Raw genomic sequence first — 144,179 nt, forward strand, 5'->3', positions numbered from 1 at the left:
CTTCTAAGGTTGCTTCTGCTATTGGGATGGTCCTAACTTATCACCAACAGTAACTACATTGGAATGGATACATATTTAGATCTATTGTGACTCCACTTAGTATGACGGGACGTGCCAGAAGACTTGGGTGATGACCATTCCTAACAGCAAGCATACAGCTGATTCATTTTGGATATGTTTTTATGATAAAGGGATGTATGTACAATAATTTCATTTTATTAAATGTTTAATCTACACTTGTATATGAACAGTTTTCCTGCTGTCCTATTAGCTATTGAAAGCAGCTTTATTTCTCTCACAGTGTTACATGTGCCTGTGTTCCTCCTACTTCTGATGTGTTAAACCAGTGTTGGCTAACCTGTGACACTCCAGGTGTTGTGAAACTACAAGTCTCAACATATCCTTCCTAAGCTGCTATATATTGGCAAAGCATGCTGGGACTTGTAGTTTCACAACACCTGGAGTGTCACAGGTTAGCCAACACTGTGTTAAACCACTGTATTTGGTTATCACTATTCGGCATAATAAACTGGTATATTTTCTTTTGTTCCATGGTTGCTGTGATAGAACTGGTTTGTGCACTTCTTGGATAACTCTGAATTTACTGTGTCTACCTCTGAATTTTCTTACTTTCACTTAGCTGCATGAATAAACCCCTATTGTGCGTATGCCCCTTTAAGCTCATTGTTTGTACTTTTTAGTCTACTTTATTTGTAATGCATATTTTAAAGGCAACAGTAGTGTTTACTCTAATATACTTCTGGTTGTGTTCCTGAATATCCAGTTATTGAATAGTCTTACAGTCTTCCCTTGCCTTTCTTGTTGCAAATCCACTTCTACTGTTAAGATATGACATGAGAAAAGCCCCTACCCAAAGCAGCACACACTACTGTTGCTCCTTAGTTATCCAACAAACCATGGGGTATATTTACTAAACTGCGGGTTTGAAAAAGTTGAGATGTTGCAACCAATCAGATTCTAGCTGTCATTTTGTAGAATGCACTAAATAAATGATAACTAGAATCTGATTGGTTGCTTTAGGCAACATCTCCACTTTTTCAAACCGGCATTTTAGTAAATATACCTCCATGTCTCAGGCCTCTAACTCATCGCCCAAGCAATCAAGAACTACTGTTCCCATAACTAATGGCCAGACATCCAGAATATGTGTCCTGCTTTTTTGAGTCAACGCCTGATTCTCAGACAAACCCTCGTTACACAGTCACATCAAGGTGAACATTTTCTTAAGGGTATATACAGTATGTCTTCCTGGTATGTATGTCAAAAATAGACACTGTTCACATGTATCATTGAGGTTGTTTCTCATGAATGTTAACTGGCTCTTATTTTAAGTAGAATGATTAGATTAATCCAGTGGATCCCAAACTTTCTCAGTTCGAGACACTCTTAGGGTCTCCATAATTTTTTCAAGGCACCCCTAAGCCACAATATTTACCAAGAAGTCCCCTGCCTTGCTTACAAACGGCCCTGGCCGAGGCACCTCTGTGAGATTGCCGCGGAACTCCAGGGAGCCACGGCGCACAGTTTGGGATCCACCGGATTATTCCATAAGACAGTAAAATCTTTCATGAACAGGGCCCTCTCTACCCTTTGTTTTCATGTATACTTTTATTTTGTCTACCTTGTACATCCCTGTTTTATGTATGTCCTGGTATCCCCAAAGTCCGCTGCTGAGGACTTGTGTGCCTTACATATGAACAACAACAATAATAATAATCAACGTTAACTATTGATTTTTCAACATCTCTTATACCTGAGAAGTGAAAATTGCTAAACCACCAGTACCACTGGAAGTAGAGGTGTATACATCTTGCAAATGGTGGTCAGTGATGCATAGACCGTTTACTTAGCTTACCGCCATTCTAGGCTTGGCAGACAGATAATTCTCCTAATCTAATTCACTTTCCTCTGAACGGGATACTCACACCCCTCAGTGTGTCCTGTATCAGTGATCCTTGCATGGAGGATATCCTTGTCTTCCTCATTTCCTCAGCTAACTTGGTAATTGCTAATATAGTTTTATGACTGAATCCATAGTCCATAGACACTGCCTGTAAGAATCAACTGTTGGGATAATGTTTTATAAGGGAGCAGCACTTCAGCTTGGACCAGAAACAGGTCATATCTGTTATATGCAGCAAAAGCAAGATTCTTCTGTACATGTATTCTCCAGCAGGTCAGGGCATGTGTTGGATGGTTGCTGGATTTCTAAAAATAAGTTTTGGTCCCTGCATGACAAAGGTAAATCCACCAAGTGGGGGCAATAGCTTGAGTTTTTTTTACGTTTTTACAATTCATTTATTGCACAATTCCATTAAATCATTAAATGCTTCGCTCTGCACATATCACTCGTAAAATCAGTTACATGGTGAAACATTGATGGGATTTATGCGGCACTCTGTGAAAACCACATCCAACCACCATATTTACTAAGGAGATTACAATATTTAGGGGTTTGATTTAACATCTATTTAACTGAACACATGACAAAAATCATCATAATGTTCATTAAAAAATAAATTATAAGATTATTTACCCATATCCTATAGATGGGGTGTCAGGTCTGTGAAAATAGGGGTTCAGCTTGCTGGACACTCCTCATAGACGCTAATATTGTTTGGCTTGTAGAGTGTTAACCATGTATGTATGGGTTTTATATCTATTGTATATTCTTAAATGTTGCCAGGTGGTTATTGTGTTAGGCATGTCTTTTGTTTGTGTGTAGTCCCACGCAGTGACATCCTGCTTTTCTGCAGGCACACATCACAAGGTGCCTGCAAGTGAGCAGAGGACTGAGGGAGGTCCACGGGTAGTCCCTGGTAAGTGTGAATATGAGATGGATTGAAAAATACACAGATGTAGGGCAGAGGACCTCTATCGGTGGCTGACTAAAAATCACTAATGTCAGACTGGTCCAGGATTGTACCTATATGGACATTGAAGCTTCCATGGACTGTTTTATTTGTGAATCTGCAAAAAGGAGAAGGACATTGAGCTCAGTCCCTACCATGTGGGTAAAGGAGTGAAGAGTGTGGCTCAGCAGCTGGGATTATGCATCAAAGTGACTGAGACAAAGGTGCTGGTTACCTATAGGAGTGTATAGTTTGCAGTTATTTATTTAACCCACGTTGTGCTGCGTGCTGGAGAAGGCCAGGGGCGAAGCGTAGGACTGACCTACAGGCACACCAGTCGGCTTGCAGGCTGAACAGTGCTAAATACTACCCTGATATCGTCACACCATGATTTGACATTTTACAGCAGAGACAGCTTCGTTGATACTATATCCAGATCCTTTGGTCTCTCTCCCAGGCTTCTTCATGTGGTCCCAGTTTCATGGTGTTGGTAGCAAGTATCGAATGGTATGGTGAAACAGTAAAAATTAAGACTTGTGCAAACATCTGTCTTCACAAAGTAAAGTGCAACTTTGCCCTTGTTAAATATTTGTTTATAGATTAAAATATATATTATACATATTGCATCTCATTTAGAGTAGAGTTGCATGTAGAGATTCTGTATATTGAATGTCAAATATCTTAAGATATGTGCAATCAAAAATAAGGCACATAGATGCGTTCTGAGCAATACCATGACAACATCATAATCATCATCAATTTGCTTAAGGACTCGTAAAGATACGCCCCCTAAGGGTGTAACTAAAGAGAGATGTAATCTAAATAGGTTTTCTCTAAAGAGACCTGATTAACTTACATCTGTACTATACTGTACTCATGTGTGAACACGCATGACTGACCATTCAAGCCTTAAGTAAATGCAAAAGACAGACGCAAGTTGTGTGCATGCACAGTGCTGCAAATTTTACTTAAAGTTACGATGAACAAATGCACTTATGTGTAACTCTAAATAAGGCACATTGTTGGTATTTCTTACAGGTCAATTTTAAAAACAATTTGATATGATCACTTTTTTTTCGTATGTATTGCTTTTTATATAATATTTTGTTGTTTTTGGGCGTTGGGTCTTTTTTTTTTTTAAACATGCACTGATTGGCTGCCGGTTGGTCTATCTTTGTGTACATCATAGTGCATAGATTGGCAAAATATTACCTCACCCATATCAAAGGTACATAGACATAGGCATCAATGTGGTGGAAAAAATAATACAGTAAGTTATACTAATCTCTGAAAAGTGTCTTAAAATGCATGATACAGGCTGCAGAGCAAAGGATGTAGTCCTTCAGCAAACATTACTTCAGAGATGTCCTGAATTAATATGCAATAAAGCCAGCATCGGTAAGGGGTAATTCAATTCAGCGAAAGGTGCCACGATGTGTTTCCGAAAAAAGTCTGCCGATACACATCGCGGAGGCGTTTTTACTCAAATCTCTAATTTTTCCCTCGCGGAAAATGAGCAGAGATTCTGTACCCTATGGCCGGTAATGTGCACTGCTGGACATCGAAGCGATATCCGGCTGCACCTCACGGCTTATTGAATCCCCCCTATAAGCGGGATGTCATTCAAGTGGGTGAAGTCAGTTTAGTCAGTACATACATATACCTTCCTTTTATAAACCACGGTTATAACACACTGATTTATAGGATTAACAAAACCTGAAACTGAACGTATGCAGAGCTCACACTCACGAAACTTAGAAATGTGGTTTGTGCTGGGTAACTACAGTTAAGGAATTCTGGCAAATGTTTTGTAAGCAAAAGAGTTAATAACTCGGTATCAAGCAAAGAGCTAATAAAATTTCCCTTTAGCTGGACTCCTGGAAACTATACAGCTGCAGGCTTTGGTGTTGGCTTCTAACTGCTGGACAGCAGGGAAGTGAACCACATTTCAATTAAACATAGATGTCTGTCATACGCTGTGCTATCCTGTTTTGTTTTAAAATAATAATTATATGTCTCCAAGGGAACATTTACTTATATCAGGATTCTTGTCTCCTATGCAGTTCAATATTGGAATGTGGAGAGGATGTGACAATTGGGAATGAACATTTGTCACTAGTTACATTAACCAGAGACTTACAGAAATGCAGTCTTAAATTATAGTTCAGCACATTATAATGAGAGAAGGCGCTATTCTTAATAAAAACAATTAGTTGCTAACAGTTAGTATAGTATACAACATATTGTTACAGAGTGAACCCGCTTTACTCCAAAGCCATAATTAAAATAGTAATAAAAAAAATGGTCTGAATGTAGTTGTTGGATTAATTGCTGCCAGAAGAGACACAGGTTAATATAAGCCATAATAAACACACATTCCAGTTGTTTAATGAACAGAACATAGATTTATAAATGCAATTGTGTTGTTAAAACATGTTTTCTGTGGACAATGCAGCTATTTGTACAGAGTGTGCATGGGTTTGCCCAGCAGAATGAGTATATTTTGCACTAGGTGATGGGTGAAATTAGTGCTGCAGGCTACAGTCATGTGCTGAACTATGTGTAAAATCCACTAAAACCAGATTTGTTTTTGCAGGATGCTATATTTAAATGATCGGTAACCTGTGGAGATTCATTCTGGAGGTTTCCGTATTCTTCATAAGCTGTTCGACATTTCTTGAAACTTCACCTTGGAAAGGACAGAAAATCAGTAATGTCCCTGAAATTTTAATGACATACCAAGCTCTATTTAGGTACAAATAAGCCATAAGCACCACACTTATTGACATGTTAAGTGGTCTCTCAAAATTACAATGATAATTTGCACACACCAAGCAGAGAGGAGGACGGTGCCGCAATCACGTGAGTATTTTTTTTTTTTTTATTTTTTTTTAAAAAAAATATCCAGCTTCCCCCACAAATATAGATTTCAAAAAAAAGAAAAAGAAGAAAAAGGTCGGCAATGAGGGGCCTGGCAGGTAATTAGTACCCGCCCCCCCTTCCTCTCTGCAGTTCTGGCTGCATGAGCAGGAAACTAAAATGCTGCTACTCACACCCTTTATACCAGTGACAGACAACCTGCTACACTTCAGGGGAAGCACCATACCCTTAATCTCAGTAACAAGTTAAAACTATAGATTTAATCAAACAAAGAGACATCTATCTATAATAATATTGTCAGGTATTTCACTGTGTAATAAACAAGTGTTACAAACTATAAGAAACATCTGACAATGAAGCAGAAAGGAACTAGGGGCCGCTGGTGATGGCTCAGAGAATGCTCTCCCCAGAACTCCTCCCTTCCTATCTGTTATCGTATAGGCCTTTCTGATACTTTCCATAAAGTAAAAAAGTGTTCTCTCCCTATATAGGTGATGTTGAACTAATAAGATCATCAACTGATACAGTATAAAATAGAGTAATAAAAGTGACCCTAGGACAAAATCAAAATGCACCAAGAGTATATGGTCAGCATAAAATGATGGAAACTAATCCTGGTTAAATAAATATTACATATAATATTTTGTTACAAATTCCATGAACTAAGAAATCTGAAGAATCAGGATGTGTTCAGGAATCTTAGAACAGATTTAGATCTATAGTAGGTCTGTTATTTTCTAGTTTTGAGAGCTTATTTATGAACCTCCGAAGAGGTTTAAATCCCCCAAAAACTGCTGCTTTCGGGGGATTGCCCCATTATCAAAGAACAGATATCAGATACTGCAAGTCTAGTCCCCATAGATGTCTATAGAGATATGGAGACTGCCATTATGTCCTATTTGGAGCCTGACCCGACAAAGATGGTTCTATCCCATGGGAGAGCGTCGCAGTAGAGGGATCTTTGGATCCCTTCCCGTCAGGCTTCGTGCTCCCTCCATCACAAAATCGGTCAGGCCATGAGAACCTGTACTACAAAGTGTTCGTCACAACAGGCTTCTATGGGAGTTGCTGTCCCGGCTAATCAGTTTGCCATGTTAGTTCATTTGTGATCATTGCAATAACAAAATTATAATTAACATGAGCAATATGCGATGTGCGATGTGTCTAATTAGACTCGTTGGTGTCTAAGGTCAGCTCTTTAGCAAAATATCTAATTCACAAATTATTGTCAAAACTATGTTGTCTATGTTCCGTCCCTACAAGTGCATTAAGGCCCAACATATCTTTGTGTCCTAAATATAACATCCTATAACCTTATAGTGGTGTTTCAATTGATGTCAATAGTATCTACAAATGATACCTCGTCAGCTCAGATGAGAGATGAATGCACACAGGACCACAGGGCATAGGGAGACAGAGTACACACTATGTTTGTGTGTGTGTGTGTGTGTGTGTGTGTGTGTGTGTGTATTCAGCGTTACTCTGCCAAAGATCAATCACTGACATGATAATGGTTCTCACCCTACACTGCAAGTAAATACTAGGTGCTCCTACTCCTCAGGTGTGAATCAATTACAGGATTCCAATAACAAATACAGACGTGATTGGACACCATAATGCTGCCATTACTATCCTGGACTTGAAGAATATATATTTTTAATAAAAATAACAGAGAAATTCTAAGAAGTCTGGTGTCATTTCCAATCAATTCTACAGTGATCTGTGATATCAACTTTCCAGATTGGTTTGACAAATGTTTGCTACATAAAGTGACAAGTTTATATACAGCATTTACCTACGGTAGAATGCAGGGGACGGCTGGCAAATTTTACCCTGTAGAGTAAGACTCGACTCGCCAGCCTATTAGGAACATTTTAAAGGAAAAACAATGCAATTGACCTAGTGACCCAACCCAAGGTAGCCCACTATGGGACCGGCACGGGGGGAAGAAGCCCGCCTGCCCCTGGTAGAACATATTTTCAGTTAGCTAACCACTGGTCAGCCATTACAAAATAACATTATGGAACCTTTTATGGTGTTTACAAGCATCACATGTATTCATTGGGTGTACTGCCAGAGCAGCTCAACTGGTGATCAGAGGCGGGTTGGACTGGGGGGCAGCGGGCACCTGGGTCGCTCAGTCTAGCGGCTGTTCAGGCCGGCCGCCCCCCCGTCCCCCTCCGTGGATGCAGTAATTTTTTTTATGTCACCGGCAGCCGCATCCGATGCCGCCTGTGCGCCCCCCGGGCTGATACCTCCCAGCCCGCGCCTGCAGGTGATAGCTTCATATTACCTAACACAACTTTCCATTTCGAATTGATCATGTAAAAGAAGATTTAAGTTGTTTTGTTGTTTTTTGTGGACTTAGAACCTGCTGAGAGATGTTCAAGGTGTGTGAACTCTATCTTAACACCCAAGCAGCGGTTTGTTTTATTTTTTACTCCGTAATTTGGTTACAGGTTGGTGTCATCTCACCTCCCTTCCTCTTTTTTCATATCCCATTTCTTTTGTTTAGACATTAGCATACTCCCTATATTGCCAAGCACTTTATTCTTCAACAACATGTACACTACAGCACCCCCAATACTACATACCATTACCTTACACACATACACTCTCTACTTGCAAACACACAGCTGCTTATTCACGTTGGCACTTAGTCACAGCTCTTATATGGAAACTGAGACTCACATATTGGCTCATCTTACCCACACTCAAATGATGTCAGTATTGCGCTTTCCAATTGTGTCCTTCAAACATTATCCAAATTTTATGGCCTTTAATGCCCAGTTATAATAGGGCAACTTTTGCAACAGATAACACAGTACAAACACATTCATCGGTTTTACAATAGCAAGATATATTTATTTATATCACCACTGAAACTAATTATCATTATCATGTAATCTCTGAACTTTGAGTGTAATTCTTGGGCATGTTTATGTGAATCTTTGGCATGTTTATATTACCATGTTGTGTCAATTAAAAAATGTAAAAATCCTATGATCAAAAGAAGGAAAAAAGGCAAAATAGAAAAGTCATGATCTAGTATAACGACAAGAACCAATTAACATATTAGAATACCATTGCTATAAACACTTCTTGCTGTAACCATTCGATTTAATTTAATATTTCACTTAACATATCCTCACACCACCAGGTGGCGACAAACTAATAGAGACCTTTATACCACATTCTAGAATCAGTTGGCTGAACTGTCAGTAAAGTGTTATGTATTGGTTAACTCCTATATATACTGAGTAATCATAACAGTTCATACTATAAGTAACAATTCAACAGACACACTTTATATTGGCTTAAAATAGCTGATCAGTTAATGATACTACATGAGATTACAGATTCATACTAGAGTCTTAAATTACAAAAGATTGTGCAAGTGTAGACATTGTACTCGTATTATCATGTGACTGGCTTGTTATTTTAAATCTAAAACTCTATAGATTGGCTACGCTCCAGGTCCTTTCCTAACATCCAGGGGATTTCCCAACATCCAAGCGGAATGATTAGGTTGGGATGTCAGTGCTGGTTATATCACAGGTGAGACAGACTGTGTACACTGCTCTCTTTATGTCAAGAGGAAATATAGATCACCTCAAGACATGGGATGATCATGTGCTGGGTGCTTCCATTTCACTCCAGTGCTTTCACTCTCTAGAATTAAAGGAGAAGCGAACATGTTGTTCTCCAACTTTATTGTCTGTAATCTCCTTGTAAATGTGCTTAATGTATCAGTGCCACTTATTTAGCACCCCTTTCCCTAGTACTCTGCAAGGGGGGGTGAAATGTTGTCTCTCTTCGCTTCAATGCCTCCACCCAAGTCTTTTACACAGTATGGTGGGATGCAGACTGTAACTGGATCCACCTTGGTTGAATCAGGAAGCCCTTCGTACCCAACCACACTAACCCTCTGAATAATAAGGGACCACACATTGTGGTTGCGAACAATCAAATGGGTGTTTATTTTGGAGAAAGTAAATGGGTAAGGCAGATTTAAAGAGGGGAGGATAGTAATGGCAGCAGTATGGTGAACAGTAATGACAAACATATATAGTAAATATGAATTGTTTCTATGGCGCCTCACTCGGTATGCAGCCTAGTAGGTATCAACAAGGTTCCACTAACACTTCAAAGTCGATACAAAAAATAAAAATTATACATACATATGGCGCTGCCTTCACGCACACTAATAGATTGTTTTTGATGGTCAATGTTCTTGAAAGATTCTCTAGAATGCAAGATTATACATACGATTATACATACAGAGAGACTATCATGGTGTAGTATGTTGACATAACACAGAAATAGCTATAATAAGAGTCTTCCAAAAATCCAGTGCATAGGTAAATTTTAAACCACACCCGTGTCTTCACTCATATGTAGCACCCTGTTGGGTATATGCTTACTATAACGAAGCTTTAATCACGCCCATAAAGGAAAATGCAGTAATTCCCACACGGCTCCAGATCCTCACAAATGATGTTCCATACTCGGAATAAAGAAGGAAAAAAGTTCTAGCGCATTATCCTTTTAATAACAAGTGAAGGTAAAACATAAAAGTGGACTCGTACCGAGAACCGGATGACAAATTGAAGTTCAGCAAGGTAAGTATGAACCGCCAAAGTCCGCTCACCAGTCCAGATCTCATGCACTCGTACCCGCTCTCCACGGTCCCGTTGTCACATATAATCAAACCAACGCGTTTCGACTTGTACTGCAAGTCTTTCTCAAGGGTAAGTTCTAAGTCCCATTTCGTCCTTTTTATACTTCCCCTTTGTATTGTACACCTGTTTCCGATTCGAATTTTCTAAAACGAGGCTTGGATATATCGTATATACGGGAGTTCCACTTTTCTTCCTCCCGAAATAAGGTGCAAGTGGGCTTTATTGTATTATTTCGATGTACATAAAACAAATCTAATTAAACTATCTAATACATAGACCATCTATACTAAAGCAATAACATTTTTTTAGCATCCTCCACCAAGTTGATCCAAACGATAGACCCTAGTCCTCTCCAGTCAGCAGGTAGATGATCTCCAGGGTGAGATTTAATATCCTCTCATTCCTGTCCTTGTCCATCCTCAGGGAATCAGTGATTTAAACAGAACGGGTTTCACCTTCAGTTAACTTCTAGTAAAAGATTTTCTGGTTTCTCACGGCTCAACTTGTACTGTGATATTGTTTGTCCCTGTACAGCGCTACGGACACCTTGTGGCGCTGTCTTAATCCTTTAGAGTGATGAAGTTGTTGAAAGATGTTCCTCTCTTTTGGTTCTTTGTCTTCCTGTTCCTAGTTTGGTGGAGTGGTCCCTAAGTGAAGTGGTTGCTTTGTAATATTCCTCTTGTTATGTATTGGTGCACTTGTTCTGTGGATAAGTCTGAAGTAGTCTGTCCTCCACCTTGTAGAGGTCCGGGAAGATGGCGTCTGGGAGAGCATGTAGCCACGCCCCCTGTGCAGTTTAAGTTGTTGTCAGTAGCGGCTATATAACTGTAAGACCAAAAGTGTGTGGGAGATAGCGCCATATGTATGTATCATTTTTATTTTTAGTAATGACAAACAAACAAGATGGCTGCCACACGTGCATTTACTTGTGCGACAACTTTCCACACTGCACTCACAGTGTGAAACATAAAAAGAAACAATGAATTAGCACAATAATCACAGTCCTGGCAATATTAAATAGTTTGCAGTATTAATTCATTAACATTGGTGCACATACAGAAATGTTGGTAACCCGGGCTACTTAACTTGGTTATCTTTAGGTTAACTTGCATTAGATCTCTGATACTTGAAATGTCTCTATATCTCTGACAGGTAACATAGTCTCTGATATATATATATAGATTAATGTTAGAAGGTCTTACTTGTGAAACTAGAGGTATAGGGCCTGATTCATTAAGGAAAGGAAAGCAAAAAAAATTAGTAACTTTGAACCTTGCCAAAACCATGTTGAATTGGAGGGGGGAGGTAAATTTAAAATGTGGGGACAGATTTATAGTTGGTATAGGGCATGTCCTAAATCAACTTTAAATTTCAGTGTAAAAATAAAGCTATCAAGTATTTGTATGCTAGATGAAAAACAGCCAGTATTTAACTTATGTGCAAAATAATAAACTAATTTGCACCCCTTGAATTCTAACATGGATTATCCAGAATACAATGTACTAATTTTTGCCTTACTTTCCTTAATGAATCAGGCCCATAGTGTTCTTTTCTTGATGCAGCAATAAAGGTGTCACAGTGCTTGGTGTGGTACTACTTTTCTTTCTCCCTCTGAATGAAAATAAAGGTCTCAGCTGCTTTTGGGTTGTGGACTATCTGCAAGCCTAATCTTGATAGCTGTCCCTCTCTGCTCACACGCAATTCACTAATAGCTAGAGTCTCCCTCTCAGCACATAGACTCGCTTTGCTGTGTAATCTCCCTCAGGCTGAAAGATAGTTCTGGAATCCCTGTGTCTGCTTGCACACTCTGTCTCTCCAGCAAACTCCCCTCTCAGACCTCTCTCCTTCCCCTGCTGCTGCCACACATGTTTTTGGCTCCCAGCACCTCTCACTGCCTTTTTCATCTTCCTTCCTGTCTCCCCTCTCAGCTGTGTACCAGTGCAGGGGCTGACGTTTTGCTTCACCCCACATTTGCATGGTAATATGATGTCCTGGCTGCACAGTACAAGACAGCCTTGCTACAATTACAATAATTAGAATATTAAGGGGTAGTATAATTTTGTATCGTAGCATACCATAAAATCCCCCTCCCAAACAAACTAAAAACTCCTTCCCCAGCAGCCTAACACTGCCAGCGAATGAAGGATCTGACCTCTTTCTGGCTATTATGCGTGCACGGGTAAGGGCGCTCATGCGCATTGCAATGGGACACGGTGATGGATCCACGACATCTATGGACTGCATTGAAAGGTAAGCTAATACCATTGGAGATTGCATTCGTTTTCTAAGGCTGGAGGTGAATCACAAACGCTTGTTAAGTTGGGTCACATTGCAGTCCCCATAGAAGTCTATGGCGTCTGCATTGACAACATTAAGGCAGAGGAAATCTCTAATTTATCCTGCTTTAGCAAGAAAGAGGAGCTGTGATGGCCATTACCTTCTTTATAATAAATAGACCCCAAAATGTTTCCAAGTTTATCCATAAGCAATCCTTGCTAACCAGATTACATGTGACCATAGCTAAAAAAAAATATATAGCTCTACTGAAAACTATTTCTATCTCTCAAATCTTAGGGGCACTCCCTGGTAAAATTTTACCTGTGTCCCATGACCTGAAAATGGTGCATCCAACCAACCAACAATCACTCCAATTAAAATAAGTTGGATGTATGAATATTGCTAGATACAGAATTTCATTTGCCACCACAATCTTCCTGCATCAATGTGACAGGAGCCTCACATCACTAGTCAGTGGTGTTGGGGAACCCTGTTCCTTCCTATATTTAACTCTTAGGGGCATATTCAATTCATCCGAACATCGCGGCTGAGCATTTTTTATGGTAATACAGTACTGAAACATTGCAGATTTCCATTTGCAACTCTATGGGGAGGGGGGCGAAGGGAAATCCGCAATGTTGCGGTAATGCAGAGTGCTTTTCCACCTGTTTCGGAGGTAGTCAACGCACAACTGAATATGCCCCTTAATCGTGGGTAGTGGAGACCCTTTTTAGGGGGTTTACCTTGGACGTCTCCACTTGATTTGTATGTTGTGGTGTTTGTTGCTGCCGTTACGAATACTCTGGGCATTCCAGTGGATGTAGATTCTTGTGTTTCTGCCGTGGTGCAACCTGGGGTACCTCTTCTCTCCACTATAGGTACCCCAGGTTGCACCACGGCAGTCTGAGACCTTCAGCTTCCCCTCATTTCACTCCTCACATCATGACATTGCATCTGCCCCATGCAGGCTTTCCTCTCTAAGGCCTCCTACCAAGTGGTGTTAAATATACACTGCTTCTATCATTTGCTAGCATAGCATTAGCATTTAATTTGCATTCTGGTCTTTGGAAATGATCTTGTTCTATCTACATGTTTTATTGCAGGGAAACCAAAGAAGACAAAAAACAATGGCTCAACATTTGCAGAGTTTATCTATAGTCTAGCCATTAAGACATTCATACTGAGGCAAATCAATTCAGGCATTTATTAGCTCTGAAGTAGTATGGTCCACTATGATTCAATCCCTTTCCTTCAAATTTCTAGAAGTAAAGACTTAAATGGCATAGAGGGTGAGGTGGGGATGCTAATCATTTTATAAATAATATCAAACATAAGGTCACATGCTCATAAATGGGACTGATAATTACTATGCTTAACGGCCAAATAAGCCCCTCCCCCAGGACAGTGTGTGTCACCAAGAAGTTAATCACTGAGATGCCCTTTGACACATGAGATACAGCCTGAGCCTGTTAAATAGGCCTTGCATAAAGGTTTATTCACAAAGCTAAAAACACATGGGGTTTTTCATGCCTCGTGCGAAAGAATTTACATGCTGAACTGAGTCTCATTACAAATGTATGAAATCCAGTTAAAATGACAGCATACTTTAATTTAAAAATTCTGCAAACGAATTGATAATGAAAACGGGGAGTGGTAAGGAAATCTAGCAACTTCTTTCAATTCTGTGTGGTCTCCAACGTTTTCTCTATAAGCAGTATGCAGAGTGTATATGACACATGAATGCAAATAAACACTTAATGCAAATATCACCATCTAGTATCTGGGATAATAAATATTTTCAGAATTGTATTTGTTTTCATAGCCATTATTCTTGCGCTTTAAGGATGACCTTCAAACATTTAGAACTAGTTCTTAATTCAATCCATCATCTGTTTTCTATCATTAAATTAGATTTTTCAAGCGGGAGCCAAGGAAAACACAGGAGTACGGCACCTGACAATATAATTTTAACATATATTGTGTATTTACACAAAACATGATCACACATCATAATATGAAAAAAGGGTGCATTTAATAACATTTGAACAGCTACGCTCTTAACCCATGATTTCCTTTATTTTTCTTTACTACAGTTAAAACCTACAACTACACCTACACGCCATACCTTTAACATAGATCATGATGTAGCAACCAAAAATATTAGGGTTCTTAGGATACCCCATACCATTGAGGTGTGGAGCTTTTTGTATACTGCTCAAAACAGGTAAATATTTTATTAAAGAATCCCATTCAATATCATCATTGTAGGTGTAGTTAATCATCTGTCTATTCTCCTGATTGGTTGAAATGTGCAACCTAAAGGCTGAGTACACACTACAGTGTTTTCATCAGATTATGGGGTCAAACACCTAAAAACCGATCGGTCGGCCTGATATCGCATTAGTGTGTACACTTACATGATGACTGGTCGGTCCAAAGCTCCGATTGTCGGTTCATTTGGTTGGTCCGTAAACTTAATAATCTCGTTCCAACCGCCTTCCCATCCTGCAGTGAGTATGAAATAATGATCGATTCTTAAACCAACTGCTGATAGTACCTCAAACAAAGGCTTCTTTCTGGGTGTGTGTATGTAAATATCTGATGTTCATACCTCTCCCACGTGGTGCGGTCTCAGAACGTCAGTCAAATGGAAATTTCTGCTTTTAATAGAGCAGCAATAGTAAACCTGTTTAGAACGTTCCATATGACATGAATGTGTTCCTGTGTGCAAGTGTATACAACACGTATTATTACCACATATGGAAAAACATATTCTCATTACAGTTTCATGTATTTCCAGAAGTGACATGTGATCTTATATTTGATTTGTATTTATTATATGTAATTACTAATAAAATAAAATGACATAATATTCTTATATGTGTGTGTATTTATTTTACATATTATAGACAGTAAAACCTGCATATGTCTCCTTGCATAATTATACACCTGTGTCTATCTTGTGTAGAATAAAAGCACAGAGCTGTGTATTGTATAGATGTGTATTGCATATGTCTCCTAGTATAATTTCTCACGTGCATCCACCTTGTTTTCTATCCCAAAGATCATAGATGTGTATTGAACATGTTAATTGTTTTTGCCTTTATTTGAAGTATATTTTGCTTGCAAGTGTAATAATATCCACTGGAAGTTTTTTCCGGCGATGTTCTGCTCTTTATTTAAATTTCTACGGCATATCGCTGCAGGGAGCCCATATATCGTTTCGGTGTGTACAGAATCGCAACCTTTTGAGCCGACGTTATGCCTGACCAAAATCGATTCACTCCTGCAAAAATCGCTTAAAACGTGTATAGTGTGTACGCAAGAATCAATCGACCGATCGGAACTTAAGTTGTAGGTAAAGTCGTTGTAGATAGCACATCGGTCGGACATTTCTGTAGTGTGTACCCAGCCTTATATAGACACGGGCTGAGTGTTCATGTGGAATTTTCAGTAAGAGCTTTTCCCTATCAGCAGAGAGGATCTGGGAGGCAGATCTGTAATCTGTTCTCAGCTAGATGCGTGCTGGTAATCTATGCCCACCTTACAGAGCCCCACTGATAGGAAAGGCCAAGGGGATTGGCGGTACATAGTTATAACCATAAACCAGAGTAGTGACTCCCATCAGGCATGGTGAAACCTTGTCTCAGGCAGCACCATCCTAGGGGCAGAAGGGATGTGCTTCTCACCTACTTTCCTGGACCATAACATAACTCTGCCCACCTCCACCAGTAATATGGTCACTCTGTAACAAACAATAGCAGAAGAGTCTCCTGTGTGATTTTCTGCTATCAATGTAGTGAAAAGTGATTAAGCATTCTTCATCTAGTGAACAAGTATAAACCAGGCCTTAGTAATATGATTATGCATAATTACAAGAAATAAACCCACCTGAGCAATGCTGCTTGTGCTCGTTAGGGTTAAATTGTCATCCCAGTTGGCACAAAAGTGAAAAAAAAATGGTGGTGGGCATTTGTATCTGGTGTGGCTGAAAGATTTCCAACACTTACAATGAACAGTAATTCCTAAATCTTAATTTAGAAAAAATACATTTTATTAAAATGCCTAATTGTCTTTTGCACAGGGGCTATGGTCTCCAGAAGTGCCCCAAGTAAGGGCTGTTGGTGATGAGAGAGAGAGAGAGCCAGTTTAGCAGAGGGACTGTTAGCTGGCACCTTGTTATGTTTGCAGTCACTGGGTTGGCCAGATGTGACAAGGCAATATTATATAAGGATAATGTTGGTGGGTTATATATACAGCCCCAGATATCAGGTCAGCCAGAGTTGCTTAAACAAATTAATGAGAGCCTCCAATGGGGGTGCTGGCTTCAATTTAAAGTACCATTCCGGGCAGCATTTGTGTTGGCATTCTCTGAGGCTATGAGGATAAATAATTTGGCTACACCCAATAAAGTGAGGTTGGTGGGCTGGATGTAGATGATATCATGCTAAGTGAAAGGGAGTTAATATTTGCTATGAGGAGGTCAAAGACTGATCAGTTGGGCAAGGGGAGGTGGGTGAAGCTGTGGCAGCTACAGCCATCTTTCATATGCCCAGTAGAGAAGGTAGAAGAGTGTTTGCATATGCACCTGTAAGTCACTGGCCCTTTATTAATTCATGAGAAGATAGTAAAGAATCAGTTGGCAAACATATTTAGAGCTGGTTTGGATACTGTAGGAGTGGGAGCAACACATGTGAATACCCATTCTGTCCACATCGGTGCAGCCACAGAGGTGGTGCGAGTAGGTTTGGATGGTACAGCCATTAAGAATATAGGGAGATGGAGGTACTGGTTATATATATATGGATGTAGCCATAGATGGTCATGTACTGTATGTGTTTTATAACAATTACATTTTAAAAAGTGAGGAGAGCTTAAATCAGCAAGAGAGGAAAAGAGATTAAGTCACAGATATTATTAAAAAAATAATAGTAATGGAGAGTGAAATGGAAAGGTAAAAGAGGAAAATGGAAGAGACTTGGAGGAGAAATGAAATGAAAACTTGGGAAAAGGCATTAGCGTCCTCTGACATCTTCCAATCATTATAGGAGTATGTAAATTATTGTGCAATGAAGGTATAAAGTAAGTTTGCTACATAAAATATATTACTTTCACTGGACGGTAGGCGGACCTTTGTAACTGGGTTCAATGGTCAGACTGGCATACTGCATGCCACAGGGATGTCACTTGTATGAGAGTGGCTGACAATGAGGTCATCAGTGAGCATTATGTAAACAAAATATTTATTAAAATACATTGAAGTTCCATGATAGATATTATACACATGTGAATTAAAAATGATATTTTTCAGTTAACCTGCAAAGGAAATTAAACTGTAAACTCTTCAATATTAATAACATCCTACTTTTACTCTGTAAAGTGTATAATGAATACGTAGCTACATGCATACACTGGTGCATAAATTGTGCTTTTCTGTGACATTCTACCACACACTATTTGTCCGGCATTAAATGGGTTACAATTTACAAGCGATTTGCTTTTTACTTGTAAGCAAATTGCCTTTGACTCGTCATGTGTAATCTAAACGGCAACCCCTAGAGGGCGTATAAGAGACAGATAAGTTTACTTGCCTGAAAGTGACGCAAAGATGTCTTAAAGAGCCCTTCGGCAGTAGATTTATCTGCAAATCAGACCATGTGAGGGGGGTTCGGTGTACAAAAGCTGTGCGGGATGCAGAGTCCTACACTGAGCAGCTGAAAGCTCAGCAGACAGGTGTGGAGAGGGTCAAGTACATCCATCCAAGAAGACTTTGATACCTCCAGACATTGCATGCTACTAAACAAACCAGGTAACTTGATTCATTTGTCATAGCATGGACTTGTCTATTGACTGCATATAGTGTGACTACTATTTTGTCTGTGTGCTCCTACTAGTGTTGCAAGAAGTATTAGATCACCACAGCTCTATGATGTAGCAGAAGCATCCTGTTATCAAGTAATTTGAGGGGGCTTTAAGTAACATTACACAACTTTCTGAAAGCTGTGATTTAACGTTGAGTAGATAATATTATAGGATAAATATTAAGGAAAAGGAAGAAAAAGTTTATTATGTGTATGAAATCTTAAGGAGATACAGTAAATATATAGAGCTTAACATGAGGATGCAATGCAGTTATAAGTTCCTAAACATACTTTCTAACGCACTCTCAGTTGTGTTTTGAGTTTGTGTTGTGTATAAATGTAACACAATAACAGTTATGTTGTGTATTAAATTCTAAGAGACTCATTAAAAACACTAAGTGGTTTATTTGAATGGAGTTAGTGGAACTTATTATGTCCCTGGTCGCTCTCCTGTCTTTCTCTGTCACTTGTTCTCTCTGTCTCTGTCTGTCTCTCTTTTTCTCTCTCTCTCTCTCTCTCTTTCCCCCCTCTATCTGTCACGTTCTCATTCTGTCACTCTCTGCCTCTCTTTTTCCCTCTCTCCTCTCTCTCACTCTCTGTCAGTCGCTCTCTCTTTCTCTCCTATCACTGGCTTACTCTCTGTCAGTCACTTTCTCTGTCTTTCTCTCTAGGAAGTGTTTAACAACATGAAAGTTGGGAGTAACATTGTGTGCATTATGAAATGAGAGGGTTTCTTATGTTTCAAAGCGTTTTTTATTGGTTATGAATTGCACATACCATATGATAGGTGGTGCGGATAAGCTGTGCATCTTACATTATATTATATCTTATTATACATATAGAAAATGTCAGTTGTTCACAATATTCTCATATTCTATATTAAACATGGAGTGCTGTTGTTTGTGTACTAGTAATGATTTCATATTGATACCATATGTTCCCTGGTGGTTCAATAAAAATAATTCTGTTAAAGTTTTACAAATACTAATAATGAGACATGAAGAGGAAATCGATATTTGCAAATTATTTAGCATTGTATATTGATCAGCCAATTATAACTTCCTCATGATAAGTTTTAAATGATGATATATTTTCTTGTACCCACTGCTCAGTTGTACTTTGCTCACAATTTAATGAAGGATAAATTGAGAGCTTTATCATAAACATTATGTCATCAAATAAGCATTAGGCGAGTAGAGCAGAGCACATCTGCCCAAATGTTCACTAGACAGATGTAACGCGTGTCCCAGAATGCAGGACGGGGTTTTGTAAAACTCATTTATTTGAATGCTTTGGGTTTTTCAGTTTGTTCCACTCTCTTCATTAAAATGTTCAGATTCAAAGAATTGGAAGCATTAAAATAAATTGAGTTTCCTTTGCTATAGAGAATATCCGTGAGGTAAAATAGGTAAAACATTGGGTTAATAATGCCCATGCATGCATGTAAACCATAGGTAGACAACCTGTGGCTCTGTAACCGCATGGAACTACAAATCCCAGCATGCCCTGCTAGCCAAAGCACCTGATAGTGACAGCTGAGCCACAGGTTGCCCAAGACTATCATTAAAGTAAAGTCGCAGATAACCAACATTACTAGCTGTTGTCTTTCCGCCTTTTTATGAAATAATTTACTACTAGGAAATTGGAAAACATTTATTAACCAGGCTGAGATTGAGATCTTACTTTCTCCCTTTACAAACGCGTTTACACAGTGTTTATATTCTGTATGCCACAGGTTGAGTAGAGTTTATTGCAGTGAACACCATGCAATAGGACAAAATAATTGTTTTGCAATTAACTTGAGTATTAAAAAAAACTAATAAAAACTAAACTAATCAGAGATATGTCATGTACTCTCTGTGTAATTCTTTGCCATGGACTATATTTTACACTACAACTTCGGGGCTGTGTTCTTTAAAAATGGAGGAATACATACATTGGGGATCATTGTCTTTAAAGGTAACATTTACTGGACAGATCTTCCATATGAGAGGAGCTAATTAAAAGAGGGATTCATTTTTCTATTGAAGAAAAAAAATAAAATAGCAGCTTAAATTTACAACATTAAATCCCCTTTTTCTCTCAGTTTGATATTTTTTATACAGCTGGATTTATAGTTAGTTCATAAGAAACAAGTACATCAATGTGACAGGAAGATGCTCTGTTGTAATATTGGGTGTCAGTGGTAAGCATTCATCATCATTATCATCATCATTTATTTATATAGCGCTACCAATTCCGCAGCGCTGTACAAAGAATATTTGTCAGCCAATTAGCCTACTAGGATGTTTTAGGAGTATGGGAATAAACCGGAGCACCCAGAGGGAATCCACGCAAAAACGGGCAAAACATTCAAACTCTACACAGAATATCATATGACTATACGGACATGTGTGAGTAATACACTTAGATCAGAATGAGTATTACTGTAGAATAAATGCCATAGAGGTGGAAAAGTAATTCTCCACAGAAAATCTAATTTCTGTGTATATTTGCAATTAATATAATAAGTTGGAGTTAGAATAATTAAATAGACCTCTTGGACCATTATTGGATAAATGAATGGAATCTCTTAAAAGAAAAAAATAATAGCTGAATATTTTCAAGAAATTACAAGATCTAAAGTTTTTCTTTTTTTTACTCGGTAAGTGATAGATCAGTGGATATAGTGTATTACATATTAGCAAGGCGCTTGATATGATCTCCCACAAGTAAGTTAACTCAGAAAATGAAAGTCCTTAGATTTCTCTCAAAGATATTGGTATGGACAAAGGTTCTGGCTAAAGATCAGAAGACAGAGTGTTGTAGTCAGTGGTGTAAGCTGAGGTGAATGACTGTTTGTTTCCTCAGTTATTAGTCCCGGATCCTATTCTGTTTATTGTATGTATTAGTGAAAGTACTTGTTGTCTATAATAGAGGTATATCTTTTTGCAGATGATACAAAGATTTGTAAGAGGGTTGTTACCCCAGAAGGGGTAAAATAAATGTGTAGTGATTTGTGTTGGACAGACAAGCTGAAAGCAGAATAGAGAATGAACAGTAATGTAATATCAACCATAGGAGGCCACCCATGTGACTGCCATACATAGACATGATTAGTGGCAGCGGCAGTACTAATATTAGGGATGCCCACGTACCCTTAGCAGTCACAGAGCTTATGGTGCAAACAATGACAAAGAAAAGGGACTTTCGGTGCATGGTCTACCACGGGAGCAGGTTGTGGAGTGCACACGGGCTTATGAGTCAAGGGGGCCCCTTGGCTTATGGACCCACCCAGCACCCACAGTTGTACAGTCACAAGCCAGTGATTCCTGCTAACCTGGTCCCTGATGGGCCCGTGGGAAGGTTCTCCTGAGTCTCAACAGATTAAGGAAGTTTCTGACACAGTTACTTTAATCACATGGCGCGGACTCTGCAGGGGCGTGTCTCAATACTGCACAGAGGGGGCAATGAGACAGGGTGGTAAATGGGGAGTCTTGATCACTGCCTCTGTCCCTCTTTCTCTGAATGCAAAGGGAAACCAGAAGCCTAGCTAGGTGCCCCTCTGTCTTATTTGTAAGCTGAGCAATGCACGTTGCAGCCAGCGATTGGCCCAGATAGGACCTCACAGCCGGGCGGCAAGAGGTCACAAAAGTATGGGAGGGGTCAATGATTATGCTCATGGGAGGGTTAATGATTATTCTGATTGTGGTTAATGACTGTGCTGGTGGTGGTGGGGGTTAATGTTCATGATGATGGGGGTTGATCATGAGATAGAACTGGTTGAACATGATATAAACTCATCACCACCAACAATTAACCTCATTATTGTCATAATCAATTCCTTGATACACATTTTTGCTCCAGAGTCCAGATAAGTATCATAAGGCTGTTCTTCCGAGCTCTGATCTTCATTGATGTTCCAGAATACCATGCATGGGGCCCAGCATTGTAGAATGCTAATTTTCAGAACAGCGGCAGGAGCTTAACAGCTCAGGAATAGATCAGGACAGGTAAATAACATTATCGCAGTTTAAAAAATCCCGTGGTAAATTTATTATTGAGACTACTATGTTTTTTTTATATTATAATAGTGTATCAAGTACAGAATCATTGATGTTAACTGTAGAAATGGTTTTTAATCCCTTCAGAGTGGTTCAATTCTAAAATACTAAATCCTAATAAGTATCTTCATGGGAAAATATATTGACTTTTATGTCACGATGGACACTATGCGGTATATTTACTAATGTATGGCAAGGCTGTAGGTACCTGAAAAGGTTTTATTCCTGGTTACTTTTATTTTGGGAGGGGGCAAGCACTACTCTTGCACACAGGCCCACTATATACGCTCCTAATCTGGAGTTACAAATTTCAGATAATATGAAGGTAAGCAAACAATGGGAATGAGATATTAATAGCAGGAAGAGGGAGTTTATATAAACACGTTATAGGTCACTGTTGGTAATGGATGGTACTGTTCTCTACACTCTATCCCAGGGCCATCTTAACAACATTATGGGCCCCCGTGCAAAGCAATGCATCGGGGCCCCTAGATATTGATATAGATATAGATATATAGAGATCGAGAAAGATAGATGTACTTGCTCTGTGACCCTTGTAGGTTTTTTTGCAGGTTTTTTTCTTTTGCAGGATTATTTATTCTCATTAAGAGCCGTGCCTATGGGGCCCCCTTGCCCGTGGGGCCCCCGGGCAGCTGCCCATCGTGCCCAATGGAAAAGATGGCCCTGCTCTATCCCCAAAAAGCAATGAATAAAGTTCAGAGAAGAGGTTAGATAATGGCATCTAAACCAGTGCATGGGCTGCATAACAAAACTCACGTCAAGAGATAAACATGTACAGATTAGAAGGGACTTGTTAAAACATTCAAATATATCAGAAACATTAATAGAGTTCAGTAGATCAGTATATTTATATATTTATAAGAATATTTCTAGAACAAGAGGACACATTGAGAAACTTAAATTGGATGTAGGAAGCCTGAAGGAAACATGAAGACAAAGTTTTTTTACTGAAAGGCTTATAGATCCATTGTAGATTCTCTTCTGCTGTCATATATGAAATTTCAATCTTAGACCATACTTGCCCACTCGTTCAGAATGTTTGGGAGACTCCTGAATTCAGGGAAGTTCTCCTGCTCCCAGAAGAGTAGCCCATTCTCCCGGATCCCACCCGATCTTCATGTGAAGTGGGCATGGCGAGGCCATGATGATGCGATTTGCTACAAACTGCATCATTAAGGCTCCACCACCCCGCTGCGCTATGATATGAATCGCCTCATTGCGCAGGTGGGCAGGGCTGTGATGACATGAATAGGGTGGTCATGACCCCTCTCCCTTGCATTTGCCCCTTGGACCTCCTGGATGGGAGGTATAAAAAGTAGGCAAGTATGACTTAGACTTAAAGTGTATCTATTGCCTGCACACAGTGCCGTTAGCTATATTCAGGCCTTCCTAGTACATTGATACGTCTCCATTCTCATGGACATTGGTTAACTCCACAAAATGTTGATTCTTTATCAACATCTTTACCGGTATTGTATAAAATGAATCAGTAAAGATGCCCTACACTGATTCATGTTTTATCATCAATATCTTCAAATTTCTAATAAGAAAATTGCATTAATAATACACTTTCTTTTAATTATGTTATTGCTGTCTATAAATTGAGTATGTTATTGCTAAAATGTAGTAAACAGGGAACTGGAGACTTGTTCAAAACAATAATAGAATGTTACATATTATTTGATAGCGGGTGCTAGGTTTGCCAGGAGAGGCGACGGTGTCATGGTAACCTATGATTTTGGTCCTGTCGCATTGGTCAGTACCATCTGGTAGGAAGAAAAAATTAGTAATAGAACAACTTTCTAAGCAAAACACTGCTGGTAAAATACCTTGATTCCTATGACATGCCACATATGCTGTTCATGTGGACAACAATGAAATATGGGGCACAGAAGTGAGCTTTAGACAATGATATCTGCGTCATTGTCTCACAGCCCCTTCCATTCTGCTTATTTTATTGCTGTTGGTATGGAGAGCATATATGGTACAGTATATGGATCAGTATAGGTGTGTTCCTGGATGTAATAACCTTTAATTGTTTATAAACTTTATCAATAACCCCACGACTCTGCCAGCTGGCCGCCAAGTTCTGTTGTAGTGATGTCAAAGCAGCGGGGGAGCCGTGAAAGTCCAGCTAGTATCTGTTCATACTCACTTGATAGAGATCAGCTTGATACTCCAGGAGACGTAGATGTGTTAAAAATAGCATTTGTGTTGCTTCACATCCACAAGACGGCTCCAGAAATATTAAGAAAGGTTTGTAAATCGTCGTATTATCAGTTGCGGGATATGAATAAATTTATATTTAGAGATATCTTTTATGGAACAACAATAAAATCAATTTGTTTATTACTTAATTTATATATTGCTATTCTTCAAATGTTTTACATAGCACTGTACATGATCTAATGAAGGATCATATACATTGTGCAGAAGAAACTGAAAACTCTCACTCAACTATGTATTTATTATTGCCTATTTTTCCGTCTCAACACCATGTACGTAGTGCAACTTAGATTATACATCTTAGTTTATCTGTATTTATCTTGTAACATAAACAGTTGTATTATTTGCTTACCTTTCGTTACCCTAACAACTTGTGTTTCTCAAGATTTTTCCATCCATGTATATGTTATGCAATATATTGTTTAAGTCTATTTATTCTCACTTTGTTATTTGTTACGTTTGTTTTTCAGGATTTGTTTTGTATTTATTGCGTATACTGTTGTAGGCGGTTGTGGTTCTACTGTATTGGAATGGATTATAACATGTCACAAGCGTTGGCTCTGATGTGCTATTGAAATATGGCCAGGATGCTGGTTTAGCTCTTTTGCCGCTCAAACTAGCTGGTTTAACTTATGTATTAGGTGAAGGACGCTGCTGATGGATGCTGGAGAGCGGGCTCAGCTTCGGGTACATTCGTACACATCTGATGGTCTTATCGAGTTACTGGAATGCCCTGAGAGACCTAATATGCTCAGTTCTACAATTTAACCTCGAAACCTCCGCTAAGTTTTATTTTCTTTACCTAGCCCCTCCCAATGCTATAAAACGCTAAAACAAACTTGGCGGCTGCCACCTGTCATCTTGTGGCAGACTGGACGTTCCGTATGCCCCTTTGTTTTGCTGCTGTTCTGAAGAGAATATGGTATCTATACCGTATGGAATACATGACCACCATTATTATCAATTCAAATTTAAATGCAAACTCGGCTGACACTAAACAACATTCACTTGCCTTTATGGCTAGCCTTCTGGCACTCCTTTATGGCTAGGCCTTTTATGGCTTGAGCTAGTACCTTCTCACAATAGATCTTGTTGTCATAAAGCCATTCTATCCCCTACCCACCAACCCCACCATATCTCAACATCTTGTCCTCCCTCTTGGACGTCTCCCCCACCTCCACTGCTACCCCACTCAATCCTCCTTAGCCCCTTTCCCATAAACAAACCCAAAACCCTGGATCATAATCCCACTAGGTTCGTAAATTTTCAGCTGGTATTGTTTGGACTCATGCCTCTCCCCTGTGTCTCTCTGTCAGTCTTCCCCTCCCCTTAGATTGTACGCTCCTTCGAGCAGGGTCTTCTCTCCTCCTGTCTTCACCACTTTTAACTCTGCTCGCCAGCTACCTAGCCTTACTCCTTGAGGACCCTCTTCCCCCATCCCCTCTCGCTTCCTCCTCTTCCCCTGGGGGTCTCCCTCTCATCCGTGCCCTCCCTCCGTGGTGCCGTTGTTGGCTGACCTTCCCCCGCCCCTCTAGCTGTGCCTTGAGCTCACTGAGTTACTGTGATTATTGTTTACTGTACTGTGCTGTCTCACCTCGTATTGTAATTTCGTTTGTCCCTGTTCGGCGCCGCGGACACCTAGTGGCGCCTATAAATAAAAATTAATAATAATAATAAAAATGCCTCGGAGCCTTTGTGAATGCTTATTTATGTTTTTTGTACTGTGGCAGAGAGGCCTATTTGCCACACCTCTCCTGAATAGGGACAGGTGAGGTCCCGGGAAGTCTGCAGGGGAAGGTTGTCGTCAGGGTTAAATACAAGACTCCTGGGAGTAAGTGTATTAAGTAGCGGTTTCTGCAAATTCCCAGATATCAGCGACTTTGCAGAGGAAATTTAAAACTGCAATCGCTAGCCCTGAAAGCCATTGCTGCTTTAATTTTCCCCTGCAATGTCACCGGTATCCTGTGAACAGCTGAGCTTCCCCTTTATCCCTGCTCTGCTTACCATGGTGGTGTGGCCTCAATGGGGCTGGATCCAGATAAGAGTTCCCCATCAGATTGGTACCTGTTTATCGGAGGGTGGCTCACAAGGCTTCCCCCACGTCCTAGGGTTGCAGCAGGCACCCTGCAGAGAGTGGCTCTGGGAAGTCTAGCTAGAGTCGGTGGGGAACAAAGGGCATCCGTTTGTCAGGTAGTAAATGTTCATTTGATTAAGTCTCTGTTCCAACCCTTGGTTAACCCATGATTTAAAGTAGCCCTACGGCTGGCTAGCACGTCAGGCACAACATGACCAACCACTAGCAGAGGTCGTCCTGAAAGTCTTTAGCCAGCGGTTGTTGCAACTTCTCAGGGTGCCTCCAGGTAACTGGGTGCACTGATAACCCCTGGTGACAATAGCTCTCTTAGAGGGATATATTGGGGAACCAGGCAGAATCTAATAACAACATATAATAACAACATCACCATACAGTAATATACAGTCACAGTTACATTGCCGGCTGAGAGAGGATGACAGGTGCGCCTAACCTTCATGTGTGATGCCCGGCACTCTGCTCTCACCACAATTATGATTTAAAGTTAATTTGTTCATACTCTTTCAATGTGAAATTATGGAAGGTGAGTGTCACATACAAATCACAGACATTCTGTAACAAAAAATGTCAGCCTTGATGATGAGGGTCTTAGAACAAAAGGGATATATTATATTCAACTTTAGAAGACTATCAAATACAGTGAGATGCAAGAAAGCAGCGATCATTGAGTACATGCCAGCAGACAAACACAGGGATTGAACTAGCACAATATGTAGTCATTGCCTTAAAAGAAAAATTGTTCTATTGAAATTATTATCATTTAACATCTGTTTTTATGCATATTCCAATCAACTAGTAGAGAACAAAAAATAGAAGAATGTGTTTGCATAGTATGGTATGGGCAGCAGGGTGGTTAGTATTGCTGTCTCACAGTAATGCATTAAAATTCAACAAGGTCCCTATCTGTGTAGAGTTTGTATGTTCCTCATATGTTTATATGGGTTTTCTCAGTGTGCTTCGATTTCCTCCCACACTCCGGTTTCCTACCATACTGGTAGGAAACCGGAATTGGCTTATGTATTATGTGCTATATAAATAACCATTAAATGGTTAACCATTAAAAAATAAATAGATAATATTGTTCCAACTAGTGGCCAATTAATTCCTTAAATGCAACCTCAAGAAAACTTTCTGCTTTGAAATGTGACATAAAATCCAACAACAAATGGAAATGTGAAACTGTGAACTTGTGGGTCTACTTAATTATCTTGTCAGTGTAGAGTCCTTGTCAGAGATATCTTCAGCTAGTACGGCTCTGTCACTGATATGTGAACCAGATATTCTCTTCTGCAAAACTTTGTTTATTAACATTAATTTGTGCCTGGTGATCCATCTATCCTGCATAATCACATGAATGTATTTAGATGTATATATGTGCATTGAATGTTTTGTGGGGGTTTTATTTAGTCAAAGAATTGTCTGCAAAACCAGGTTGTGTAGAGTAGCTAGCTACTGATATTAGTAAGGTATAGAGGAAATGTTTTGTTAATGATTACATTGTTATTGTATACTGACATATTAACATGGTCAAGGAGAGTGTATAATTATAGGTAATTATGTAACGATCAAAATGTGTTTAATTCATACTTGCCAACTCTCCTTGAATGTCAGGGAGACTCCCTGAAATAGGGGTGATCTCCCTCACTCCCTGAAAAGTCTGGCATTCTCCCTGATGCTGAGCCAGTACAAGACGTGGTTGGCTTCGTCATCTGTGGCATGATCACACAGTTCAGAAATTGTGTCCTATGTCCATGTATTGATGCCTATGGAGGTGGCCATTTTCATGGAGACTAAGATTTAATCAAAGACTGACAGGTAAGACAATATGACTTCGGTAATGGAGACAGAAATGTAAAAGACACTTCAGTCTCTAGAGATTCATTAACTGCTTTTCTTTAACGCATAGTTGCCTACTCCCCCGGAATGTCTGGGAGACTCCCGCATTTCTGGGAGACCTCCTGGGCTCCCGGCAGAGCAGGGCAACCACCCGGTTCTCGCCCCTGCAGTAGATAAGTGGGGGGGGGGGGGGCTTAATGACGCAAATATTGCGTCATCTTAGCCCCTGCTGTAGTTGGCCAAAATTGTGACAATCGTTTAGGGGGCGGGGCCAAAATGATACGATATGTCAAGCCCCGCACACCAACCTCTCTGGGATCTCCCTGAAGCCAACGAGGAAAAGTTGGCAAGTATAGTTTAATAGTGAAGCAATGGTGGTCAATCATTTCCATTTGTTTTACATGTTCACAGCATCTTCTTGTGTGTGGCTGTTTTGTATAGTAATGTCTATCAGGCTTGGACAACCTGTGACTCTCTAGCTGCCATAGAACAAGATATTAAGCCCATTATTATCTGTCTGACCCTATATTACATATAGCAGCATTACTGGACTATTGAAGTTTAGAGTCTTCTAATTGATTTGTGTCTTTGTAGCTGTAATCTGTGCTTTGTGCTAATTTGTGACATCTGCCACGGTATACACTGTAAAGGGTACAAAAGCGAATGTTTATTAACATTATTCTTACATGTATCCCCAACTAGGGGAAATAACAGGCAGATTGCACAGTGGGGCTTATTTAAGAACCAGAAATAATATTACCCCATAGTAGAAAAGTGGGAATCCAGCCCAACCCCTCAAGAGATTGTAGTTTGTGATTAGTCCTTCCGCCCCCTACACCACCTTTTTGTAGGTGGTAGCGCAGCTTAAAGAGGGAAGGTCAGGCACCCAGATTTATGTACTGGGTGGAAGTGGTCGTGTTAGAGGGTCTGAATTACAAGAGCTTAAGAAAATTGCTACAGTTTTATTGTAATACATATAGCTTGTTTCTGATCACGTTTTAATAATTAAAAAAGTACATTTTAGAAGCACATGAAGTAATGGTGAATGTGTTTCAGTCTCATAAGTGGGCAGCACAGTGGCTTAGTGGTTAGCACTTCTGCCTCACAGCACTGGGGTCATGAGTTCAATTCCCAACCATGGCCTTATCTGTGTGGAGTTTGTATGTTCTCCCAGTGTTTGCGTGGGTTTCCTCCGGGTGCTCCGGTTTCCTCCCACACTCCAAAAACCATACTGGTAGGTTAATTGGCTGCTGTCAAAATTGCCATATAGAACATAGAAACTTCACAACTTCAGGATATTCAATCCCCGCAATCAGAAATAGACTTACAATTAGTATAAGCCTGTATTCCCGTAGCAGGTACTTGTAACGAGGAAACCTGATCTTGTCCGCCCGCTTTTCACATATGGTAACAATCAGAGTACTTCAGAAATCTCCCACATGTCTCGGACACCACATTAAAAGAAAAATAAAGACATCTAGTGTACTACATTTAAAAATGTAATACAAATACAACAGGGGATGTGGTTACCTGTACCGGATAATTGAAAGAAAAATGCATGGATAGTTAATGATGTTCCGGAGCTCCTAACCACAGCATTTTCTGACAATGATGTAAAATCACGAGAGAGGGTTCCCGGTCCGTCTGTTGTCCACTTCACCAACGCGTTTCAACTGTAATCAGTCTTTCTCAAGGTGACACCTTGAGAAGCTGGCGTACATTTACATGACAAGTTTCCAAAAAAATTTTTTTTTCGGAACTTGTTAGATTGCGGCCAGGAGCAGTCACCATACTGTTGAATGGTGACTGCTCGCAAAAACGAAGAGGAATGCAAAGCAGCAGATATCCGCAATATCTGCTGCGATGCCCTCTTCTTAATGCGAGTGTCACGGAGGGACCTGGATCTCACGGTAAGTGCACGATAGTGCACCATCACTACTTGTTAAATATAAGAGAAGGGAGTGAGCGGAGTGGACTAATGGGACACAACTTAGAATTTACTTCTACAGATTTTAGGGAGCCAGTGCAAAGCCTGTCACAGAAGAGAAGCAGATATGGTACTATGTGAGCTGTGGATAAGTGAGTCAGCAGTCCGAGGAAAGACCAGATATAATAGTGGGGGGTACTGGTATGGGACACTACATTTTTTTACAGCAGTTAATTTGGTATGTCAAGAGCAGGATACTCTTTAGTGGATAACTACATAACGAAAGACGTTTGAAGGGTATTAGAAGTAGAACTCAGAGATATGTGTAATGTGGTGATCAGAGGAGACTATTGAGCCAAATATGATGTTAAGATAGTGGAGTTTTGGAAGTGGATGTTATTAAATGTAATAATAAATGTGACATCCTAATTGAAAAAGCAATTGAAAATAAGGATATCCTATAGAAGGAAAGACTGACTAAGATACAAAGATCGGAGGAAAACCTCATGGTAGCCAAGAGCGTTGACCATGTCAAGAGTACAGTAAAGATCTAGCACAGTAATTCGCAGCTAGTATATTAGGGCACATTTGTAAAATATCAGGTGGGATGTGTCACACAAGAAATTATGGGTAACAGGAAAACTCCTATAAATCATTAAAGATATGCAATTATGTGATCTATATTTTTGCCACTTGGACCTCGCCTCCGGGAAGGTTTTGGTGATAAAGCAAATTGCAGTGTTTGATTACATTTAAATTTCACAGAAATTTAAGATATATTTGGAGGATAGTTTTCCATTAAAATGTAACTACTGTAAAAATGGTAAACAGCTTTAAGTTTTCTTGAATTTTACAATATGTACCTTTACTCAGAAAATAATTAAAAAGTTATCACATTGCTACATTATGTATATCTGCGTTCCACCCCTAGCCACTGATTCAAAATGGAATTCAAAATTCTACCACCATCATTGAATACTTTCCTTTGCACCCTGTTTTAAACTAAAGCCAGCATGATCTTATCACTTTTTAGAACCCTTTTTGTATGCTGGTCTTTATATCTCCCTTAGCCTTCTACTATCTGCATAAAGTCCTGCATTCCTACAAGCCCTTCCTCAGGGAGGTGACTTAATTAAACAAGTCTCTGCTTTACACCTTGGGGAAGCAAAGAGGGCACAAGCCTGGAAATCAATCTTTTTTTTTATTATTATTATTATTATTATTATTATTAATAAGAATAGTTAAAGTCTGGGAAGAGGGAGCTCCCACTTTAAAGTGCCACCTCCCCTTCAGACACTTTTCTTTGTGTTGAGGGGGAGAGCTCCTCTGCGACATCATAGCACCACAGTCCTAGCCCTTTACCAACATGAAGGAACGGCAGCAGCTGGGATCTTCATATGTAAGAAGCTGTCAGTGATCAGCGCTCAGTGTGGGGACACAACTAAAAATATAAAAAGACTGAATGAATTAAATTATGGCACTAATTCAGTGTTTAAGTGTGAGGCCAGACATCAAAATGACTAGAACAAACCGCTAGAACTAGGCTAGTCGGGGTCTTTACCAGGACGAGATCTGGTGGCAACCAATTACTGATGAACACCTTCCGCTCTAGGCCTGTCTAAAGCTGGGTACACACTACAGGTTTTTCACCAAATTATTGAGCCGGTTACACGATAAATGTTTGGTAAGATATCGCATTAGTGTGTATGCTCCCATGATGATGTTTTATCATACCAAAGTACATCGGATCATTTAATTTGATTTTATAAACATCCTAAAAATCACGATCAATGTCCTCATGATCCTCAGTGTAGGCAGAACTTCACAGAGTGTCACCATCTTTTCAACAGATGGTTATGAGAGAAAAGGATCTCAGATCTGAAGGTAAATCGTGTAGGTGTGTACACATGAATCTGTGTGCTCAAGTGGACTTTCAGTCATTGGTAAAATCATTACAGAAATCGCATCTGCAGTAATTTTCTGTAGTGTGTACTTAGTTTTAGTAGGGACATATTTTGTAACTTGACACTAGCGCTACATACACTATATGGACAAAAGTATTTGGACGCTTGGCCATTACACCAACAAAGACTGTAATCACATTGTATTCAAATACATATACTTTAATATGAAGTTGAACCCCCTTTTACAGCAATAACAGCTTCCACTCTTCTTGGAAGGCTTTCCACAAGATGGTGGAGTGTGTCTGTGGGAATTTGTGTCCATTCATTCTGTAGAACATTTATGAGGTCAGGCACTGATGTTGGACGAGAAGGCCTGGCTCCTCAATCTTCGTTCCAGTTCATCCCAAAGGTGTTCGATGGGGTTGAGGTCAGGGCTCTGTGTGGGCCAGTCAAATTCTTCCACATCAAACTCATCAAACCATGTCTTTGTAGTCCTTGCTTTGTGCACTGGGGCACAGTCATGTTGGAATAGAAAAGGGCCTTCCCCAAACTGTTGCCACAAAATCGGAAATATAGCTTTGTCCAAAATCAATTGGTATGCTGAAGCATTAAGATTGTACTTCACTGGAGATAAGAGGCCTAGGCCAAAGCCTGAAAAACAGCCCCATGCCATTATGCCTCCTTCACCAAACTTCACAGTTGACATAATATAGTCAGACAGATAACATCCTCCCTGCATCTGTCAAACCCAGTCTCGTCCATCTGTTTCTGACTGCCAAACAGAGAGGCGTGACTCCACAGAACACGTTCCCACTGCACCACAGTCCAGTGTCGGTGTGCTTTACACTACTCCATCCAACGCTTGGCATTGGTCTTGGTGATGGGAGGCTCGCATACAGCTGCTCGGAAATGGAAACCCATTCCATTCAGCTCCCGCCGCACAGTTTTTGTGCTTGCATTAATGCCAGTGAAAGTTCAAAACTCTTCAGCTATGGAATCAGCAGAGCGTTGGTGACTTTTACTCACCATGCGCCTTAGCAGTCGTTGACCCCGCTCTATGATTTTACGTGGTCTTCCGCATCGTGTTAGCACTTCTGCCTCACAGCAATGGGATCATGAGTTCGATTCCCGACCATGGCCTTATCTGTGTGGGGTTTGTATGTTCTCCCTGTGTTTGCGTGGGTTTTCTTCCGGGTGCTCCGGTTTCCTCACACACTCCAAAAACATACTGGTAGGTTAATTGGCTGCTATCAAAATTGACCCTAGTCTCTCCTTCTCTATCTGTCTGTTTCTGTGTGTGAGTGTGTGTCTATATTAGGGAATTTAGACTGTAAGCTCCAATGGGGCAGGGACTGATGTAAATGAGTTCTCTTTACAGCGCTGCGGAATTAGTGGCGCTATATAAATAAATGATGATGATGATGATGATCGTGTCTGAATTGCTGTTGTTACTAAACGCTTCCACTTTCTAATAATATCACTTACAGTTGACCGTGGAATATCCAGCAGGGATGAAATTTCACCAAACCGTCTTATTGCAAACGTGGCATCCTATCACAGTACCACGCTTGAAGTCACTGAGCTCTTCAGAACAACCCATTTTGTATCACAAATGTTTACCAATGGAGACTGCATGGCCAGGTGCTTGATGTTCTACACCTCTGGCAATGGGTCCGATTGAAACACCTCAATTCAATAATTAACAGGTGTGGCCAAATACTTTTGTCCATATAGTGTATATAGGAGAATATGGTTATGTGATACTGTGCTATAACAGGGCAGGCAGCGTATTCATTTTAGACCAGATGCATCTAATTGACTGCATTGAGCAGCTTCATAGTTACACATTCATGTTCCATCTTTGGGAAGTACCCTTGTACAGACCATCATATCACAATCATCACAATTATGTAGGCATTGTGCAAATAGTAAAAATGTCCTGTCTAATTTGTTTTCTAAAAATACTGCTGGTTGGAAACTCAGTTATGTCTTAAATAAATCTTGACAGAAAGGGATCATTGTGCTTATTTGAGGTCCCATTGGAGGTATAAGTTGACTCACAATCAGTTTCTCTAAACCTCCCAAAATTTGTGATCCTCGTCCTCTGAAGCTCATGTACGAATTCCGCAACCTAAAATCTTGTTGCATTCAGCAAGGAACACCTCAATTTGCTTAGGTCCTTCCATCAGAATAAAAATGCTGCCACCTCATGTAGCGCCAAACCATGCACATGCTCCTATCAATAGGTGCCGTTGTATAAAATAGGTGCTTGACAGTACAAAATTATATTTGTGTTGTGGGCTAGCGTTATTGCAGCTTTGTAAATGACCATTGCTGTGTGTAAAAGTTAGATGAGGCTCGCTGAGTTTCTTTTATCGGGGCATCAGGATAATTTTCAGATAGAGCGGGGGCAGTTTGTTGGTTTGCAATACACAGATGGGTGCTGCTGTCAGGCTGATTCCTTTTTATGTTCTCCAGCCAGATCATATCCATCGTGTTTGTCCTTATTTTGATAAAAGTCCATAATCCCTAACAGTCCTGATTGTCGGTGTCCCAAAAAAGGTAGAGGTTAAGTACCTGGGAACTGGCCCTGATAAACGTGGGAATGGTTTGCAGATTCGGTGGCGTGGTTGTGTGAGTAGGGCTGTGGCATTGGGAGTTTACAGTGGAGGGATTGTACTTGTTCTGCCTGTGAAGCGCTGGAACTGTGTGTTTTACAATTTCAAATAAGATTGAAAGGCACCAGTTAAAATAAGAAAATATGTATTTTTTTAATTTCTATTAAATCTGTATGTTACCATTGATGAGTATGGCAACTTATCCGGCACCCAAAACAACTAGTAGAATGTAAAACCACTATAAACAAACTTATAAACACATTTACAGATTTTGTTAGAGTTGTCTCCTTTAAGTAGTCTTTTTAAAGACAATCATAATATATTGGTATGATAAGATGGAAAAGGTCACATCCAATAATAACCCTAATAGAATTAATAAAAAAAAAAAGAGTTTAAATGTACTGTATACATTTTATAATCTTTATTAGTCGATGAGAGACTCATAAATTCCACTTTGCACAATGGAACCGTGCCAGAGCTCAATTAGTCTTATAAACTTGCGGCAGGGACTGGTTAATGCTGTTTTAATTTCCTTCATAATGGACATTATAATTTAGCTGCTCTTTTTTTCTCTCTCTCTTTGATAGATGTGACTGTCCTTTAGGTTAATCCAATCAGCAGACATTAATCTGACGTATTTTCTTCATATGCAAGAACAGGAATTACCTCCCCAAATTGTCCAAACCCATTTTCATGTCAATTTGGAGCATGTGGCATCTGTTGTGTAATAAATCTTGTGCTGGTAAACGCCACTGCCCTTAATTTCTCTACATAATTGAGAGCCGTATTCTGTCAGACACCCACGTGTCCATTATCCATAACATATATCAACTAATTACAAAAATAAAACTATTGAACTTTGTAAAACCTTCCCTCAAGTAGCAGAAAATGGATAGTCAGGGAAACCAAACCGTTCCAGAGATAATATTAACATAACGTGCAAACTTTTTCACTGGTTTACACTTTAGTTTGACTGAGCCATTCATTTTATTTAATTGGAATATATACTCCAATTCTGGTGTCTGTGCTCGTATCGCACCACCCCCTCCTCTCACTGGATAGGAGAACTGGCATGGTGGGTCCTCTCCTAGAAAAATATTACAGCTACTACAGTACCTAAGGTAGAGGAAAGGACAAACCTTCTTCTTCTGACATTTATTTATTACACACTTCAGACATTGTAGTGGGGATTTGTAGCTATCATAAGGCAAGACATAAATACATTGTAAAGTGGGATTCTCTTTTTTGGGAGTAACTGAAATCCCCCCATGAGTGGTTTCCTGGTATTCTCCTTAAAAACCAACAAAAGCCTGAAATCTGATTTCTCAGGAAGGCTGAGAGAGGCAGCGTAGGAACCTCAGAAATCTGCTTCCCACAGCTGCGCATTTGTATTTATGGGGTACTGCTTGTAGCGTTGTGAGGTTCCTGAACTTATCTGATGTTTGCACAGGGAAGGTGAGAAAATACAGAGGCAGGGAAACAGAGAGAGAGAGAAAGAGAGAGAGATGAGGGATACTGAGAGAAAGAGGCAAGGATAAAGACTAAGAGAGAGGAAGGGAGAGAGACCAAGAGATAGCACAGAGACTAAAAGAGGTGTTACATTTATTTTACCCTACCCGCTGACACCCTACATCCCTCCCCTAGGTCCCATCCATTTGCACCCTGTCCCCACTTCTCTCACCTTTCCTGGTTCCCTCTCCCCTCGAACCAACCCACTGAGACCCATTCCCCTTGAATGTTCTTCCCTCTCCCATGGACACCCTGTCTCTGGGAATATGTCCTGTACCACCACCCACCACCTCATAAATATTCAGATCATATCATTTACAGAAGCTGTAAAACGGAATTTTATACCCGTATTCAAAATGAAATGTTTCTTGCGATCCACTTGTACTTGAATACGGGTTTACGTGCGTGTACTTTACGTACAAATATAAAAAATAAAATTGCATTCACATTGTGCTCCAAGATGAATTGTGCCTAGAATGTATTCTGGTAGGGGTGTGGGAGTAAACTAGATCTCCTGGAGGACACAAACACACCACAATGGCAGGAGGAATTTGGGGCCCTGGTACAGCAACTTTGTGGGCCCCACTCCACAGATGAGTACAAATCGGCATCCCAATTTTTAACATTTTGTTTTTTCATCAATAACATTTTGTTGATTTTTTTTGCAAGGGGCTGTGTACAGAAAATAAGAAGGGAGGCAAACAATTCACTTTTTAACATTTTTAACATGAACAAAATACAAAAAGACAGATTTACTAAGCTGCTGTTTGGCAAACCACAGGGAAAACCAGCAGTAAAGCAGTTGTGAGCGGTGAGATTTGCCTAATTGCATGCTGTTGGAGCTATCTTGCGATTCATAACATAAGCGGTGGCACTATTGACTTATAGGCACTATATGAACTATAGGGACAATCATTATTTATTGAATGGCAAAATTAATTGATAATTAACTTATAGGAGCAAATTTTTATTTTTCGTTATACTAAGGGTGCAAAATTATTGTATTATATTATGGGGGAAATATGAAAATATAATTATATTAACTGGGCAATACTATTTGATTGCTAAGGAGGGCAATAATTATTTATGATGTACACATGTGGCACTACATAGTACCCCATAATATAATAATACAATAATACTTCCACCTTAATACAATGAAAAATACAAATTGCGCCATAAGTGAATTATAAATTAATTTTGCCCCTTAATCAATAAATAATGATTGCCCCCATAATTCATAAGTCGTTGATGCCTCCTCTTATGTTCTAAATGGCAAGATATCTCAAAATACATGTTTGACATATCAAGGCAATCAGAAGCAGGTATTAAAAATAAAAACTTTTTCTAGTGGTTTTGACTAAGTCACCTGCGGTTTAGTTGTTTCCAATCCACCTCACATTTCCAAACATTCCACATCCCATCCTCAATCTGCCCTATAGTAAATGCGGTGGTTTGGAGCACTCTTTTATTACACAGATAAATTAGTTTGGATAAAACCCAAGGGTCAGGGGGGTACTTCAGCTTATACACACCTTGGGGTATATTTACTAAACTGCGGGATTGAAAAAGTGGAGATGATGCCTATAGTAACCAATCAGATTCTAGTTATCATTTACCGTATATACTCGAGTATAAGTCGACCCGAATATAATCCGAGGCACCTAATTTTACCACAAAAAAACTGGGAAAACTTATTGACTGGAGTATAAGCCTAGGGTGGGAAATGCAGCAGCTACTGTTTTTTTTTTTTTTTTTTTAAAAGCTCACTTCTGTTTAATTACTGTAATTGCAGTCAGAGATTTAAACAATCAGGACAATGACAGTCTTAATAAATGATTTCATAACTCAAACATTTCTATAGGGATTCTATGCGCATGGAAACACAAAACAAAAGACAAGATCATTTGGAAATCACCTGGCAACTCCAACTAGGTAAAGAAAAAAAACTGGGCAAAACAGCTCAAATTTAGCCGCAAAAGCCTAAATGAAAATGATAGGTTAAATCTATGAATTCATTTTTAGCAAAAGCATAAAGAACAGTACATGACAAGGAACATTCAGAAATGATTATAAAATCATTGGGTACAACCTAACATAAATAAATCAAAGATAATTTAAGCAATACCCTAGGGTGCTCTTTTGTAATGTAAATTGATGCATCTGCAGATCATTGGGTTTGTGAATTAACCAAAAAATGAAGCTAGAGAGAGAGAGAGAGAGAGAGAGATCAGCCTTTTACTTACCCCACGCATGTGCGTTCCACACACAGGAAGTTCAGACCAGGTAAGTTCACCCGTGTATAAGCCGAGGGGGCTTTTTCAGCATACAAAAATATGCTGAAAAACTCGGCTTATACGCGACTATATATGGTATTTACTACATTCTACAAAATGACAGCTAGAATCCGATTGGTTGCTATAGGCAACATCTCAACTTTTTCAAACCTGCAGTTTAGTAAATATACCCCGTTGTTTTAGCTAGTTGAATAGATAAGACAGGTTCGCTCTCAATTAATAGTAAACACAATTTAGTGGAGAAATATAAATATAATCAGGGTTGTCTATTGTATTAATGTGTGAATTTAAAAGTATTATTCAAGTAATGCTTTCCGATGTCAAACAGTTCTAAAATCATTGTTTACACATTTAAAACTAACAAATTTGAATAGGGATTATATTTCCCCACTCCATAACCTTTTTATTAATAGTTTACTTTTATAATTGTCAAATAAAATGTTTTTCTTTCTATGAGCGCTCGATGTTTGCCAGTGTATGTTGTAGTAGCCGCTACTTTCTTCCCTTACTTTTATCTCATCCGCAGTAATGTCTCTATTTTATGTTTTTAGTTATGTGAAATGACATATGTAAGATATTTTTAAAAAAGCCCCTAATGTGACTTCTGCTTTAGATCTCAACATAGACAATTCAATTGCAGCTCAGTAATTTGGTTAGTCACCAGGACCTAAACTCATGTGCTGCCAGGGGCATACAAAGACATTGCTTCGAGGAACCTAATATGAAGCAGTTTGAAGAGGATCAGAGGAGTAATGACATTGACGTGAAGGGTTTTTCCTGTAAACAGAGAGTCTTAGGGCTTTTGAGTATACATGGGTGTTAAAAAAACAACACACTAGTTAAAAGCAGTGAAAAAGGACAAGTGTCTTCTCAAAGAAATTCTGGGTACTCAGTAAGCGGCCCCATAGAAATCCATTGTACATTACCAAGCGTTAACGCTTCTTACAATGCAAAGTCTGAATCAAATGCACGTGCGCGTTTCCATTCACTCTCTACATCAAACTGCGTTAAATAGGCTTTGAGAAAGCATGGTATTGGGCTTGAAGGAGGCACATTAAAAACTTAAAATAAATGTCCATGTGTGTAAGGCCTTTAAAATTATAATAAGAAAATTGTAACAATACGTTAGCAAATATCCCTGTAAAAGTTGGACCTGCTCATTGGTTGAAGCTTACTGTAAGTCTTATTTAGTTTAAATGTGTAACAAAAATTAGTATTTAAAATATGTACTACATCTTAGGGGCATATTCAATTGTCGCGGGTTTCCGTGGCGTTAAAACTACTACCGTTATTACTAACGGTAGTAGTTAGCTGGATTTCAGCTCGCGGCTCAACGGTAATAGTGCGCAGAGCGCGAGATTTTCGTTGTTTCCGCCGACAATTGAATATGCCCCTTAGTGTATTAAACTTTTGCAGTAAGTTTTGCAGTATGCAACCCCAGCATGCTTTATAAAGGTGATTTACTGTCCGGTTGCCACAGCTGATCTGTTCAGCATTGGTTTGACAGCCTGCCTAAGACTGGTGGAGAATAGATCATGTGAGGCTGTGTCTGATATGTGTACTCAGTATTGAGCAGTAGTCCTTAAAATGATGCATAAATATCATATGTACTATATGCAAAAATATGCGTAATTATGAAGGTAATCATATGTAAAATTGTAAATGCATTCTATTAGAAAAAAGTTAAGTTTTATTTTGTTTTATATAATGAGCCTCTCACCTCTTTCTCTACATGGCATAGTAAATTATTGCACTTCAAAAGATTATTGGTCCAATTTAGAGTTGGACGTAAGGTCAGTTGAGACATGTAAAGAGGCGCTTTGCTGCGCTGCTCATGTGTAAAATAAAGATCAGAATCAGAATTTAGAAATTCAAATAACTTGCACTTGGGCTCCCTGCACCTGGAGCTTCAGCACAGTAAGGCCATGCCCGTGCCCCCTGGAGATGCAGCCTAGTTAGACTTGGCCTCATCTACAAATATGCCTCTTACAAGATCTATTGCCCATACCTAAGGTGTGGCAGCAATTTGCATACGTCTTATATGGGTTTTATTTTCTTTTTATGAAATACTTTAGGAAGAAGATTTCTTATGGATTTAGGCATATAATAAAAGGTAAACAAGGTGATGGTGGGGGGGTTTGTTTTTATTTATTTATTTTTAATAAGATTTTAGGAAGTTTCAGAATGTGGTTGGAGTGGGGGTAGAAGAAGAGGGAGGGTAAGATGGGAGGTGCATAATTTCAGACAAATTGTTTCTTGTTCAGCAGGCGAAGGTCTTTGTCTTAAGTCCAGGGGACAAGACAGGATTATCCCAAATAAGAGTTATTCTGGCAGAGGAAATCAGACTATTAGTGCATGTGTAGCGGTCCCATGTAAACAACAAGAATATTAGCATGGGAGGCAGTTTCACAGCGGGGGTCTCTCTTTGGGTTTAATACACGGAAGAACGTATAGAGAGAGTCTGCTTTACAGTCAACCCCCATGCTATTTGAAGAAGCTGAGTGCAAGAGGATGCATTGTGATAAATATACAGTAACAACATATTTCTGGCCATCTAAAACTCGTTGGAGCAGATTTGCTAAAGCTTTTAAATAGGAAAAGTAGAGGAGCTACCCATGGCAACTAATCAGATTCTAGCTATCATTTTCTTTTATTTACTGGATAAATAATAGCTAGATGTTGATTGGCTGCTATGGGCAACACCTCCACTTTTTATTTTTTGAAGCTTTAGTACATTTAGCCCCTAGACTGCCTCCCTTGGATGCCTATGTAGGATACAAATACGTATTCCGGGTCTTCTGCCTTTTTACAAACCTCATGTAAAAGGGAGGGGTGGAACCTGATTGAAAAGCTATCCTTGGCTCCTGGGAACAAAAACAACAGCAAGCAGCCTTAGAAGCAGCTACGGCAAATGGCCATGTGATGTTTCCCTGTTGAGTGGGCTTCTAAAAACAAAAAATGAAAATCAAGGCAAAACTACAGAGAGGCAACATGCTCGATAGAGGAAGAGGAGGACGTGATAGTGCATAGAAGGGATGCTTGTTGGTAAGCTGATATTTGGACAGGAAGTATTCTCCAGGAAACATTTAAAGACCCAGCTTCGGCTGTCTTCTAGTTACTGACTACTTTTTGGCACAATTGCAGATGCTGTGAGAGAGTCAGATCTGGATCAAAACCAAGTCTTCCATTTGGCCACATTGACCTTCTGAAGTGTGAATGAACATGAAGACAGAGTGTCACATGAGTGATTTCTGGAAAATGTATATTAATAGAGAGAGACCTCATTTAAAGATAGAAGGTTTAGGACAGTTGTATGAACTTTTGCCTTGAGAAAGACTCCAGCCAGGATTCGAAACGCGTTCGATGGCCTACGACTTGCACTCCCAGGGAACCTGAAAGTGTTGGTTGGGGGAGAGATACTTTTAACATCTTGAAGAATGTCATGTTTTTTTCAAGGCCCGCACATCTCGTTTATCTGGTAGGGGTATCCACCCTAACTATTAAGGATTTATTTTATGTTTGTATTGTTTGTTTGTTGTATTGTAATGTTTTTATCTGGATTATTAAATGGTAATACACTACCTGCATTTTATGTATTTATTTACATATACGTCCAGGGGCGCACGTAGGATTTGTGAGGGGGGGGTTTCCTCCGCCCCCGGGGAAAAAATAAATAATCCTAGAGACCTGCCGCGCATGCGCGGCAGCTCCGTTTCAGCTGCACTGTAGTATACAGCAGCCGCGGCGCTGTCAAAGAAGCGTCCGCGGCGGTGCTGTATACAATACAGCACCGCCGCGGACGCTTCTTAGACAGCGCCGCGGACGCTTCTTAGACAGCGCCGCGGCTGCTGTATACTACAGTGCCGACATGTAGGGCACTTTTTAGCGGAGGGGGGGTTTCTGGAGACCCAGAAACCCCCCCTGCGTGCGCCACTGATGTCCATGATGCAAGTGGGATATTGAAGTATACATCAAAGTGGAGATTCTTATATGCAATACAAAGCAAGGAATAAAATTACTTTTTTTGTAAGCATAACATAATAAGGGGGGTGGGGGTTGGTGCATCTTCACGTGGCTGATAAGTGTGATACCTTCCTTAACAGTATGAAATGGAGAATTCATCTGCATTACTATTCTTATCTTGGTGACTTTTGAGGTTTCTCATGAAGGACCATCATATACTTATATATGTTTTATAGATTTTTTTGTGTTTACCTGTGAGCTTTACCATCCATTATTAGAATATTACTTATGAGAAGATCACCACTGACCCTCTGATCTGTATATATGTGTGAGCGCCTTAATGTACATATAGAATTTTGATGTAAGCTGTCCTAAGTTTTTGAGAACTTTGGGAAGATCGTCAAAGTGAGTGCATGTGAAAGAGATATAAAGTCAACTGTGTGTTTGTGGCTTTTTTTTAATGAGAAATTATTGTGAAATAAATATTCCAGCCTGCCAAGGTTGCCGGGCATGCTGGCACTTGTAGATCCACAATATTCAGATCTTGATTTGACAGCCAGTCGCTTCCGGGGATTAATGGGTCTTGTAGTTTTACAATGGTTAAAAGTAAAAAATAGATTCAAAACTAAAGTTGCCTATTCTCCCAGAATATCTGGGAGACTTCTGGATTGCTACGAATCCTCCTGGACTGCTGGGAGAGCAGGGCAACCTCCCGGTTCCTGGCCACTTTATCAGTAAGGTGGTGGGGGTGGGACTGAGGTCACGATTCATGCCTCATAGTGGCCCCGCCCCTTGCTGTAATAGGCTAGAAATTGTGATGACTGTTTAGGGGCGGAACCAAATGACACCATTTTTGGAGCCCCACCACAACTTGCCCACCTCCCCCCAAATCTCCCGGAGGCCAACTTGCCAAAGTTGGCAAGTATGCTTTTAACAATTACCCTGGCACCCACCACTGGTTGAGCAGCAGTGCTTTTTATTTTTATGTGGTCCCACGTACAGAAGAGGTTTGAGTCCCATAATGAACGGGCTGGTTCACATTATGACAGTGGGATCCCATGTTGCAGATCTGCCTGTTATATTGTGGCCAGCATGGCCCAGCAAAGCCCCATGCTTGTTGTCCTCCTGCTTTACTGGTAACCAGAACTGGTGCTTTTTTTTTCTAGCATTTTTTATTTAGATTTTTTTTCTCTTAGACTGCCATATCTTTCTTATGGTTGATCTATACTTTAAGCTTTGACCACCGCTTTGACCACGGGCAGCACGGTGACTTAGTGGTTAGCACTTCTGCCTCACAGCACTGGGGTCATGAGTTCAATTCCCGACCATGGCCTTATCTGTGTGGAGTTTGTATGTTCTCCCTATGTTTGCATGGGTTTCCTCCGGTTTCCTCCCACATACCAAAAACATACTAGTAGGTTAATTGGCTGCTATTAAACTGACCCTACTCTCTCTCTCTCTGTCTGTCTGTGTATGTGTGTTAGGAAATTTAGACTGTAAACTCCAATGGGGCAGGGACTGATGAGAGTGAGTTCTCTGTACAGCGCTGCAGAATTAGTGGCGCTATATAAATAAATGGTGATGATGATGAAGGATTGTAAGTTGCATGTATGATACATGAAACACAAAATCTACACATAAAATGCACCTGTTTCCCCTCATTTCGCATGTATATTCAGGTCACATTTTTATTTCTAACTCTAAGTCAGGCACTTTAAATTTTCACAATTCAGTATAACTTTTGCACTAATTTCCTGAAGGACGGAGGGCCATATATTATATTTGCATTTGTATATTGATGATAAATAGCCATATAGGAGTAACTTGGTTTTCTCATGATTTGAGAAGCAGGATGCATTTCTACCTATATAATTTGTGTTTTGGAATCATACTATTGTATTGATTGTGCTGTGGTATACATTTTTAGGTCTTTCTTACATGTTCCCAAACTGTAAGAAGCTTGGCGCACTGTAGTTCAGGAGTTTTATAGATCTATTCATTTATACCAACATGTTTAATTGACTTTCTGCGAACAAAATATTTACACAGCTGGCCTATAAAATCCAATAAAAAAAATCATAACTTCCAGACCAGTCACTGTCAAGTTCAAACTTTATTGTGCTTCAATTGTCAGTGACCTTATAAAACTGTGTTGTTGCTAAAAGTAGCTAATTTATTTTAAAATACATGTAGCCTAACATTACCAATATTGCTTTAAAGGTAAAGTATATACAATATACAAGTTAACTTTTCGCATTTTTCTTTTTTTTTTTTAGGTACAATTATATGAGCATAAATCATTAGGCACAATGAATCTCTGTGATCTACATATTTTAATTAATTGCCATCAGGTGGACCTGCTATACTCATTCCAATGTTTCCTATAAGCTTATTGACCTGGAATTGGAAGAGGGTCATTTACTAATCCTAAATCTTACAGACAGGGGAGGGCTGTCAATTTTTGAGACTCGGCACAGCAGCCTGTTAGGAACATTTTAAAGCAAAAAATGCAGGTAGCCCAGTGACCTAGCCCAAGGTAGTCCACAATGGGAGCGGCCCAGGGGGCGAATGGGCCATACACTTTACCGAGACTTCTCCCAGTAAGCCGGAGGCCTAATGGGACCGCTCCGAGGCCACTTGATGCTTTTATTTTTGCAGTTCCCTATTTTTTTATAGAAGGATATATATCATTGTGTATGTATTTATGGGGCATTTATTGTGAGATGTGAGGGATAGAATCCCTTTTTAGTTTAAAATTGGCAGCTGTATTTCTGTATTCTGCTATGGCGATAAAGTGATTTTCTCTGTCAATTTAAAGATTTTTTTCAATCTGTCCATTTAACTGTGGATAGATAGGACTAGAGATTGTGTGCAAATCATGTTCATTGGTAAATCGTTCAAACTCTGCTGAAGTATACAGACAGCAGTTGTCTGATACAGACTCTTCTGGAATTCTATACCTAAAATATATTGCTTTTAGTTTATCAAGTACTTTGGAGGTCAATTTGTTTTTCAAAGGTTCCAGTTAAAATATCAAATACCTTCTAATGCCGCAATCTTCTGAGATCCCAGTTGAAAGACTTTTAAAGACTTCCCTTACAGAAAGCAATATGGTGACAAAATACCTAATACCTAACATGCCATTTTTTTTCTTTCACGTGATCTCAATTTTATCTCGATCTGGTTTTAAGTACTTGAACTGGGGATCACAAGGATGCTCTCTGTATTGTGTGGTGGTTACAAAGCTGCCCTCTATATTGTGTGGTAGTTGCAAGGCTGCCCTCTGTATTGTGTGGTAGTTACAAGGCTGCCCTTTGCATTGTGTGGTGGTTACAAGGCTGCCCTATGTATTGTGTGGCAGTCTCATGGCTGTTCTCTGTATTGTAGGTGCTCACAAGGGTGCTGTGTATTGTGTGGTAGTCACAATGGTGCTGTGTATTATGTGGCGGTCACAAGGGTGCTGTGTATTGTGTGGCGGTCACACGGGTGCTGTGTATTGTGTGGCAGTCATAAGGGTGCTGTGTATTGTGTGACGGTCACAAGGGTGCTGTGTATTGTGTGGCGGGCAAAGAGTGCTCTTTTTATTCACTGTATTTTCTGTGTTCACTTATTTCCATGTGTCATGTACCTATACATTTTCCAAATAAGCCCCAACATTCCAGGAAACAGACAAGAAACCAGCAGCAGGTTGTGAGCGCTGCAATAACAGCTATGAGAAAACAACACAGTCCACCAGCAGCCTCCTTCTTTAGCACTCCTAATTTTGTTTTTCTAACCTCTCTCACTCTTTTTCTTCCCCTTATTCCTTGCCGATCTCTCTCACCTTCCTCAATGTCCTGTCCATTGCTTGCTTTGTTTTTACCTTCCATCTTACTCACCTCCACCCCATCACATTACCGCCTCCATCACTGCTCCTCATCTTCTCCAATCTTACCCTCTCTGCATAGTCCGGTGTGGTGAGCAGTAGAATTATCTCTCCTCTTTGAGGACCAGGAGAGGAGATTGTATTTTATTGATCATTTTGAAGTTGTACAGTGCTGACTCTGTTTACTTGTGCTTGCTCCACCTATCACTACAATTCTTTGGCTACTCGTGTTAGGTCTACCTAATGTGACTGGCTCCGCCTACTGTGACAAACTCCTCCTTGCTTTGCTGTGACTTTGCCTATAATTGCGTATGAGATTAACTTGGTCTACCACCGGTAACGGTGTGCTAACCATGCCTACTTTTAAATTGGCCATGCCTACAATTGATTTGGTCCACCCACATGAGGCCACTTTCACATTATTTTCCAGGGCCACATTCAGTTCCCAATCTGCCCTTGCCCCCTGCTCCCCAGCCCAGCCAGCCCCTGCTTACAGAAGGCAGTACATGCACACTTATGCGATCATGCTAATGTTTGTGAGATTATACACTCAGGGGTGCTCTACCCTTTCATATTTAACTGCTCTGGAACGGTGTTAGACCACCTGCCTTAATTTTAACATACCCATTTTTCTCCTAAAATACTGCTGTTTTGTACATTTATATAATACCTATTTTATATAATACTCATTACCAAGTGACTTTACATGTCCAACTCTTTTCATGAGCTCCCGAAGCAGGGAAGCTGAATGAAAACTGCTCCGGAGTGGTTAAAATACATGCTGACTATCACACTGTATTTGCAGGGCAATTTTTCCTATGCTCTATCCTAGGCAGATGAAGCATGGGAAAACAATTGTTTTACACTAACCTAGTCCGAGGTGGATGTCCATTTTTAAATTGTGTTATTTATATTTAGATAAGACACTGCTCTGGAACTGTATGTTTGTTATTAAATAGAGCACTACATTTGTAATTTATTTTGCTATATTCCTCTTCAAAATGTGATTAGTGGAATAATCAAGACTCTCTACATTATAGCTCCCACTTTGTCCCCTTTCATTACATATATACATCAGCCACAACATTAAAAACCACCTGCCTACTATTGTGTAGATCCCCCTTGTACCACCATAACAGCTCTGACCCGTTGAGGCATGGACTTCACAAGACCTCTGAAGGTGTCCTGTGCTATCTGGCACCAAAATGTTAGCAGCAGGTCCTTGAAGTTCAGAGGGCCTCCATGGCTCTGACTTGTTTTTGTTTTTCCAGCACATGCCACAGATGCTCAGTCGGATTGAGATCTGGGGAATTTGAAGGCCAAGTCAAAAGTGTGAACTCTTTCTCCGTTGCCATGAAGGAGTATACTTGGTCTGCAACAATGTTAGGTAAGTGGTTTGTGTCAAAGTACCATCCACACGCCAGGACCCAAGGTTTCCCTGGGTCCTGGCATGTGGATTTCAGAACATTGCCTAGAGCATCACACACTGCCTCTGCCAGCATGTCTTCTTCCCATAGTGTATCCTGGTGCAATCTCTTCCCTAGGTAAACGACACACACGTACCCGGCCATCCACATGATGTAGAAGAAAACGTGTTTCATCAGATCAGGCCCCATGCTTCCATTGCTTCATAGTCCAGTTCTGGCACTCTCGCTTTCAGTGGAGGACAGGGGTCAGCATGGGCACTCTGACTGGTCTGCGTCTATGCAGCCTCATATCACCTTTCTATCATAGCCAGCATTAACTTTTCAACAATTTGTGGTACAGTAACTCTTCTGTGGGATTGGAGCAGACAGACTAGTCTTCGCTCTCCATGCGCCCATGACCCTGTCGCCAGTTCACTTGTTGTCCTTCCTTGGACCACTTTTAGTAGGTACAAACCACTGCATACTGGAAACGCCTCACAAGGCCTTTGGGGCTGCACAGTAGCATAGTGGTTAGCACTTCTGTTTAGCTCATGAGCTAAATTCCCTACCATGGTCTTATCCAGGGGAAGGAAAAATATTGCAGGCCCAAGGTAGCCTACCATGGGACCATGTTCTCCCACTATTAGCATTGGTTTCCTCCAGGTGCTCCAGTTTCCTTCCATAAACAAAAAACATTGGTAGTTTAATTGTCTGCTGACAAAATTAACACGTGTGTGTGTGTGTGTGTGTGTGTCCATTACCATTTGACATCTGTTTTTATGCATATTCCAATCAACTAGTAGAGAACAAAAAATAAGAGAATGTGTTTGCATAGCATGGTATGGGCAGCATGGTGGTTAGTATTGCTGTCTCACAGTAATGGATTCAAATTCAACAAGGTCCCTATCTGTGTAGAGTTTGTATGTTCCTCATATGTTTATATGGGCTTCCTCAGTGTGCTTCGATTTCCTCCCACACTCCAGTTTCCTACCATACTGGTATGTTAATTGGCTTTGGACAAAATTAACCCAAGTGTGTGTTAGGGAATTTAGACTGTAAGCTCCAATGGGGGCAGGGACTGATGTGAATGAATAAATATTCTCTGTACAGCACTATGGAATTCAGCTTAAATTTATTTGTAATCAAAATATGTATATTGCAAAATGTAGATGAAGCCAATGAAAGGGCAGCTTCTGATTATTCCTAGCAGAGACACTGGTGTTGGTAGTGGGATATAGGCAGAATCACCTTCAGGAGAGAGAAGACACAGTCTTTGACACATTTCTCACGTAGGTTTACTATTCCTACATGATCTGTTGAAACCAAACATGGATTGAGTAGTATATTCCATTTGGCTAGAAGGCAGTAAGGATAGACACCACACAAGAGCAATAAGGAAGAACTGACAAGGCCTATTGGCAATTACTATCTGCCTCCTCATGTTATAGAGCAGTATGAATCACAGTAACTGATTAATACAGTAATGCAATAAGACACAGGGAGATTCCAGTATAGACTCACAAAGCCACATTGCATTAGAGCTAATAGGATGATGAATTTTCCATCCTATATTTGATTTTTCACCCACGAAAATCAATATAACGTTTAAATAAGGCAAACTATGATAAAACCTGACATTTATTTGCTACAGTACAATAAACACAGCTATACATGTAGTTGTGGGTTATGAAGATTAACATACAAGGCAGTGTGTTATAAAATGATTCCCTTAACTCAATTTAAAGAGAGAACTACACCAAAATAGAAACAAGCTAACTGTAATCAGCAGTGGATTTTAATAAGGACCTTTTGGGCTGTAGCCCAGGGTGGTAAGGGGAACCAGACATTTCCCATTCAAATTGATATAGGTATGATCTGTAAAGAGATTTAGTGACTTTGAGCATCTAGTATATATTAATAAACTTGGGAAGATGTTTTGATATTTACACCTATTACCTGGACTATGAGGCTTGCTATGTATATCAATAAAGAATCTAATATTATAAGTGTACCATTTGGGGACAAGCATAGGGAAGCCTATTTACAAAGGACAGCGCATATGCTGCAAACAAGAAAAATATATTTACTTTAAAATTAAGAATTTTCTCCATTTTATTTTTAAATAAAGTTTGTTTTTTTCATTTTTTTTTTTTTTTTAAAAAACAAAACAAAAAAACTTTATTCATTTTTTTAAAGTGAGTCTGGAACTGGAAGCCCAGTTGAGTATTGCTATCATTGGAAATCTTCTCAGCAGGGTCATGATAAATAGAACCCTTAATTCACACTGGCTACAGAATGTGGGTATTGCCCTGCTACAATTTTGCTGGTCTCGGCTGAGTATTCATTAAGACTGATATGAGAAGAAACAAAACTGCCGTAAATGTCTACACAAAAATATAGTGGGCACTAGAATGAGATAACACTATTGGTGCTGAAATACAATACAGACTAAAAGCATCATTGACAGTCATCCTGGGTGCATATTTATCAGTTGACAACTTCACCCTTTATATTAGGCTATAAATGCACCTTGACTTTGTCACATGAATGGTGGAGGTTTTCACAAAGTCCCCAGGTCCCCTTTCCTCTGTATTGTGCTTACATGATCCAACTGTCTTCCTCGTGCACTAAAAAACAAGACCTGCTCATTTGCCATGAACCACTTACTTTGAAACTGGTTCCATGATAAAACCTATAGCAGAAGAGTAAAATAAATTAAAGCTAAATATTCTTTCTTACTTAGCAATCTATCTTTTATGGATCCACATGATAGTAATTTTTCAGAAATCATCATTTCATGACCAGATTTCTGGCATGTCTATTTTTTTAAAAGTTTTTATTTCTGCAGCATAAGCAGAACAAAAAAACAACTATTGACTACATATGCACACTATGGGCATTGTTTAGAGTTGCCCGTAAGTGCATCCTGGTTTACAATTGAGGCACTGCAGATGTGCACAACATATCCAACACATGTGGCTCATTGCGATTGGTGAACTCTCACATGCAAGTTCAGTTTAATAGGTTGCAGATGCAAGTTACATGTATCTTGATAATCATTAGTTAGAAAGTAAATTTTGTGCTTATGCAAGCCAGGTGCAAGTTTTGGAGTTGATATCGATGACTGTTGGATCTTTATTAGACAGATACAATAAATAAGAAGAAAAACTAGAAAATATCCCAGTGAAAATTGACCACTCCTCAGCAGGGCATAGGTGCATTTGAAATAATTTGCTGCTTGTTAAGATATACACTTGCCCACTCGACGTGGGCGACAGTGCGGACCCACAGAAAGCTGCAAGCAGCCACTCGCCTCCTGGGAGCTTTCACTTACATGATTATCCTTATTATACATTTTCTAGCAGCAGTCTGTATATGAATCTTTCAAGGACAATATTATCAGTAAGACAAGAAGACTTAAGATAGTTAAAAAGGTTCTGACACATTGTATATAACCGCATGCCACTATAGATGGATAAAAGACCGTACGGTATGAGGTTTGTGAAGCTAAAAACGAACTATAACAAAACAAAATGTGATTTGTAATAAAAAAATCAGTTATGTAAAATAAATGTGACAGTACAATAATTATAAAACACTCATTTGTAGCATAAACCTAATTCTATATAAAAAAATAATTGGTTGTCCCTATAAAATAAATTATACCCTCGAGGTCAAAACTAATAAAAAAAAAACAGTACCAGGAGTAGAACAGAGAAAAACAAAATCAGTTTTACTGGTCTCTGCAGTACATGATCACATAATCAGTTTTTATTCATAAAATTATTGGGGATCTCTACATAATGGACTTAGATTAAAGAATAGTGTGAATATTTAGCAAAATATCTCTTTTGCGTCTACAAGACTTCTCCCGTGCTGCTCCCTACTTGTGGAATTCCCTACCACGCCCAGTCAGGATTTCCAATAGCCTTAAAATCTTTAGACATTCTCAAAAACCCATCTTTTTTTTTAAAGCTTACCTTATCCCTGACGATATTATTCACACCAATATACCCTCACAATTGACCCAATCTCCACTCCAAGCCACATTTGCTCCTCTTGTTTCAGCTGTGTCCTCTTCCACTTAGAATGTAATCTCTGTAATGAGCAGAGTTCTCTATCCTTTGTTTTCATATCTGAATTTATTTTGTCTGCCTTGTATGTTCTATTTCCCCTACTGTAAGGTGTAGTGGAGCACTGTGGAGCCTTACAAATCTACAATAATTATAATTATTATAGTAAAATAAACATTGTGGAAAGTATATGTCAATCAATCCAAAAATAGCCAATCAAAAAGCAAGTTAAATTGTTGGTAATTTAGGATGTGTAAAGGCTGTTTTCTCTCCCATTGTTTTCTATTGGTTCCTGCAATCTGTCAACTATTCTGTCAACTATATCTGTCTCAACTAGTCCCTGTGACATGACATTAATAAGCCTAAAACTCCCTGCTGCATTATTTTCCAATTGAAGAAAAATCATAGTTGCCTGTCTTTCGGAATGTCCAGGAGACTCCAGATTAGGGTGAAACCTCTATGATACCCGCAGCAGGAGGCAGTTCTCCTGGAAGAGTACTTACCTGCCTGTTAGAAGGATGGGGGATGCCATTATGATGTAAATATTGTCAGCATACGCCTGTGTTCATCCACTTAATGATATAAATGGCATCATCATAGTCAACACTTAGTCAATGTTGAGCATGCAGGGTTGAGAAGACAAAATTACCATAATCATAATATTGCACCGTTATGAGCTGCACATTTAAAACTGAGAAAGATCATCATAAAAGCAATCCTTAGTGCCATAGACATGGAGTTAATTAAAATTTAGAATATATTTTTGGGGGAACAGGGACTTATGTTTATTAATACACAGTTATGAATAAGCAGTAGCACCTGTGGACACAGGTAGTGATATTACACTAGGGGCACACTCTGTTCAGCTGCACTCTACAGAGGAAGTCGCCATGAAACGTACATGGCTGTGAGGGCAGGATGTCACAACTCCAGTAGAGATCTGTCACTCAACTTTCTAAACCACTGCAGGAATTGTGTGCAATTTACCTTATCCCCTAGTTCTGGGATGCAGTTTTCCAAGTTTTGCAATTATGCTTATAATTATAATTATTTGATCAATTTAACCTTTAAGCATATGTTATGCAAGGGGGTGAGTAGAGATTGTAGACATTGAGACACTCTTTTACCATTTTGTTATTTTTAATTTGTGAACTCCTCTTCAGGATCCTCACATTTTGAGCTTCTTTATGGGAAGCATCCATGATTGACACCCAAGAGTGATACTACCTATAGCAAAGAAATGGAAAGGACAAACTAATCCAGGTAGTGACTGATGGTGCCCATTCCCACAGCAGAAATCAATCTATTGTCCCATTAGAAAAGGCCATATGAAATTGTCTGCCAGGTTGGTCCTTTAAATTATAAAGTCAAGCCCACAGACCATAGGAAGACAGAGGAAGTCTATCACATCAACTTGCTAACACCTTGGAAAAATAGGGAAGTCTGTACAACTGTAGTACGAGAGATAGAAGCTTCCTGTGAACCTTGTGCAACAATATCTGATGACCTTAGAACAGAACAAAAAAGTGTAGTTACAAGTAAAGTGTTTTCTCTACTAAGCCAGGCAGAACAAATGAAATTGTTCATGATATCATCACAGAACTACGAGCCACTGTCAGACTAAAGCCTTTTAGAATTCCTAAGGCAGAAAGAGATCAAGGCAGTCTGTAGTCCACACATTGTTAAGGTTGGAGGTAATTGAAGTGTCATATCCAGTGTTCAAGCCCCATTTTCCTTTTTCCCTATACCTGATGGTTTAGTACGTTTTGCAATGCATTTGAATAATCAGTGAAGTATTTACAATGTGATGTATATTTTATGTCTAGATTAGATGAATACATTGATTATAATACAGTGGATCTTACAAAGGGATACTAGAAAATTCCCTTAGCCTTATAATAAAAATGGAATAATGCTTTTGCGACTCCCAAAGGCCTTTATCCAAGGGCAAAACTAGAGGGGGTGCATAGGATACGGCAGCAACAGGACCGGAGGTGAGAGGGCCAGGCAATGTTAGGTTGCTTCACTTCTCGCGAGGCACCAGCTCTGCACTCAGACAAGCAGAATGTCTATTAGAAACAAAATTATTTTGTAATGTCACAAAAAAACTCTCAATAATTTTTCTTAATTACAGATAAGTAAGTATTCGAATCCTAGAAGGCAGACGCAAGTACATGCTGATGTTGATGACTGTTGCCGCTTCTCTTTGTCTGACTGCGAATTCACCTCTGAAGCTGATAGGTGCTTCCTTCAGAGATCGCATATATATTCTAGGATTTAGTGGGCATATTTTAAAAGTCTTTTTTTGTTGTTACTTTCATTCATACTTGAGAAGGGATGTTATAACTGTATTACATGAAACCTAATAAATAATATGTTTTCTGCTATCAAACAAATGTTAACAGACTTTCTTGTGCTTTTCTTGTGTTTATGTGGGTGCAGAGCTGGAAACATCTTGAGGTGCCTACGACTCACTATATGGGTGTGAATATGCTGTTTTCACAGGCGGCTTCTTTCAGCGTAAATTATGCCCCATATGTGTTCAGCTCAGCATCAGAACCACTATGTGTGTTCACTTTCTTCATGATATTATCTTTATGCTCTAGAAATTGAGTTTTGAAAAGGCAAGTTATCCTGCCTGTGTATTTTCTCTGGCATGGACATTTTAACTTATAAATGACATATGATGTTTCACATTTTATAAATATTTTTTTCTTTTGATACACATTACATAATTTATCCTTTTTGTTGCCTATAAAATCACAGGTCATACATCTTTCATGGTTGCAATGAAAGCAATTTTGTGGTTTAGGGGGAAGCCATGAGTCACATTTATGTATCTTTAATATGCTTTTTAGATAGCTGGGTGCCAATAAATCTTTAATATTTTTATTTTTGAAAACTACTTTTGGCTTCTGCACAAATGAGGTTCCTACGATACTACCTTGTTTGATAATAAAAAAATTCTTTTGAACAATACTTTTGATTTGTTGGGATTTCAGATTCAATATGAAGACATGAGGAACTCCAAAGTAAAGTCATCCTTATGTTTCTTTGAAGCATTAAGTAGACTATTTCTATCTTGAATCTTAATAGTCTCTGGGATAACCTCAGTTAATACAATTTCAAACTATCTTTTTGTGCTTGTAAATCAAGGTGTTCTATTCAGTACAGTTTCTCCTTAACCTATTCAACTGTCCCTTTCGGATGTCAGTAACACAAGGTCAATGATATCCACTCGAAAATGAAGATATTCATTATGATCCATATTTTTTGGGAAAATTAGAGCAAATTATTCTCAAGTCCTGCACCAAGAAGGTGACATCCAAGAAGTTTGACAGATTTGTGATTTTAACGTGTGTATGCAAAACTCTGAGCGAACCTGGTCCCCATGGCCGTACCAAGGGGTTTGTAAATAATAATGTGCATCAAATAAAAAATAATTATGTGGAATAATAAAAAACAATTGAGTGAAGAATTGCCCCTTTGCAATAACTACATCATCATATAAAAAAAAAATAATGATCTATGCAGCTGCTCCAGCTTATCAGAAATAATGGGGCATTCCGGTGGTGAGTGTACAGTATTGTGAATCTTAGGGAGGTGATAGAAAATAGGAGTAATAAAGTATTTACAAGTTTAAAATTGAAATTCTACCTTGGAAGTGACCTTAGTGCTTTATCCAAAAGATAAAATTCAAAGTTCATCCTGAAAGTTCTTTGTTGGATTCCCTGATAGAGGTGTATTAAAACTTCTGTCTTGCGTCTTGCCTTTCCTTACATAATTATGCCAGCAAAGATGACTACCCCATTTGAGTTGTCATCTTTCAGTTCCAGTTCTTTAAGGGCAAGTTCTGCTATGGTTAAGTTACACTTCTTGTTCCTATTATGCTTCTCCTGCAACCACAAACATTTGAAATAATCTAGTGTAGTATTATAAAAGATCTATATGGGACACTTTGTTGGTTAATTGGGAAAAATTCTGATCTTAATGTAAAATTATGTTTCTCCTTATCTTCACTAGTTACTAGCTGCTTATTCATATAACAAATAGGACTCAATCCATCTTTATACTTATTGTCTGTGCGAACCTCTTTCCATAAAGCCTCTAATTCTGAGACAAACTATCTCTTTATTTCCAAAGTTACTTATTCCTTTATTGCCTTGTGCAATATACAGTTTTCTACATAATGTACGGACATATTGATTACGTTTTCTAAACAACTCTAAAGGGTTGAGGTCGGCCTTAGGTGCACAAAATTCAATCCATTTAAGCCCCCCAGTAACCAGCAACACAACAAACATTTGCTCCTAGAACTATAAACTTGAGAGTGTCTTGTAAAATGATAAAGCTGTACATACAGTTTGGATGTTTTGTAAATACAAATATAGGTACACTTGGCAGATGATCACCATTGCTGCTGTTTTCTCTACTCATACTGTATTGTCTGTTGTTTCAGGGCCAGTACTGGAAGATTATAGACTTGGGAACAGCTAACATCACTACACACCTCCTACAGAGTGCCAATGGGCTTCAGCTAAATTTCTGCATAACCAAGAGGATGGAAAGAAAACCAACCTGTACTGAGAGCCCGTCCTTGGGGTCTGAAAAAGAGCCCCTGACATGCAGAGCCCGGTCGGAATGCAAAAAGGATGGCCAGATGTTGAGGAACTGCAAGCCCTCACTACGTATATCTGAAGAGCTTAATAAGGTGCACCCTAGTCCAGGAGAGAGGGCAGAGCTTGGGCATATGTCTAATAAATACTTAGCTGTTCAGAGCCCCGACGCCCCCTGCAATGGCACCAGAAATGGGCTGGATGACAGTTCAGCCCCTACACTCACTGTCATCCCCTCCTGCGGGTCAGATGTGCAGCATTTGCAGACAGATCACGGGGAGAGAGAGACTTGGAGCAAAAAAATAGACTTTCTCCTATCTGTTATTGGTTATGCAGTAGACCTGGGCAATGTGTGGAGGTTTCCTTATATCTGTTACCAGAACGGAGGAGGTCAGTATCCTTATGTTGTTAACTTCTAAGTAAGCATTTTTTACACAAATAGAAGCAGTTATTTTACAACAATTCACATATTTGGGTGGTAATAAGAACATAAATGGAAAATGGGAGGGATGAATAATGAATGGCCTGGATGCAGTTATAAATATAGTTCAAGTTAAAATAGTTACAAACTCTCAGGCAAAACAGTTGGAAAAATAAGAGTTTTTATAAAGCTTAATAACATTATGAAATGATTATGTTAAATACAGTCAAACGCACATTTTACATTTTTAAACGGACCATAAAAAATCAGTTTAAATTCCAGGACACTTGTAAAGTGAGGAAAAAGTCTAAAAGCACCACAAAGTAAAATTAAGTTGAATACACATAAGGCACTCTGCAATTGATATAATGTATATTGCCACTGGCATCGTAGCTTAACTCATCTTGAAACAATATATGGGCTCAATAAATATATAGGGAAGAATGCACACTAAATATGACAGTAACTTTCAATATCCTAAAAGGATGATATACAAAAATAAATAAGTAATTTATTGGTCGATCAGCTCTTATTTGTCCCTGATTTCCAGGAAAAGTTCCAGTCCTTAAAGTTTTATCCTTTAAAAAAAATAAAATAATAAAATATCCCTGGTTTTATTAAAGAATCCAGTTTTTTGTTCTCTATGTCTAAGGCAAATCTAGTTTTTATTTTTCTTATTGTGTAACCTTGTGCAATTTTACAAAGGAATTTGAATTTCTGCTATACAACAGAATTACATTATTATCAAGGTCAGTGGTCGTGATTTTTTTGTATCAGAGGGTAGGAGAATACCGTATTACTCTGGACTGCATCTTTGTGAATTGAATTCAAATGTTGTCACTTATGAATATCTCTGTTGCTGATTTGTGTGAGTCACTAACTGTTACGGAACAGAGGGGTGTATAATCAGCTGTCCTTTACTACAAACAGTTGCAGTTCTGCAAAGCAGTGTAACGTCATTGCTACTTCATCTTTTTTCCCCAAAATGGGGAAACATTTAGAGGAGAATGAGGCACAGAACTTGGATCTACTGCAGGCATCTGGAAAGGTCATTAGGTCTTAACTTTTGTGATCATTCTTTGTGTTTTGTGCGCAAGAGGCTGTGAAACTCTGATCCTACATACGTTCCTCCTTTGTTTATTTTACACCTGGTAGTAGAATGTCTGCACTAATGCTGTAGTAAGTTTATGAGATGGAAGGCAAAATGGATTTTTATGGATGTATTTGCCTTTTGCCAAAATATTAAAATACTTTGAAATTACTTCATCTACAAAACTAGAAAATATAAAGCAATTAGTATAAATATGTCCACAATTCTGCTCTGAGTCTCACATTCGTTAACACTTAAATGATAAATTATGGTACAAGGGAGGGATTTCCCTAACCCATAAAATACTCTGTACTCTCTTAAGAAGTGCTTGGACATAATGCATGGAGACATCCATGTTGAGTTCACAAAGAAGCATATTAACTGCCCATGTTGTAGGAATCTACAATAAAGTGCGCACAATTCAAAACCGTTTCATTTGGACACAAGAAGAGTTACGCTTTTTACATGGCCATTAGGGCCAGAACAACGGCCGCCACTATTTGTTCAAGTTGCAGCCCTCAGGTATATATGAATGTGGTGCTGCCAAAGGGCAGTGTCACATTTCAGCACATGGAGAGAATGCAAAGGGGGCTGGAGAGAACAGGGATGGAGAGAACAGGGGGGTTGGAAGGGTTTGGAGAGAAGAGGGACAGGAGGCTGGAGAGAACAGCGGGGGGGGGGGGGGGTTGGAGTGAACACGGGGAGGGGGGCTGGAGAGAATGGAAAGAGGGCTGGAGAGAACAGGGATGAAGAGAACAGGGGGCTTGGAAGGGTTTGGAGAGAAGAGGGACAGGAGGCTGGAGAGAACAGGGGGGGGGGAGGGGTTGGAGAGAACACGGGGAGGGGGGGCTGGAGAGAATGGAAAGGGGGCTGGAGAGAACAGGGATGGAAAGGGGGCTAGAGAGAACAGGGGAGGAAGAGGTAACTGGAGAGGACAGACAGGGAGGGAGCTGGAGCGAACGAGGGAGAGGGGACTGTTAATTTGATTTTTGGTCTGGTGGGGAAGTAGACCTTTGTATTAAATGTGAATTCTATTATTTTAATCTTGCTGCTGGTAGAGGAGAAATGAGCCTGTTTATTAAATGGAAATGTTATTAATTTATCATAGACACCAGCAGTACCAAGGGCCTGATTCATTAAGGATCTTAACTTAAGAAACTTCTTATTTAAGTCTCCTGGACAAAACCATGTTAAATTGCAAAGGGTGAAAATCAGTTTTCTGTTTTGCACATAAGTTAAAGACTGACTGTTTTTTCATATAGCACACAAATACTTGATAGCTTATTTGTACACTGAAATTTAAAGTTGATATTTGTGTGCTACATTAAGAAACAGTCAGTATTTAACTTATGTGCAAAACAGAAAACTAATTTGCACTCCTTGCATTGTAACATGGTTTTGTCCAGGAGACTTAAATAAGAAGTTTCTTAAGTTAAGATCCTTAATGAATCAGGCCCCAGGTATTTAAAGCTGCAGGAACAGGAAGGAGAGCATAGCACAGCGCTGGTCTTGCTCTAGTAGTAGGTTAGGCACATCTCCTCTATAGAATGGCTATGCTTCCCCGGCTGTACATCACCAAATGCAGGGGGGAAAGGGCACCAAAGTTCTCCTTTGCCCAGGGCACTAAAATGTCTAGTTATGGCTCTGCTGGTTATCATAAATGATTTGCAAAATATCCAAATGCTATGCTCATCATATTATCTCTCATCAAATCCAGTACTGGGTATGAGGGTCAGCTATATAATTGTGCATGTGCATTGGAACTATAATTCAAAATTAACATCTGAGCACTGAGTGGATAAAAACCTATTTCAATCATTCCTTTTTAAGCTGCCTATATATTGTACAGAATGTCACTTACTTCCTGACTTTATAACCATAAATACATAATATAAATTCAAAATAAGGGGCCAATTTATGAAAGTGGAAACAGACCTAAATGCAGGACTTTTGCCTATTTAACAAGCCCCATTGACGGTGAAGACAGATATCACAGCGATAGCCTTTGAAGGGGGCCTCTAGCAAAAGTTCCCCGTGCATGGGGTGGTCTATTTTACATGGACAGTGGCGGTACAGTATAGCATAGCCATTGGTTTCCAAAGCCAGAGGTGAACAATTTATACACAGTACAGTCGCAAAAAGCAGTGACATCACAAAGGTACACAGTTACAGAATCATTCATAGGTTGCAGGGTCTTGACCTCTCAGGAACCCGACATGGTATTGGTGGATTCCTTTGGTCATTGTTTCTTGATATTGCCAGGTGTCCTTTCCTCAGGCTCTGTCCTCTAGACCTGTATAAAATGTTTTTTTATGATCCCTGAGAGCTGGCTGTCTGGTGTATGAAAAACTGATATTGTTTATAGCTAGCGTTTGCAAAGAGCAAACGCTACATAAATAATACTGGAAACGCTCTCATGCAATTGCAAACAAAATGATACCAAGCTCCATGTAATTCAGATGTTGGAAACATTATTTAGCCTGTTTACCACTTTATATTTTATATTAACTAAAGTAAGTAGGGTAAACTTATTTGCATGTTGTTATTTACAATAATAATTATTTGTTTGCATACTAATCGCATCACAACCAATATTAGTGTACAGAAAATATTGATTACCACCCTCATCCAATTATTAAACTTCAACAGTCCACCCTTTGAGAGTGTATCCAACACTCTCACCCTTTCAATATTCTATTGCAGGATTATAATATAACACTTCATTTTCTGTGATACCCATCCCTCTTAATAACATCACATTGTAATTTTCTGTGGTGAACTCAGTCGAATGTTTACCACACTTCAACACAGCAGAAACAGATCTGATACATAAGCCAATTACTATAAAGACACCAGCTATAAGGATAATGAACTTACCTATGCCAGTTACCAATTCTTGTTTCCATTCTGCAGGAACAGCACTTCTCATCAAACTAGATGGATAACGTCACACTATATTCACCAGTAATTGTAGTGAGATAATTAAGTACTATTGTATGCTGTACTAATTCTTTTTTATATGTTTGCAGCTACTTACCTGTATACCTAAGCGTGTCATCGTAGATTTTGGTAATGTCAATCCAGGTATATATTTATAATTTAGGTTTCCCCGAGCAATCTTGGTGAGGTCTAATGCAACCAAGTATCGAAACCCTGGGAATTCTAGAATTTGCAGCTGAAGGTTCTTCCCCTGGAATCATATTTTGTTTGACTTTGTGTTCATACTGTGTGTGTACATATGGAGGTGAGGTTTTCTATGAATGTCAGTAATTTTTTCATGGGAGATTATTTCAGTAAATACTTTTCCTAGATATCATATTCTGTTGGAGCTCAGAGTTAACCATTTGTGAGCCCTTCACCTACAAATGTAATATACATAATCTGGAAGGATATTAGGCACAAAACGGTTAGTTACAGTGTTACACAATACCTTAGCAAAGTTCCCCACGCTTAGCTTTTCCATCTGTTTAAGGCAAGTCTCAGCTTGGATAACATTTAAGCAGTAACCTATAGGAACCTTCCCAACCAACACTTTCTTATGTCTATTAATAAAACATATTTTATGATATCCTTCAGCTCTTTTAGTTAATTGTACTCTAATAATAGCGAAGGGTCTTTCATCAACACTTGTGGGGAGGGCTATTGTCTGATCATTCCGTTCAGCTTCCCAATACTCAAGTTTCTTTGCATGTGAAAGATTTAGACACAGCAGAGACCAGTCTACTGAGTATTGGTAAATTTTTTTAAACTAGGGGACCTTGTAATATTATATCTCCCTTCTATTGGTCTCCCCCCCCCTCTATAATTCGGGAGATGTTTAGTGGAAAATGTACTAATCCTACATTATTTTGTCCTGAGGCATGTAAGAGCACACCCAGCATTTAGACCTTACCAACCAATGAATGATAATCATCTAATGGATGTTCGCCTAGGTTCAAGTTATTATTAGACTGACTTCGCTGGATGCACTTCTCTTCGATTATGGGATCACAGTACTTACAAACACAAATATCCTTCAGAAAATAGCCCCTCACACTGTTCCCGAGCTCCAGGGTTAGCAGACCTTTTCTTTACCACTGAATTGAATAATGTGTTAGGTTGAACTGATTATGCCAACATATTCTCCTTCATTTCCACAACATCAGTACCATCAACTGAACCAATCTCCATTACCTGATTACTGCTGCAAAATAGATTGTCCTAAAAAAAATAAGAATGAGAAAAACAAATAGAAAAAATAAAAACTGTCACTCCATGATGATTGAGTAGTCCTTGGGAAATCCTTGGCTCAGATGTTATTCACTGCGGTTTTTAAGTCTCATGGAACAGATTCACAAGTGATGGGATTGTAGTGTCAGCCTCGGCCTTGTCTTGAACCTTCTCCTGTTGTTGACTTTTCTGCAGTGGGTGGAATGGATCCAAGTATTTCTTTCTGCTTTCAGAGATGTGGTGCTGGTCATCAACACTTGGAACGGACCTTCCCACCTATATGTTAAAAAACCTGAGCATATGAAAATTGCAGTTCATAACATATTCCCCAGATTCAGCATCATGAGAGTTAGTGTCTGGCATTTCAGTATTTTGAAATTCCTTTGTTGTTGTCTCAACTGTTTGCTCCTATTTATAACATATTGAACAGTCAGTTCCTCGATATATTTTAAATCATCTTGGGAATCTGTCATCAAGTGAGGTTGTCTGCCAAAACGTATTTAAAATGGTGACAAGTTAAGAGGTGGTTTAGGAGTTGTTCTGATGTTGTGGAGGACTAGTGGCAAAGCCTCCGGCCACGCCAATCCCGTTTCAGCCATCAACTTACTCAATTTGTTCTTGATAGTATCATTTACCCTCTCTACATTCAAAGTGGGAGTGTGTAACTTATTATCAATACCCATGAGTTTACACATGAACTGAAAGACATCCCCAGTAAAATATGTATCCCGATCACTTTCAATTTTAGGGATGCCAAAACTAAAAGCAAAAATCCTGAACGATTTTCATAGCAGAAAAACAGCAGTATTAGTAGCAGCTAGATAAGCCTCTACCCAATTAGAGAAAATATCAATACATACTAATACATATTTGAGATTCCTGCAGGGTAGTAATTGGATGAAGTCGATTTGTATAACCTGGAAATGTCCATCTGTAGGAGGAATGTGAAATGGCTCCGTTGGTATCACTCTTACCGTATTCTTTCTCAAACAAGTAAAACAAGACATTTCCTTCTTACCAGCCTGTGAATAGAAACCCGGTGCACACCAATATGCTCTTATCAATTTGCACATACCCACCTTACCCAGGTTAGTCAGACAATGTGCTGCCTCTACTAAGCTCAAAAGATATGCTTTGGGAGCTACTGGCCTACTTTGTCCATCTTTCCAGAGTCCAGAGGAGGACCCTTTAACCACATCCCTTCTCCTGTATGGGACACAAATCCTGCATTTCTATTAATGTCTGTACACTGAGAGCTTCAAAAGTCATTAATTTGGTCACATTTGTTTATATGAGTGAGCCTGCTGCTCTCTTAGCAGCTTCATTTGCTCTGTCATTATCAAGTGATATGGGGTCCCTGGCATATGTGTGTGCTTTACACTTGATAACGGCTACTTCCTGGAGTAGTTGTATCACTGTCAGAAGTCTTTTAATGTGATGTGAGTGCGCTACAGGTGTATCTGCTGCTGTCATAAGGTTCCTAAGTTTTCATAGAGCCCCATTGTCATGCACTACCCCAAATATATACCTAAAGTCAGTGTATATAATAACTGATTTCCCTCTGCCAACTCACATGCCCTTCTCAATCTCACATGTTCAGCTACCTGGGCTAAGTGAGGTGAGCTAAGGGGTTCAGTTTTTACATCACCTTTGCCACTTACAACAGTATAACCAGTACATAATTCTCCTGTGTCCATCTGTCTATGTCAAATCCCATTTGTATAAAACGTAAAATTAAAAGTAAAATGTACATTATCTAAGTGGGTGTCATGTATGTTAGGTCTTGCTGTAAAGGTCTGATTTAAATATTCCATACAAGCATGCGTAAATATATACCTGCCAAATTCACCTTCAGCCCGAGTCTCCTCTTCTTTCCTTCCACCCTTTCTGCATCTCGAGGCACATTTCACAAATCTTGCTGAGAAGACAAGCCTAGTTTGGGCAGAATTTAGGAGGGCAGATATCGCATGTTGTGCATTGACAGTTGAATCATGTCCTTGTACAGCATCATCGCTCTCTCTTACCGGAAGAACGGTTGCTGCTAGTCGCCTTAAACACCTAGGGAGAGATCTTACCACAGTGCCTAATTGTGCACTATAGTATGCTACCAGTCTGCTAACATCACCATGTTTCTGTGTCAAGACTGCAACAGCATAACCTGCAGCTTCAGTACAGTATAACTCAAAAGGTTTTTCCCAGGGCAAGTGCATTAGTCAAACTCTCTTTAAGATTAAAGAATGCTTGCTCTGACTCCTCAGTATGTGAGACAAGCTCAGTGTTAGAGGATGAGACTAACTCCTGCACTGGTAAAGCTAATATAGAAAAACCTGGTATTCAGGATCTACAGTACACATACAACCATAAAAAAGTATAAATCTGTTGCTGGCTTTGCAGCAGTGTCATGTAGTATAGCCTTAATCCTGTCCGTTGTCAAAATGTCTTAGCCTCTGGGTGAGAAATTTCCCGAAGTATTTGACCTTTGCCATTCCAGCCATTCCAGACTGTAACTTATCCTTTGCAATCTTGTGTCCTGTTTATGAGAAATAGCAACAAGTGTTTGTATCAGACACTGATGACACAAACAAATCAGAACACAGCAATACTGCACTTATATTCTGAATCCATTACTTGATTGAAGAGATTGCAAACAGTCATGCAAAGCTTGTGACAAGGTACTGAAGCTGTCTATAAACCCTTGGAACACTGTCTATGTATATTGTATCCCTTTATAGGACAAAAGAGGTACTTGACAGAAAAGGTAAGGATGGAGAAGAAAACAGCAAAGAATAATAATAGTGATGGTTTGCAGAAAAAAAGATTTGCATCAAGAGAACAGCTGGATTGGGCACTACAGGGAATTGGCTCTCAACTATTTTATTAATCTCACTTAAATCTTAAACTACTCTGTAGGCCCCTCCCAATAATTTTTAATCCTAACTGGAGTTAAATTAACCATCAATCCAATGTCCTGTCCATCCTTAGTCCATAAGGCAGATTACAGGTGCAGACCGGACTTCAGTGATTATCCTGCATATTCAATGACATTTGCTGCCATTAAATGAATATATATCTTAATGCTAATAGCTTTCTAAACTATTGTCATTCCAATTGCAATGCATAACCATATATCTTTATCTTATTATTAGGAACAGCTATTGTTCTAACTGCACCCAGGGACAATAGCTGAAACTAATGTCTCTGCACAATAGAGATTCCAGTGTTCACTAGTATGTGAAAGGGTTTTATTGGTGTCTGCAGCAGTAAATGAGAGTGGGGCAGTCCCCCCCCCCCCTTTCTGATATCTGTGAACCTTCCTGTAACTGAAATGTATGTGCTACAGCAGACATTAATGTAGGCTCATTATCATCCCTTTTACAAAAATGAATAATTTTTTTTTTTTTTTTAAAGCAGGCTATAATTTACAAGGCTCACTATTTTCCCTGGCTGCATTTTTTGTTACTATCCACATAAGGTGAGGTGACGCTGTTGCCTATCAGGCTTAAACAATTTTTTTTATCCGTCTGCACTAATTTTCTTGCACCAAACCTTGCTTAAACCACTGCTAAAAATGTAAGCACCTGATATGTTTAAGCCTTAATTTTCTTGAACTTGGCATAAAAATATGATCTTTAACTGTATTCAATATATCAGGTTCAAAGCTACCAACATATGGAAAATCATTCACACATTCAGCAGTTATTAGTTTTCTTTTTCCACTTCTCACAATACACAGTTGCTTTCTGACCATATTACATACATAATGTATATTGCAGACCCTTTGTGTTCTACCATATACTTTGACCTGTTTTAATGTGGCCCCTTGTCATGCCTGCCTGACTCCCATGATCTGTGGTCCTTCAGAACGTATGGGTAGGTTTAAGAAAATACCAAATTATAACTAATACAGGTTGCACACGATTGCGCGTCCGCTGGGGCGGGATGTTTCTAAAGTGACATCCTCTCACTCTTCCCACTGGAATACTTCTTTCCAGTGAGGATTTGCTCTTCTCTTCTGGACTTTTTTCCAGTGAGGAAAACCTTTTTTTTTAAGCGAGGATTCCCACTTCACATCTGGAAACTATTCGATTAAAACAGGATATAACATACAATTCTAACGATTGTAACATATTCTAATGGTTTTAATTACTTAGCCAGACGATATCATTAAACATCCGCATTGTGTACCAATACAAACTATTTGCCACTCTAGACGATACTATTAACCGTCCACATTGCGCACTAATACAAACTATTGTCTTCGGTTCACCCCACACATGCGCAAAACAAAACCTATAATAAATCTATAATTAAAACTGTGGCAGTATAGAAACATAATATATGCTATTTAAACAAACATTGCTGTCATAGCAAACGCAATTAGCACTATGTAAAATAATTTTATATTCATCCCTAGATTCACTCCAGCTCCTCCTGAGAAACTCTTAAAGCAGGAATTCGGTTTATCAACACAAGATGTAAATTAAAAATGATAGAACAATAAGCGTTCCTACCTTCTATGACGCGTCCACCATTTGTTGAGAAACCAAAATTCTTAGGTCTGCGAGACCTGGAATAGAGTGAAGTCTGCTTTTTCAAGCCCCCAAGCTGTTACATCCATACCTATCATTACCAATAAAGATTGATGTGATTGCTGTGTTTCTAAAGCACAAAGGTTTTATTCACAAAATATATTACAAGGCAAAGTTTGGTATGTATAAGTATGCGCCTGTTAGTACTAGCACAAGCTTGTATGAGAACACTCTAGTTTCCAAAGCCAGAGGTGAACAATTTATACACAGTACAGTTGCAAAAAGCAGTGATATCATAAAGATGCATAATTACAGTATTAAGGTCTTCATTAATAGGTTGAAGGGTCTTGACTTCCCACTCGACATGGCATTGATGGATTCCTCTGGTCATTGTTCCTTGAGATTGCCAAGTGTCCTTTCCTCAGGCTCCCTTCTCTAGACCTGTATAAACTAGTTTTTATGATCCCTGTGTCCAGGGTATTTGGTGTATGAAAAACTGTTACTGTTTATAACTAGCATTCGCAAAGAGCGAACGTTACATAAATAATACCGGAAACGTTCTCATGCAATTGCAAAAACATTATTTAGCCTATTTATGACTTTATATTTTTTAGTAACTGAAATGAATAGATTAATCTTATTTACATGTACATTATTTGTAATAATAATTATTTGATTGCATACTAATTGCATTGTGTACAGAAAATATTGATTACCACCTTCATCCAATTATTGAACTTCAACACCCTTCAACCAGCCCTGACATTAAATTAACAGTCTTCCCATTTAATAATAGACCTATATCACTCCAACCAGCCCAAACATTAAATTAATAATATTCCTTTTTAATAAATAAATCTATTTCCCTACCGCCAAACAACTCCAGCAATAAATTAATAGCATTGACGTTTCATAAATATAACAATTTACCACATCTCGGCATTAAATAATTCATATTCACATTTAATAAATAGACCTCATTCTCCCCAAACTCAGCCCCACATTCAATTGATAGCCCCCAAACCAACCCAGCATTGAATGAAAGGTCCAGTCACCCCATCTTAAATTAATAGAAACACTATTAAATGAAATAGCACCACCAATAAATTAAATTGCCTCCCCCACCTAAACTACCCCATTCACCCTGTTCCAGCGTATCATTTCCCCAGTCTGCTGTTTTTGCCTTGCAGATAAAGCTGGCTCTATGGGAACTACAGACTCAATGACGGTACTCACTACCCAAGGAAAGATGTCCTCGTACCAAGGTTTATGGAGATTGACATGGTATATTTGTTCCTCCCTTCTCCTCCCCAATTGATGTACCCTGTAATTGGCAGGACTGACAGCCTCTAGGACTTCGTACGGACATTAGCAGTGGGTTTAAAGTTTGCTCTCGTGGGTTTGGACTAGGACTAGGGCCTTGTCCCCAGGCTTTAAAGATCAAAATACATCACTTTTATCATAACTTATCTTTTGCCTTTCCTGAGCCTCTTTAAATGTTGTTGTACAATGGGCCCTATCTTTCCCAGCCTCTTATACATTTAGGACACAAATAGTACCAGATGTAGCTCCTTAAGGCCTTTCTGCTCCCACCCTTCCTTCAACATTTCTCCGATACCCCTGGGCTGTCTCTCGAACAACAATTCAAATGGACTAAACCCTGTTGAGGCTTGAGGTATGTTGTGGCCCACAAGCGGATTTCTCCAGTGGCCCCACAAAGTCCATAGCTATACATTCAAAGGGGATATTAGTGTAAGAGGTGCTCTGTACATGGCTTTGGGACAGGTTCTCTGACAAATAGGATATAACCGGATATATCTTTTTACTGCCATGTGTACACTGGGCCAGTAAAACCTGAGCAGAACTCATTCCCGTGTTTTATCTTCATCCACGTGTTCCCCACAGACATGTGTATGTGCCGCTTTTAACACTAAGGGTACATGAACCTGAGGAACTGTTAACTGTTCTACCTTTTCCCCCTGTACAATAGCAACTCTATATAAAAAATAGCTTTTAACAATAAAATATGGTATACCTTCTGCAAGCTGGGTGGCTTTCTCTACACCGTTGACTTCAGTCACACTTTTAAATGCATGTTCTAACATTGCATCGTTAAGCTGGTCATGGGTAAAGTCCTGCAAAAGAAAACAAAATTGGTATTGCTGACCAGTCCGTATCCTCACCGACAGGTGGGGAGGTCTCATCTGGGACATCTCCAGTCAATGCTACTTTGGAGTGGCAATGCCTTCCCGCATGGGGATACTTTTGTGAAAGTCCTTCCCCGACCCCCAGGATAGCATTCTGGTTTGGCCATTTCCAAAGATTGAGATCCAGATGTTGTGGTTTCTTATACAGATCCTTTGAGACAGGGCTTCTGATCGTAGTATCACTTGTCGGCATGTCCACCTGGATTTACTTACTAAGGACCTCTTTAAACAGTGCAAAGTCCCTCCCCAGAATAAATGAATGGGGCAGTTTAGGCGCTATGTCAGCCACCACCAAAACTGTTTGATTTTTAAGTGTGACTGGCAGAAGTTCTCTATTACTCCAGAGTTGTCCTACATATGCACAAAACCTTGGACAACCAAGTAGTAATGGTTTCGGGCAAGGCAGAGCTGGAAACCAATGTAGGCTAACTTCCCGAGTCAGCCAAAGCTAGGACAATAATTTCGTTGATTAGCACAGTCACCTGGAACAAACAAGGACCATTATGTGGGACTCATAGTATAACAGCTTAGGTAAGCAGGAACTAACATGCGCAACAGAACAGTCCATGGGTTACGGTAGTTTAGGATATTCAGCTCAGAAGTGGCCTGGCTCACAACATTCAAATCACTTTGGACTAGACAGCTTGGTAACCAGCCCTTTGTCAGTAGAACTTTTACCATTGAGCAAGGATTGTCAAATCTGGCTTTTGAGGTGGCGTTGACATTGGCATGAACTCAGGTGCTTTGGTCATTTGCTGTAAAGCACAAAACCTCTCCACCACGGTGGCATGCTTTTCATAAGTCTGTGGGTCCAATTGCATTACCCATCTTTGCAAACCACAATTCAGCCCCTGGATGAAGTATTCTATCACCAAAACTTCAATAATCCCAGTAGGCGAATTTTCCTCTGGCTGCAGCCATTTTAAAAAAATTTGGAAAGCTTCGCCAGTTGTGCACTGATCGGTTTGTCTTTGACATATCGTGATATCGCTGGGCTCGGCCTGGTCCTGAAACCCCAATGCGAGCCAATATCTCAGACTTTAAGCATGGATTATCAGAGGCCCGGCCCTCATTCAAATCAAAATAAGCTCGCTGAGCTTTGCGAGTTAGATATGGCGTCAGTCTTTCAGCCCAAACTTCAGAATGCCAATTTGTCCTTTTTGTAGTTCTCTCAAAGGACATATATCGCTTCTGTATCATCAGCTGGTGAGATTTTCTGCAGAGTGAGACCAAGTGGTACATTTCTGGCAGGTCTCACCTGGACTAACTCTTCTCTTAAGAGACTGGTGTTTTCCTCCTGTGCCTCTGCAACTCGTAGCATGTGAGCTTGCTGCTCTTGCTGTGCAGCGGCCACATTCATGAGGGCTCTCAAAACTTTCTCCATATTAATGTCTACAAGGGTTGGGTAGCGGAAACTTGCTTCCCTGATTATCCCACTTCTGATACCACTTGTGACACGGGCACATTTTAGGTGATGCACACACAAACACATTCTTACTTTTTTCTTTGCTTTTATTGTCAGGATGGTAAAGTAAATTGACAGCATAGAGTTCCACACTTTTTCTTGTGACCCTAACGCTGGATTGACAGAGACCAACTCCCTAGCCAGTGTTCACTATCTGGCATCAGTCTCAACTGAGCAATGAATCAGACATGTTTAAATAGTTTGCAATCCTCCCACAGTCCTCACTTGATGGACAGATGACACTCCCACCTTGCCTTTAAAAGGGAGTTTGTTGAAGGTTTTTATAACTTTATTTATGAAGTATTAACACACAGTGTATACATACACTTTAGAAAGCCAAAGTAGGTGACAGTATATACATCCGGAGGGGGCTGTTTGACAGCCCCAGTCCTTATACAACAGAATGTACAAATAAAAGGTAACAAAAAAGGCAAATAAATTACATGTATCATTATATGGTCTTAACTGTATAAAAATAGTAAATCCCACACCATTGAGTGATAAATTGGAGTATGTGGTCTATTTTCTGTAATGTAATAAGGGAGGGAGGGAGAGGGGTGTAGGGAGGGAAGGGGGGTAGCCTGAAACAAGACATGGGACTCCCAGCGGCCAGCATGCCTCTATTTGAGGAAAATGAAAGTGCTCTGTTTTGATTGCAAACACACCCCTGTCAGGCTGCTGCTTGCTGTGGAAAAGTTGAAACATGTAAGTTAAATCAGACGTTTTACTATTATTTTGTCACACATATGTCCTCCACCTGTATCTCTTTGACAGACAGACAGATAGATACACAGACAGACAGAAAGAGGTGCTCAAATATCCTATGAAAAAATTAAGATGAGAGAAAATAGTTAAATTTATTGTACCAGTGGACTTATTTATTAAAACACAAATAAAATAATCTGTCTTAATATCTAGTAATAATCTGCAATGTGTGCACACAGGAATCATAACAATTTTCTATTTAGTAGAGTATAACACATGCCTAAAATACCTCATATGGATCATCAAGAACTGGTTCTGAAGTATCCAATTCTGATATATAATCAAGGAAAATATTCCAGAGATAGTACTACACGAATCTAGTACAGATAAATTAGTACCCCAATCTAGCAGAGCAAGTCCCGCACATGAGGTTGCAAAGGAGAGCCTTTCTACTCTTACCACCCGCTGAAACCACTCTTTGAAAACTTCTGTATGTAATGTAATAAGATAGTGCTCACAGGAAATATACTTTATTATTTAAAAAAAGCATTGTTTTCTTGGTTATTTCTATTTTTTTTTAACTAAATTAAAAAAAAATAGAGTCTGGAACTGTAAGCTCAAGTTCGAGCTTCCAATTAAAGTGCACATACCAGCTCAAACATTAGCAAAAGGTCCCAAGACTGGCGTAGGTAGCAGTAAAACTCCTCTTACCACTGCCAACAGTATCATTGGGGAGCTTGAGCGCTGCTCAGCTGCCCTGGGGACATTTACTTAATAATTGGCAGAAAAAATATTTTTAATTGCAGCAATGAGTCTTATTAAAGTAGGGGTCTTAATAAATAGACCTCTAAGTGCCTGATCCACAAAAATATTATATTATTATATTATATTATATTATATAATTTATTCTGGGATATGATATTTAAATGATTAAAAAGGGGTAAAGATTTTGTTACTTTGAGGTGATGAAAAATATAGAGTATATTTCCAATATTTCACTTGATTCAAATGTTGCTGATAAATACATATGCTCACAAACCAATGTAGTCAGTTGTGCAGTGCCCAGAGATTTAGTGTTACGTTTCTGTGTCACATAAATTGTGCTCTATATAAATTACCCTGTGCTTTTTTTGCATTTATCTTTTTCTGTCATATTAAACCGAATGGATCCGTGAGATCATCTTACTTATGTATAAATATCAGATGCAATTCACAATGGAACCACTGATGCTGATATGATAGATAAACATAATCATTTTATTGATCTCATGATTAAAAAACTAAGAAAACTCTCCGAACATACTACAATTATATTTTCAACATTATTTAATATGTGATTTTATTTGTTGTGACACATGCTATGTAGATCATCTCCTTATATGGTTTTGTTGGTGTTTTTCAGCTGTGTAATATGCCCTCGCTAAAGCTTAGGTTCAGTGAACAAATGGAGAATAGTGTTGTTGCCCAATGTCACCATTCTAGTCAAGTGGGTCTCAAATGCATAGAGATTGAACACATGAAATTAGACTGTAGAGGAGGTGAAGGCTATAAAAGTCTTCCACAGTGAGAGTTTTACTGGATCAATTATTTTCATGCTCTTAAAGATGTTGGCCTAAATAGGGAAATAGAGTACACAACTCAATTTCTTAATTTTCTCTTGATAGTTGTATGACCTCACTATGATTCATTTCATATATTAGTCCCTATGAGGATTAATAAATAATGTTGTATTATAGTTAATGTTTTTTATGCTGTAGTGGTTTGATTGCCCGCTAGTTTGTGGGATTAATAAAGCCACTTGACCACATCCTGTCTTTTTTAGCACAACAAGTATCATGAGATTTTCATTACAGTGAAGATGGCAGAGAGCTATATGTTTTTGCTGTGTATACTGTGATACTATGTTCAGTTCAATATCTCTAACTACGGACACAATTGGAATATAATAGTATTTGTGTATTACAGTTGACATTTATTCATTTATCACAATGGTAGACGGATTGCAATATGAATTTCCCTGGACTTTACTTTTGTTGAAGGACTTTTTAGTTTTAGACTTTGATGATGCGGCCGCATCGCGTGTCATGTGATGCGGCCGCCTGTGCACCCCCCGGGCTGAAATTTGCCAGCCCGCCCCTGCATTGGCGGCCCTTACACTGGCTGTGACAACTTGAGGTTCCAGCCTTGAACCTAGGTATTGATTTATTTAATTCCTGGCCTTATGATGGCAGCATACAGCATTCATAAATAAAATTTGTAATGTGGAGGCCACAGCACTTACACATTAGAGAGGGAAATCCTGTGATGTCCTATTGTGATGTCATTAGGACATCCCCTGTGTGACAGGCAGGCAAAGTAATGGCTTTCTCGCTAGTCTGCACTAATAGATCTACAAACTGGATCTATTAATAGCTTGCTTGTCAGTTATTGTTAGATAATATTAACATTGGATCTGGCAATAGGGGAGGCTAACTAGAGTCTCTTATAATCCCAGTAGCAGTCAAAACATTATGCACTGCACACTGCAAATTAACCTGGTAATGAAGTGAGGGGCACAAAGGCCCTGACTTAGAGATGGACGTTAGTCCATTTGTGATGTGTTAAAATGAAGGATTGATGCAGTGTGCAACGGTCAAAACTTACTCCTGAATTAGGGCATAGTTGCCTACTCTGCAGGAATGTCCGTGAGACTTCCCGGTTCTGGCCCGTACGATTAGTTGGCTGGTAGGGGTGGGGCTTAGTTGCATCATTGCGGTCCAGCCACACCCCCCCTTCCCCACTATAAAAGGCCAAACTGACTGTGACACATTAGGGGGTGGGGCCAATTGAAATATCCCGCTTGGCCACTCCCCCCAAAAAAAATCACCAGCGAGATCTCCCCTCCTGGAAGGGAGATCTCAAAAGTTGGCATGTTGTTTATGTGGCCTCTTGTGTCTGGAGAGGTGAATTCAGGGGCGTTCACATGTAACTTCAGTACAGTAAAGGCACAGGGCGGGAGTCTCTATGGTGTGGCCCCTAAAAAGAGCAAAGAGGCAATTTCAATGAGCCCTGTACTGAACTAGGGTCTTTCCGGCACACCTGGGTCAGAGGGTTCTGGGGTAATGATGATTGTAAAAAATGAGGACCACTGGAGTAACAAATATGCCACTCCATTTTTCCATGCTATTGTAGGACTGAACATCACAGTAAGCCTGGCAGCCTTTGGCTGTCTATATACACTGTAGCTTGTGAAACCACAAGCACCAGCATGCCCATGGCTGCCAGTGGCTGCTGCAAAACGTAGTTCCACAATAACTGTAATAGAGGAAATAAGTTTAACGGAGACACAAATTATTAGCCAGTCTCAAGTCGCAAGTGAGGGAAAATCGCTTGTAATTGCTTGAGTGGCAAAGGCATGTCCTGATACACTACCGACAAAAGGAACACAGCACATATATAAGAACCATTAAAGGGTTCTACATTTTAGCTCTGTAAAGGTAAGTACCACTTGTCCTATTTATTTTTGCTAAATAGGCTCTGTGCGCTAACGTGATATCATGGTATTTGTAAATACAGTATAATTAACAGTTCATTTATGATGAAAGAAGCAGTGAGATCTAATTCCCAGAAATATTTTGTCATTCCAGGAGCGTTTCTCCTTCCATATGTGATAATGGCTGTGTTTGGTGGAATTCCTCTTTTTTATATGGAGTTGGCCTTGGGTCAATATCACAGAAATGGCTGTATTTCTATATGGAGGAAAATATGTCCCTTATTTAAAGGTAAGATGATGATTCTAATGCTGTTGTCGAAAATAATGTGGCTGAAAATAGTTACATAATCAGTTGGTTACGAAATTCAGAAATCCCTCATAGTTATCGATTTGCTTCCTGATAATCCATTTTCTGTTTATCCAGAAAAAAGTAGATATATTTTTTAGTTTATACTAGGTAAAGGAAAAATACGTAATAACTTGAAAATAGCAAACAAATAACAATTGTTATTCCAAGAGTTGTAGATACCAGCTCCTTTGCATTCCACAATTACACTACCGTTATGCTGCCCACGCCATATAGCCAGTAATGATCTGACCATAATTTTTCTGATTGTATTCATCCTTCTCTAGTCGGCAGATCATCCATATGTAACAGGCCTTCAAGTGACCACTGAATGGATAGAATTCACCACATTAGGCCACCAAATGTTTGCTTGGGATGAGTGGCGGAATCAGCCTCTGTGCATCTATACTGGGAATCATCCTACACATTTGGGGATCAAAGCCTGTCTTCCTGTCCTATGGACGTCTTTTAGGCTTCTCCATAGCAGTGCAATTGCCGTCAGTAACCCTATGATGTATAGGGGAAAGCATTAAAGTGCCCTATCGCCCTTTGATAAATTTGCACCTCCTTACTAAAAGGATTCATCATTGGATTTCAATAGCATCAGTATATTTATTCGCTGTATACTTTAAAGCATCGTTACCAGTTACATGGTCCGTTTTCACTGACTTAGTGCTGCCCCTTAGTGGAGCTCTGGGAACTGCATGTCGAAGCACTTTTTCCAGGGGCTCCTCCATTGCCGTTACTATAGTACACAGAAATCTTTTCCGTTCTGTACTTGAAAACGCCTGTAGAGAGAGCTGTAAGCGGGACGAATAAGACACTGAAGTGTCTGCGATTGCAACTTCTTTTTAATCTGTCCCGTCACACACCCCTCTGCATTTTCACACAGCCCCCAGCTTTTGGCTGAGTATTTCAGATGAACAATGGAGCCCTGGCAAAAATCCATGCTCTTCTGAAGGCGTCCTAGGAAGGGCGATATTTTTCAATGTATCTGGGAATGCATCTACACATTAGGCAACTGTTAATTTGTGGAGGTTGGCATTTATTTTGATTTGTACTGCTTAATTGTCTGCTTTCTCTGATTCCTCCCCAGGAATTGGCTATGCTATATGTATTATAGCACTTTATGTAGCATCTTATTACAACACCATAATGGCCTGGGCTCTCTACTACCTCATATCCTCATTCCGAGCTGAGTTGCCATGGACCAGCTGTAATAATGAGTGGAACACAGACAACTGTACCAATTATTTCCACAACAGTAGCGTAAAGTGGATCAACAGCTCTATCTCACCAGCAGAGGAGTTTTACACGTAAGTGCATGTAAGTGTTGTAAAGAATAAGGGACTGTGAAGGTATATGGTAGAGATTAACTACATTTTTGAACTGTGGAATAATTGCCTCATTCCACATTTGGATGCATAATTTCGCACATTTCTCTGGTGGAATTTGGTGTTAAGTATTGCATGCAAAACTGAATCATTTTTGCTCTGCCTGGACATCTCCCTTATGGTTCTGTTCTGCTTCACGACATATCGAAATGTGAAAAGCGGAACAAACTATAAAATTATGGAAAGGAGAGAACAAAATTGTGACAATGACAGGAAAAGAAAAAAATAAATGGGGGTTGGGAGAAGTAGGAAAATAAATGAAAAAGAAAGTGAAAAAAGAGACAGGAAAAGAGAATATGAAGAAAAATAAAGATAGAGGACATTATTATGGATTAACAAACACAAAACAAAAACATTTCCTCAAATTGTTAAATGGACAGTCCTGGTAGGAGGTGTAGATTGAGAATGAATTTTGGCATCCGAAGAGATGTCATCAACAGATGTTCAGTCCCACTGATAGTAAAAAAATATAATTACTTGTAGTAATTTTAATTCTGATACACTGAATCCAGATCAAGTTTAATGAATTTAAGCTGCTGTGCTACAGCGGTGCTGTAACTATTCCTGTGCTGTCCTGAACCGACTGTATTACAGTCTGATACAGTGACTCTGTTGTCAATCATACTTGCAGTTTGCTGGTCAGACACCACTTTATAAGTGTGTGAAAGACAATTCTAAATCTAAAGGGGATATAGAAATTATCCCAGTGATCAATGTGATAGCCACTAGACAGTGGTCAAAAACTCATAACCAGTAATAGTCGTATTAATTCTGCTACACCAAATCAAGATCAGTTGTATGAATTTCAGCTCCTGTTTTTATTGTTCTTGCAAGATTTTGTTGTGTTAGTCCTATTCCTAATTCAACCCCAGCCACACCACCACATAGGAGAATGAATTGACTGATGTTGTTCCCACTCTATTTGTAGACTATAAATGCAATGAAATTTAAATTTACAAATACAATGGCTTTTCTTGGAATGATGAAGCAGGTGCATAACCTGAAGATTGTATCATTCGCAATTTGCACCTCTGCAAAACGGCCTGTTTCACTGCGGCATTCAATTTGTAAAACATATCTTAGCAACGTCACTTCCCTTTATTTCATGGGCATGTGTGTGAAATAGTCCAGTGTTCCTAAAGTGCAAGTAAAAAGGTGTTAAAGGCAGATGTACAAGTAAATAAATGACAGCGGGTGGTGAGGGAATATTAATACACCAAGATTACAGCTTTGCTGTTTTACTGCATGATGATCGGAAGAATAAGTGGAGCAAACATAAAATGTCTTCAAGAGCCTGCATGCTTATGTTGCCCAATAATCTCACTGTCTGCAATAAAAGAGACATTTACCGTGATAAATAGGAAATAGAGATGTTGTGCTTATTTGTCTGCTATGTGCATACATTTTAACATGCACACATTAAAATTTATAATGCTTCTCTGTGCAGATGATTTGCACAACATATAGCACACATTGTCAAAAATAAAAACATTGTATCAATGTGCTGCTTAAAAATACATTCGGTCTACCCACTTAATTACAACTTTACATTATTTATCCTAAAATATTGCTTGTTTGGTCCTAATTTATGCCTTACATAAATCACGGCGGTAAGGGGGCATCCAGGCAACTTTTATTTTAAATGTACATTCGACTTTTACCGTACATGGGTTTATGGATGCAAATTAATGTTGTTCTGCTATAAACTTTGCCTAATTAGTGCAAAAGTTTTCTCTCTGTTAGGTAGTTCTTGAGGTTCAACCCTTTTTGTACCTTAAAAATACAAGTTGTCTTGCACGTTCTTTTGCTACACAAAAAGTAGGCAATTACAGTACTGATCATGTTATAAAATATGCTTAAATCCAATCAGATGAGCAAATTACCCATAATTTTTCACATGATCATTCCTGCAAAAAAATAACACGAGGCACCTTGCTCATAATTGAATTGTTCCCAAGGTGCAAGCTGCATTCATATTTTTTGGCCCTAAATGCATAATCTTACATTTATCCATATTGAAGTCATGTTGCTGCACAATATCCTAATTTATCCAGATATTTGTAAGAATAAGACATGTTGTATGGACTCTATTGAACATGATTTTGTGTCATCTGAAAGCACAGAGAAACTAATATTGATTCCATCATCTGCCTAATTTATAAATAAATTAAATAGCATTAACCTCAAAACAGAATCCTGGGGTATAGTGTTAAATCACCTAGAGTATGAACCATTGATAACTACTTTCTGGACTCAGCATTTTAGCCAGTTTTCTATCCAATTTCATAGTGTATATTTAAGTTCCTGTACCAATAGGGAAATCTAAATATACCACATCTACTTCCAACTCTGTCCAATTTCCCTATCACCTCTTCATGAAAAGTCGATTTGCTTGACAAGATTGGTCTTTCATTAATCCATGCTAGCTGTGTGACATTACATTCTAGAATGTATTCATGAATATGGAGCCAAAAAAATTCTCTCCAGTAGCTTTCCAACTATAATTTTAAACTAACTCGTCTATAGCTACCAACTAGAGACTTCAACACCTTTTTAAAAACAGGGCCAACATTTATTTTTGGCACCATTGTTATTATTATTATTATTATTATTATTATTATCGTAGGTTTGTAAGGTACCACAGTGCTCAGCAGCACCATAAAGTAGGGAAAACAGGACATACATCAAACAGGGACATACAAGGTGGAAAAAATAAACGCAGACATGAAAAGAGAACGAAGGACCCTACTTATTAGAGAGCTTATATTCTAAGTGGAAGAGGGCGCAGCTAAAACAAGAGGAGCAAATGTGGTTCAGAGTGGAGATTGGGACATTTGTGAGGGTGCATTAATATGAATAGTGTTTAATGGGAATAAGTTCAACTCTAAAAAATGAGATGGGTTTTCAAAGAGCATTTAAAGATTTGAAGACCGTGGGAAAGTCTGATTGACCATGGTAGAGAATTCTATAAGTGGGGAGCAGCACGGGAGACATCTTGTAGGTGGGAATGAGGCTGTTACCAGAGATGAGACAAGGCGCAGGTCAGAGGTAGATCTAAGTGGGCGGGAGGGAGAGTATTTTTATGTATTGCAGGGGTAGTGTTGTTGAGGGATTTGTAGGTATGGGTGAGTAATTTGAATTTGATTCTGGAGGACACAGGGAGCCAGTGTACAGATTTGCAAAGTGGTGCAGCAGATGTTGAGTGGTGAGAGAGGAAGATCAGTCTTGCAGCAGCATTTAGGATGGATTGAAATGTGAAATGTGGATATATGGGCGTCAGGAATGCCAGATAGCAGGAGGTTGCAATAGTCAAGACAGGAGATAATGAGAGAATGGATAAGAGTTTTGGTAGCATGTTGAGTAAGAAAAAGGCGTATTCTGGCACTGTTTTTAAGGCGGAGTGAACAGGACTGAGAAAGAGTCTGGATATGAGGAATAAAACAGAGGGCAGAGTCAAGTGTGACACTAAGGCAGCGTGCTTGGGAGACTGAGTAAATTGTGGTGTTATTGACAGTGAGGGAGATTTGAGGGCAGGTGCTGATTCTGGCAAGAGGGAAGATAATGAGCTGTCATAAATGTAGAGGTGGTTTTGGAGGCCAAATGAGCAAATTAGTGTCCCAAGAGAAGATGTTTACAATGAAAAAAGTAAAGGGCCAAGAACAGAGTATTGTGGGACCCCAACAGAGTGGAATGGAGGGAGGATGTACCAAAGGTAGAAACACTAAAGGAGCTGGGTAGGAAGTGAACCAGGAAAAAACTGCGACATGAAGGCCAATAGAGTGAAGGGTGTGTAAGAGAAGAGGGTGTACAATGGTGTCAGAAGCAGCAGAGAGGTCCAGGAGAATGAGTATGGAGAAATTAACCTTAGATTTTGCAGTAAGTTGTGAGAGCAGTTTCAGTGGAATGTATGGGGCATAAGCCTGATTGCAGAGAGTCGAGAATGGAATGAGAGGAGAGAAAGTGAGACTTGCATTTGTACACTAATTGCTCAAGTAGTTTGGAGGCAAAGGGGAGAAAATAAATAGGGCGGCAGTTGGAGAGAGAGACTGGATCGAGAGATGGTTTCTTTAGAATTGGTGAGAGGAGCGCATGTTTAAAGGAGAATAGATATGTGCTAGTGGAGAGACACAGGTTGAAGAGGGGAGATAGAGGTGGGCATGCAGTGAAGGAGAGGGAACAGAGAAGTTGGGAGGGAATTATGTAGAGGGCACAGGTTGTAGGGTGAGATGATGAGATGAGTGCAGAGACATTGTCTTCAGTTACTGGAGAGAATGAATTAAGGGTGAATTGGGGAGTGTAGGTATAGGTGGGTGGAGTGACTGGAATTTGACATGAGGAAATATCTTGTTGAATGGTGTTGATTTTGTCTTTGAAGTAGGTGGCAAAATCATGGACTGTGAGGGAGGAAGGGGGAGGAATTGCAGGTAGGCAAAGAAGTAGTTTAAAGGTGGCAAAGAGGTGACCGGGTTAAAAGACTGGGTGGATATTAGATATTTGAAGACTGTTTGTTTGCCAATTGAAAGGGCAGTGCTGTAAGATGAAAGGATGCATTTATATTGGAGGAAATCACCATACTAGTTTATAGAGACTCTTTAAAATTAGAAATAATGGCTTGGCAATTAATGAGCTCTGATGCTAATGTGGAAGTAAGCCATCTGTTCCAGGTGATTAATGAGCTGCCAAGTGGAATTTCGGGCCACAGTACAGCAGCTTCTTAGGACCACTTCCATAGCCTCTGACCTGGTTGGTGGCACATCCGACTACACAGGCATGTCAGGGCACCCAGGCAGGCCTGGGCTCCAATATATTTGTAACTTCTCCCCCCCTGTTGACACCCCTTGCTCCGATACATTTGGTATGGTGTCCAGAACATTATTATACAACATATATACACCAGAGGTAAATTTGAAAGAAATCTTTCATCAGACCTCATCAGACACATGTGTGTCCCTGGCAGCGGAACACGGAGGTATGGCCACATCACAGCGGGGGCTGCCCATTAGATCCCTCCCTTCCCCAGCATTCCCACCTACATGACAAACATGTTCTCGGTGAGATAGCAAGTCAGAGCCCTAAAATCAGGACTGTTCCGCTGAAAATGGGACATTTGGGAGGTATGCTTTAATAAGCCTCTTTTCTCATTGTCACTTTTGACCAAATCAGCATTTTCATCTAAAAGGGTTGTCCACTTTTTTCTATTTTTCACCTACCACCCATTACCTGTAGCTAGGAGACACTGAGCATTACTGAATGAAGGAGAACTGTATCTGTCTTGTCATCTTCAATAAAGCGTAAGAGAATGCCATATTGCTCTGCAGGTTACAGCAAGGGAGAACTGAATCTGTTAAAAGTGAACAACCATTTAACTCGTGATCATGTCACTCCCCTAACCTGTCCATGTGTCTATGAAAACGGATGCAAGTAGAAATGGCACATGAGATAATAAACGGAGAAACAACTTTTCTGTTGCACCTCTGCAGTTTTTATGGCCCCAACAAATTTGAAATCACTGTGTTGTTCTGCACAGGAAACCGACCTTCTTCCCACCGTTTCCGTCTATTCCATTTTCTCCAGCCGGTGGTGCCTCTTCTCCCATTCAGCACTTCTCTTGATTGAAGAGAGCCCTTCTTTCAGCCTTTCTTCTGATTTCTTCACGCTCCTGCACCTTTTCTGCAGTCTTCCCTTCTTCCGACATCTTCTTTCTTTAACGCAATGTCTTCTCTCCAGGGTACATCTCTGCCAACGAACTGGCTTCACGACGCACCTGACTGCTAAATAATAGCTGTCGTATGACCAAGTGTTCAAATGGCCAGAGGTGAGCCTTGATTGGCTTACTGTCCCAGCCACTGATTTTTTGATTCACTTTCACCAGCGCCTGCAAGAAAGAAGCACTTACCTGCACTGGGTTGCTGGTTGGGTGAGTGTACTTCTCTCTTCCTCTTCACCCTCATCATGGGCTCTTCATCCAAGGGGCACCGTCTCACATTTCCTCCTCCTTTTTTCCATTATTGTCTCCACAACTGACTTCTCCTTTCTGACAGCTGGGTCTAAGGGTTTCTTACCAGCATATCTGAACCACATCCACAGGATCCTCTTTGGTAACGCTCTCTTGCACAGGATCCATCCCAGGCCGTCATCTTCATCTCCATGGGCAAATACCAAGAGGTCTCTTTAAAGCCATTTGCTGGAACCTCCCATTCATCACGTACCTCCTCTGTGGCTCTTGGCTCCTCTTCAAAGGGTTGCGACATCCACCACTAACCAGCTGCGCTCTCCAGAGTACCTTCTTCTCTGTCAGGTACCTCCTCAGGTGTCTCTGCTTCCTGTAGATGCAGGTATCCTTGTCGGAAATCTTGTCCAGACAGGATGATCACCGGTGATCCTGGATCCAGTAGGCTCTGCTGATCCTTCCCTCCAGATTGCAGCTCAATGGCAGACCACTCTTCGCAGACTTCTTCATCTTCCCACTCTTAAAAGACCTTTTTGTCTTCTGGGCAGTCGAGTGCGAAGTGTCCTGACCACACTTCCAGCAGCACATTTCTTCCAATTTCAGCTGCTGGGCATGTCCATCTATTTTCTGTTGCATTTGCCGCTGCAAGCTTTTCTTCAGAAACGCTTCCACCACTTCCTTCGTGATGACAATGCTGGCTCCCTCGTACTTCTTAATGATCCGTTAATGACATGCACAAGTGCAGTGCAGATTCTGTGCTGTGATGTCTCGTGACCTGAAAGATTCCCATAAAGAAAATGCACCTGCACATGGGTCTGTGAGACTCCACCAGCTAGTCAATTACACACCAGCATGAAGAACTACTTGAGATTGACTTGTGACAAAGGGGAGTCCTGTTTTCCTCCCAATCATAGTAGTTTAGTGGTGTTTGTTGGTACGGATGTGTCATTATTGGTTTTTTTAAATGAATAACAGAGAGTGGGAAACTGACATAACATGTGAATCAAAACATAGTTTAGTTTCCATGGAACATAGCATATTCCAAACAGTATATAATGTCAAAGAGGAATGGATAAAGAGAAGAAGAAAAAGAAAGAGTGAAGAGAGAGGGGGAGGGAAGGGGGGAGTCACTGACCAAAGAAGTGTAGATAGAGGAGATAGTGATCCAAGACATAAGAAAGACAGAAAGTAAGAGCTTAAAGGCCTTCGAAATCCAGAGGGGTGATAGTCCAAGGAATCCAGACATTATTAAATTGGTTTGGGGTTTAGCGGAAAATACTAGTAATATATTCCATGTGATAGACTTGCTATATGCGGTTAATAATGGATGGGAGCGGAGGCGAGTTCGTTTTTTTCCCAAAAAAGGCGATATGACACCTATCCTAAGAGCCCTGGAGTTCTCCCCCTCGGCTGTTGGCCAACTCTGATGCCTGCACCTACTGTTTACCCTCCTCCGATGTGCCTGGAACTTTGGCTTTTGTGCCTCCTCTGATGACCATGTCCTCCTGACTCCTTTTCATTTTCACATGAACTTTGGACCCACCTGCTCTCTGGGCCCTCCTGTTCCCTGGACTTACCTTATCTTTGGACCCACCGGATCTCTGGTCCCACCTGAACTCGACCCATCAGACCACTCCTGCTCCTGTGACTAACTGTGATCTGTCTCATCTCACCTGTTCCTGTGTTCTCCTTCCTCAAGGATCCTGGTACCGGCTCTCTGTAGACCTCCATTGCAGCTATTACCATGTGTTTCATTTCAATTCACCATAGTTTCTCTTAGCCTTTATCTTAATTTTTACTTCACTTTATATTGTTTTTGCCACTGCCTCTCTGTTTTACTCCGTGTTTTACTCCGTTGTTTCACTCAGTTCCATAGTCCTTTTTTTCTGTTTTACACTGTTCTGTTAGTCCTAAATTCTGTTCTGGTCCACCATGATCTTCCATTTTTTGCTGCCCTCACTTCTGTGATCCTCCCTTACCCCTCCTCCTGCTTCCTCTGCCCCTTTCTCTCGCTCCCTGTTCCCCTGTCCCTGACCATGCCGCCCCGTTCGTTTCCTATTCCCATACTCTCCCCTCGCCACCTTCACTTGCCCAACTCTCACTGTCCCATCTCTCACTGTCCCATCTCTCACCCTCCCCCTCGCTCCATCAACCTTGACAATCTTATCCACATCTCCCCACTTCCCTCCCTCCCCTTCTCATGTGCCCTCTGGAACTCCATGTCCATCCGTAACAAACTCTCCTCCATCCATGACCTCTTCATCTCCAACTCTCTTAACCTTCTTGGCATCACTGAAACCTGTCATACTTCTTCTGACACCATCTCACCTGCCGCTCTCTCCTATGGGGGCCTCTCCTTCACCCATTCCACCAGACCGGATGAGCGTCCGCGAGGCGGAGTGGGTCTCCTCCTATCCCCTAGCTGCACTTCTCGGGTCATTCCCACTGTACCTTCCCTCTATTCCTCCTCCATTGAAGTACACTCCATCCGTCTCTTCTCCCCCATCCACCTCCACTTCTCTTATCTACCGTCCCTCTGGCCCCACCTCCCTTTTCCTTGACAACTTCGCTGCCTTTCCTCTGACCTTCCCTTCATCATACTTGGCAACTTTAGCATCCCTATTGACAACTGCTCTGACCTTGCCTCCATCAAACTTCTTGCCCTTTCCACCTCCCTAGGCCTCACTCAGTGGACCTTGTTTCACACCCACTGTCTTGGTCACTCCATTGACCTTGTCTTCTCTCATCTCTGCGATCTCTCTGAATTCTCCAACTTTCCCTTCCCACTCTCTGACCACCATCTCCTCTCCTTCACTCTGTCCTTCTCCCCTGTTCCCACCTCGTCTAAAACTACCCTTAATAGTTGCAACTTTGATGCTATTGACCCTACCTCTTTCTCCTCTCTCGAAACTCTCCTTTCACCTCTTCCCTCTCTGGTCTGCCCAGACCAGGCATCCTCTCTCTACAACCTCTCCCTTACTACTGCCCTGGATGCTCTTATCTCTCCCATCCTTAAAAAACCTAATCTTGACCCCACCTCTCTTGCTAATTATTGCCCTATCTCACTTCTCCCCTATGCCTCCAAATTACTTGAGTGGATTATCTGCAGCCGCCTCACCAGACACCTCTCGGACAATTCCATCCTCGACCCTCTCCAATCCAGTTACAGCCCTCTCCACTCCACCAAAACTGCCCTGGCCAAAGTTACTAATGATCTCCTATCAGCCAAATCCAGGGATTACTTCTCCCTACTCGTCCTCCTCGACTTCTCTGCAACCTTCGACACAGTGGACCACCCCCCCTCCTGCTACAAACTCTTCTCTCTCTTGGCCTCTCTGGATCTGTCCTCACCTGGTTCACCTCATACCTCACTAACTGCTCCTTCTCTGTATCAACATCTGGTTCTTCCTCCACCCCCTCCCCTCTCCCTGGTGGAGTCCCTCAGGGCTCTGTTCTCGGCCTTCTACTCTTTTCGTTCTACACCTCCTCCCTTGGTGCTCTCATCTCCTCCTTCCGTCTTCAGTATCACCTTTATGCTGACGACAATCAACTCTACATCTCCTCGCCCAATCTTTCCTCCACCCTCCTCTCTCGTGTATCCGACTGCCTCTCTGCCATCTCCTCCTGGATGTCCTTGTGCGTTCTCAAAATTAACATCTCTAAAACTGAACTCATTGTCTTTCCTCCCTATAGACTCCTCTCCCACCATGACCTCTCTATCATTGTTAACAACACCACCATCTCCTCTGTCACCCAACTCTGCTGCCTGGGCATTACCCTCGATTCCTCTCTCTCTTTTGCCCCCCACATACAATCCCTTGCCAAAGCCTGTCGCTTACAACTACGCAACATTACCTGCATCCGGCCCTTCTTTCTCTTTACTGCGTTAGCCTGCCTGGAGTTTCTAAAGTTTTGATATTTTTTGTTTATTGTTCAGTAATATTTCACCCTGTATAGTCTACTCTTTATGCTGTGTACGGCGCTGCAGAACTTTTGTGGCGCTTAACAAATAAAGGATAATAATAATAATAATTGAAGGGCACTGAGAATATGTGTGATGAGTTTCCAAATGCGTTTTGAAATTGTAGGAATTGAGCGTGGAAGCAGGGAATAGGAGAGAGATGGAGGGAGAGAAATCTGAGTGATATTGAAAATTAATTGATCGATAGATTCCCAGAAGGAAAGTCATTTCGGACAGTGCCACTAGATGTAGGACTGGGTACACACGTGTCCACACAGGCTCCAACACATCTGAGATGTGCCCGGGTATATTAAGTGGAGGCAGTGTGGGACCAAGTACCAGGGATAGAAAATCTTACAACAGTTTTCACTTATTTTAACACACATAGAAGTCTTATATAAGTTCAGGCGAATTTTGTCCCACTCCTCCAGGGTGAGCGTCTCCCCCCATGTTCTCTTCCCATTTAAGTTTGTGGGGAACTTTTGGGGGGGCATGTTGTGTTTCAAGATGAGGCAGTAGATGGTAGATATGAGACCCCTTGAGGAGGATCGAAGAGAACAGAAAGAGACCAATGGAGAAGAGATGGATATTATCAACCTTGTGTCGGATAGTATCATATAAGTGTTGAAGTTGGAGGTACTGAAAAAAAACAAGTCAGTGAGATGCGAAAACATCTGTATATCAGCAAAAGAAGAATTGAAGGGGAGCTAAGTCGGTGTGAAAGTTTTTGCCGAGACGCGTCCAGTGAAAGAAATGGACTGGGTGAAGTACAGGGGTGAAAGAGGGATTGTGCCATAGAGGCGTCATACGCCAAGCATTGGGGGCTAGATTGGCAGATGGGTTATTTTTTATGGGAATATTTTATTTTGTTTTCTCCCATTTGGACAATGATGGGTAAAATGACAAAAATAACAAATTAAATTTTATTTCCTAATTAGACTACAACAGTTTAGGAAAGAAGGAAATATAATATTTTCTCTTTCTGGGGTAACAAAGGATCGGGACAATCTCCAGCGCTTTTCAATGCTTGGAGGTTAGGCATGCTGTTTTTTGTGGGACCAATCCCCTCATAAAAAGACTAGCCCTGCACTGAACAACCTGCCCCCCTTTTTAAAGTGGCACTAGCCCCTTTTTCACAGTAAGAACAGGACACTCATGCTTGTGATCTCCCTGACAAATAGCTCAGGCAGTTTAGTGCAGGGTCTGGTTGAGGGTTTGGGGGAAGGGGCATATGTCATACATTTTATTTTTTTTATGATTATTTTTTTTTAAATTCTTTATTTAAAGAGGAAACAACAGGAAAAATACAATCAACACGCTTAACATAAAAATATTAAAATTCAAGATGTCTCCTCTGTTTTAAATTTTTATAACGGTGGGGAGGGGAAAAGAGGAAGGAGGGGTGGGAGGTAGAAAGGCACAAATACTGTTAACAATATTCCTAATAAGTAAATAGGCAAGCGAACTTGGAACATTGCTGGGAAAAGCTAAGCCACACCGTTACATTGACTACCAAAAAGGAAAATAGCATACAAACATTACTCACCAGCAGCGCGCCACATCCAGCCTGGGGGGTCCGGAGGCGGCCCTAGAGCTATATTCCATCTGCAGGAGGGGAAGCCGTATTGGATAGGCAGCTACGGCTTTCTAGTAATAACCACGGGGCCCACACCTTATCGAAATTATATGATTTATCATGAAGGTAGCACGTTATACTCTCCATGCTTGCGACATGTCCAATGTATGACCGTAGCTCCTGCATAGAGGGAGCCCTAGGGTCTTTCCATTGTTTTGCTATTAGAGATTTAGAAGCCGCCAGAATATGGGAAATAAGCTTGTTAGAAGGCGCGCTCTCATCAGGTATAGGGCGAGAGAGAAGGAATGACCAGGGGTCCTTATTTATCTGTTGTTCCGACACAGAGTTTATAAGTGTAAGAACCATGTTCCAGAAAGGGACTATACCAGGGCAGGTCCACCATATATGTAACATCGTGCCTCTCTGGCCACATTCCCGGCAGCAGCTCGGAGTGACCGCAGGAAACATTCGAGACAACTTATCAGGGGTATAGTACCACCTATAGTACACTTTGTAGGCTGTTTCCTTAATTAATGTAGAGATCGAGCTCTTGGCAATCCCCTCCCTGATCTCCTCCCAGCATAAGTCGTCTGGAGGAGGTCCCAGGTCATTTTCCCATGCTCATGTCGTCCTGGAGTATCGAAAGTACAGTCTATGAGCCAATTATAGATCTGGGAGATAATCCCTTTAGTGAGAGGGGAATGGAGACACATACACTCAAAAGAGGTCGGGGCCCGGAGAACCTCCTGGGCGGGCATAGACATGGCGAAGTGTCGGACCTGGAAGTACTCAAAAAAGACCGGACGAAACGGTTCAAAGCCATGATGAAGCTCCGACATAGAAGCCCAAGTCTGATTGACCACCAGGTCCAAAACCACCTGTATTCCCGCCCTTATCCAATATACATTTTTTATTTTTAACACACAGGGCTTTGAACAAATATGGCTTCAAATGCATTTATCCCTCTCACTTTCATGAATTATTTGAGTTATGAACAAACTATATTTTAGGGAAAAAACTGAAAAGTGTATTTAATTATTATGGTTGGCACTGTAGGGTTAAGAGGCTGGACTTTGATTGGACATTTATTGTGGAGCTCCTAATTATTTTTTTGCTTCCTTGCACATCCAGCGCACTTTCAGTGTGCAGAGGATGCTGATGAAGGAGGAGAGCTCACCTTACTATGTGCTGGTTAGATAAAACAAGTGATTTGTGGTGCGCATCAGATGTATTGTGTACATGAGCTCCATAGCGTTCAGTCTCTCTACATTACCAAGAATCTATGAATTTTGTGGATATTACATTCACAACCCAGTAACACTAAGACTGTATTGATTGATGGTCTCCCTCCTGCTTTTCAGTCGACTTGTGCTGCAGATAAACAAATCAAATGGTCTCCAGGAACTCGGTGGGATCAGTTGGCAGCTTACTCTCTGTCTATTGCTTATCTTCACTGTGGTATACTTCAGCATATGGAAGGGGGTCAAAACATCTGGAAAGGTGAGTATGATATAACAAGTGCCCACATATATGAGAACTTCCATTTTCATTTACAACTAAAATTAGGGTGTTTTTTTCCTAACGAAGTGTCTACACCAGTCTCATTGGTGCTTTACTAATGAGTTTACAACACACCATAATTATGATCATATCACTTTTTACTATTTTTTTTTAACAACCTTTCACTGTGGACTTTATATAAATGATGAGGGGTGAGGATACAGAAGAAAAAAAGAGGCAAGTAATAGAGGGCGCAAACATGATACTACACTTGTATATAGACATTTAAATAATTAAAACAAATCGAGTGTGTTGAACTAGTCAGACATTGATATTTTTACAAAGATAAGTGGATATTATGAAATTGTTGCATGAGAACAGAGGAGGAGTTCAGTAAGGGGTGACTGGAGAATGGAGTGACTAAGGGTAAATGAGAGTAGGATTCAACATTTCCAAAAGCTTATAAGCCATACTGAAGAGGATGGGGGAGGGGTGGGGCAATACCGCCCTAGTCTTAGAAAATGATAACACGAAAAATCATAAAACATAATATTCTCCATTCCGTAACCGTGCCAAATTTTGTTAAAGATAATAAAGGAGGATCCGGATTATTCCAGTGAAAGGCAATTTGGCACTACGTTTTACTCAAAATGAGCCATATTAACTTCTCTGTGTGCCTAGGGGTTCATGAGAGGGATTGCGTGATTCTTAGTGATTCTTCTGGGGTGAACTTTCCAATTAAAAGGCATATGTCTTCTACACTGTGGCTATTTTGAGACATTCCCACCAAATGTGGGACAGAGTGCCCTCCTGCCTGCATAATCTCCAGCTCTTGTTAGAAGCTCTGGTTAGAGCTTGGTGTTGTTAGGAACAAAAAACCACCCATAAAAGAATTTATAAGTATTTTCTTTGATACGGACAGAAAACAAGCTCTTTGAGATATTAGCCCTGATATAACCAACTCTGCTGGGGTTCCGGATCTTTGGGTTCTTGCTCATGAGCTGTCAACAGGTGATAGATAGTGGTACTGGGCAATTGCAGACAAGGGTAGATGTGCCTGAGTTGTTGATATTGGGGAAAACTAGTGTCAGGCAGACTGAAGCAAGATTGTCCTTCAGCAAATGTGGGAAAGAGGAGCAATGTTGGAAATGTTATATCCCAGTGGACCCAGTGAGAGAATGCAACAGCCATAAGCAAAGACTGGATTGTTCCGTCGCAGAATCATTTATTTGAAGATGAGCTTAAATCGAAGTGTTAGATGCTTGAGTCCCATATGAAAAGCAAGAATGCAGTGGTAAATGAAAGAAGTGAGGAGATGGATAATTAACTTACATGGAATTTATCTTTACCCAAACTCTGGTCATGTGAGGTTAGTGTCATAGGATACATTGAGAGAGATGTGCTGATATGTAATAGTTTTTGTAGTTGGGAATACCTAACCCCCTCCCCCTTCCTCCTTCAGAGATTTATGTAGAATGTGCATGTGGACTTATCCAACAAAAATAATTCAGTTGTAGATTCCTAAAATTTTTAACAGAGGTTCTCACTGGGAGACCCTGGAAAAAGGTACAAGTGCCCTGGGAGCACATTTATTTAAATTGCTGTGACACACCAACTGAGGGCCTGAGTTTCCACCAGGGGGGTAATTTAATTCTAATAATCTTTTGAATTAGTACTACAGTTTTATCTGTATTTAATTTTAAGTTTGAGACTACAATGTATAATTGAATAGGTCAGGGTGAGAGGTGAGGTGTCTACATAGTTTTAGGAGGATGTTGTCCACATAGTGAGCAATTTTGTGCTCCTCAGGGCAAGCTCACATTCTATAAATGTCCAGGTTATTCATTTTCTTATTAGCAATAGCTCCATAATCAGAACACATTTCAGGGAAGACAAGAGACAACCCCATGTAAATTTGTTAAACAGAACTGAGGCAGAGAGGTTATAATGTATGGCTGCAATTCGGTCCCATGAAGGCTTGGGTTCTCTGCAAGGAGGGCCAGGCCACTCTTTCAAAGACCTTTTTGGCATCCACCAGGGCATGGAGAGCCTGGTTGTTAATGATGTGAATAAGGTCAGTGGTCCTTCTGGTGATTTTCATGGAACTAGGAACTAAGGAAAAAAAGACAATAGGAAAACTAGGAAAACAGGCCACCTAGTCAGGATCCATCAAGAATCACTCTACCAAGTCTATTCACTAAGATTATGGTGAATGATTTAGGATCATCATTGAGTAAAGAGATAGGTTGGTAACTGCTATATGCATTGCGATCTCTACCCTGTTTGGGGATGACAACAATCGCTTTCTGCCAAGCGTTAAAAAACCCAAACAACATAGGGGAGAACATTTCTGCAAATGTTTTAGAGTAATGCAGCATGAAGCCAACTGTTGCGGGAGCAAAGGATCTCTTAAACTCCTAAATTGCTCACCAGGGATATCTTTATTTAAAAATATTTGTATTTGGTTTAGTCTCAAGGTTTGTAGGGTTATCTACCTGAGAGGTAAAATCATACAGCGAGGCATAATATTCTCAAAAGAGGTTCGCTATTTTATTTTAAGCTCAAAGGTGATTTGTTTGTTAGAATCTCTTATCAAATAGTTGGTAGTATAATTAGCTCTAGGTTTATGAGCCAGAAGTCTGCCTTGTCCTCTCTGTCGTAAAACTTCTATTGAAGCTATTGCATGGTCCTGGCTGCTTAGCTACTCAATACTTGATTGAGCTGTCCCTGAGGGAAAAAACTGGTGCTTAATACTTTAGGCACTAATTTGTGCCTCTAAGTCAGATATGCGTTTCTATTCCGCTTTTTAATCTGCCAAAGATAAAAAAAAGATCCAAAATAGTTTTTTATGGGCCTCTAGAAATGATTGGCTGCAAGATATTGTCAGAGTAGTAGTCAATGTTGGCTAGTTGCTTGGTTAATATCAACTAGAATCTTTTGTTTGACTTAGAGTGACTCATTAAGTCACCAGAGTAAATGAGTGAGTGGGGAAGAAAGAATATAGAGATCCATCAGGGCTGCTGCATGAACTGACCAGGACAATAGGGTGATCCCTGACTCTCAGCCATTTTTTAGTCTAGAGGTGGTCAATAAAGAGAAGATCTATGTGTGAGTCGAGATTATCCACATACTCTCTGGCCAAGGGATATAGGACCCTCCAGGCATCCTAAAGTTTGAACAGTCTCAAAGAGGTAGAAAATTTCCAGGATTCTCTTGTGGACCAAGTCTGTGATTTTGACCTCTAAAGCTGATACTACTGTTGGGAGAACTGTTGACATAAATTGGTCTGAAAGGCACTCTGTCTGACATTGGGCACATACGCTGGATGTAAGATAAGGGAGAGGTGTCTAAGTCTAAGTTTGCCTACTAAAATAGCATATCTACTTTGGGGTATTAATATTGAAGTTTCCATAATAATAAAGGTGACAATGTTGTGATGTTGTGTATGTGTTCAGCTGTACCCTAGCTTTTATGCAGAGGAGAAGTAGGCTTGCGTGTAGGATCTATTCGAGAGGTGGGGATTGGGGCTCATGAGGTGAGACTCTTGGAGCTTTCTGCCTCTTAAAGCATTGGAAATGGAGCAAATGTAAATGGCATTTAGGAATATAGGGGAAGGAAGAGGTACAAAAGTCCTGTCCCAGAGCGGTATTTGGTGCCAGAGGTGCACCTTTTGAATGTGTGGTCAGTGCAAGGGAGTATGTTAACTATATTAAACATGAAGGGACTATGGGGAGGTGAATAGCAACGTGCCAGTAGGGGAGAGAGCAATCTTATCTGTCTAACAAGTTGTAGCAAACTAAAGGTGAGTGAGAGGTGTATATGGACCATAACTATGACGTTCTTGTCAGTATCAGCTGTACTAAGAACAAGGAAAGCAATAAATCTAGGAAGTTGCATTACCTAGGTAAAGTAATATCCCAAGGCAACAACTTAGCCAGTAAAGCGCTAATGAACCATTTTAACATCAAAGAGTATATTTGCTAAACTGTGGGTTTCAAAAAGTGGAGATGTTGCCTATAGCAGCCAATCCGATTCTAGATTTCATTTATTTAGAACATTCTACAAAATGACAGCTAGAATCTGATTGTTTGCTATAGGCAACATTTCCACTTTTTCAAACTCGCAGTTTAGTAAATATACCCCTAAGTCTCAATTCTAGTTATGGTGAAGCAACAATGATACAACTGGCTTATCACAGTAAGAGTTACAAGGCAAACCTGAAATAATATTCAACAATGGAAAGTACTACCCCTTGGTGTTCAGCAGTGCTGATAAGCTGGAGATACAGTTGGATCACACAGTGTGGGCCTGTAAAAGGTAGCTGGTGAAAGGATAGCCAGTCTATAGATCATATTCATTAGGGAATGCACTTGAATGCCTACTCTTCACAATAAACACGTGATAGGAATATTATTAGTGTGATGTGATCCCCATTGAAATGTAACTGTTATGCTACCCATAGCACCAATCAGACGTCTATTTTCATTGCTGCAGGTTATTGCACATTTTCTCTTTTGAACTGAGCTAGTAAATAATCCATCCCATAGTATTAAGTATTTGCTTCAGATATTCTTGAAAGACCGACTACTAATCTGCCAGGTTTTCCATCTATCTGCTTTTAATACATTGTGACAGGATGGACCGCCTATGCCGCCCTGACAGTTGTTGCAGGGAACAGGCTGGGCTTACTTTTGCCACCGTTCCCTTTCGTTATCCCAAATGTGCCCTCTAGCCGCAGTAGGAGGGGCTTACAAATGTTGACACCACTGGACTCCTTATTGGCATCCAGTACCAGGTTCCTTCTGGGTGGGTAACTGTCACTGCTAGGGTACCCCCTCGCTGGTACACCTGTACTGGTACCCCTGACCTCTTACTATGGATCAGGGTGCTGTGGATGGATCCCCCCTGGCCTATCACACTGGCCAGAGCTACTGGGCAGCAGGCAGAGCGGTGGTGCTAGGAAGCTGGGTCCAAACCTCAGACAGCCGGAAATGGATTAGATTTTGAGTCTAATCTATAGGTCACAGGATTTTCAGCATGGAAGACGTTTTCAAGCAGGCCTTTTAAGCAAGTGATGTTTATTTGCAGTCGCACTGATTGAAGGTACTAGTGATTCAGTCAGATGGAACAAGAATGGCTAAACAGGTGTTTGTCACTTCACATAAAGACTTACTTTGTATTTCCTGCTATCAGCAAACAGACTTCCTCTAGTAAAGTTACAAACCCAAACAATGACACTTCCATACAAAACACATCCCAATGTAACACGATAAGTGCATTTCAAATTATACATTGGTGCCTGCACTTCTGATTGAAATACATTTCTACAATAAATTATTTCTACATGATCCAGCCACAAAAGAGCTATTTATAAGTGATCCAGTCACATACATCAACTAGCTATTGTCCATATTCCTTCAATGTTCTTTGTCATTCAACTAAATATTGCTCACATAGAGCCTGATTCATGTCTGAACGCAACTTGTACTTGTTGCATGTGAAAAAAGAGCAGGAAACTTGTACATAGATCTGACCATATTCGAACTGGATCTCAAGATACATTTCAATTTAAATCTAGGTGTAAGTATGCTGTGTCTAAACAGTACTTGCCTTACGCAGACAGATAGAACAGACCGCAGGATATGCACAAGCCTATGATACGCTACGCAAGAGGATGTACGTCTGAACATGAATCAGGCTCATATTGTTTGAGATCTTCTGCCCTTAACCAATGTCAATTTTTCAAATTAAAGACATATCAATCAGTTGTTAATTTTTACATGCCTAAAATCCAGTTCTTTTTTGACTATGTCTATGTTCATTTAATCACACAGTTGATTACTGATGGTCGAGATACTGAAAATATTTAAATGTTCTATCAAGACGGATAATTGTATATGTCTTCCCAGGTGGTGTGGGTTACTGCAACATTCCCATACATTGTGCTTACCATACTATTAATACGAGGGGTGACACTGCCCGGTGCCTGGAGGGGAGTTATATTCTACCTGAAGCCTGACTGGAACAAGTTGCTGACCACTGAGGTAAAAATAATGATTGGGCACAAAGAGACTATATTATAATACAAACCTAGATACCACAACTGAGCAAGTGTGAATACTTGACTTATTACACATCCATATCTCCCAACAGACCGAGTACATGGATTGTGCCAATTGTAAAGCGCTATGGTTGGCGCTATATAAATAATGATGATGATGATGGTGCTAGAATACTCTGCTCAGTTACATACACAAACAAAGCAATAATTTATCTATTATGATTGGGCAGGGCTGTAACTAGGGCGGTGTGAGAGGGGCAGCCACCCAGGGTGCAAATATGAAAGGGGGCGCAGGGAATGAATATTTGACGTTAATTTGGTTACAACTGAGGATTTGGTTGTGCTACATTTCCTTGTTGCCCCAGACACTAACATTTCTAGTTACGGCCATGTGATTGGCTGCAGCTGCTCAGTATCACATAAGTAAATATGGTAATATGATATGTAATATAGATTTATAATTTTCTGCTAACCATATGTAGACATCCAATCTCTTTTATCTGCCACTAAAGAAATTTTATTATGACGACTTTCTCTTTCAGCACTGTTACAGCGCAGCTTGTCAGTTATAGTATTTGGTTATATGTTAGTTATTACTGTTGATTCATTGTTCTCCATATATTCAGTATATGACTTATGTTTCTGTATATGTTTCTACTATGTGACCCCCAAACATTAGGGCAAAAGCTGTATATGATGTGTCTTTAGAAAGTGTTATTGTTGCCCTTAGTCATTCTGTGAATAATTGGAGGACTGTATGGCATGTTATCGCTGTACACAGATGTTTAGTAATGGGAATAATTCAGAAAATTTAGAAAGCAAGCACATACTCTATCCTGATTTGTGTGGTGTAATTATCTTGCCAGGTGGGCATGGCACCACTGGAGTCCTGTTGATACTAGATTTTACCGATGCCTGTACAATTCCTTGTACCATATGTTTGCCAATGAATGCTGGATGTACACACTTTGTTTCATAGAGACAAGGTTTGCACACACTGGGCCTCCAACTATATGGACTGCAAAAACCTGCTTTGTTTTACATTGCATGTGCAGTAATGTGTAGTAATGTACAGCGGAATTTAACGTTACATGTAACTTGAACTTGAGCCCCTGGAGAGGCAGATCAGGGACCTGCAAGTTCAGATTGTGTACATTAGGGGAGGCTGCACTTACTACTAGTAGTTACGTCAGTAAAAGTCACATCTCCAGGAACGCCTTTTGGAAGGGGTATCTGTGACGACTATGTAGTATATAGTAATGACTGATTGTTATTTTCTGTTGAATTCATTATGACAATGTATATTGTATGTAACCTTGTAATGTAATCTCAGCGTGTGCTTTGCTAGATTACATGAATTTGAACTTATGCAAGTGTCATTAATCTGTTGAAAATAGCCAGACCAGGGTGAGATAGGATCTTGGAGGAGTTTGAAGCCCCAAAGTTGTAAACCATCTAGCCAAGCAGAACGAGCAATGATGGAAATTAAAGGTCCTGTGAACATTCCCGATCTCAGGACATCCTTAGCTCACTTCGAAAGCCCTGTGACATTTGGGAGATCAATCTGTCCTTATGACAACTGGGGGGTGAAAGCTACGTGAAAACAGGTTTAAAATTTTCTTCAATTGTGTTCCCTCACACATCAGGTCTTAACTAGTAAGTAGTAACTCTAATTTTATTTCCTAATTTATTTTCTGAAACTTATTTGTGCAAATATATTGTATGTCTTGTTATTAATTTTTGTTGGCCTTGGAACCATTTTTCAGATGAAATAAATTTAATCTAGTGTATTCTCCGTGACTCTTTGTGAACTTTCGAAGCCCAGGAAGGCTCATGCTACGTGTATATATGATTTAAGTGTGAAACATTAATAAGTGGTTCTGGTGAACGTAAGGACACCATAATAAATCCTTCATGGTCATCATTATCATCAATTTATTTATAAAGCGCCACTAATTCCGCACTGCTGTACAGAGAACTCATTCACATCAGTCCTTGCCCCATTGGAGCTTACAATCTAAATCCCCTAACATACACACACACTCACACACACACACACAGACTTAGGGCAATTTTAGTAGCAGCAAATTACCCTACCAGTATGTTTTTGGAATGTGGGAGGAAACCGAAGCACCCGGAGCAATCCCATGCAAACACGGGGAGAACATACAAATTCCGCACAGATAAGGCCATGGTCGGGCATTGAGCTCATGACCCCAGTGCTGTAAGGCAGAAGTGCTAAAACTAAGCCACTGTGCTGTCTGTGCTGTGGTGGCAGAAAAGGCGTATTCATTGCCAAGTGGCTAAGGTGAAGCCAGTCACTGCCAGCTGTTCAGATTGCTGCATCTGGGACAGGCTGGGCTTTTGTGACAGTCTCTTTTGTGGCTCCTAAAAGCCTGCCATAAAGAAAGTTCCCTATGAATTTAGGAGGAAAGATGAATTTGTGGGAGGGTTTATTTTGCTTAAAGCACTAAAACACTGTTATGTGTGTGTCTTTTTTTTGTACTATTAAGTATTTTTGTGAAACTACATGTTCCACTGGATACCGGCTTCTCCATCTTACTCTGGCAGCAACAGGCATGCTGGCACTTGTGGTTTTACAAACACCAGCATGCTTAATAGGTCAATGGCTGTAATTCCTCCACATTACTTAATCTATTTTGGACTTTACACTGTTACCCTGACATCCACCATCCAAAGGTGCCAGGAAATGTCCAAGTGCTATTCAGCTGTATGCCCTAGAAAGGGCCCGCAGGTGTTTTTGTGCCCGATTTCCCTAGGGAATTGTGCCCAGTGCTGTCCATGCTGGTTTCACATTTAGGATAGGTGTCCCACTGTGGCATAGATTGCTACTAATTGCCACTTTTGCAGGGGTTATTCCACACTCGCTGTCTCCCTACTTTAGCAGTGGCATAGTTATCCACTATCCCAGAATGTCCAGGAAACTCCCAAATTTTTGGGGGCTCCCGAGAGAGCAGGGCGACCTCCCACATCATTCCCCATTCGTTGCTACTGTGATAGGCCTAAATTGACAATGTGTGGTGGGGTGGGGCTTAACACCACAATTTGCGTAGCCATGCCCCCATGACGGAGCCCCCCTCCTGGACAGTTTGATGACAATATTGGCAAGTATGCTTAATGGATGTTTAACCGCATCAAAATAGTGGCCTGCTGAGTTCATGCAATGCGACACAATTAAATTAACTGAAGGTTTTACTTTTGGCTACAATTTTTCCTGGTAAAATAACTTTTCTCGCTCCATGATAAATACTTCTGTAACTTTTATATTGGAAATATTATTTATTTTTATCTGTTTGCTCTGTCATTACAGGTTTGGGTGGATGCAGCAACACAGATATTTTTCTCGCTGGGTCCAGGCTTTGGTGTGTTACTAGCTTTTGCTAGCTACAATAAATTTCACAACAACTGCTACCAGTTAGTATCATATGTTTGCTTTCATTCATCTCCCTGAAACCTGTATTAATTCATCACCATACTTTACATTAATTATCCTGTGACTTAATGTATGGTCTGCTAAATACGTTACTTGCATTCATGTCTCTTTTTTAAATAGATGGAAACTTGGGTCTCTTCTGAACTACAATTCCCAGCATGCTCTGGGAAATTTAGTTTAGAAAGTCAGTTTGTCTCGGTTAGAGGACTAATTGGGTCATCCAGGTATGAAGTTTTGTATCTCTCTAACTTGTTATGCCTTTGTGTCTGTATATTACAGAGACGCACTGATCACCAGTAGTGTAAACTGTCTGACGAGTTTTTTGTCTGGCTTTGTCATATTCACTGTCTTGGGATATATGGCTGAAATGAGGAGTCTGGATGTTTCGGAAGTGGCCAAAGATGCAGGTAAAATATGTTTCTAATGTTATTGGAGGATATTTCTGAAAGCGTCTTGTGAAATAAATCATTTTCTATTATGTCTCCCTTTTGCGAGTGAGCATCTGTGATGGGGTTATGAAATAATCATAGGTGGAGCTTAGAAAGCAACATACTTTATAACCAGATAATTAGACTGAAAACATTTACACTTTTCCTATGACATGCCAGGCATGTTGTGTAAACATGGAAGACATTTATAAAACTTTCATAAACAATGAAAGTGCCCAGTACTCTTATGGGTCCTATACAAATCACCACACCAGCTGTGCCGAATCCAGCCTCCCACTATGTCTGCCTCTGGTGCAACTTATATTATAATGTCCACTTGAGAAACCACAGGATGAATGCAGCAGTTCTGTGAGACTCCCTTGTCTACACATACACAGGGATTTGTAATATGTGAAGGCACAGACAGAGGCTGGCAGATGTGTACACTTTATCGTGGGGCTCCAGGCTGCAAAGCTGTGCAAGGCCTCCAGCACTTACTCACCCCTACATGGGCATCGGAGCGATGAGCTGCTTTTCCATGTTCATGATATAATTATGCATTACTCCTACGCTATAACCATGTATTACTGTTATGATATAATCAAGCAGTATTGTTCTCCTGTGTTTCTAAACGGTAAGGGGAATCTGTGAGTGAAGAACAGTCATTGTCCCAAGTATAGAGCACAGTCTGAACATTTCACTGTCAAAACCGCTGATCATCAAATCAGTCAGTGAGCTGAAACTATTTCAGATATCTGGCTGAGCCAGGAAGACACAGTAAACACCCTGACCTCAATGTCCTTAATGAGGACAGCAACATAGTCTAGATGTGCAGCTAAATTAATTCCCTGGACAGCAAATGTCTCCAGAATTGGCCTATTAAAAAAAGCAAAACACTTTCTGTAGGACTTGTGCACAAGCTTTCAAGGGCCATTGTCAGCTTACACCTGTCAGAAGCCACACGTATGAAACAGGTTCTTTGCTGTTATAATAACAGACATTTGTCAGAAATTATTTATAATTTAATGGAACACTAAAACATATATACAAGATGCTATAAACTGGCTACACATGCTGCAATATCGCAATCGGCTCGATGCGGCACCCAAACGACCAAAATGTCCAATAAATGTTCTATAACAATTCATAGGATCGTTATCCGCCTGATGTAGTCAGGAGATGACCACACGCAATAAAACAAATCAGATATTTGCAGGCTGCGGTTGGACTTACAGCAACTCAAAAGGATTCCATTAATCTCAGCCAGTCACAATATATACAGAAGTATGCACTCATCCTGCCTCCTGTGAATTAGCCAGTAATGTAGATGGTATATAAGGGGTGTATTTAGCCAGTGCTGGAATTTGCTGATCACTCCAGATCCTCATGCGGAAATGTTATTCACTTATTTCACAATGAATGTCTGCCGAGTGTCTTCTATAGATGCGACAATATTATCAGCTGGAGGTGCCTTTGAGAAAGTTCTGATTGCGGTAGAGAAACATTGTATCAGAACGCTTTTGTGGATTGGTATTATCTCATTCACATGGGTATAACACAAATTTGTAAACTTACCTGGCAAAATATCCTCAGTGCCCCAAAAGCTTGCATTGTAATTTCTTTTTTTTTAGCCATTAAAAGCCAACTTGTAGGTGTGGGTGAAATTAGGTGACCTAAAAAAAAATACAAAGTTTTATATACCCAAGCTTGCAATTCAGTTGGTCTCCCCGATGGGTCCTACAGTAGCAGCAGGGACTTTCCTACTTGGTTGGTACTTTTTTGAATTATCAAAGCCCCTCTCTTGTGCACTTTCCGTTGATGCAAATAAGAAGTTCACAGTACTAATACCTGCTGGAGCAGGGGGGCAGGATCTCTTATTTGGACTGTTGGACAAAGAGTGACCCCTTGAATCATAGGCTCCACCTTGCGTCAGTAATTAAAACATTGTGTTTTATTTTAGCTCATCTTCTTCTCACCAAAACAAAATATTTAACTTTTGACGGAATTGCCCTTTAAAAGGTATAACTTTTATATTACTATTGGTGTTTTTTAACCACATATAGGTATCCACTACCATACATTTTCCACTGGCTACCATGGTATAGCATTCTTTTTTGTTTGGGGCAAGACATGCTTTACAAAGGGAGAATGTAATATTTCCATAAATGGAATTGGAAGCCGCCATACAAAAGTAAATGTAGATGATAGATATGGTGTACACAAACTATACTTCCATTTTCTTTAAGTAAATAACAAAATACGCCATAATCTCTGTATTGTAATCTGCCAACCTTATGTATATAATGAGTTCATATAATGTATAATGAGTTCATACTCACTTTTATTACAGGCCCAACTCTCCTATTCATCACCTATGCAGAAGCCATAGCCAATATGCCAGCTTCCACCTTCTTTGCCATTGTATTCTTCCTTATGCTGATCACACTGGGACTTGACAGTACGGTGAGATTTCTTATAAGTAATAATATAACATATTTAGCTAGAAAAACACCGGTTTTGCATAATAATTCATGCAGTGTCTAAATAACTGAGAGCAATTGTTGATAAAGTTATTTGTTAAAGGAAATTCCAGTGAAGTGTAATAACAGTTCTAACACTCTTCCTTGTGCAGTAGCTGTGTCATCCTTTGTGTGTTAGCAGCACATGACAAGGAACCAGCCAATCATGTGATGCCAATATCCGAAAGATCTTCTCCCGCCCCTTTAACTTCCTGCCACAAATCAGTAGCATTATGCCTTTTGTTACACCTGACTGGAAGGTCCCATTAAGTGACCCATTGCTGCTGTTCAAAGGAACAGACTCATTCAATGTAAACTGCAAGTGAAACAATAAAACATGTGAGTTGTCACGGTCCAAGTCTGCAGTCTATATAAAAATCTGATTTAGTAATAAATTTTATTTTCTGTATACAGTATATATTATAGGTAAGTGTTTGGTTTACAAGTGGGGATTTTTTTAATGTGGCAAGTATGCATACAGCTTCACTTAATTATAAGAGTGATGGGGTCGCATCACCATAGCCCCATCCCCACTATAAAATGCTGAAATTCACGGCATTGAATAGCGGGGACGGGGTTACTGATGCAATTAAGCCCTGACCCCACGATTCAATGCCGTGAATTTCGATGAATCTGGGAGGCTTGCCTACTCCCCGAAATTCTGTAGTCTCCTGGGAAATTCGGGAGAGTAGACAAGTATGGTTTATTACTTGTGGCACATTTGTGAATTTGAAGCTCCTTTTTTACATTGGTCAAAGTGTGCCTAAAAATGCACTTTTCTGACACAGTGCAAAATGTTTCCGATTAAAAGTATTAAGACGAGAACCAATCTCTGCCAACTATGAAGAGATGCAAAATAAAGTCATTTTGTGGAGGGGAAATGAGTCTGTGTTTTTCCACACAGCAAAGAGCCCCCCCCCCCCCTAAAAATGCACCTTCTCCACCGGCCGGTGTTGAGTACTATTCCTCCGCGATGCCGTCATCTTGCTCTGCACACCCATGCACTTTGGCACACACTCTAGACACACTTGTGCAAATTGCAGCAAACAGCCACCAAAGAGTAACTTGTGCTGCGCCTCAGCCGTTTTGCTTTCTCAGTCATAGTAAAATTCAGTATATTATAGATTTCAGTGGATCAGTGCCAAGTACTCAGCAGAAAGCGTTTTTTTTTCATAAAATATCATTTCTAAGTAATATTTAGTTACATTATTTGCCTAGCAGGTAATCCACCTGCATCCTGCCCACTTCCTAGTGAAGTGGGTGGGACGGGGGCCTTAATGATGAGATTGGCTGTGAGTTGTGTAATTTTGTCCCACCCGCATGGCACGATTAGCGATAATGGTAATGCACCATGGGTGGGGGCACAGCTGGCGCCATAATGATGCGAATCGCACGCTGCCCTCCTCATCCCACCCACTTGCACTGTACACTTCACCTCCCCTCCAGGATCCCCCGGAGAGAAGTTTGCTAAGGTTGGCAAGTAAGGTTTATATTAGTGTATACAGAATAAGTAAATGTTCCAGTATATAAAGTTAAGTATAAGTTATTGTTGTATAAGTATAACGTTAAAATGTTGTCATTCACATTTCTTATCAATATGTTATTTTAATGGTGACTTTCAGCCTTGTTGACAAAAGCTGTTTTAATATGTAGCATTAGGAAACCTTTTTTTATTGTATATTTCTAAAAATCTGAAGTATTTTCTTTTTTAATTTTGCCATTAAAATTCAAATAAAATAACTGAGTACAACTTAAGTAGATCAATTTAAGAAAGGTTAACGTGCACCTGTACCCTGAGCAGGGTGGAGGCAGCACCTATACTGCATCTATAATGTAGGCTATCAATTTCCTAGTACTTAGTGGCATCGCTGAGCTACTCTGTCTAATTGTCTATTAATTTGTCTGTTAGTGAAACATAAAGTACCACAGTGATGTGGCTGAATCCTAGGCTCTTTTTATTATACCTGTTAGTTCTGTGGACAGCGAAAATAAAGCATAAAATACAATTGTTTTCTGTGTGTAGTTTGCAGGTCTGGAAGGGGTCATAACTGCAGTACTGGACGAGTTCCCACATATCTGGGGCAAACGGCGGGAACTTTTCGTCTTCCTTTTAATTTCCACCTGCTTCCTTGGGGCACTTTCTACCCTGACGTTTGTAAGTGAGAACAACTTTATGCTTTGATGCACAGAGATGTTTTTTTTATTTTTTTTGCTTCATGAACTTTGTTTTTTTGTTTTTGTTTTTTAAATACATTTTATTAATAACATCAAGTATTAAAAGGAGTTACAGAAATTTCTGAGTGGTACAGCAGTAACGTAACATATATAAATATAAATGCGTTTGTTGTATCTTTAATCTTTAACACTAGAGAAATTTCTCTTATAAAGGAACAAAATACTTGAAAATTCAATTTAAACCGATTAATTTGGTACAAAACTGACAAGTTTCTTTGCCCTGTGTGTCAAGTGCCAAAGGAGAGAGTTATGTTTAGCAAGGTGAGGTGTTTTTATGTTTAACTCTCTTAATGCACAATAAACATGTTTATCCCTATACAGCAGTGATGGGCAGCCTTTGTAAGTCACTGTTTGTCAAACAATATCTCCCATGATGCTCTGGTAGTCATAGACTCGGTCAGCTTCTGGTAGGGCTTCATGTAACAGTCAGTAGTATTAGGTGTGTCATTCATAAACTGAAATAAAACAGCATTTCATGACAGAAGGGGTAAGTATGAAAACAAGTACAAATCTACAGTAAAGGTGGCCAATGTCATGTGATATTGCCAGTGGTATTGGGCAATTGGCACAGTATTGCAGTGTATATAACCCCCTAAGAAATGTGATTTCTGCCTATAATCCAATCAACACTGGAAATTGGAAAATACGACTGAAAGGTGAAACCTATCGGTCTGTGCGCAGAGTCCGCAGACATCTCCCGACCACACTTTGGTTGCAAATTGAATCAAATACATTTTTATTTTGTTGGAATTACTTAGAGCAATGTTTCCCATCTATAGTCATCTTGTGCTTAGAAACGGGTGGTTGTAGCAAAATAACTGAGGCACTGTTTAAGTAAACTGGATGTACTTAAAACCTGTACTGCCACGAGGGCTTGTGGCTCGGAGGTGAGTAACACTGCCCTAAGGGAAAGCAGATAAAATAGAAAACTATACAGTTTTCCAAGATATTCCCATAGATACCACCCTTTCATCAGCTCATAGCAATGTCAGCCAGTAGGTTGGTATCTGATCTGAGTAGCAGCTGGCGGTCAGCAGGAGGAATTGTAAGAACAGAGGAGAGAAGGAGTGATAGGACTAAAGTATGATGTGCGTAGGTTAGTACACATACCTGGCATCTGATATGGTTCTCCATGTTAGACTTAGCACCAAATATGGCTCTGCATATTCAGTTTGGCACAAGATAAGACTCCCAATCCTAAACTTGGCACCAGATATGTCTATATATATATTAAATTCAGGACCATATATGAGTCTGAATATAATAAATGGCATCAGACATGGCTCTGCATATTAGATTTGGCACCACATATTGCTCTGTGTATTTGCTGTGTATTGCTCTAAACTTGGTACCAGTGTAGTTTTCATTATGAAATATGGCTTCAGTCATGGATCTGCATATTAAATTCAGCACCAGGTATGGTTCTTCATATTATGCTTGGCATCATATATGGCTCATCTTTCTATGGTTAGCACCAGATATTGGTTAGCATATAATATATGGCAGCAGATACCGCTCAGTACATTATACATAGCAGTATATTACAGTCATGGCCAAACGTTTTGAGAATGATACAAGTATTGGTTTTCACAAAGTTTCCTGCTCAGTGTTTTTAGACCTTTTTGTCAAATGCATAGTATACTGAAGTAAACTTACAAGTATTTCATAAGTGTCAAAGGCTTTTATTGACAATTACATTAGGTTTATGGTTTAGTATATTATGCATTGCCGCAGATATGCCTTGGTATATTATACATGGCAGCAGATATGGCTCGGTATATTATACATGGCAGCAGATATGGCTCGGTATATTATACATGGCAGCAGTTATGGCTCGGTAAATTATAGATTTTACCAGTTATGGCTCAGTATATTATACATGGCAGCAGATATGGCTCAGTATATTATACATGGCAGCAGATATGGCTCGGTATATTATACATAGCAGCAGATATGGCTCGGTACATTATACATGGCAGCAGCTATAGCTCACTATATTATAGATGGCAGCAGATATGGCTCACTATATTATAGATGGCAGCAGATATGGCTCCGTATAATATACATGGCAGCAGATATGGCTAACTATATTACAGATGGCAGCAGATATGGCTCGGTACATTATACATGGCGGCAGATATAGCTCAGTATATTATAGATGGCAGCAGATATGGCTTGGTATAATATACATGGCAGCAGATATGGCTCAGTATATTATATATGGCAGCAGATATGGCTCAGTATATCATACATGGCAGCAGATATGGCTCACTATATTATATATGGCAGCAGATATGGCTTGGGTTTTTATACTTGGCATCAGATATGGATCTGTTTTGTGGACTTGGAAACAGGCATTGCTCAGGACATTATACTAGGCACCAATTTGATTTAACTTTGTATATTGTGCACCAACTATGGATCAAATTAATATATTTGTCTTCAGATATGGTTCAGCATGCAGCAGCTCCTAACTTTTGGAGCAGGTCTCTGAGTTTTGCCTGTTCATACTATAAGTGCCTCTGGAGCTTGCTCTGCTGGCTGTTTACTGAACCAGAGCTGAATTCAGAAGCTGCTGCGCAGGCATATGCAGTAAGCTCCAGCTCAGTGAACATGTAGCAGAGTAGGTTCTGCGAGGCATTGAAGGTATGGTTTTCAATAAAAGTTGCTGAATACTTTTTTAATGCAGCAGTGTGCCCTCTCCAACTGCATTGGAGGAGGGGGCATAGTTAAAATAACATGGTTAAAAATTGGTGTTCATTGCAATAGGGTTTATATACTTAGTTGGCAATCTGGTATGTGGGGAAGCTTCACAGGAGGCCCACGTCAAAGGCTACCGCTGGTGATACCTAGTAATAGCCTTCACCGGCCCGGAGGCTTTGTTAAATAGGAAGAAGCCCTAAATCTACATGTTGATATAATGCAAGTAATAATTTATCAGCAGTCGGCACAGGGATAAATATGATAATTCCAAACACGAACAATGAAATTTCTGGTCAATCTCTTCAATTAACATCTTTTGAGTAAGACCTTTTGTGTACCACATAGGGGTAATTGTAAGATCTCATTGAATAAGAGTATTGTGAGTGTTATAAGCCTGAAGAAATGATCATGTTGTTTTAATATAGAAGTGGTATAGGATTTTTCCACTCACAAAGTAGTTCTGTAGTGGTCCTGTCACGTGTGAGGAATCCCTGGAGTTCAGTAGTACTTACAGTTATGAGTCCTCTTTAGGGATTCTGACAGTCACTAAAGAGACATATTTTTTGTTTAAATAGGACATTTTCTATGTGTAAATGGGAGCAAATATATGCAAACATAGGTGCAAATACTTTCAGTTGCAGTTTGTCCAAGGAAAAGAATTACATAGATACCACTTTTATAGGTAATCACTGACCAGTACTTAGATGCAATTAGTGCGTTCTAACTGACGAACCACCAGATCTCCTCACAGCTGTGATCACTTCCTCGTTTGCAGATATCAATGCTCTGTGTTCTTATGTTCCAATATAGTTTTCATATATCTCCCAATAGTAACAGACTCATCTGAGGTGGCTGAAAATATTCCAATCTAATAATAGTGTTGTACACTATCTCTTGTTCAGACATCCAAATGGCAGTACTCGGTCTCATGTGCACTAACGTCTACTAACGCATTTCTCCGCCCCCTAATGGCTGTTCCATCAGAGGTCACAAGTAAAGGCAGGAAAAATAACACATTGTGGTTGCGGAACCATATGTTCTTATTTTCTGTCATTTTCTGAATATAACAGAAAGCTGATTTTTTTTAATACATTTATATTTAATGAAGAGAGCATGTTGCAGGACAACTAAAAATAAGAACTCAGCTTACATGGCTGACAAGCACAGATGGATGGCGGAACTGAACAGGCCGGGCATTGTCTGTGTTGTGGTTTTCAATCAGGGCCCAATCAGAGGAAGCAGCTTCTTGTTGTCCTTGTTTGCTTATTGTGGTTTGTACTATACCTCTTATCTTGCCTTGCCGCACCTGCTATCGCTATCTGTGTACCCAACCATCTTGTTCTAGACTACATCTCTGCTTCATTACTCCTGTACTGATTTTGGCTTATTTAACTACGCTCCACTTCTGCCAGCACTGACCTTTCCTTGTTCCTCATTTTTCCCACTCTAGTGCCTGGACTCCTACTCTGATACCAGATCCATTACAAAGCAGTGTGTTTAGTAAAATTTGCGTGAGAGCATGTACAAGCCAAAAAATTAAAGTCTGTCAGTTGGAATCTAAATCAAAATCTTTACCCAAAAATAATAAAATAGTAATATATTTTACCTTAAATATAGAAATGGCACATAAATAATTAAACTGACATGCAGTGCTACGTGAATGATAATTGCCTCTTATTAGAGACAAAATTATTTACTACACAAAGAAGTTTGGAATTAGGATTGGGATAATCTGGTTTCTGTGCAGCCCTTTGTAAATTGACTATAACATCTACTCTGAAAAAAAGTCAGTTCTTGTACCTCAATCTGTAGTGGTAGCTCGAGGATCCTTACAGGTTCCGGTCCTAAAATCACAAATTTGTTTCTGGAAGACCTCACAGGGGCAGACCTAGACTTTTTTTAGGGGAAGGCTATTTTGCATAGCCATGCCTCTCCATCACTCTCATTGGTTGGTCTTGGTTGACCAGCACCCATTCCCTTTATGATTGGACCCCTCAACTGCAATTTAATGGTATGAAGATTGCTGCTAGGGGGAGGCAATTGCCCCGATCGTCCCCCAATAGATCTGCCAGTGAGACCTCATTAGATTATTAGGCGTCCGTTATCACTTTTTCCAGATGATGCATTAGTCTACATAATAATCATTTATCTCAACAATTTATCTAGAAAATCTTATTAATTTATCACTTCCCTAGGGCCAGTCTGTGTTACATGTGCTTGTGGGAACCAGAGTCTGGGCTTTAAGATTTACCAATTAAAAAATGGTTAAAAAAATTGATTAAAAAAAAAGAACTTAAAAGGTTTTAAATATTGAAAAAATGCTTTACTCAAAGAGTACAGAATCTGTCAATGATTTTCAGTTATCTTCATCCAGTTTACTAAACACCTGCCTATATTGTGTGTACTGATAGACACACTTAAATGTTTTTGTGATTTGAAGGCTGGACATTGTTTATTTTTAGATTACTATGGCACCTTTATTATGACAGAAAATGTTCAAATATTTTTAAAGTGGAGCTGTCACTGTGACCTAACTTTCACATCCATCTATACACCAGAAATCCATATAACATGAACTTGTTCCATAAACTACCAAGATAACATGCATCTGTAAAACAGGAATCTTGTTCCAGTTATGGGCTACCTCTCACCATTGGAAAAGTCCCAATGAGGGAATGTCATTCCCTTTCTCTTTAACAAATATGGCTACCCCTCACCGCTGTATTACAATTGTCACTACCCTGTAACACATTTCTTACTTCCCATCCCGAGTCTCCCAGTATGTATTCTGTTTCAGGCAGGCTGCGCAGAATTACCTTGCCGGCCATACAAGCCCCGTGTTATGCATCTGTGATTTAACTGGAGAAGGGGATGATTTGGGAGGTTAATATCAATATATTTTTGACAGGACCGGGAAGACAGTGGAACATTCTATGTAAAATGTGTTTATCTAAATTATAGTTGATGAAGTGAGATAACAGTTGTAAATGAAAGTGGATCCAACGTTGCTGTGTCTTCCTTTTAGGGCGGTGCATACGTGGTGAAGCTGTTTGAGGAGTATGCCACTGGCCCAGCAGTACTCACTGTGGTGTTCCTGGAAGCCATAGCTGTGTCCTGGTTCTATGGTAAGTAACACAGGTGATATTATTATTGATCCGGCATTCTGTAATATTGCTATCCAATGCTTGTGGCTACATGTCATATCTTCCCCAATGCAGAACCACTTTGGAGTTATTGTGGTATCTGTGTGTCCTCTCTGGCAATTCCTCCCATAAGGACTGGCCATATTAGAGATATGTAGTCCTTATTCCATGATCCTCAGCAAACACTGATCACTGGTAATAGTGAGCTAATGCTAGCTAAAAAAAGGTGTAGGGGAGACATGGGTCAGGTGACACTCGCACCCATTTACCCTATTCTGGGTCAATAAATAATAAAAATAAAACTGTAATAACAACAACACAAATAAATACGTGAAATAAACACTACACAAAGTTTGCAGTCTCCTCCCACCTCCCTTTCCCAATCCATATAATGCTGTTACTTAGGACACTGGGCCCACAGTCCTTGTTATTTTGTACAAGCGCGCCTGCCTGCCTAGCACATTTCAAGGCACTCCACCACTTCCCTATATTTGTAACCACCTTGTAAATTCAATCTGTGCCTTCATTTAGGCTGCCAGAAAGTGTGCATGGTGGAAATGATGAAAGCATCGCTACACAGTCCATTCTGCTACCATTGTAGAACAACCCCGTTCATATTTACCTTTCTCAGTTTTTCTCCTTGAAGATGCAGTTTTCCTCCACCCTAGCCCCACTCACCCCTAATTAGGTGTTAGTGCAGCTTTAAATATTGTTCCATTTAGCCTCATTTATGTATTAACTAAATCATGAGTTTGAGGGGACATGTCATTTTTGTGTGATTTGAAACATTTTATTATATGGGTTGAACTACACTTAGAATTGTGCTTTCTAGCCAAAGTAAAGCTGAAAGGTATAAAATGCATTCAGCTACCAGTATAAGGACGAGGTTGTGTTTCCAGGATATCAGACCCCTCCGTGAATTCAGGTCCCTTTTGTGTGGTGGGATTGGCTGTGCTCGTATCAGTAATACCTCCCTAAATGAGCCTTCTCCTCCTCCTTCAGCTCATTTAAATAATCACGTTCCTCAAAATGAAATAACATTTTTCCACTTGGTAAGGAAAGCCCCCAATCCACTCAACTCCCTTTATCTAATGGTGCAAATGGTGCTGTCCTCTTGGACCACAAACCCAAGCATTTACCCCACAGAAATGGTACATTTAGCAAGCACATTATGTCACACAATTCCCCTATTGAATGAAGTACACATATTAGATATGGCTGTACTTGAGGGTAAACTAAGAAAACAAAAATGTATAAACAATGGAAATTGGTAACCTGGCACAAAAAACACAAATGATATCAAGGTCATACAAATAGTATTTAACGGAGTTAAAACATTTGCAGGGTATAACTTTATAATAAAAGCAAATGGTGCTTCCACACTCCAAAAACATACTGGTAGGTTAATTGGCTGCTATCAAATTCACCTTAGTTTTTCTCTCTGTCTGTCTGTGTCTGTGTGTGTATGTGTGTGTGTGTGTGTGTTAGGGAATTTAGACTGTAAGCTCCAATGGGGCAGGGACTGATGTGAGTTCTATGTACAGCGCTGCAGAATTAGTGGCGCTATATAAAAAGCTGCTGGTGATGACAATAAAATAAAAACAAGTAAACCGTATCTGGTTCATATCCTGGATGGAATACCTTACCAGTCTCCATAACAGAAAGGTGGCCTTCTTCCACAAAATTTGAGATGTTTGTTACTCGCGCCACTCAACATCCCTGCCAGGCGTACTCTAAAGCTTCCTTATCCTTCCGCAGTCATTTTCCCATCCCTCCCTCCACCCCCCACTCTGACACGTTCCCCTCCCAATATTCCCTACACTCCCCCCATATATTTGCACCATGGCAACGGCTCCTCGATTTGGGGACAGGCCGCGAGCCCTTTAGTGGCTGGTCCACTGGAATAGTCTGTTAGACTTCCTTTTGTTGTCAGTCAGTTATGCTGCCCCAGCCTATATTAACTGTGTGACATGTTCCCGGACTGTAAATATTTTGCAATACCATACCTGTTTGTCTGTTTCATCTGTATGTTACCTTAAAATTTACAAATCAAGACATTTAAAAAAATAAAATTAAAATAAAGCCAAGCAAAATTAACATGAAAAATTATATATCAAATAACATGTGAAGTGCAAACATAATAATGTGAATAAAGTCTCAGGTCTGCCACAATTCCATTGTGAAAAATACAGTTCCAACGTGTTTCTAACGTGAATGGGCCAAATATTTTCTTCTCCTCTTGTTTTGCTCCGAATTAATTGCTCACCAATATAACATGGAAATTAAAAAAACAAAAAGCACATCATAGTGTAACCTTTCTTTACAGGAAATTGCTTTTACTCAAAAATATTAAATCATAAAAACAAAAATAAATTTAAAACGAGGAGTAATAATTTAAAAGAGAAATATTACTCCTCGTTTTTTTACGATTTAATCATTTTAAGTAAAAGCAGTTTCCTGTAAACAAAGGTTACACTATGATGTGTTTTTGTTTTTTTTAATTTTCATATACGTTACATTGGTGAGGAAATAATTTGGAGCAAAACAGGAGGAGAAGAAAATATTTGGCCCATTCACGTTAGAAACACATTGGAACTGTAACGGAATTGTGGCAGACTTGAGACTTTATTCACATTAATATCTTTGCACTTTACATGTTATTTGTTATATCATTTTACACATTATTTGTGCTTGGTTTTATTTTATATTTTGTATCACTCTTTAATGCCATCTCCAACCTATTGTTTTAATTTGTTAATTGTTTGGGATCTTTTTGGATGAGATCCTAGGTGTGGAGAGTGTTTGCACCAGACATTTCTTTTTGTTTAAGAGAAATGACTATGTTGATACTATGGGTTATTGAATAATTGTCTGACTGCTTACTATACATCCTCTGGTTTTGTTGCAGGTATCAATCACTTCAGCAGCGATATAAGGGAGATGCTGGGTTTCTCTCCTGGGTGGTTTTGGAAGATATGCTGGGTGGCTATTTGCCCACTGTTCCTCCTGGTGAGTCATTTCCTCTCTATAGATCATGTGCTGGGTAATCAAGAGTCCACTGTTATAAATCCCAAAATGCCAGGTCAGCCAACGGCAATGTGAGATTTATAAAGATGGAGAGCCACTGATTGATTACCCTCCCTCATTGCAAATAATATAAAACACAATAATCATACATATCCACTAGTAATTTGAGGATGTATTTTTTATTGCACACAAAAGCATCTTTAATACTAGAGAAATTTCTCTCATAGAGGAAAATTATTTGAAAATTAAATTTAAATGGATTCAGTTGGCATAAAATTGCCAGGTTTTCCTGAATGCCCACATGTGCCAAGTGCCAAAGAAAAGTTATTTTTTACAATGCAAGCGTTTGCTTTTAACTCTGTTAATGAATAATAATAATAATAATAATATGCTTCTGTATACAACAGTGATGGGCAACCTTTGGAATTCACTTCTTGTCAAACAATATTTCCCACAATGCTCTAGTAGCCGTACCCAGCTGCTGTTAGGGCTTCCTGTAAAAATTATGAGAGGACTAGGGGTGTTGACTATTCATAAACTGAAATCTATTGTGTGGCTGTACTTTTACACGTACATTGGGACACAGAATTGCAGCCTATTCTAAGTGAGGCCCATATGACGAATCCTTACTACATCATACACAGCAGGCAGTGTTGCGGGTAGTCATAACAAACACTTGTTCATGTGCTTTACCTCAGCACTGCTCCACTACGCATAACAGTTGTGATAACAACACAGAGATCTAGTCCCCTTGGCAGCAGAGACATTTGTACTATTGAAGGTTTAACAAATGACTGGAATACAAATGTCTGAACAACATCATCTGCAACCTGACAGGAAGCTGGCAGTTGTCTGTGGCCTTAAAAAGTGGCTTAACCCAGGACTATTATTAACCTTATGTTTGCTCACTGTGCCCTACAGATCTGGAGGGAACTCTTACCGTGGAGTGCTCTCAGAGAAGGTTATTTAGAATAACAGGTTCACAATAAAGTGAAATTTTGCAGATGCTCCTGTTTAATCTCTTCCTTTTTATTACCAGTACAAAAATAGATATTATTCCCAGAGAACTGTGACTATGAATGATGAATAGGCCTGTGCCGTGGTTACTACACATTCACAGTATAAAACATGTCTGCAATGATAACTCGGTTATATTATAGGCTCTTCATTTGTAGAAATAACAGAATTGCACTTTTCATGCATCTTTCCCCAAATTTTCTCAGCCCAGAAAATCAAGTAAGGTTATTAAGTGATGAAAGCAATAACAATCCACATGGACTGTTTAATTGCATTTATTTTTTTCTTCCATCTTGTGTCCAGATTTAAAAATCAAAACAAAGCTTGCTCAAGTTTTTGTCTGTTTTTAATATATAAATGCATGTAAAAACAATGCACCATACTTTCAATGCATCATAAGAAAACAATACTGACTTAACAAAACATATAGCAAAGTGATCTGAAAAAGTATTCGTATGGTGAAAAAGTGCACATACCTGAGCTTTTAGTATTTACAATTTACCATTGTTACTGGAAACAATACAATCTGGCAGCTTCTGTCCTGTAATTGTGATTTTTATGCATTACTAGTCAACATCCGAAAGACATGTTTTATTGATGCACAATGGATATCCAGTGGATAAGTGATATTGATATCCAATGGATAAGTGTTTAGCAGTTGGGTGATGTACAGAGTAATGTTTGCTGTGGACTCCTGCTTACCTTCAGTGCAGTAGCAATCGCAAAAGCAAAATGGGTAAATTGGAGCATTTAGTCATATCTGCATGGAAATGTTGACCTTTATTTGGATGTTAAAGGGCAAAGGTGATTATCATCATTGCACGTCTGTCTAGAGCATTTTAGTAAAATCCATATAAATAAACCAAGACAGCAAATCAGCTGGTAATTGATGCACTCTTTATGTATGTGACAACAGGGATAATTTTCAATGAGATCATACAGAATTTACCATTTGACAATGGTTTATAAAAACACCATTTAAGCAATGTTTTATAGGTTATTTTTAAGATTAGACCCAGTTCCACTTAAAATGAGAAATTCGCCCCTCAGTAACATAGAATGTGTAAAGTATTGGCCAGGATAGACCTTCCCTGTGCAGTGGCACACACCAGGTAGAGTTTACAGAACAGAAAGGTCAGTACTGAACCCAATAGGTCATATTAGATCTTTCAGCTGATGGCTGTTTTGTGTGCTATATGTAAGATAGCCCCGTCTTACATAAACTCCAATATATAAAAGCAGTTTTTAGTGCTGGGATAAGAAAAGTGATGATGGAATTGTAACATGTCTTAGACACTGTTTGTTTACCAAAGAGTTTTATATATTCTGGTAAACAGTGGACAGTGAATATAAGATGCCACAAAACATGTAGTAACAAATGTAGTCCTATAAAACAAGTATATGTAAATAAGCTTTATATGAACTTGACATTGACTTGCAATGCTGTTTTCCATCAAAGAAGGTACTGTGCACTGTTACTGGGTAATTCTGTTGTATTAGCTAAATACAGGTCAAAGTGGACGGGGAAGAGATGGTAGCATCAATAAGAGGGATAATGTAAGAGGGTAAAGAGAATGACAGAGAAGAAGAGCGATGAGATACAGAGTGAGAAAGTCTGGGGCAGACACCCCTCAAGGCAACTGTCTAATATGGATAGTTCAGAAGTTCTCATACACCATTATCAATTTATATTTAAACTGGAGAAAATGATCTAGAAGATCTTCAACAAGACATGCGTAATAAACCATGATGTATCATTCCTTTTACAAAAGGCTCTAAAGCATTCATGTGTCCATGAACCAAACTCATCACCACCCCCCCCTCCTAGTGTCTCCTCCACTTTCTCTCACGATGGCCAACTGCACAAACTCTCCTGTTCCCCAGGCACGCTGCCTTAGTGTCATCTTCGACTCCATCCTCAGCTTCACTTTTCTCATATCGAGTCTCTCATGCAATACTGTCGCCTCAACCATCCTAAGATCAAGTACACCTCTTTCTCACCCAAGACATCACCAAAAAAATTCACTCTCTCATCTTGTCCCACCTTGACTACTATAATCTACTAACTGACCTTCCCCTCACCTGTCTCTCCCCTCTTCAATCTGTCCTAATTGCACCACTCTACAAAGCTTTACACTGTCTCCCCATTTCCTCCAGAATTCAGTTCAAATTACTGACCCTCACCTACAAAGCCCTCCATATGTATTGCCTTCATATAACTCTGATCTTGTCATGAGATTCATGCTCATCCCCTTCACTCAGCACTGACCTCTCCCTCCCACCTCCAAAACTTTCCCCCAACCTCCTACCTACCTGTTGAGTATTTTCTCAAAACCAATCTTTTAATTTTGGCCTATCCCACTCCCACCTGAAACTACTTCCTCTGTACCCCTTTCTCCCACTTTCTACTAGCTACTTTTGTCTTGTCTCTAGACTATAAGCTGTCACGAGCAAGATCTTCTTTTATTTGTTTCATGTCCACACCTCCTTTATCTACCTCGTCTGTGCCTGTCCTATGTCATATTGTCTTTTGCATTTAAGGGGAACTTGTATGATTTTCGGATAATCTTTGTTTTATGTTTATGTTTTATTTTGTATGCTTTATATTGCTGTGTTGCCTGCGGAATCTGTGGCTCCTTACAAACAAACTATAATGATGATAAAATTGAGCTGGGACCAGGTACCACTTGTTGAAAACATCAAGCAAAAGAAAATGGATAGAGCATTGTCCTTTTTAGCCAATTCCTGGACATCAGTATACAACATTAGGTCTAGTCCAACCTTTTTTTTTTGTTCTTTTTACGTTTTATAAACCCAAAGTCCAACAGGTCTGCAGAACTTCATTAGTAAATCATATGTCTTTAGTGTAGGACAGGTTTATTTTGTACTTCGGTCCTGAAGATATATACTCTGCAGAAAGTAATCTATGAACATCACATCATTGCATTTCATTATATTCTGACTTCTTTTTCTTTCTTCAGTTTATTATTTGCAGCTTTATGTCCAGCCCCCCAGATCTCCGTCTCTTTAATTACACGTACCCAGACTGGTCTGTTGTGCTTGGTTACTGCATCGGGACATCCTCGTTCATCTGTGTTCCAATATACATGGTGTACCGGCTGGCTAGTACTCCGGGCTCATTAAAGGAGGTAAGGGAGAAGATAACTTGCCCCTTTCTCTAAGATTATTAGGAATGTCCACTTAAAAACATAGTTTTGAGTGTGACTTATTCTATGATTTTAGGTCCAGTAATCTCACAATTGTTTAAGTTTCTATAACACTGTTTAACAACAACGTAAGTAGGCCTCAACACATTTTAAAAGCTAAATTATAAAACATTCACAAGGTGCAATTGGTTTTAAAGGCATAGCATCTGTTTCTATGGATGACACAACATTATGTAATAGAACCCATACAAGCGGTGTCATCCTAAACCTAATGTCGAATAATGCTAAAAAAAGACATTAGCATTTTGCAGCTAATTGTAATTTCTTCCCATCCACATATACGATCTATCTAGAGGTGCTAAGTGATCATGGGGAGCTGTTTAATGATTGTGTGGCATGTATACCAAAATTACTGAGAGTAATGCAGGTTAATGGGAGGGTAGAAACAATAATAACTCACTACTACTTTATGACCAACCAATTTGTTCCATTTAAACACTTCCATTTTTTCCTTGATCCAGCCTTCTTTATGTTATAAATGAATTATGAGAGTGAAGAGGCATCAAGACTTACTTCATTACATTAACACTTTATTACACAAATGCACATGTCAACAGAAACGCACTTTGCATCCCATTCTAACTATAGGACTTCAGTAGTGGTGGAATAATTAATAATGCTGTGTTCCAGCACTCAATTTGGAGAACATCACCTTATATGCCCCCTCCCCCTCTCCCACCTAAACAAAACTTGTTTCAGTGCAAAAGTAAACACTTTTGTGCACCTAATGCACCCTTGTTCTCCAGTTGGCCGCTACAATCTCCATGATGTCACAAATGTGCTTCCCCAAAAAACTAGGCGTACTTGAGTAAAATCTGGAATCTTAAAAGGGTCCTTAAAAAGAGCTGCATATATGTTAATATAATGGATCAGAATATTTACTTATTTATTAATCCATAAAAAATAAAACAAAAATATAATGGTTTCAGCTACTCTTTCCTTAATCCTCAGCCGGTAAAGATAAGGATAAGTAAAGGGAGAGTACAGAGTACAGAGTAACATTTGTGCACCAATAGACTATAAAAAGAATATATCAGCCAGATCCAGAATGTCACTAATTTCCATTTCTTATGCATGCTTGGCCACTCTCCTGGAATTTTGGGTAGGACTCCCAAGAGAGCAGGCCATTCTCACGCATCTTTCCCACTTCCTAGTAAAGTGGGCAGAATGGGGGCCTCCAGGACACAATTTGTCATGAATCGCCTCTTTATGGCCCTGCCCCCACAACAAAGTGACACAACTGTGGTTACACGTCACTGGGGTGGTTCCTAAATGTCATAATTTGCAGCACCCCATTCCCTCTTTATTTGTACTTTACCTCCTTTCCAGGATCGCCAGGGTGGGAAAAAATAAGTTGGCAACCATGCTCTAATGCTTTTCTTCCCAATGTATATATATAGTTTCTTAATTTTCTGCAGTGTGTTGAGTGGTCCATATCATATAGCGATGTATAATCAGTTCTTTAGTGCGTTTTTTATTTTTTATACCTAGTGCCTTTGGCTTATGTATAATCTTGCCACAGTTGGATAGACTATTTAAAAATGATGTTTTCTAATCCTTTGCTAAATATCTAATGTTATGTAGAAACCAGTAAAATACTTATTTAAAAAATAAATATATTACGGAATAAGTTTCACAATTTTTCTTTTGATATATAAACTGCAGTTTTAGTTCAGTTCCTTAATATGTTACATTCAATTAGCCTAATTTGCAATGAGGTAATAATATAGGGAACACATCCTCCTATCATTGACTATTTTTTTGTTTCCTGATAGCGATTCATCAAGAGCATAACCCCAGAGACGGACACAGAAATGCCACTGGGAAGTATTCACATGAATGCTGTGTAACCTGGAAGCAGAACCTTATCCTGTATTCAAACTTTACGCATCACACTCTGTGTCTAAACAAAACGTTTTCAAACCTCAGGCTGTTTATTAATCATCCACCCACACTACACTGGATCATGCCTGAGAGTCGCACTGGACACAGGCTTAGTCAACATGAAAGCCCCAAGAATTCCATGTCACAATATGTCAATGATCCACACTGGAAAGATGGTTTGCATGTTGTTATGAATAATTAGCTGAGATGCTGAGAACAAACGAGACATAATGTGGTCATATTTTGATAGAAGGCATTATTTATCTTGTCTTTGTGTATCCTATAAAGAAACAATTGTTTCTTTAAGCATGGAAGAATAGTAGGAAAGATTTAAAATCTTTAATTCTGGAACTGCTCTTGGTTAGAACTAGAGATGCTCACTGACCCCCGTGTTTTGGTTTTGGATCTGGATTACCTTCGTGTTTTGCTTTTGGCAAAACCGACATGGCGTGTTTTGGTTTTGGTTTTGTTTTGCAATTTATTAAATAATTACATTTTTTTGGGCTAACATAACATAATTTAGTGCTCCACCTGTTTATTGGATAAGTGAGGTAATTCTACAGCTAATAAATGTCAACGAGCGCTGCCCCCCCAGGATGTGTGCTTTTATCAGACACACACCAATCCAGGGTGGCAGCCAACGCACTAAAAAGAGCGATCGAAATTCATAGCAAAAAAAGGCAGTTTGGTGTATATCTGTATATTACACCCTACAGTTATAGTTAAATAGAAAAAAAGAAGCCTGCAAAGACTGGACGATCAATAGAAATGGCCAAAGCATATTTTCTGCTTGGCTCTAGATTACACCCAAACCTTATTAGTGCAAATTAGAAAAAATACAGTTTAATCCCTGGTAGGCCGTCCTTAATTCTACAGCTACACACACCAATCCAGGGTGGCAGCCAACGGTCTAAAAAGAGCTATTGACATTCATAGCAAAAAAGGCAGTTTGGTGTCTGTCTGTATTTTACACCCTACATTTATAGTTAAATAGAAAATAAAACAGCCTGCAAAGACTGGACGATCAATAGAAATGGCCAATGCATCTGATCTGTTTGGAACTAGATTACACCCTACACTTATAGTGAAAATGACAAAACGGCAGCCTGCAAAGACTGTACGTTAAATAGAAATGCCCCAAGTCCCTTTTCTCTTTGGTGGTAGATTACACCCTACACTTATAGTGAACGTTTTAAAAAGATGCTGTTGTCATCATCTTCAGCATCATCCTCACCCTCATCAGTGTGTACATCATCATCGCAGACTATTCATCTCCGCTGGAATCCGCTTCTAGAGAAGTGTCAGTACTTGGATGTATTTGACGGCCTTCCTCGTGGAAGATTTAGTTCATTTTGATGAACATCATCTTTTCCACATTTTTCTTCGGAAGTAACCTCCTACGTCGATCACTGACAAGGTTCCCGGATGTGCTGAATACTCTTTCAGAGTGCACACTGGAGGGTGGGCAGCTTAGGTATTGCAAAGCAAGTTTGTACATGGGTTTCCAAATGGCTTGTTTTTCTTCCCAGTATGGAAAGGGACTGTCTGACATTTCCATATCAATTAACTCTTGAAAATAATCCTCCACCATCCTTTGCATGTTAATAGTAGAATTGGATGGAGTTATGGGCAAGGTCACACATTTTTTGGTAAAATCTTTCAAACCAGCCCACATGTCAAACTGTTGTGGTCTGCCACCTGCGTCATCCCTACCTCTCTTTGGAAAGTGCATTTTTTTCCAAGCAGCAGCTGCCTGAGAAACAGAAGGAGGAGACGTCGTCAAGCCAAGGCCCCATTCAGCGGACAACTTGCTGACCAATAACTCCTTGCAAATGTTCACATATCGGTCATTTTGAAGCAAAAAATCAATGTAGGTCTTAAACCTAGGATCAAGCACAGTCGCCAAAACGTAGTGATCCGAGTTCAAGATTTTAATAACTCTTGGATCATTGCAAAGCGAATTAAGTACTTGATCTACAAGGCCAACATACTTTGCGGAATTGCTTTCTTTCATCTCCTCCTTCAGTTTCTCAAGCTGCTTTTCCAATAGTCAAATTAAGGGAATAACTTGGCTCAAGCTAGCAGAGTCTGAACTCACCTCACACGTCACAACTTTAAATGGTTTCAGCACCTTGCACAGCACAGAAAGGATTCCCCACTGTGCAAGAGTGAAATACATCCCCCCTCCTTTCCCAATGTCATGGCTTGTGCAATACTCTTGGATGGCTTTACGCTGTTCCTCCATCCTCTGAAGCATGTACAGGGTGGAATTCCACCTTGTTAACACCTCTTGCTTAAGTTGGTGGCAGGGCAAGTTAAACTGTTCTTGGAGCTACTGCAATCTCCTACATGCTGTGGCAGAATTCCGGAAATGTCCGGAAATTTTACGGGCCACTGAAAGCATCTCCTGCACCTCACGGTTATTTCTTAGGAAGCTCTGCACCACCAAGTTTATTGTGTGAGCAAAACAGGGAATGTGATGGAATTCACCCAGCTGTAATGCTCGCACTATATTGTTGGCGGTATCAGAAATAACATATCCTGGGGAGAGTCCAAGTGGTATAAGTCACGTATCAATCACATCCCTTAGTTTTCGTAACAAATTATCAGCTGTATGCCTGGTAATGAAGCCAGTGATACAAAGAGTGGCCTGCCTGTGACAAATGTGACGTACTTGGGTACATGCTGCTGCTGTTCCTGCTGGTGAAGGCGAATGACCAACCCAGTGGGCTGTCACAGTCATATAGTCTTTGGTTTGCCCACTTCCACTTGTCCACATATCTGTGGTTAAGTTTACAGTGGGTAGAATGGCATTTTTTAGGCCAATTACTACATTTTTACGAACGTTTTGGTATAGTTGCGGAATAGCTTTATGAGAAAAATGTTGTTGTGATGGAATTTTGTAACGGGGACACAAAACATCAAATGACTGTGAAAAACCAGCTGCGTTTATTGTGCATATTGGATGCAGATCTAACACTAGCATAGTAGCCATGGCGTCTGTGATCCACTTGGCGACTGGGTGACTGCTGTCATATTTGCTGTCATATTTGCTTCTTGACCTTCTTATGGGAGGAAGATTCACCCCCAGCAGCAGCAACAGCAGCAGCAGTGAGACTAACGCTCAAACATTCTTCAGAGGGATCAATTATAGTGCAGGAGTCAACAAGCCTTACCAAGTGAGATGCAGGGCTAACTCTGATCGCTACTGAGGATATTGATGAGGATGGTGTTGTGAGTGTAGATTGCAGCCGTCGGGATGTAGGTGAGAGAATGATGGAGTGCTTGTTATTTTTTTTGCCATAACTTTCAGCTTTTCCCAACACCTTGCCATGAACTTTCGTCAAATGGCGTAACATGTATGAGGTTCCAAGATGGTTAAGGTCCCTCCCTCGACTGACTGTGGCTTGACATACACTACAAATGGCTATACAACTGTTGTCAGGATTTGGGTAGAGTTAATTCCACACATAAGAAGTGACTTTTTTGGTCTTATGCCCAGGCATGACAATGGGCTTCTTCTTATCACGTGCCAGAACTGCTGCCACTGGTGCAGGACTTACACAAACAACCTCATCAACATCCTCATTAGCGCCCTCATTGGCTACACAAATCTCCACCTCATCCTCTTCTAATTCCAAAGTGGCATCCTCAATTGGTGTATCACCGGCTACACTCGGGCTGTTCAGGCACACATCAGCAGAAATGCTGAAAGGGCCCTTCTTTATGGGTACACTATCAGAATGGTCACAATTACACATACCACTAGTGGATAGACTCTCCTCAGGAATTGGTGTCATTTCTGATTTTGAGCATACATTTTCCTCTCATGCTTTACTGTTTTCTTGCAGCTTGGCTTTCACACGTAACAGTATTTATGCACCACTTTTGGACTCCAAATGACTTGGTCTTGCTTGGTCACGAGTGACCTGACAAGAAGAAGGCTCTGTAAGATTTTTAGATCTCGCTCTAATAGAGAAAGGCGAAGGCCTCATTCTTTCTTTGCCACTGCGTGTGTAGAATGGCATGTTGGCAAATTTTTTTTTATCAGCAGTTAACTTTTCATCAGTTACACCTCTTTTTCTCTTCAACACGGTAAAAGGTTTTTTTTGGTGTGTTTTTCTTCCCTGACTTAAAAAGACTATGTACTTTTACATAGGCTTTACCAGATGACGTGCAGGGAAGACTACCATCAGGACTGGTGCCAGCAGCTGCTTGCTGATCCTGCTCATATGTGGACTGCTGTGAATCCATTTTAATCAGACCTAAAACACTTGTAGTGCAAATTCAGAAATATGTAGTGCTGGCATCTAATAATTTCAGGACCAGAAAATAGATTTTTTGAACAGGGGAATATGTCATACCCCAAGCACTTGTAGTGCAAATTCAGAAATATATAGTGCTGGTATATAATAATTTCAAAACCAGAAAATAGATTTTTGGGCAATGGGGAAAATGTCACACCCCAAGCACTTGTAGTGCAAATTCGGAAATAAATTGTGCTGGTATATTACAATTTCTGCAGGCAGAAAATAGTTTCTTTAGGAGGGAATATGACACCCCAAACAGTTTGTAATGTTTGGAAAAATGCCTCCTCTATCCTTCTGCTCTAATAACTGCTGTGATAACTGTTCTCTCCCTGCTCTAATTCTGCGACCTAACCCTTCTCTCTCCCTATGTCAGATGGTGCTGGATTGCTGTGGAGGCGGATATTTATGCATTTGAAACATCGCGAGAACCGAGCTCCGAGATCCGACGACGTCACAATGACGTTTTGCCTTGTTTTGAATTCCGAATCTGCGGGGGAGTCGGCTCGGTACTCGGATACCTGAAGTTCGGGCGAGTTCGGTTCTCAGGGAACCAAGCCCGCCCATCTCTAGTTAGAACTGCTCTGAAACCTCATGCTCACATAAAAGGATCATGACTATACAAAGAGATATACAATTATGAAAGATACATTTAGATTAACCAAAAATATTGAATGGTGAGTGTCCTCACTCGCTGTGGATGAAATCAGGGTACACGTGCTTATTGCTTGGCACATTCAGGTGGCCATTGAATTAAAGATTAACTTCATCCAAAACAAAAAATTTAGTTTTACATGAAGTTCACTAAGAGACTACTGAAAACTTTGTCTAGCATTACACCAATTTCAGGGCCATCTTAACAACATTATGGGCCCCCGGGCAAAGCAGTGCATCGGGGCCCCTACATATATATATATATATATATATATATATATAGATATATATAGATATAGATATAGATATATATGTATAGAGATACAGATATAGATATATATAGATAGAGATAGATAGATAGATAGATGTACTTGCTCAGTGACCCTTGTAGGTTTTTTTTGCAGTTTTTTTCTTTTGCAGGATTATTCTAATTAAGAGCCGTGCCTATGGGGCCCCCTTGCCCGTGGGGCCCCCGGGCACCTGCCCATCATGCCCAACGGAAAAGATGGCCCTGACCAATTTACAGACCAAAGACTCCAATGTCCAGCACTATGAGTATGAGCCTTTTCAAACTAAAAACGACGTTGTCAGTGCTCCTCCAAAGAGCTTCACATTTGTATGAATGATAAGCTCACAGTGAGGAGAACCAACAACACTGATACATCTGGATGCAAAGGTAATGCTGGTCTACAGCACAAGACAAAGCATCATCCTGTTCTATCTGTGCTGTAAACTTACCTGTCTTCCAGTCACTGTATCCTTTCACTGCTTACCTGGCTGACTTAGCTGGAACACAAGTCTGCATCACAGAAAGAGCTAGATTAAGCAGAAAGATTCTATAACTGTGTTTTTTCCCCCAAAAAGAATCCAATTGGGTAAACTGCAAAATAGTTTTTGCATAGGGTTGTAAATGTTTAGGTATAGAAGGACCAGACTATATTGTAGCATTTAGCTTTCCCTTACATGGATAAATATAAGAGCTTTCCCATTTAAGTGAATGGTTGTACATTTTGCATGCTGTAAAAATGCGCAATGGCATCTTCATCATCTGTCAAATCTTATTGAGGGTGTGCATATATTTAATGCAATAGAATATAAGAGCAACCAATTTTTATGGGTGATAGATGGTTGGATCAATACTCCATTGTTGACTTTTTATATTGGTTTTCTTTTCAATAGTTATTGTGCAATGTGTTCTATCTACTTATTTTGAATCGTTTGTTTTTTTTTGAAAGGTTGAAATGTGTATTTTTCACCAATATTCTGACTGTTAACAAGATTCTGAGAATAGAATCTTGAGACACAAACATTTAGGATGACTGAACAATGAAAGCTGCGGTGCATTGTACTCTTCTTACTGTTGCAGTTCCAAATTCATTATCAGCAGTCATCATTAGGGCTGTAGACTAACTATATTCAGCTATTAAAATGATAGAAACATTTACAATTTTCATTTTGATTAATTTTCAATAGCATTAAACAAAACTTGCTTAGGGTCAGAACAGAAAACATGGAATGCTCCCTATTTTCACAATAGTATCCACTCCAAATTTACATATAGAAGCAAGTTTAATCACAAATATAATTATATTTAATCTATTAACAGGCTTTGTGTGACATTTGGGAATCTATCACATTTATTTGCATATTTTTTTTAAAGCACATTGTGTATTTGGCAAATCTGCCTATTTACCCAAAAATCACATCACAGTACATTCTCCTGATATACTTTACCAATTTTCATCTTATGTGAGAATACACATCGTAAACATTTTGTCATTATATCCAGGTGCAACTTTTACTTTTTAGGGGAAAGTACTATCATTGAAGGTAACCAAGACAAAAGTTTCTTTGGGGAAAGTACAATAATAAAAATCAGATCACTTGCTTTGAATAAATTACTGTCATTGAAGACAATAGGGAATGAACTGTCAATATAGTGAATGGGGCTATATTGTCACTATAGCAAGGAAAATAATGTACATTCACTTCTTTCTTTGGTATGTATTAATGAATGTTTGTGTCAGTGTATTTTTTGGCACTGTACCAATTCTTTTAGCCCTCTTAATTTCCATTTTCTGCTTTTTGCTTCTCACTTGGTTTACGCCATCATATATAAATTGACTTACACCACTGGGTAAGACAAAAAATTTTAACCGTTTTGGTCAATTCTGTGGGAAAGACAGTGAATAGACTTGAATTTGCAAACTCCACTAATACCACCCTTTCTAAATAGGCCCCTTAAATCTTTTATTAGACCCCAACCACAATTTTACCTAATAGGGTAAAAAAAATTTTTTAGTGACCACATAAATTGAAAGTTTTTATCCACTCCTTCAACAGTTATTTCTATGTATTTATTCATAGTACACCCTTTACACCTTTTTAACATGTTAAATGTACAAATATTATACAATCTTTTTGGTTTTTTCCCCTGTGTAACGGTATGAAAACATGGATTTGTATTTTGCTAATCTTGTATGGGACAGCTTACAGTTGCAAAACAATCCCATTGGCTCCTCTGTGTCCTCTTTTCACAGATGTGCACAGTTAGTGAATTGGCCTTATTATGCTACCAGTATGATAGATATAGATAGTAAAAGCATTATATATTTGAAAAAATTATTTTGCTTCCAGCACCTTTGATTTTCTCTGTTACATTTAGGCCTCGCTGTGAAAATGGATAAAATTGCATGAAAATGAAAGTGCATTTTAGTGTTGATGTGTTAATACATTTCCCAAAGTGCACATTAACACATGAGAAATGAGGCATGCTGTGTTTAATCATTTGAAATGAAGCGTTAATATTATAGAATGCAGTGGTGAACTACATCATTGACACTTGTTCTGTTTTTAAGGCACTTTAACGTGTAAAAAAAGTTGTAAATAGCGGATAGGTGTAAACACGCCCTGAGTAATAGTTAGAAAAAAATTGCAATTACTGTAGTGTTAACTCATATATAAGAAAAACAGAGCTATATTCTACATGCATATATAGGAAATACAGTACATCTACTGCCATGAGCATACAGTGAAACTATAAAAGGATTTTAAATTATTGCCACATAAGCCTAAACTCAGTCTTATTAACATGACATGCATCTGGGTGGCAAATGGAGATGAATGCAATGTGACACAGTATTATAATTGGGTGCGGTGAGTTACACATTTTTCAGGTCAGTTTACTAAAAGTCCGTTTAAGTTCTACAAGTTTTTCCTTTATATTCTTTGTACGTCCTGAAAAATGAACATACTTAGTTCTAAGCAAAGCTATCAGCATGATGGTAGTAGTTGTAGTACCAACCGACTGGATTCTTCAGATTTACCCACACAAATTGATGTACATGTATGATCATATCTGACTGACATAGGGGCGCTGAGCGGAAAAGCTTTTTTGGTCTGTGTATGGTCAGCTTAGCATAAAGACGGAAGTCTTAGAATAGTGTCCCCTTTTGTTATGTCTTTGTGCACTTGTTTTATTAGGGTGTCTCTCTTCTCCTGAATAGTACATTCTTGTAGTCTACAGGTTTCACCATTCTTATATTTTTAACTAACCTGTTTAGTCGGTGACTAAAAAGGCTCCATAAATAGCATAAAAGTACAGCCAGGAGAAGTGTTAAATCATGAATTGTGCATTTGCTACCATTAGAAATACACTAATCACACAGAAAGCCCTAAATACGTGACTAGCAAAAAACATAAGCCATAATTCCGTCAATGGCAGCTCAATTCATCAATATCAACTTGATGTTTACATGCAACTACTTACGTTTAGTACCATTTCACTACAAAGTACTATTTGTCGTACAATTTTTTGTTTGTTTGCATAAAGATAAACTGGCCCCACAAGGCTTATCCAGCCGCTCAGCCAGCGGGCCAGGAAACATGATCACTGTCAAATTTGTCCACAAGTGTGAATCACATATTTGGAAGAGATCTGGGCCTTCTTTTTGGACAGCTGTTTTGGTTTAGTTGACTGATTCTTACGTTTTTGGGTGCGCTAAATACAAAAATGACAGACGTTTTGTCCTGGGACGTCAGGTTTTCGAACAAACGGGTGGTCATCGTTTGAAATAATCTCTTAACGCAAATATTTTATTTACATTAAAAATATTAACTCATTTGCACAGGTGACGACAAAACACCACACTCAAGTAGATTGCTTGTGAAATAGTCAGTAGTCAGCCATCATCGTAACACTCCATTTCCCTTGATACCTTCTTTCCATTTCTTTTATATCTTGATGGAAACGTTCTCACTGCTCTTCACTCAAAAAGTTTTATATGACCACAGTAAAGGCAACCCACGCTTCTTTTTGAGTTGGAGTCATTGAACTGATGAAGTCTTTGTCGGATATGAGTTTTCTAATATCCGGGCCAACAAAAACCCCCTCTTTTAGTTTTGCCTCCGTTAAACCTGGAAACTTGGGTCCCAAGTACTTGAAGCATTCGCTATCTTTGGGAAGTGCCTTAACAAATTGCTTCATTAAGCCTAATTTTAAATGGAGTGGTGGTAATAAAACCTTCTCAGGGGGTACCAATGTATCTCTGAGAACATTCTTTTCACCAACAACTAGACTTCTTGGTGGCCAATTTTTTTGCTTCCAGTAATTTTGTCGGTCTCTACTGTCCCATAAACATAGAAAACAAGGGTATTTGGTGTACCCAGCCTGTTGTCCCAGCAGAATACACGATACTTTTAAATCCCCACATAACAACCAGTTTTGGTTTTGATAACCCACTTTCTTGAGTACCAACTCCAAGTTCTCATAAGTCTCCTTCAAGTACACCGAATGAGCAACAGGAATGGACGCATAACGGCCACCATTGTGAAGTAAAACTGCTTGTAAGCTTCTTTTGGAAGAGTCAATGAAAAGCCTCCTTTCATAAATGAATGCATGAAAGAACATGTCCGGGCAGGCCCTAGCAAGCACACTCAACAATGCAGTGATCACCATCTGGACCAATAAACATGTATTTCCATGTCTTTGGGAGCACTGGCAGTGAAAATATATTTGTTTTTCCATGTTTATTTTTTTCCCCCCAAGTATGATGAATTTGAAATTTAGCGATTTCCAGCCACCTGTTTGACCAAGGCACATTTCGATTGTGAAAAAAAACGGTGGTCATTTTTGAATTCAGCGCACCAACAAACATAAGAATCAGATAAAATTATGAAAACAGCTTTTTGGTTGCAGACCTGTGTTATTTCTCTTTAAATACTGCTTAGTTTCACCTTATTTAGCTCTTAAATTAATCATGACACTGAGAGGACATGAACACCATATCCCAACGTGACAACTTTTGCACCCCCCACAGATGTAACCATTTTGTTAAGAAATCCATGTGCTTACCGTAAAAAAAAGACGCATTTCATACGTTCATAAATAAAACTTAGAAAAAACTATTAGTGGGTATTGTTAAGTAACAGAAGGCAAATGTGCAGTAATATGTACAAACAAACAGTTAGCAAGAATACCTTATGATAAAACACTACATGTTAGAGTTACTTAGCATGTTTATGCATCCTCCATTTGTTACCTAGGAGACTGCAAGTCAATCACAAAAGCTCTGGCTTTTCATTGTACAGGAGAATTTTTATCATCAGGTATATTATTTAAGTCAGTAATGCAGATGCATTGATATACATCGCAATGTCTCAAACTCACTTTACTTACTTTTTAAATACATAAAGAAATTGTTACTGTGCTGTTATATATTTTTTGTGCAATATGGGCAACCTTTTATGGATGTCGATATCTGACTTAAAGCTATTAAAAGTCAGTACTCAAGAGTTAAACCTCTATCTACAGTAGCTACAGTAGCCCCAAAGTATCAGCTGGGTTTTAATTTGTAACAGCACTCCTTCCACCCTGCTTTTCTTGCTGCTGGGAGTAAGTCCATCCAGTCTTATACAACAGGAACAGCTAGATTGAAGAGGTAGGAGCAGAACATACAGATTTTGGGGGTGGGGTTGGTGGTGTTTGTCCATGCCTCTTTAATATAAATCTCTATTATTGCTGAACATTGCCAGATATAAAAATCTCAAGATTTGCTGGACATTGGGCTTTGACGCCACAAGGGTAGCTGTGAATATGCAGTGTTCTTGTCCAAAGCTTTACCTTAAAAACGGAAGCCATTCAATTCCTAGAAAATGTAGATAAAATAAATGGCATTTTAAAACGTTAGATATGCAGAGCTATGCAATGTACTGTGGTGCTTTGTGCATTATTTTTTTCTTTTGGTAGATGGAGAGTTTAAGACCCAGTGTTCCATTTACCCAATACACCTTTTCAATTAACTCCATAAGACTCTGATATTAAGGAAGACAGCTGGTGGATTGCAATAAGCCGCCATAAATAGTTGTACGTTATATTCCTGCTGCATTGTTTCTATTCTAGTTGTTGCCAGGTGATACCACAACAGTCTCTATTTCAGATAGGAGATTATCATCTAACATTGTCTCCAGTGTCTGGTTTATACATTACTGCCTGTCTCCCCCCCCCCCCCCCCCCCACCCCCAGTTGTACTGAGAATGCAGGAATCATTTCTAAAGGTGAAAAAATAAGGCCCTGGATAAAAAAACTTTGTAAATTTAACTGTTGCCAAAACTAGGATTCCCATGATGCTCAGCCATCCACACTGAGCCCGTAGTATATTTGTCAACTGTACCTATTTTCCAGCATCAGACCCAGGTTTTTAAGGTGTATCCCTATTTTTAAATGCTCAATGCAATTTCTCATTCTGTACTTTCAATGCGATTCTCACTAGCGACTCCTTTATTCTCTGTGATTCATATCTGAATGATTGAAAATGCAAAGAGTACAACATAGTTTAGTAGTCATGTAAGATGGGTCAGGCAATTCACTGCAGTACATGGCAGACACAGATACAGTCCCTGTATATTATAATGTTGGCAGCTAAGTCCTAGCCACACAATTGCAGCATCACCCCCAATCTGAAATTAAATCTTTGTTTACACCACAGGTCAATTAGTAGATGGCTGGACAGGCATCAGTTTATGTGGCCTTGTATTTTCTCAGTTTATAATTCTATATTGGAATGTGTTTATATATACACACCTGCCAATGTATATGTTTCATGAGCTACTGTGTAGATGATAGAAAAGTGAAATATTCAGACAAGGAACACAAACTGTCTTACTAAGTGGATAAGCACAGATAACACCATTTGTACACATAAAGCTGCATCATTAAATCACATTTAATAGGCTTAAACTAATACCATTTTCACATTGCAGTCCCTGCAATATCCCGGGTTTTTCAAGCCAGGTTTTTGCCGAGTCACAGAGCATCCCAGCTCAGAGACCTCGGTCGCACTGCACCTTGGACACGGGAATTTCCAGGATGGACCCCGTTCATACTGAACCTGGGTCTGCCCTGGAAATAAGTGTCAGTCATCACAAGAGAAGCTTTGATTGGCTGAAAAATGGTGAGGCAGAAATCCAAGACCGTGAATGGGGTGGCAGATTTAATTACCACCTGTTGCTGGCTGTACTTTGTCCCAAGCTATGTTTGTATTTTAGATATGTTATTGTAAACTGTTGCATCCTTAACAGTGTCTGTGATCTGTTTTGTTTTTTTTTGTTGTTTTTTTTTTTATAATTTTTTTAATTAGAAACATATTTTCCCATAGAAAATGCATTACAAAATCTCGAGAGGTTAAACAGAAATAAAATAAATAACACGTGTTTACATACAACAGGTTCTCTCGCACTTGGGAGATAAATGTATATTTATCTATTCAATACTGCAAAGATGTTATTTTAACTTTTCAAGTTTGAAGGGTATAAAGGGGGGGGGGGGGTATACAGGGACCAAAGGGAGGGGCGGTGGGGGGGGGGGGGGGGGTAAATGATTCACGCATCCAGTGAGAGAACAAGTATGCTTGCTTAGGAATATCTTTCCATGTCTAGATTCCACTAGAACTGGAGTGGAGATTGTGATATATGGCCCATGGGGTCCAAATTTTGTTTTTTGATCTCCTTCTCTCCGCTAACGGCCAACAGCTCTCGCACCTCGTCATCTAACCAGTGTGTCATGTTTGCTCCTTTCTCTCTTCTCTGCCGCATTGAAATGACGTCATCCTGCAGCGTGCCTAATCCCCCAATCAGCTTCTTTATGTGAAACCCGGGTTGAAAAACCCGGATTGCATCGTTCACACTGCAGATGACCTGGAACTGACACGGAAATAACCCTCCAAAAGTCCTGGGTCTAATTTCCTGGGTCATGAGACCCGGGATTTTGCACTGACCCCTTTCACACTGAGCCTCGACCTGGGTCGTCAGAGCTCGCCCTGGCAAACACCTGGGGTATTAGTGGTTGTTGCTTTAAAACACGGCAATAATTTAATTACTGGAAATTCTCCAGAGCTTAAAGGAAATGTTACTATTGTTTGATGTTTTAAGTGTAATTAAACACTACTGTACCACTTTTTGTGAACTGTAGGATGCTGCCGATTGTACAGCTGTCTATTCAAGGAGTGATTATGTTGGGCAATTTGGTTGTTTTTTAAACTTTACGGTCTAAAAACTTAACATAAATGCAAACTGCACAGGTGAGCTCCTTGCAGCCAGGTCAGATCTGGTCGCTCAGCCGGCTCAGTGAATCTACTACAGAAATGTTGCAAAGTATGTGTGTGGCCATCTGCTGCATATCTGGCTCTTTGGTCCTGACTGCACATAGGCAATTTAAGCACACCTTAGGCAGCCAAAATAATTTTAGCCTTTGAAACCACTAATCACGGCATAAATAAGTGTACTTTAATTACTTAGTGACATAATTTAATGCTAACTGACAAATTATACATTTTATAATAAGTCCCAATGAAACTTCGAACACATTATACTATCCTATCCACTTGTGTGATTGAGTAAGGACAGGGCAGCATGTGAAAAGGGGCAGTGTCGGATGAGAAGAGACGAATTGAGGAATTGTATAACAAGTCACAGACGGGTAAATTTATCAGGCTGCGGGTTTGAAAATGTTGAGATGTTGTCTATAGCAACCAATCGGATATATTTATCATTTATCCGTTTTCATTTATTCTACAAAATGACAGCTAGAATCTCATTGGTTGCTACAGGCAACATCTCCACTTTTTTAAACACGCAGCTTGATAAATTTACCCCTTAGACTTAGATATTTAAAGGGTCAGGGACCCCTAACAGCACAGAATATTAGTGTGAGATCCATTTCAAACTGGTATCAAGCACACTTCTATATGAAACAAAGCTCATACATTCCACAGGTTTAAATAACATTTAATTTTAAGTTTAAAGTGTCAGAAACCTTACTATAAGCATATTTCAATGCGCATATGTCTTTGTTGAACTAACGTGCCACATGCTTACGAACATGCTGAGACATAGTTTACATGTACAGATTTCTCTGTATTGCCCTAATTGGGGCTTTTGAGTGCAGGGTAGCATTTTATGCTCAGCCTGTGAAACACTATAGATACATCTTGCATAACAGAGAATAACAGAGAAAGATCTCTAAGCAACTCTAGTTAGTAAAGCATTGACTCAAATGTCATGGAAATGGCATATCTTGGAAATATATTCTCTTGTATAGGTGTGGCCTGTCTACATTTACAGCGAGCATTAGCAAAATGGTACTTGATAAAAACAAACCACAAACTAAAAGAGAATGGCTCCTTTTGAAGTACTAATTGGTATAGGATGACAATTCAAATCATTTAATATGTACCGCAGCAAACTTACACCTTCATTCATAACAAAATGGCCGCTGCTATCCATTTCAGAAGATATATCTTTTGAAGACTGTTATTAAGTGTGTAATCAGATTACTGATTCTTTTAAATAGCACAGAGTGTGCAACAATAAGTGTTCGCATACTGCGATATATTGAGCAGACCCTTTGTTGAAATTGTGCATCCAAAGCCATCCTGTGGTTCCACACAGAGATGCCAGCTATTGGTGTGTGTATTATATATATATATATATATATATATATATATATATATATATATATATATATTTGTGTTCATCAGGAATAGTTAAAGCTATAGTAGAGCATGTAACTGGAGTTATATTTGTACATATCTATATATTATATTCATTCACCTGTATATTATGTATCGTATTAACTTATGCAGTCATTTCACTTATGAATGTTCCAAAACGGATTGTAAATCATCAGTATGTGCCTTGTATTGTAACTGTTACTGTAAGAAATTTAATGCCATAATAAACATATCTACATACTTTATGTTCTCTTGTTTACATTCTCTTAACGGGTTGATACATTGAATTTGCATGTTACATAGAACATTTTTTTTAAAGATGGTGTCACCTTAAAATGGTTCTTTGTTTAATTATGCCTAATAGGTGGACAGTATAAGCCTTCCCCTAATACAGGCAATGAGAAAACTTCGGGCATTCTGTCTTCCATCTCTCTGTCATATTTTCAGGACCTGGCCACACCACAGAGGATGTCACACTCACCCCTTGGAACCCCACAAGGATCATCAAACTTTTTTGGAGAAAGATTCAGAACAACAAAATATGGAAATAGGGAAGAAATTCAAATTAGTGCCACCAATGGGTGTGAGAAATAGAACTTTAGAAACAGAGGAAGAAGTGGTACAAAAAAAAGAGATGCAAAAGGATGAACTAGATAATGTAAAATGTATTTTCAAATTTCTATTTCTCAGTCATCCCTTACAAATTCAGAAACTAGTTGTTTAAAGAAAGGATTGTCTATACCCCCTAATTATCCAGATGTTTAACTTATATATGGATTTAAATTTATTTGTACGTAAATTAATTTTAAAAAGGTGTTTTATAACAGTTATTAAATCAACAGCCTGTTAAAAAATTGTAATATGTTGTAAAATAAAACACCTGCATCTGGTCTACAGCCTACATCAATTTTTCGTTTCCTTTAGAATCTTAAGGGGAATTCTGTGGATTTATTTTCAGAAATAGTAAAATAGTTGTCAATAAAAGAAGCTTAAAGAACAATGAAACCCAGTCTTTTAAAAGCATAACATTAAATAAGAGTATTATTAAACAGATAAGGTAAGTGGAATAGTCATAGTAGATAGGATAAGTATGTTGGCGAGATTATTGGGTGATAATATTATTAACCTACCAGTATTTTTTCTTTTGGAGGGGGGTGTGGGTGAAAACCGGAGCACCTAGAGTAAACCCATGCAAACACAAAAAAAAATCGAAACCCTGTTAATTAACGGTAAAACTCGAAAAGTTCTGAAAGTAGATGAATATAGATATTTTTCAGCAGAGATTCCCAACAATATACTACTTCCCGAAGAGCCACGAACATCTATAAAAAACACTCACGGATGTCCAATTGTATCTGGAATTGACTGCCTAACCAGTAGAATCTTAGAAAATGTCATATATTTATAAAGAAATATTGGTACGGTACCCCAAAAAATAATGAAAATCTATAACCAGGAGATCATAGAAAGTGTGATATTATTTTTAGCAAAACAATTACGGCTAAAATATATATTTATTGAAAATTCATTGCATAAAATAAATAGAAATCATGATCTTGATGTCTCAATTCATTGTTGTGATTCACATGATTTTTATGACAATATTGACAAATGTTTTTTCAGTGATTGGAGAGTCATCCTAAACCAAATATACATAAATGCCAAATAATTCTCAAATATTATTATCACATTGAAAGCCACTGTTAGAGACACACATTTATATTAGCAACAAAAATCATCAAGCAAATAATTCATCAGTTTCATAATTTCTATGATCTGCTAGTTATAGGTCTCCATTAATTGTTTTGACAAGTCTACCATTATTTATTGCGTGCCTGTTTCCTGTCCAGGTTTGATAACATATTACTTGATTGGGTAAAACCCCATTTCTTTGATATATTTATAAAGAATTATGTTATGAAGATAGACTCATATATTTGTAACTTAACACACATATTGCAGATTTGAAAAGGTTTCCAGTGGAAGAGATGGTACTAAATGTGTGCAGGGGATGTACAGTCCCTCTACATCCCTACGCCACACGTGAAAGGACTGCAGTCTTTATTTAAACATTTAGTGGCTGATGTTATATTGTCCAATGAAAGACAGCAATTCATATTGAATTTTATTTTGTTCAAAACAGAATTATTTAACTTTTTTGGGCCAGTATTACCTCCAAATATGTGGGACAGCAACGGGACCAATTTTTGCCCCCAGTTATGCAACTACATATGGAGTGTTAGGAAAAGGCCAATATTTTTGAAGGGAGTTCCCTCAACTTTTTAATTATTTGGTATGGCTCAGGGAATATTTTGATGCCTTTGAATTTAATTAATGTTAATGATTTTAATGTTAAATTTACTATTTATTTTAGAGAGAATAAAAGTGTTTTTACACTTATAGATGCCCTCAAGTGGATGTTAAAGATGCAATTAAAACATATTTAAAAAAAAAAAAAAAAAAAACATTTGAAAGAAAAAGCTATCTTCAGTTTCAAGTTGTCACTTTGTCAATTGTATAACTTTGGAGATGTTCAATAACCAAACAGAAATGTATGGGCTCATATTAAAGAGCAAAGAGATCAGAAACAAGTTATAAGTGATGCTTTAAAGAGAGATAAAAACATTGAGAGGACCAAATTATAACAATATAAACATGATTCTATATATATTTCTACAATATATAATGCGTCAAAGTAAAAAATGTAAAAAAATCTGGATTGTTTGAGATTTTAAACCATTGAGAATATCCAACAAGATAAAAGAGTAGGCGATAGATTTCTAAACGGGAAACTTGATTTTACATACTTTGCATCCTTAAGTGCTTAATGAATATCATGAAATTCCTCCCTTTTTATAATTTTGTCAATAGTGATTTAAGTTGTTCCATATGAAATTATTCTTAGGATTAGCTTTACTAATTGTAATTTAATAGTGTAATGTTTTAGTCATCTGTCTTCCTTGTAATGGTCTTGATTTCAATCCCTCATCTGTTTTTTATTTTAAATATTTATGGTTCATATTAAATACAACTTAATAATGCTGACATCATAAACATTAAAGTATAATAGTTAGAACATGTGCCTTATATATAAAAGGTTTAAAGTTCAAGTCCTGGTGAAGTCACCTGAAAAAGTAATTTGCTTTCTGTGAATTATATATTTATATGATGCTTTATTCAACATACTGTGTAACCATGAATGTATTTTATACTTTTTATTTGATGAACAGGGTTTTGTGTGAACCATAGCTGCCATGTTATATTTAATACAATTTTAAATGTTTCTGTATTAATATCAGAAAGATTTTATATATATATATATATATATATATATATATATATATATAAGCAAATCATAGATATAATATATCGGCAACTAGGATAAATATAGCAGTTTTTCATTTATTTATGAATGTAGATAGAACTAGGTATTTCTGGTGAGACCTTGCTCAGGCATTAGAATGGTTTGAAATGGTTCCTTTATTGATTCTTGCATGAACGCCAACTCTTCACCAGATAAGTAGATGAATCTTGGTTCTTATTGGTGCAAATGTACAGGCCTCCAATGTTTGATTGGCACTTGCATACTAATTATATTCAGTTTGCCGAACTCTATGGCAAAACATGTCAGAGCATGACTTCACACACTACTAGCTCGGTAAACAGAGGTTCTTCCGGTGGTTTATCTCCATGTACAGATCAGATTTTCTGGGAAACACAGTAAACTGATCAGCATGTATAGCAATTATTTTTTTTCTGGTACGTATCTATTCAGTCTTTTAATAAAATATTGCTGCCTATTATCACTATGAAACTCCCCTGTTCACTTTAATTCTACATAATGTCTAGAATACCTGAGGATTCAGTAATGTCCAAAGAGGAAGCAGCAGACTTGAAAGAGAGTGTTAGTGTGAATAGCACTTCCCTATTGATGTGCCGAGTTACTGTAGACAGATTTCCTAAAAGAAGCAGTAACTCAAATAACCATGTGTAACAACAGTAGTAAGAACAGCATCTCTGAACGCGCAGCACACCAAACCTTGTGAATGGTTTACAGCAGCACAATGGGTCTACTCCAGGAAACTGAGGTTACAGTGGGCACAGAATATCGCCAAAACTGGACAGCTGAAGACCGGAAAAACGTTGCCTAGTCCGACAAATCTCATCTGCTGTGGCATGCAGATGACAGGGTTAGAATTTGGAATAAACAACATAAATCCCTGGATTTCTTCTGCCTTGTGTTAACTGTGCAGGGTGGTGGTGGTGTAATGGTGTGGGGAATGTTTTCTTGTCACACATTAGACCCCTTAATACCAACTGAGAATTGTTTAAATACTGCAGCCTATGCGAGTATTGTCACTGACCATGTACATCCCTTTATGACCACAGTCTACCCATCTTCTAATGGATACTTCCAGGAGAACACACTGTGTCCCAAAGCACATGTCATTTCAAGTTAGTTCCACGAACACAACAATGAGTTCAGTGTATTCCAACCGTGTAAATAATCGCCAGAACTCAATTTAATAGAGCACCTTTGGAAGTAGTGGAGCAGGAGATTCACAGCATGAATGTGCAGCCAACAAATCTGCAGCAGCTACGTGATGCTATCTTCTCAACATGGACTAGAATCGCTAAGGAATGTTTCCAGCACATTATTGAATCTATACCAGAAATAATCCAGGCTTTTTAGAGAGCAAAGCAGGGTCTTGCCCAGTACTAGAAAGTTGTACTTAATTGGCCACTGAATGTGCATTTGTGTGTGTGTGTGTGTGTGTGTGTGAATGTATATATGTATGTATGTATGTATGTATGTACACACACACACACACACACACATACCAATCAGCCACAACATTAAAACCACCTGCCTAATATTGTGTTAGTCCCCCTTATGCCGCCAAAAACTGCTCTGACCCTTCAAGGCACAAACTCCACAAGATCTCTGAATGAGTCCTGTGATATCTGGCATGAAGATGTTAGCAGCAGATCCTCGAAGTCCTGTAAGTTGTGAGGTGAGGCCTCCATGCTCAGACTTGTTTTTCCAGCACATCCCACAGACGATCGATCGGATTCAGATCTGGGGACGTTGGAGGCCAAGTCAACACCTTGAACTCTTTGTTATGTTTCTCAAACCATTCCAGAACAATTTTTGCAGTGTGGCGGGGCACATTATCCTGCAGAAAGAGGGCTCTGCCATCAAGGATTACTGTGCCATAAAGGGGTGTATTTGGTTTGCAACAAAGTTTAGGTAGGTGGTATTTGTCAAAGTAACATCCACATGAATGCCAGGACCCAAGCAGAACATTACCCAGAGCATCACACTGCCTCCGCCAGATTCACTTCTTCTCACAGTGCATCCTGGTGCCATCTCTTCCCCAGGTAAATGATGCACATGCACCCGCCTGTCCACATGATATAAAAGAAAACATGATTCATCAGACCAGGCCACCTTCTTCTATTGCTCCACGGTCCAGTGCTGACACTTAAGTGCCCATTGTAAGCGCTTTCGTCGGTAGACAGGAGACAGCATGGGCACTCTGACGGGTCTGCGGCTACGCAGCAAACAGATGCACTGTGTGTTCTGACTCCTTTTTTATCATAGCCAGCATTAGCTCTTTCATCAATTTGTGCTACAGTAGCTCTTCTATGGGATTGGTCCATACAGCCTAGCCTTCGCTCCCCACGCGCATCATTGAGCCTTGGTCGCCCATGACTCTGTCACCAGTTGTCCTTCCTTGGACCACTTTGGTAGATACTAACTAGTGCATACCAGGAACACCCCACAAGATCTGTCAATTTGGAGATGCTCTGACCCAGTCGTCTGGCCAACACAATTTGGCCCTTGTCAAAGTTGCTTAGAACCTTCCGCTTGCCAATTTTACCTGCTTCCAACACATCAACTTCCAGAACTGTACCCAAGCAAAAAAGTAAATAGACACCAAAATACATGCATATTAAAGTTTGTTTTTTTACATCAATATTTTTTATTGAAATTTTCAAAGGTATATGGGGTACAGACAAAAAAAAGAAGGGGAGACAAATACAAAAAAGGGGGTCAATCAAGGGAAGACATGTGGGAGTCCCCCATGCAGGGGGTAGTGCGGAAGTAACTTAATTTAAACAGCATTCCAATGTCAACAGTGTACCTACAGAGTTAAACAAGTATATCGCAAACGTATTATTCTTCATTATAGCATATTGAAAATGCACATGATGTATCAAGGGTATCAAGAGTATCACAAAGGTGAGGCATGTTCATTGGGTTGAGGATCCTCTATGAGGGCCCCCGGTGAGGGCATTCGGCAGCATCACGAGATCTGCCAGGGCTGTACGTGACATATTCATGCCATCTAAACCATTTCATGATGGGCGCTGAAGCGGATGAGAAATAAGGCATATGTATTGTCTCCATCTCAAAGTTATACTGAATTTTTAAGATAACTCGGGTGATACTGGCGGGAAGGGGACTTCCAGTTTTGGGCTATCGCTGTTCTAGCAGCTATCAGTATATGTCCTAAGAGATAGCGGTCAAACTTGGGGATGAAGGCCGGGTCTGGTGTAATAGTAGTGTCTAAGACAGTGGATATCAGGGCAAATACTCCCCTCCAGAGCGGTTGGATCACTGAGCCTGTCCAGAAGACATGAAAAACATCAGCATTGATGTCAGTAAAATTTTGATTGGCTTGGCCATATCTTGTGTAGCCGGTCTGGAGTGAGGTAGAGCCGATTGAGGACCTTGACCTGCAATTCAGTATGGTTAATACATTTTGACATGCGATGGTGGCTAAGTGGTTAGCACTTCTGCCTCACAGCGCTGGGGTCATGAGCTCAATTCCCGACCATGGCCTTATCTGTGTGGAATTTGTATATTCTCCCCGTGTTTGCGTGGGTTTCCTCCGGGTGCTCCGGTTTCCTCCCACACTCCAAAAATATACTAGTAGGTTAATTGGCTGCTATTAAATTGCCCTTAGTCTCTGTGTGTGTGTGTATGTTGGGAAATTTAGACTGTTAGCTCCAATGTGGTAGGGACTTATGTGAGTTCTCTGTACAGCGCTGAAGAATCAGTGGCGCTATATAAATAAATGGTGATGATGATGATGTGTAAATGTTCTCCTATTGTTGCGGGGTGAGGGTTAGACCAATGTCTGCTTTACAGCGAAGTTGGGCTGGGGCATTAGAGGCTGGAAACAAGGACTGGAGGTACTGGTACCAGAATGTTATTCCTCCTTTTATGGCACCTTTTGTTAATCTGTCTAAGACAGAAGCCGGTGGAAAAGACAAAATGTAAGGGGTCCTAGACACAGTCCCCAAACAGTGTTTGATTTGTAAGTATTTATATATCTCAGATGCTGATAGACTACATTTATCTTGAAGCAGGGTGAAGGGGAGAAAAAGACTTTGGGCAAACAACTCAGATAGGGAGGCGATCCTCTTATTCCTCCATAGAGTGAGATTCAAGTCCGGAATGAGTTTAGATATTGCTTGAAGGGAGATATTGCGGGACAGGAGTGCAAAATTTGTCCCACACCTGCAGGGCATCTGAAATGGACAGTAGTCTATGGACAACTGGGGGGCGGACGGATTTGGGAGTCCAATCCCGTAAGTGGTTCAATATGCAAGCTTCTTGATAATGTGTTAGGTTGGGAAGCATTAAACCACCCCTTGACTTAGGAAAAGCCATATGCTTATGGGTGAGAAGGGGACGTTTCTCCATACATATGTAATCAACGTATCAAATCAAGCCATCATTCGTTTTGGTACAATATATGGTATAGTGCGGAAAATATCCATAAGTTTTGGTAACAACATCATTTTAAATGCCACTATACGGCCCAACCAGGAAATCCCAAAGTCAATCCAATTCTTGGCTAGAGAGGAAAGATGGAGAAAAATCTGAGAACAGTTGGCTTCAAATATAGTAGACAGGGTAAGGGGTATATGTATGCCTAAATATGGCAGAGATTCTTTAACCCACACAAAAGGAAATTTCTTTTGTAAATTCAGTAGCAAGGATTGCAGTATATTGATAGGAAGGGCCTCAGATTTAGTAATGTTCAGTTTATAAAACAAAGCCGCACTAGATCAGTCCAAGATATGTTTCAAGGTTGACATTGAGGTCTCCGGGCTGGTTACATATAAGAATACATCATCTGCAAACAAAGTTTATGATTACATGAATGGAAAGTGGTATTTCCCGACCATGGCCTTATCTGTGAGGAGTTTGTATGTTCTCCCCGTGTTTGTGTGGGTTTCCTCTGGGTGCTCTGGTTTTCTCCCACACTCCAAAAACATACTGGTAGATTAATTGGCTGCTAACAAATTGACCCTAGTCTGTGTGTCTGTGTTAGGGAATTTAGACTGTAAGCCCCAATGGGGCAGGGACTGATGTGAGTTCTCTGTACAGCGCTGCGGAATTAGTGGCGCTATATAAATAAATGATGATGATGATGATGATGATAATACCCGGTAAGTCAGCAACTTGTCGAATTGTATGAGCCAGGGGTTCTATGGCAAGAACAAACATTAAAGGAGAAAGGGGAAACCCCTGCCTAGTACCATTGGTGATAGGGAATGAGGGGGACAGGAAACCATTGCTAAATACTTTCGCAGAGGGTCCCTGATATAGAGCTAATATAGAGTGTAAACTATTTCCCTGTATACCAAATTTGAATAATACTTCCCTCATATAGATCCAATGGAGTCTATCAAAAGCTTTCTCTGCATTTAGAGAAAGCAAGACAAGCTCCTCTTGGGTTCCAGGCAGGAGGTCCACAACATCCAATATGCAACGAGTGTTGTCGGATGCCTGGCGGCCCAATACAAAGCCTTCGTGGTCCGGATGGATCAGCTGTGGTAAGAGGGAGTTCAGACGATCAGCTATCAATCTAGCATACAGTTTCAGGTCAGTGTTAAGTAACGCTATGGGTCTGTAATTTTTACAATCGGAGTGGTCCTTACCAGGTTTTGAAATAGTTATACAGTAACTCGGCACATCAATTAGGAAGTGCTATCTCCGATGAGAAACCCGTCAAAACATTGTTATACAAGTTGGTAAGAAGTGGGGCCAATTCTGACCTAAACGTGGTGTAGAAGGCATTTACAAAACCATCCAGGCCAGGAGCCTTATCTTTCAGAAGACGTTTAATAACATCCTCAATCTCTCGCTGGGACCGAGGGAGTTTAAGTAGCTCCAAACTATCTGCATCCAATGAGGGAAGATTCAGATGATGAAGGAAAGCAGATATGGAAGCTTCTGTTGGTTTTATAGTGTTCTCATCATCCTGTAAATTGTAAAGCCTGGCATAGTATTAAGCAAAGTGATTAGCTATGGCAGCAGGGTTATATATCTTATTACCTCTGAAATCATGAAGGGCTTTTATGTGATTACTAGCCTGCTTACCCCTGAGTTTTTGGGCCAAGAGCCAGCTGGCTCTATTGCCTATCGTATAAAATTTCTGCCGCTATTTGGCCAGGGATGATTTCATACGAGATATAAAAAGGTTGTTGAGCCGTTTCCTAACGTCATTTATTTCTCTTTGAAGGGCTTTGGAGGGGCGCGTTTGGTTTTGGAGCTCCAGAGTAGTCAATTTGGATTCAAGGGTTTGTTGACGAAAGAGATATTGTTTTTTTAAGCGGGTGCATATTTGAATGGTCGATTCTCGGAGTACAGCCTTCAAAGCGCACCAATGGGTTGAAAGGGAGGTATCGTCTGGGTT

At 39.6% G+C, this 144,179-nt stretch overlaps 1 protein-coding gene and 1 long non-coding RNA gene across 2 annotated transcripts; one reads left to right on the top strand and one right to left on the bottom strand.

Annotated features, from left to right (window-relative positions):
* The first annotated feature begins 18,361 nt into the window (after positions 1 to 18,361).
* Positions 18,362 to 119,996, top strand: SLC6A4 (solute carrier family 6 member 4). The gene is made up of 14 exons (XM_075196880.1): positions 18,362 to 18,521; positions 56,813 to 57,359; positions 75,222 to 75,356; positions 76,510 to 76,729; positions 89,656 to 89,794; positions 95,704 to 95,838; positions 99,187 to 99,290; positions 99,589 to 99,716; positions 102,088 to 102,200; positions 104,280 to 104,411; positions 110,220 to 110,319; positions 113,246 to 113,346; positions 117,363 to 117,530; positions 119,384 to 119,996. The coding sequence occupies exons 2-14, from the start codon at positions 56,915 to 56,917 to the stop codon at positions 119,456 to 119,458; spliced, it is 1,995 nt and encodes a 664-aa protein (XP_075052981.1). The 5' UTR covers positions 18,362 to 18,521; positions 56,813 to 56,914; the 3' UTR covers positions 119,459 to 119,996.
* Positions 100,771 to 102,465, bottom strand: LOC142139349 (uncharacterized). Its single transcript, XR_012688190.1, has 3 exons — positions 102,077 to 102,465; positions 101,313 to 101,410; positions 100,771 to 101,221 (listed from the first exon to the last, which is right to left on the bottom strand). It is a non-coding gene; the product is annotated as an uncharacterized LOC142139349 (long non-coding RNA).
* Positions 119,997 to 144,179: the final 24,183 nt, after the last annotated feature.

Source organism: Mixophyes fleayi, chromosome 2, assembly GCF_038048845.1.
Source record: "Mixophyes fleayi isolate aMixFle1 chromosome 2, aMixFle1.hap1, whole genome shotgun sequence".
Lineage (NCBI taxonomy): Eukaryota > Metazoa > Chordata > Amphibia > Anura > Limnodynastidae > Mixophyes > Mixophyes fleayi.

What these genes read in the sequence shown, in the direction of transcription:
- SLC6A4 (XM_075196880.1), top strand. Translation starts at nt 56,915, where the DNA reads ATGGAAAGAAAACCAACCTGTACTGAGAGCCCGTCCTTGGGGTCTGAA. An exon ending in ACAAGTTGCTGACCACTGAG is followed by an intron (nt 95,839 to 99,186) that starts GTAAAAATAATG and finishes CTGTCATTACAG; the next exon opens with GTTTGGGTGGATGCAGCAAC. An exon ending in GGAAGTGGCCAAAGATGCAG is followed by an intron (nt 99,717 to 102,087) that starts GTAAAATATGTT and finishes CTTTTATTACAG; the next exon opens with GCCCAACTCTCCTATTCATC.